At 39.2% G+C, this 104,929-nt stretch overlaps 4 protein-coding genes and 1 long non-coding RNA gene across 6 annotated transcripts; 3 read left to right on the forward strand and 2 right to left on the reverse strand.

Annotated features, from left to right (window-relative positions):
* The first annotated feature begins 6,493 nt into the window (after positions 1–6,493).
* onecut3a (one cut homeobox 3a) lies at positions 6,494–33,690 on the forward strand. Its single transcript, XM_084722950.1, has 2 exons — positions 6,494–8,061; positions 31,316–33,690. Exons 1-2 carry the CDS (start codon positions 7,023–7,025, stop codon positions 31,606–31,608), a joined length of 1,332 nt encoding a protein of 443 aa, XP_084579076.1. The 5' UTR covers positions 6,494–7,022; the 3' UTR covers positions 31,609–33,690.
* A 6,207-nt stretch (positions 33,691–39,897) lies between these two features.
* atp8b3 (ATPase phospholipid transporting 8B3) lies at positions 39,898–64,951 on the reverse strand. The gene is made up of 28 exons (XM_084722951.1): positions 64,875–64,951; positions 63,906–63,970; positions 62,720–62,811; positions 62,457–62,570; positions 58,579–58,677; positions 57,932–57,993; positions 55,529–55,601; positions 55,265–55,335; positions 53,898–53,989; positions 53,609–53,767; positions 51,580–51,668; positions 51,294–51,487; positions 50,407–50,615; positions 49,295–49,326; positions 48,463–48,619; positions 47,909–48,097; positions 47,633–47,745; positions 46,371–46,538; positions 45,931–46,042; positions 45,743–45,818; positions 45,537–45,660; positions 44,580–44,766; positions 44,235–44,458; positions 44,062–44,145; positions 43,737–43,961; positions 42,280–42,418; positions 41,902–42,032; positions 39,898–40,305 (listed from the first exon to the last, which is right to left on the reverse strand). The coding sequence occupies exons 1-28, from the start codon at positions 64,898–64,900 to the stop codon at positions 40,066–40,068; spliced, it is 3,546 nt and encodes a 1,181-aa protein (XP_084579077.1). The 5' UTR covers positions 64,901–64,951; the 3' UTR covers positions 39,898–40,065.
* A 15,141-nt stretch (positions 64,952–80,092) lies between these two features.
* Positions 80,093–82,977, forward strand: LOC146323820 (uncharacterized). Its single transcript, XM_084722194.1, has 3 exons — positions 80,093–80,241; positions 80,347–80,417; positions 81,385–82,977. Exon 3 carries the CDS (start codon positions 81,389–81,391, stop codon positions 82,427–82,429), a length of 1,041 nt encoding a protein of 346 aa, XP_084578320.1. The 5' UTR covers positions 80,093–80,241; positions 80,347–80,417; positions 81,385–81,388; the 3' UTR covers positions 82,430–82,977.
* Positions 82,978–85,712: 2,735 nt separating this feature from the next.
* Positions 85,713–93,085, forward strand: nfil3-4 (nuclear factor, interleukin 3 regulated, member 4). Its single transcript, XM_084722195.1, has 2 exons — positions 85,713–85,845; positions 91,898–93,085. Exon 2 carries the CDS (start codon positions 92,124–92,126, stop codon positions 92,880–92,882), a length of 759 nt encoding a protein of 252 aa, XP_084578321.1. The 5' UTR covers positions 85,713–85,845; positions 91,898–92,123; the 3' UTR covers positions 92,883–93,085.
* On the reverse strand, positions 85,789–96,849 carry LOC146323822 (uncharacterized). 2 transcript variants are annotated; one of them, XR_014771179.1, is made up of 5 exons: positions 96,787–96,849; positions 92,230–92,348; positions 90,182–90,273; positions 88,546–88,658; positions 85,789–85,888 (listed from the first exon to the last, which is right to left on the reverse strand). It is a non-coding gene; the product is annotated as an uncharacterized LOC146323822 (long non-coding RNA). The 2 variants fall into 2 exon arrangements; XR_014771180.1 differs by lacking the exon at positions 96,787–96,849 and adding an exon at positions 95,947–95,998.
* Between the last annotated feature and the right edge of the window lie 8,080 nt (positions 96,850–104,929).

Below are 104,929 nucleotides of genomic sequence, written 5' to 3' on the forward strand. Positions count from 1 at the left end.
AATGATTTACCATCACAAAAATTACAAATATATAATATAAAAGACAAATATTAATCCTCTCCAGACCTTTCTTCCTGTTATTATGTACATTCCCTGACAGGTTTGTGGCATATATACAACATTAAAATAAACATACAAAATCATATAAGCACAAACAAAACAGATGAATTGCATAAAAAAAAACATTAAAGAATACATACAAAAAATATAAGGTCAAATAGTAACACAACGACGTAACCATATAAAAACAAAGGAAACATACAAAAGCATGTAAGCACAAACAGACAATTATAGCAAAACAATGACATAACCACTAATCTGATTATGACAGCATTTTTGATTGTCTAGTGAACAATGACAGAACCACATAACTTAAAAACAAAGGAAGCAAAAGACTAAAGATACTACTAAAGTACTAAAGATAGTTATATATAAATACATCAAAAGCAGATTGATAGCATATAAAAGGCACTAAAGAATAAATGCAAAAACATATAAGCACAAATGGTAAAATAATGACATGAGCATATAACTTAAAAAACAAACGAAAATATACTGTACAAAAGCACATAAACACAGACACAAACAGAAAAAAAACCCCAGATTGATGGCATGTAAAAAATGTGTTAAAGAATCCATATAGACACACATAAGCACATAATCAGAAAGAGTAAAACAACAAGATATAAAAACAAAGGAAACATACTGTACCAAAGCACATGAACGCAAACAAAAGCAGATTGGTGATATATAAAAAGCATTAAAGAGCACATACATAAACACATGGGCACATATAGATATAGATATAGACATATAGATAAACATATAACATAAAAAAAACAAAAATAACAAAATAAACATACTATACAAAAGCACATAAGCACAAAACCCCCAGCAAAACAATGACATTGTCACTACTCCAGTAACCAATATTTTACAGTAATATATTATTAACAAATGAATTAAAACACACAATTGCACACAATCAGTGTGTGTGTGTGTGTGTGTGTGTGTGTGTGTGTGTGTGTGTGTAAAGAGTCGATGCCAACGTGGTGGTGCTGTGCTGAGGCCACCGCCTCGCCCGCTGTTATTAATATGAAATAAATCAGCAGGTCTCGGCGGCATCGCCCCAGTCACACCGCAGATATTGACACAGTTAATATTTCATATTGTATTTGCCACAGGATATGCTTATTTAAGTATTCGAAAACAGTACATTAAAATACAAATTAAAACTGGGCTCTAGGCGGATACATGGATTTTTATTTTTATTTATTTATTTGCTTGGGTGGGGGGAAAATAGTTGGGTTTAGTTTGCATTCAAATTTTATATTTTGGGCTTGCTCGATGAACGATTTGACCAAGCTGCATAAAATAGAAGACTGAAAATGTGAAGAGTACACTGATCAGATCTGGTTGACCCTGCTCTTCATCCGTGCATCTATAGAAAATAAAAACAGAGAAAGAAATTAGAGGGGGGGAGGGGCTGATATGAAGTTTACAAGTTCTCGGTGAAAGTATAAAACTTTCCAGCGCCTTGTTTTGGGTTGTAAACCCTTGGTGAATTAGGAGCAAAGGAGCCAGCAATGAAAGTTAACATCCATCACCACCGCGACCAATAAGCTGCTCTGGCCGGCTGGCTGAGCACAGATGACGGATTCGCTGCTGTGCGGGCTTCGGTAATTCATTTTCGATAGCAGTGGTTGGCCGGGATCAATACAGGGACATTAACCCAAGCGGACACTGCTGTTCTCCTGATGGCACAAGCCAAAAGCCACCATCCCCCGTTGGCAATCAGCAAAGACACAGTTTTTTAGGGTCATTATTTTGGGAGGGGGAGAGAAGCAAAGTGTGCCAAGGCCACTGATATCACAATTCATCAGACGAGTTATAGATGGCCTTGACCTAACTGTTGGTAAACACTGGTCAGGGAAATTATTTAATGCAATTTGCAAATGATTAGTGATGCCACTTCCTGGATTGTTAGACTATTTTTTCCCATGCAGCTCCGAGTCGAAATCCTAATGGCCTCATTTTACATAACATCGGTGTAAATGCCAAGGCTCTCACTTGGTAACAGTGTTCACATAGTTTACAGAGCAACTGGAGGCCTGCTGTGGTTATCGGTGGCACACACACACACACACACACACACTACACTTGCAGAGACACAGTCCACAGTGTGTCCAAACGTGTCCAAAACATTCCACAGAGGTGATGATGCTGTGTTTTTCCAGCACTCTCACGTGTCACTCCTCTCAGTACATCTCACCCAGACAGCTGACACACACATGCAGCAGCTACAGCATCCAATATAAACACATAGACCCACTGTTATTACATTATTATTACTACTACAGCTATTATATATAGTATACCAATAAATACCTGCAATAAATAGGGGAGACTGGGGCCAATTGTAACATTTTTACATTTCCCCTCATAACTCACTCTAGTCATCTGTTGACATGAGAAACATACTGTATAATATACTGCAGTAGAATTGTCAACATTTTGTTTCCATCTCCTGTAAACACAGTAAATATGGCCTTATTCCAGGTATTGCATTTTTCACAGCAGCCATTTTGACATGAAAAAAACTTGAAAGAAAAATGTGAATAGCTTCTGACTAGAGGTCTTTTGACTGTACATGATGAACTAATTAACTATTTATTTAAGCTCAGTCAACTGACATTTTAAGGAAACAGCAATAACAAGACCTAGCAATAACCTAGAGAAAATTGATGTAAGTTTAAATTTGCATTCATCTAAACTTTAGACAGCACAAGAAAAATGATGTACATCCAAAAAGTAACATTCACACCTCAATTTTTTTTTTTTTTTTTTTCTAAGTTTTGCTGAGGTGAAGTGATCCTGTTCCTTTCCCACAGGCAAAGAGAATCCATACTGAGCATGTGCAGAATACGCGTCATCACCCTAGCTTGTTTCTGATCAGAAGAATTGATTGAGTTACAATTGCTCCTGGTGTCCCCTTCTAGTGCTGTAATTTTGAGATGTGTCACAGGTTTTTTATTTAAATTTTTGAGTCCATATAGGGACAGAATAACATGACGCAGCTCATATTACAAAGCAAATTAAAAACAATATCACCATAAAGTAATACTACTACACTAAAGTAGGCTGTGTATTGTAACCTTATCAGTTTTAACAAATTGAATATTGGAAACTATTGCACTGGACTCTGCAAGTGGTTATGACATTGCATAAATCCCCCAATAGACCTTTTTCACGCCAGCCATGTTGATATTAAATAGTAAACACAAATTATTACAAATTATACTAAATAAGAGGCTGCTGCATTTAGTTTAGCAGAGCTATTCCAGTGAGTAAACATGCACAAAAACTGCACCCTCACTCTGTTTGACCTGAATGGAACAGAACTTTAATGAGTAGGGGACACCAGGAGCAGCTGAAACGGGGGAAATTGTAACACACTCATTTCCTCCAATCAGAAGCTAAAGTGATGACACTTACTCTGCACATGCTCACTATGGATTCTCTCTCTGCCTGTGGACAAGGAGCAGGATCATTTCACCTCAGCAGACGTTTTCAACAAAAAACTTATTTTGAGATATGAAAGTTACTTTGTAGATGTACAATATTTTTGTTTTGCTGTCTAAAGTTTAAACGACTGCACATTTTAAATCTTATACTTCATGATTACATTGAGGTTTGCTTTTATTAGACATAAAGTGGGTTAATATGACTTATGTTGTGTTACAATTGCACACACACACACACACACACACACACACGTTACTTATATCAAAAGATGACTGGTGTATTTCAAATAGTCTGTGTTATGAAGTAAAATGTCACAATTCCCCCAGGTCTCCCCTATCATTGGTAACACCAGTGTTTACACTTCAATTCAATGTCAAAATGGCTGCTGTGAAAACGGTCTACAGGAAGTAATACCTGCAATAAATAAAGCTAGACTTACTCGGTATTTACAGCAGATGGAAAAATAATTTTGACAACTTCACTGCAGCTTTATATCGACTTAGTTTCCACCCAAAACGCGTGACTTGCTCGTTATAGCCGCGTACAGAAACCAATCCCTCGATCTCAACGTGCTGCTGCTGTATCGCATCCATACTGCAGCCGGGCTCCTTGCAATAGGCACCAACCTATCGATGCATCTCCTGATCCATACATACTCTGACATTGATGGATTGCTGACCTGGATTGACGTCAGCGAGCAGCAAGTTTTCATACAGAAGTTTGTATTGAGGCACGAGAAATTACAGTATAAGTATGAGAGTTTGTGTGTGCAGGAGTTTGATTTTCATGGCCTGAATTCGAGGAGCAAAAGATGCCAAAGGGGTCAAAGCCTAGAGGCTATGATGAAATGAAACTCGACAGATTTATTCAGTAACATCGGCGGAAGGAATGAAAAAAAAAATGTAAGAAAAAGTTGTGAGTGAATGGCAAGACACTGGACAGAAAGATTTGAGAAAAGATTTACTTTGCAGCAAAAAGAGAGACGCAAATGTAATTTCTTTGGGAAGCTGGTTATCATTAAAACGTGCCAAAGGTCAAACCGCGCAGCCATGCTTGAAACTCTTAAAGAATTTATTTACATCTTCAAATAATTCTTTCAGCATGCTAAATTTCTGAATAAAAAGAATCAAGACTAAGGGCTGTAAGCTCTGACCTCTCCTTCGAAAGAAGCTGTGATTTTCTCATCGCACTCGTGGCCTGATATGACACATGTCAATTAATATTTAACCTTCAACAGAGGCATCACATGCGCTGCTGGCGCCATGTCAAACGGTGTTATCAAAGAAAACAAGGCGCTAGCCCCTCTTATCCATCTGAGGGTAAATGTTGCACACACTGCAGAGGACAGCACTTCTGTCTTTTATCTTAACAAGTGTCTAATGCAATCTTTTTTCAGGAATTTGAGCTTCAGTGTGCAACAAAATCAATCCATGACACTAACTGTTTGCCATGATTCTTTTTAGCTCCTGAGCCATGTATGTATTGGTGTGTTCCCTGTATGATGAAAAATACATATGCTAAATATATTAAATCTCAACATACTTGAGTGTACTTGCAGTCAGACCGGTCATCTGTATATTCTATGAGTGGCTCACTTCATGTCAGCTACTTTGCAACAACTAATGTATATTTTAGCTGTAATTAAATTGTAGAAAATTCAAGTTTTGAGTGTGTCTAGTGTACCTTTATGTGGCAGAGTAGAATAACTTGATGTATACTTAGAACACTTAAAGTATAGGGCTGTGTATGAATTAATATACTGTCAATGCTCAGTTAATGAAATTAAAGTTGACCTTGTTTGTGCTAATTCTTATAAGTGTGTTGAAGTACAGCTATAAACAAACGTATACTCAAGTTAAGCATACTTGAAAACCCTTCTAATGAAGTGAAATTAAAGTAAACATTAACAGAGCATACTAATATTACAAAGGATTTTAAAATAATTAGATTTTTTGAGGTAAACTTACAACTACAAGAATTTGCAATTTTGTATACTTTTTTTTTGAAGTACACTAATACAATGCACCAATAAGAGTACACTTTTTGTAAGTAAATTTTTAAAAGTGCAAGTATACTTGTAATAACTTTTGTATTCTTAAATTACATGTTTAGTACACTAAAGTATATTACTTAGTCATCTGGGTTTTGTGTCTGTTCTTCTGTCTCAGTTAGGGCTGGGCAATAGATCAATATAACAATATCTTAATATGATATTTGGATGTCCTCATATCGTGATATGGTACAAGTTATGTCTTTTCCTGATTTTAAAGGCTGCATTGCAGTAAAGTGATATAATATTCTTAACTTACCTGACTGCTCTATTATTTGCCTTTTAGACTGCAACTAATGATTTTTTTTTTTTTTTTATCATTGCTATATCTGTTGATCATTTTCTTAATCAATCAATTTGTTGTTTGGTCCATCAAATGTTAGAAAATGGTGAAAAATGTTGATCACTGTTTCCCAAAACCCAAGCAGATGTGCTCAAATGTTTTGTCTTGTCCATAGTCCAAAGATATTCAATTAGAGGATTTCACTGAATAGAGTATAGTCACATTTCAGAAGATGAAATAAGAGACTTTGGACACTTTTCCTTAAAAGAAAATAACTCAAAACAATGAACTGATCATCAAATACTTAGCGATTAATTCATTAGTTGACAACTAATCAATGAATTGTCTAACTGTTGCCTACATAATCATGATATCTACATTACTGATGATTACTTATCAAATCTCTTTGTGTTAATATTTTGTAAAAGCACCAGTAGTCAACTCTACAATATTGTCACGATATTGATATTTATACTTGGTCAAAAATGTTGTGACATTTAATATTGTCCATATTGCTCCACCCTAGTCTTGGTAGGTCTTTATGATGCATGTTATATGTTTGTGGTTCTTGACTGTCTGCTTTTCTGTGTTTGTGTGAAAGATTTTATTTTTGCTGCCCATGTCGACCAGGACTTCCTGGCAGAAGAGATATTGTATCTCTGTGGGACCTTCCTGGTTGAATAAAGGATAAATAAAATAAAAAAAATACAGGGGCCAGTGACGTCAGATTGGCCCCAGACAGGAGTGCGCGGGTGCGAGGATAGGATACACCACGGGGGCGCGCACATGCGCACAGGCTCGGGCTCATCTTAACATGAGCGCGGGCGCGTCAATATACACACAGAGAGCAGAGCAGCGCTTTGGGTAGAGACAGATAGTGGAGGAAGGTGCTCTACAGTAGCGAGAGAAACCCAGGCAGCAGGCAGGCAGCAGACAGGCACCTTCACACACACTGAGCAGAGGTTTGCAGCGGCGCAGTTTGTGTGGCGGCCGGGACCCGATCTTTTAAAACCATGCTGGATTGACTGCAGAGAGGCAACTACAATCAATGGCTCGGCTTTGAAATCGTTGAAAATTTATTGGAAAGGAGTGTGAGACAGAGCGACAGTGAGAGAGAGTGGGCAGAGTGGCGAGAGAGGGCTGGAAATAAAGATCCTTTCAGCGATGGAGCTTACAATGGAAAACATTGGAAATCTGCATGGTGTGTCTCACTCCCATCAAACGAGCGACTTAATGAACTCCCCGCACGCACGCCAGACGTCGGCGTCGCATCGGAACTTGGTGTCGCACGGACGGTCAGCCATGGTGTCCAGCATGGCCTCGATACTGGAGGGCGCAGGGGACTACCGCACAGACCACGCTCTGTCCGGACCCCTGCACCCCGCCATGACCATGTCGTGCGACTCCGGGATGAGCCTGAGCAGCACCTACACCACCCTGACGCCGCTGCAGCACCTGCCCCCCATATCCACCGTGTCGGAGAAATTTCACCACCCACACCCACATGCTCACCATCACCCGGCGCACCAGCGGCTCGCAGCCGGGAACGTCAGCGGCAGCTTCACCCTGATGAGGGACGACCGCAGCCTCGCCTCCATGGGGAACCTCTACGGCCACTACCCCAAAGACATGTCCGGCATGGGGCAGCCTCTGTCCCCGCTGTCCAACGGGCTCGGGTCCTTGCACAGCTCCCAGCAGACTCTCAGCGCCTACGGCCCCGGAGCTCACCTCTCCAACGACAAGATGATCTCCTCAGGGGGCTTCGAGTCCCACGCAGCCATGCTGTCCCGGGGTGAGGAGCACCTCGCAAGAGGTCTCGGTGGCCACGGGGCTGGGCTCATGACCTCCTTGAACGGCATCCATCATCACAGCCATCCGCACTCTCAGGCAAACGGCTCCATGCTGTCAGAGCGGGACAGGCAGACGGTGGTGGGAGGCGGGCAGGGAGCTGGGTCAGGGCAGGTGGAGGAGATAAACACCAAGGAGGTGGCGCAGCGAATAACGGCGGAGCTCAAGCGCTACAGCATCCCGCAGGCCATCTTTGCTCAGAGGATCTTGTGCCGGTCCCAAGGAACTCTGTCCGACCTGCTGCGGAACCCTAAACCGTGGAGTAAACTCAAGTCCGGCCGGGAGACGTTCAGGAGGATGTGGAAGTGGCTCCAGGAGCCTGAGTTCCAGCGGATGTCGGCGCTCAGGCTTGCAGGTGAGTGAGGAGACAGGCTCCCAACCTGAGTGATGTGAAGGGATCAATTAGAAGTCAATGTGGCGAGACTGTCAATAGCTGCTCAAACAGACATTACTAGAAGTTATTAGTCGATTGTATCGAGTAAAACTTCATCATGACAGTTGGGGTGTTAAATGTTGGGGGGAAATCTATAGTTTGATTGATGCTACAATCCATGAGAGTATAAACAGACGCCGTGCAATACTGTGGATGTGTGATAAACAAAAGAGGGGAGGAAGCATCTGCACAGATGTGTTCTTTACGCATAAGAGAGGTTTTACGCACGTGCAGGGCATGGATACACACATCCCCCTGTCACTCTCTGCACACAAACAAAAACACACAGAGGAAAAGACCAAACAAATGAAATCAAAGCAGGATGTCACCAAAATTGATCACATCTTGCAGCTTAATGTGACTTTAAAGGTAAAACAAATCACTGCAACTCAAATCCACACTTTTTCTTTGTTTTTTATCAAACAAATTTGATGTAATTCTCTGACTGTTACTCCCTCCTGTCAAATATCGCAAACAAGGATCGTCTGAGGCCTGGCCGGAGAGTCGGGGGAGCATGACCTCCTATGGATCAATATTTCAGGTCCAGGCGTCCCCTTTCAGAGTAGCACCCTGATAAATGATCGATTTGGATCTGAAAGACAGACACAAACAGATGCGTCTTTTCTCTGACCTGTGTCGTCTCCCCTACACGCTGGGATATATTTGGTCTCCCAAGTTGGTTTATAGGGCCTTTTTTTCTGAGACAAGGAAATAGTGTTTACTGGGAGGTCATATGTTTGGACATCTCTTCTGCCCTTTGAAATCCAAACAGTGACACAAACTCTCTACATGTTGTCCTTTCGAATGCTTCATCTCTTTCATCCTTAGTTTTGAGTTTTATTACGCACAGATTATCAGACTAAACACTGTCTTATAGGGGTTCCTTTAAAACCTTTATGAGGCATAAAATGCAGGAAATTCCTTTAAAAAAACAAAAAACAAAACAAAACAAACGAAACAAACAAAAAAAACAATAGACTCAGATATATAATTACTTTCAGTTATCACTTATGACCCGCTAGAAGTGTGTGGTGATGGCTGTATCTGCTGAGACCCTGCCCTCTGTGTGTGTGTGTGTGTGTGTGTGTGTGTGTGTGTGTGTGTGTTGTTTTGTTTTTTCGGGAACGAGAAAAAACAAAGTATCATTCTGATGCGCGCAGCTCGAACAAATCCTTCTGATTCTCCCTTTAACCACCTCATTATCAGGACGCAAATGAAACCGAGAGTCGTCGCTTAAAACAGAGATGTTTGAGTGAGAGGTCCCCTCTCCTCTCATTGATGTTTGTGTAAAGGCCCCTGTGTTCAGACGTGCCACGTTCTCAGACGTCAATCAGCTCTTCTGTGTCGTATTTCAGCGAACAGTTCAATTAAGCAGATATAGTGGCATATTTTAGTTCCAGTCGATGCCCTATTGAAAAGCACTTAATGGCATGTAAATTGTTCCTTTGCGCATTTAGTGGGGTTCTGGTAAATAAAGATTTAAACACTCCACAATTGTCTCTTTAAGTGCCACTGCTGTTAAAGCTAATTGGGCTGTGGGGTTTTATATCTTCCACACACCCGGCATCAGAATAAAACCCCCCTGATCCAATTGACATGGAGTGGCACAGTCCTGTGCAGTGCATATTTTAATGTTGGTCAGGTCCAGGGCAGCCTATAAGGTGTAAGATGTGTGTTTGGTTGTAGAATGTAAATTAAGGATGCACTCTTATCTTAATTTGATCTAGTGGTTTAATTATTTTATTCTGAAATACATTTATTACACAAATCTATTGAATATGTTTATTTTTCTGTCTTGAATCAGCACATTTTCAGTGCTTATTGTCTGCTGTGCATTAACCTGCTGTCACAATAGCTCTCTGAGAGAAAACCAGTCGAGCAAAATGACAAATGACTCCTATGTAAATGCACCGAGCAACATTTTACTTATTGCATTTAAAATCACCATTATCCTCCTCGGTGCGCATGTGGGCTGGGAGTAGGAGTAGGAGTTGTGGATGGAGGAAAGGGGGGTGAGGGGGTTGTGATGCTGAAAGTGAGGCTGGGCCATACTCGCTCGGCCACATCAATCAATAAATTCAAATTACTATTCCAAATTCATCACAGTCACACAAATCAATGCAGCTGCCCTGCTTAGCTAATGTGAAAATGCCAGTGTCTGCACACACACATGACAATCCACCCCTGGAACGAAAAACAGAGCAGAGATAGGCCCGTTTAGGGGGGGAAATGTATGCCCTTCACGCTTAACATCTCCCAATTCAACGAGGGCAAAGACCCACAGGCTTCCCCACCTACTGCGTTCCTCATATGCAGACAGGCCCTGCAAAAAGCTGTAACCTCTGCATGACTTTTTATACATTTTCTGAGCATCCTGGCGCATTACTGTAAAAATAAATAGGCAGCTTCATTGTAAAGCAGCGCAAGAAAGAAAGACACAGGCACAGTGAGGGTTTGGGAGGCGTTTAAAGAACGCATTAACGATGAAAACAATTCGTCTTTGCATCTGTGTTGAATTCCACACTCCATCTCAATGTATTTGGTCGGGTCAATACAGCCCTGATCGATAAGGATAGCCAGTGCATCTATCAATTATCCCGCCTCAGCACTCTCTCCCATTGGTCTCTCCCCTGGAGCAGAGGAGGGGGGAGGCGGGCGAGGGAAAAAGGGGGAAATAGGACAGCTGTTACTTAAAAAAAACAAAAAAACAAAAAACAAAAAACAAAAAACGCACACCTCTTTCGTTGCTGTAATAATGTTGCATTTGTTGTGTTTGATCAGCTCTCAATCATTTGTCCTGTTGGGCTTGGGTAAGACATTTATTTGGATAACATTCACGCCTAACACGTCGTTCCAGACAGAAAATATTCTATTATTTACGGTATTTCCTCACAAATAGTCTGCTATTCGCAGCAACATAGTGCACACACATAGATCTCTTCTCCTGCGTCTTCATTCTTGCATGTGACAGCGATGAGGTGCCATGGCATCCCTCAAAAAAAAAAAAGGAAGGAGAGGAAGGGGGGGAAAAGCGCAGTTGGTTTATTACCATTTGAATGGCCGGAGCACGTGCCAGGGTGTGCAGGTCAGGACCCACAGGACACTGGAGGAAAAACATTGTTGGGAATGAGGGTGAGAGGCCTCTATTCATGTTTCAATGGACTACACGCCGTTTACACAGGCCTAATCCTGGAGCAATACTCCTCCCCGTGCACCCACCACCATCCCCCATCCCAGCCACACTGCGCCCTTTCCCCTCCACGCGTCCACCACCGCAACGTCTATTCACGTTCCTCCTCGGTAATAATGTTTTCATTGAGATGACCAGCTGACTTTCTTACAGAATTTGCCTTTAATCTTAGGCTGGAGTCGATCGTTTGAGTTAAACTCAGACTTTTATCTTATTTGGTTGCATAAAACTTATAAAAGCAGAATATTTTAGAAGGATGATGGGATAAAATACAATAGATTTATCTTCTATTGTATGCTGGCCAAAATTATTGGCCTGATATTGGCCTACCACAGCTATATCAGTCTATATTGGTATTAGCATATGTGTTGTCTGGTATGTTTTTAAAAAGATAATGCAGATTGTTTTTATTTTTTTAGTTTTATAGTCGGCATTTTATGTATACTTGACCCTTTTCGTAACTGAAATTGTACCATTTGTGTTTTTTAATTTAATTCATATGTCCAGACCTTTTTTGACTGGGGTGGCCACAGCCAAGTGGGGCACAGACTCAATGCTGGTAAATATGTATACCTCTGTGTATATGTGTATATACATATGCTCTATATGTATGTTACCTAAAATCGTTACAACCTGCTTTTTATTTCACTATACAGAGCTTTTATTTTGAAGGACACATACTTGATTTCTGCAGGTCAGTTTCCAGGCGCTGTCCAGAGTGCTGAAACATGCATCCACCTCCACACTGAACTGCAGCGTCTTCTCTCTGTGCTGAGGACAGTTCAAGGTGGTGAACTGGAGAGTTTTTACCAATACATAGTTAATAGCATTCTTGTAGGCCCTAAACACCATTATTTCATCCAACAGCTTCCACCCATCGATCAATATTACAATCCACAATCGCGTCAATCACACCACCATCCTCCAACACCCTACTTTCCAGCCGGGGTTTCCATTTAAATCACATCTCTAGCTTCTTTTTTTTTCTTGGAAGCTGTAGTTATTTTTATTTTTGGTATCCTCGCCAAAATATCCTAGAGAGCAACACAAAAATAGTCCGGAGTGGTGCTTGTTTTTGGTCATTTAAGCCAGGATAATGGGTTTAATTGGATAGGGCATTAAGATGTGATTGATGCGGGTTAATCTAAAACAGGATTTTTTTTTTCATGGAGAGATGGCTTGATGTTAGCCTGCGAAATGATCGATTGGTACTTTAATAATTGATGTGTGAGGGGAAGATAGGGGGGTAAACAGTGCAGCTGCGGTTTTCAGAGCCTCGTTGTTCGTTAAGCACAGCAACGTGTGCTGTAAGTACTGAGACACACATGTACAAGCATCGCCTTTGAAATCCTCTGGTGGGAGAGCAACAGTCATTTTCTTGAGGTTATACCTCCAGGCTATTTTGTTTAAATCCCGGGGTGCAGTGCGGCTCATTCCAGATGAGATGACATCTCACACGCCTCGCATCATTATCTCGATGAAGAGGCTGGCTGCATGTGGTGGAGACTAAAGTCAATTAATGCAACTTTAAATTTACATAAATCTTCATGTTGTAGGCTGATATGAATATTTAGAATGGGATGCATCATGGGAACTAATATGGAGACTTTTAGAAAAAGAAAAAAAAAACACCTACACATTGGGGCTGGACCATATGGACACAATTAAATATCACATTATTTTTGACAAAATACCTCTATGTTGATATTTATCGATATTGCAACATTATTGTGGGGATGACAACTAAACTATTTAAACAGCTTTTTGATAAATAATCTTAAGTAAAGATAAAGATATAATGACAAAAGTGGCCAAAAATTAGTCAACTTAGTCATAGTTTTTGTCAACTATCAATGAATCTGCAATTATTTTGATTAAATGTCCAACGTCTCTGATTTCAGCTTCTCAAATGTGAATATTTTCTGGTTTCTTTTGTCCTCTAACTGTATATCTTTGGGTTGTGCACACAACAAGACATTTGCCTTGGCTTTTTGGAAACAGTTTTCCCCATTTTTGACACTTATGGTCCAAACAACTAATTAATTAATCAGAAAAAGAAAAAAAAATGAGTGACAGATTAATGGATGATGAAAATAATCATAAAGGCAAATAAACAGCTAGAACAGTCTGGTGACTTCAGGAAATTAAATCACTTTATGTAATGCCAGCTAAGGCTGGGCAACACATCCATATAATATTGATATTCTGATATGAAACTAGATATCATCTGAGATTTTGGATATCATTTTTTCGTCACATGGCCTAAATGTTGTCTTTTCCTGGTTTAAAAGGCTGCATTACAGTAAACTGATGTAATTTTCTGAACTTATCAGACTGTTCTAGCTGTTGTGTTATTTATCTTTGCGATCATTTCATTATCCATTAATCTGTTGATCACTTTCGCCATTAAACAAATAGTTGTTTGGTCCATAAGTGTCAAATGGTCAAAACTCTTTGCCAAAAACCCAAAGTGATGTCCTCAAATGTCTTGTTGTGTGCACAACCCAAAGATATTCAAATAGAGGACTAAAGAAAGTAGGAAATATTCACATTTGAGAAGCTGAAATCAGAGAATTTGGACATTTTTCATTTTAAAAAATTACTTGATTAACCGATTGTCAAAATAGTTGGCCGTTAATTTAATGTAAGACATATAATCAATGAATTGACTAATCATTAACCACATAGTGATTACATCCACATTACTGAGGATTATTCATCAAAGATATTATGGTGGTAATATTCTGTTAAAGTCTCCAACAGGCACCCAAACTGTTGTTGCAATGTTGATACACATTTGAATTAGTGCACATCACCCAGCCCAAAACTCAGCCTTTAAAACCAGGGAAAGACAACACCTATACTATATCACAATATAACGACAACCAAAGTCTAAGACAATATTGATATAATAGCATTAATGGCCAGCTCTGCTCCACATAAACCCTAAAATCTGAATTTGTTCACCTACATGGCTGCAGCTTCTGCTATGACTTCTGCTATGTTATGACTGCATAACAGGACAACATGAGCGCAGCAGCAGCAGCAGCAGCAGCAGCAGCAGCAGCAGCCTGCATACGTGTCGCCTCCCCCGTTCCTTCTCTCCTGTGTGTGTGTATGTGATCGGGATGTAGAGTGCGTCTGCGCCACATTGTTAAGGCCGATCTGGCGAGCCCTGAATCTGTATCGATTTCCATTCCCCCGGCCTCTGCTTTCCATCTCTGGAGCTGCGCCATGCAGCCATGCAACCCCCTCCATCTCCACCATGCAACGCCATTTCTCCCATTAACAGCTCACCCTTCAAGCACAAACACAACACAATGACTAATGAAGGCATGCAACACCTCCCTGCGCGCTCTGATCAAAATAGTCTTAACATAAAATGCTAATTTTACCGTAAAAACAATGTATTAAATCATATAAACATAACCCCTTTTAATCATCACTTATGACCCACTGGGAGTCTGTGGTGGTGGCTGTATCTGCTGAGATCCTGCCTTCTGCTTGCTGTTTTTTATTTTATTTTGCTGTGCTCCAGATGCTTTACCAACCCCCAAAACGTCGGTGTTTGACGTCCTGGGAAAGAGAATCAGCAACAAACGATATTTCTGGTGCGTTTTCGAACAGCTCGGACAAATCTTACAGATCCCACCTTTAAATTTGGGAGGCTTTGGTTGTGCAGACGGATTATAAGCAGCGTGAGACGACTTAAAGTTCACAGACAGTTAACCTCTTTTCGCTCATTATACATCCCACCCACACTGCTCCTCGTCCTGCACACAGACACTGCTCTGGCCAAGTCGACCTTATTATTCAAAATAATGTAATTTTAATAGAAATCAGATTAGCGACAGAAGCAGCAGCAGTCTGCACACCAGTCTCCCACATATCCACACACACATACACACACACACACACACACACAGTCTTTCTGTCTCTCTCACACACACCTCGTTCCAATTCACACGGGGGGCGTGCTTAGCAATTATAAATGCAGCAGAGGTCTGGACTCTGTACAGTCTCGAATACCGTCTCTCCTATTTTAGATGATCAATTCCTGCGCTACTCCGTCGCCCCCTCGCCAAACCGGATCGATAGGAGAGAATGACCTTTAAATCAAATTGCTGGCAGAGTCGACTGAATGCACGCGGCTAGCATCAAAGGGTTAATGGCACTCCCCCTCCCCCCCTTGCAGGCAAAAATACAAAAGAACCCCAAATGTAAGATAATCATAATTAAATGTCGTTATTATTCGTCCTTGCATGCGCTCCGGAGTCAAACAGCTCCACAGAAAGGGATTTTTTAAAAATGTGGTGTAGGTCTGTGTGATGAGCAAACAAATCATACTGTGGTGGCTTTTGACCCGCCACAATTGCAGTGGTTTACATAAGAGCCGAATCAAGTGGCGGTTCCAAAGAGCAGCCTGTTGTGCAATTAAAATGTTGACCAGAGCGCACTCAGCCCGCTGTTACGTAACACCGGGATGCCCCCAAAAAACTGGGTCTGTCTCCGTACGTGCTGCGCGGTTGCACTCACATGAACATGTACCACTGCTTTCTATGCAACTCCTGGCACGAATTACAGCGATATTTTCAGTCATTTAATAGTTGCGAAAGAGCCAGGAGGCCGTGCGCAGACAAAAAGAGACTGGTGGCATATAAAAAGCGTTAAAGAAAACATACAAAAGTATATAACCCACAAATAGTACAACAATGACATAACCTTATAATATATAAAACAAAGGCAACATAGTGTACAGCCGTACAGTAAACAGACGTGGTCGTGCTTTTGTGCAGTATGTTTCCTTTGTTTTTTACGTTGTATGGTTATGTCATTGTTTTACTATTTGTGCCTATATGTGCTTTTTCTGATTGTGTTTTTGAATGTACTCTTAAACACTTTGCGCTTTACTAACGCCTTTGTATGTTTCTTTTAATGTGTTTATATGTCAGGGACTGCACATGGTTAAATCTGGCACATTTACATTAGGGATTCTAGTGCTCGTGTTAATTCATGTCTACTGTCCCTTCTTAAAGGTAGAATCAGTAGTATTTGTCCGAGATGTTCGAAAAAGCACTAGAAAGATAGTTGAGTTTAATTCCCAGGACGTCAAATACCGACGTTTTGGGTTGGTAACACATCCCGAGCACAGTACATTAAGGAGAAAATAAGGAAATACACGCAGAGAGTCTCTGCAGATACAACCACCACCACACACTTCTGGTAGGTCATAAATGATGATTGAAAGGGATTGTATTTATGCAAGTGTATATATTTTGCTTTTTAAAGGAAAATGTTGTTTACCTATCAACTTTCCTTCTAAGCTGTTTTATCCAAAACAGACCTGATGATCCATTCAAGTTTATTTTTTACTAAGCAAACCGTTACATGAGATGCCCACAGAGTGAGAAGCCTGATACTTTGAGAAATAAGTAACTGATTACTTTTTGGGTGGAGAGTGGTTATAAATCTGCGTCCAGCGGCGCCGAAGCAGCAGTGAGGCATGCAGCGGTGTGTCCTCCTGCATACTGGCTGCTTATCTGACGCCCTGACAGGCCATCGGTTATTAAAGGCCCGATAATGGCTTGTTTAATGCGCAGCCTAAGAATACAAGGCAAGGACACTGTCCACGCAATTAACGAGAAGCAAAGGCACGAAGCCAATTGAACACTGTACAAGGTTTCTATAAGAAGTCATTTAATCTCCTGTTAAAACATGAAATATCTCAATTTATGTATGTGGAGGCAGATTATTCCCCGTTTGTTAAATTTTAATTGTGAAAAAACAAGTGTCAATATTTGAAGTGAAAAAGAAGAATGTGATCGTTCTATATATTTCCATTATATCATATAAAATCTTCCATTGCAATTTGCAATTGCAGTTTTACTCGTTGAAGAAAAAAAAAGATTTTGAGAGCCCAATGCATGATTAAATGGGATGTAAAAATTGGCATTATTGCCGTGCAGCCTGTAAATGTATAAAGTCGTTTAGTCTCTTTTTGTATTTAATGATTGATCTCCTCCTGAATCATGTAAAACAAAATAAATAAAAGAGCAGGTAGACAGCTAACCAGGCCTTTCTGAAAAGAAAGCCTACAGATGGTTTGTACGGAACCTCTGTAAGTCTCTACAGCAGGGTCGATCACAACAAAACCGCAAACACACACACACGGACACACACACGCTAGTAGACACACACACGCGGACGGACGGAAGGACGCACACACAGCTTATCGTACCCACAGATGCAACCCGAAACTCCGGTCGGGCAACCCCACACAGATCAACAAAGGAACAAAACGACTGTGAAATCAATTGATGAATGAATCGATGTGAGCTCACACGGCAGCCTTTATATTACATGTTATTAAATATAACGAACAGGCTGCGGCTCATTCTGCAATTAATAATTTGTTTAATTTGTTGCTTTACTGAGCCGACATAGAAAAACGCTGACTGTTGTTCCTGCAGCCAGTTATTCAGGATTTCTGAACATTTAGGAAAACTGTGTGTGTGTGTGTGTGTGTGTGTGTGTGTGTGTGTGTTGATTTTTCTTTTGACATGCAAAAAGCACATTTACTATTACAGATTAAAAAGTTGCAATATTAATAATGTGATTTACACAATGAATTATAAACTGTAAAATTATTACCGATTACATTTCTTATCATATTTTTATATTTATATTATACCACATCTGTTTTTACTGGCCGGATCAGTTGCACGCAGAATTAATTATTAAGATTATTTTGGTACTGTTGCGACATAAATGAATGGATGAATAAAAATAAATAGAAAATAAATAAATATATACTCAAATATTTGGCATTTTGTTAAATGAATTTGATTTGCAAAAGGCGACAAAGCTTCGAGAAAATTAAATCCTAAAATAAAGCCCAATAATAAAAAAAATAAAAAATAAAAAACGGAGAGAGATTAACGTGCTACAGAAAAATAAACACGTTTTATTTATTTATTTATTTCAAACTCATGTTTTCTGTTTAGCGTTGGGGACAAATAAACCATATAAATGCAATCATAGGTCACCGCAATAAAAGTCGGTTTAGAAATAATATTTCTGTTGACTCTGTCTTCAGATGATTGAGTGAGGACTGTATTGAACTGAATCTGGAAAATTCCTGCATATTGAAAAGCTGTCTGTCTCCCCGCGGAGAGTAAACACGATCATCTGACTGCGGATTCTCCTGCGACAAATAAGAAATTAGCGGAGGAGTGACAGCTGACATTTGAAGAATACGAGCATATTTCGATAAAATCATGGGATGTAACTAAATTTGCCCGTCTCGACATCATTAATTGTGTAAATGGAGTATAGAAGAAGGAAAACTTTGACCTAATTGACCTCTGGATATTGGGACAGTCCCGCAAGACAAGAAGTTGGTGATCGAAGAAAAAAGGTGAATAAAATCAGTCACTTTCTTTTAATTCTCTTCCTCCCGTTTGTTTTCTTTGTGATTCACTATAAATGAGCCGCTGGCAGATTTACGCAGCTTTAAAAAGTGTGTAAACTCTCTTCAGCAAATGAAAAGGAGCTTTAAGGGCGTTTGAGTCCTGGCAACGGTTTCACATCCGCATGAAGTCCAGACATGAGGGACTCCTGAGCGGCCACATCCAAAACAGATCCCACAGAGGTCATTTCTTTAAATGTTTATTAATTGTAATTAATTATTTATGAGGTGAATTGAATTCTAGAGCAGTTAAATTGTTTGTTTATTGACATTTTCTAAGTGATAGTATTTTTTTTTCAATTTTATTATATTTGTATATTTTAAAAATTCATACACACTCAGCCAGTCTACAATCAGGACTACATTCGTGAATAAATCTTCTGAATACACTCGTGATACATGACATAAACACACACACACACACACACACACACACACACACACACACACACACACACACACACACACACACCTGTTGTCTGTGGGAAATGAAACCGCAGGCCCGCCTGTCTCCTACAAAATAAAGCATCATGATCATTACCGCTGTATCACGCATAACTGGTCAAAGCAATTATGAATGAAATCAATGATAATCGCAGATAAGAGTATCACTCTAACAATGGAGCCACTCACACAAATAAGTGGCACATGCAGACCAAGGCTGCTATTAAACTGGCAAAATAAATAAATAAATAAATATAACGCAGGTTAAAATTCAGTCATACGGTGCTCTCAATGGCTCAGTGCATTTAATTATCTAAAACCTCATAAGGAGTGTGATCATCACAGGCAGCAGCCTTTACTGATTATTGATTTTCTTTTTTAGCACTATGCAATTTCTTAGGTTTACCACTGGGTTGCTAATAACACGTTAGTGTGAAAACAGCTGAATAAAATTATATTTTTCAGGTGCGTTTTATGCATCTTAAACTGACTGAGAGAGCATCAAATCGTCTGTTCATATATACATACATATATGTATATATTTTTTTCAAATAAAAATGCAAATTCCAGTACATGCATGCAATCTAAAGAGGTAAAAGTAAAATTTTGCAGGCAGCAGGCAGGCTGAGACATTAGCTGAGCGAGGTGGGACGTGGGCGAACAAGGTTCAGGGTGTAACTGAGTTCAGGTTGAGTGTTATTGAAGTGCTGCAGAAGAAATGCCTCGAAGCTGAGTCGCGCAAGAAGGCAAACAAACAAATTGTGTCGCTTTATCAGTATATTAACACCAATTCTCACTCATTACATTAAGGAGTATCGAGCTGGAAGTGTTTTGGGCCTGGCCACAGAGACAGAGAGAGAGAGAGAGAGAGAGAGAGAGAGAGAGAGAGAGAGAGAGAGAGAGCTTGGCATTGCCCTGCAGCCACAGTGAAATAAATGCCACAGTATGCAGAGAATACACACGCTGCTTCCATAAATCTTTAGGGCAACAGCCCATGAGAAACAGCACAGACGTTACTTAATAAATAGACTTGAAGACTAAACATCAAATTGCCCAATCATGTTTCTTATCATCTGAAGGAGAAGAGTGTGAATAGCAAACTGGCTCTAGATTATTAGTGAAGACTTCAGGGCCTATAAATAATATCTCGATATTTTTAGGCTATTCCGCCATATATATCTTGATACAGACATTTTCTCTGAAATAACACACTGTTAGAGCTGGGCAATATGGATTAAATCAAACATCACAATATTTTTGACCAACTACCTCAATATAGATATTTATCAATACTGCTCCAATAGGAATGACCAAGGGTGCTTCCACAAAATATTAACACAATGAGATTTTGTATGAATAGCCTAATCATCAGTAATGTGGATATAATGACCGAGTGGGTGAAGTCAAATAGAGCTACAACTATTTCTCAAATTTAAGTCTCATTATTATTATTATTTTAATGAGAAATGTCCAGAGTGTCTAAATTCAGCTTCTCAAATGAGAATATTTTCTGGTTTGTTTAGTTCTCTAACTGAATATGTTTGGGTTGTGGGCATAAGAAGACGTTGGAGGATGTACCTTGGGCTTTGGGAAACATTTTCTGACATTTTATGGACCAAACGACTAACTGATTAATCAAGAAAATGTGATTAATCTATAATGAAAATAATCATCAGTTGCAGCCCTAAAGGCATATAATAGAGCAGCTAGAACAGTCTGTATTAGTTCAGAAAATGACATTACTTTACTGTAATGCAGCCTTTAAAACCAGGAAAAGACAACACTTATTTCATAACATACTAGGCCCTCGACTGATACCAGAGTTTTGGGGCTGATACTGACAAAAACAACTGATATTGATATACTGTCCGATATTTTACAGTCCAACACTGAACTTCATCGGCCAAAATAGCATCAAGCCCCTGAAACAGTAAAACTGAATAACTATTTTATAAAATAAGTAAACAGAAACACAAATAGAGTTAAATATATAAAACCAGTGACAAGGTTTACAACACACCTGTATCTTTTCACTATAACCTGCTACAATGTGTCTTATATCCCTGACAAATAAAAATACAATTTAAAAATACAGAAATTAATTACTTAAACTTGAATTAAGATGAAAGATCAAATAGGTGTAAAGCAAACAAACAAAAAACTTAAAATAAAAGCAAAAAACACCAAAGATGGGACAGCATATACACCAATACTGATACAGAAGGATATAGCTGTGGCAGGCCAATATTGAGCCGATAATGTTGGCCAACCAGAATATCGGTCAGGCAAAGACAATATCTAGTCTCATATACGGATATGGATATAATATTGATATATATTGCTCAGCCCTAGACAGGGCTGCTTCCAAACAATAATCGGGCTACACTGTGTGTGTGTGTGTGTGTGTGTGTGTGTGTGTGTGTGTGTGTGTGTGTGTGTGCGCGCGCGCGCGCATAAACTCGCTGAACCGTAACCGGTAAACATGTTTATTGGTAAATTAATTAAATGAGGCACGTTGACCTGGTCTGCTGTACAAACAGGGCTCCAGGAGTGCATTTCAAAGCCAGAGAGGAGAGTTTGGAATAATTTCAGATGCAGATGTGTAATCATGATTTCATAAAGCACTACAGGCGCAATATTAGGCCGTTTGACTTTCTCATTATGAGCAGGAAGGGCAGCGATGATCAATAAATGATTAATGCTTGAGAAGGACTCACACACATCTGCAGGGGGACAGCTGGAGGAGGACTGCGAGGGACAGACAGCAGCTGGAAAGAAAACATAAAGATAGAAACAGGTGATGATCTCCTTCACCAAAACGCTCCTTCTTAGATTTTTAGAAAGTCGGATCATCATGCATCCTTCCTTGGTGTGTTTTCGCGTCTTCTCCTCCACCCCTTCATGAATCTCCCCCTCCAACCCACACCACCCCCTCCGAGGCATAATTAATTGGACGAACTGAATTTCACACACGAATTATTCACGAATCTATCGATCGATATTGAACACCCAGGGCCTTTCTCTTAACCTCGCTTGGTTTGTCGTGAAGCAAAGAATATTAATGTCATCAGTAGAAGAGAAATAGAGCCCAAGTTATACACCGATTTCAGCCGAGCAGAAAGGATAAGTTGCAAAAATCATTCATTAATAAAATCACCATAAAAAAATAATTATTAATAATTAATAAAACAAAGGTATAGGGGGGGAAACTGTAACAGAAGAACTCTAGGTCAAAATACATGTATGAGGGCTCTTTTGAAAGGCAACATGCTCACTTTGTGAAAATGTGTGTATTTAGTACGGGGATAAAACAGACATCCGCTTGTGTTTTAGGTGCTCGTCTTCATTTTTGATCATCAATGAGACCATGCTCAATGTTGCAGCCAGAGGCGGATCTAGATGTGTGGCATGACAGCTGCCACCTATGCTCCCACCCAAGTTTTAGACAATCAAATAAATAATATTTAAAAAAAAAAAAAAAAAAAAAAAAAAAAAAGATCTGTCGTGGCTGTTAGGAAATTAACAAAACCGAAACTTCAATGTCTGAGGGCAAGTGAATACAGCAGGTTAGCTCCACTAGTCCCTGAGCAGGTAACATCTTATCAGGCTGTCAAATTTACAGTATTCATTCAGATTATTTAAATAAATAAGATAAAAATCGTAAATTAACATAAATAATTCAATTATATGTTCTGACCACGTTTGTCTCAATGATGTGCTTGTGTTAAATGTTTAATGTTAAATAAAACAGTTTATTTCTATTAGATATTTCCATTAAATGTTTTAATCGTGCCTCAATAACAATGTTTTGAGTTAAAATATCTCCATGTGGGAGCTTTCGAGCAAATATTGATATATATCATTGTTTGTGATTAAATTGGCAATATATATTTCTGCCACTCATTCAAGACTCCATGCCACCCCATAAATATGTTTTTTTTACATCCGCTCCTGGCTGCAGCTATGAAAATCACTCAATTTTAGACCTGTGGGTCAGACATTATTGGAGCCTGAGGGTCTTCTGGTGTCTTCAAAATTTAACTTTAACCAGTGAACCGCTGATACAGTGGATTTTAACAGGTTAAGAGAAAAAGAAAGGTCCATCCAGAAGGCCCTTGAATTGACATTCATGAAGATTAACTGAGCTTCTGCTTTGTATTCATGAAGAATATTAGAATATCCTACAAGGCAGGTAGGTTTTGGTTTGGGGGGGGGGGGCACATATGGAGTGGAGGGTCAGGGGATCCTCCCCCAGGAAACTTTGACCGTCAAACACTTAATTTCCTGCATTCTCCTCCTGTTTTATAGACCCATATATTACGTTGCATCACGAAATCAAAATTCAGACACCAGAATAAAAGAATAAAACTCTGTACTTTAATATTTTTATTGGTAGGGACAAATGCACGTGTTCTAAATATTGAGGGGGGCGTGTCCCTGTGTCTCCCCGAAATCTACCCCTATGATATTAGAGTTAATAATATGTTAAACTAAGCAGAAAAACAATGAAACCCACGTTGATCAGTTTTTGTATATTTTTGAGGAGCCTTAGGGATCCATTCAAAGTAGGTCAGCTACTGCATGTTCACAGCTCCATAGAAATCACATTTATTCCTCCCTGCCTGTCTGCCCGTGCAGCTGCAGCAGCAGCAGGGTGTAGACTACACCTCAGAAAACACTCAACACACCAACTAACCCAGGATTTCTGCTCTTGTCCGGCTGCTCTTTGTGCATGAGTTTATGTCCGTCTCTCTGCTCGGTGCCTACTGTAGCTCTAAAAGCTGCAATGATCGATTTTTTTTTCTTTTCTACGCTGAGCTTGGTTCAGTAATCAGGGCCCCCTTCCTCACCGATCGATCGATATTGATTACTAAATCCAGCGCCTGTAGCAAAGGCAGCGCGCTGTGGCGCCCCCGTGCAGCCGGGGCCACGGCGAGAGCGACACCTGCCGACCGAAGCTGCACAAAGCAAGCGGTCGATGGGGTGGCAGAGACGTGACTGAGAGGTGGAGAGAGGAGCTGGGACTGTCTGAGCCTGTGGTGGGTGCACATTAACACAGAAACACGACTTTTAGGTGCTTCTTAGATTTCAGGGTCCTTCTCAGCATTTGTCCCCACCGATAAAAATATGAAAGTAGCAGAGGACTTTCATTTTGATGAACCACTCGCCTAATATAATAATAATAAATCTTATTTGTATAGCACCTTTCAAAACATGGTTACAAAATGCTTTCCAACAGCAGAATAAAAAGAGAATCAAATAAAATACCGTATAATAAACGCATTATAAAAGAACATGCAAGTAAGAAGAAAATAGAAAAGGTATAAGGTATAAAACTAATGAAACAATAAAATAAAGACATACACCATAAGGAATTTAGTTAAAGCACATTTTGAAAAGGGAGTTTTTAAAGAGATTTAAGCAAGGACAAAAAACTTTAACTTGCCTTCCTGCATTTTTTTCCACTATATTTTGAAATGTAGGAAAGAAACAGGAAGATTTCCTGTGTCTCCTCAAGTTTGAAATGAAACCTACACACTTGGTGCTTCTTGCACACCGACAGAATAATGGATGTAAAATCAGATTTTTGTCTCTTTAATCTTATTTTTGAGGGACATAAAATAGACCTTTTTTTTTTTTTTTACAGAAGCCATATTAAGTAGCATAAGCACAGGTGTTACCAATGATACTAATTAAGGATGTTGATTAGTATCATTAGTAACACCTGTGTTTGATTTACTATTTCATATGAGAATGACTGCAGTGAAAAAGGTCCATGACATCCCTAACACTGTAAGTAAAAACACAGCTGTTACGTTATCATGGTTTTACCCAGCATACTACTTGGAGTTCTTTTTTGGAAGAATTTGCTTTCTGTAACTGCATAGATTCATGTCCATTTTACTGCTTGAAAACACTGACAATGACAATGAAATGTAAAATGTTCTCTACGTAAAGAAAATCATTAGATCAAATCAGTAAAATTAGCAAATTTTTTTATATTTTTAAAGCTCTTTTCATTCATTTCCATTTAAAGGTGCAACAATTAGTCGTTTGATTACTCATGTGAAAGAAAATCAGATGCCAATTATTTTAATAATCAATGAATCATTTCATTTTTCAAGCAAAAATGTCTTAAAGCCTCTTAAATGTAAGGATTTTCAACTTTTCTTTGTCAATTTTGAGAGTAAATGAGTCTTTGGATTTTAGACTGTTGGTTGGACAAAAAAATAGCAATTTGAAGACCTCACTCTGAGAAACTGATGTGCATTTTTAAGTTTTTAAGTTTTTAATTACATTTCATAGATTTCATATTGAGAAAATAACCAGCATATTTATCAATAATGACAATTTTTATGACAAGAGAAAAAATTTATGTACGCAAAATCAAACACTTCATATTTTAAGGTATATGACTACAATGCTTATAAGCATACCTGCTCAAGGTCCCACACATCCAGGCAAACACAGATGACAAAGGTCAAGAACTGCAGGGAAGTAACGACATTCAGGCCAACCAGAAGCTGCATAAAATAAATGGAAACTCAGTGTGGATTTCAATATTGAGATGATAATAAATCTATATTGATAACAATATTAACTGTACTGCTCCAGCAAGAAAAACAGGGGAAGTTATTCTCAAAGCAAAGTCCGAAATGAAAAACTCTCTGGCAGCAGTTACTGTAAACTAACACACATGTAATGAAGAAAAAAATCAAAATGTAATGTAATCAAAAAAATCTTAAAATGTGTTAAACAGGTAGTAGTTTCACCTTTTTCAATAATCAGAGAATTCACAAAGAGCATCCCAGAGACTCTGCAGTGTTGTGATGTTCCCACAGATGTTCAGTGAGGTTGAGGTCTGCTCACTGTGTGGACGTAAAGCCGTGCATGTCAGCAAGACATGCTGCTACTTCTTGGTCTTCAAACAGGCCTTCACTGCAGGTTCAGGCTCACTGTCCTGCTCTGAAATGAATCCTCTTCCACACAAGTGAAACCCAGAGGGTCTGGCACGTCTTTGCTGAGTGGACATACTCGCTTCGTTTTGGTCAGTGGGGAGTTGAGGCAAGTACAAGTCCCCCAAACGTGGAATAAGTAGCAAATCCTCACATGTGGACCCATTTTTAAAATCACATTGGCGCTCATAAGTTTTGTGTTTGCAGCCATAATGTTTAAGCTGTTATTTATTAACAAGAATTCTCTGAAATGTTTGTTTTGTTGGGTAATTGATAAATCCTAGACGTTACTTTGTTGTTGAAGAAATGTTTTGTTCCTTCATCAAATCTCCACATTCCCAACCATGTTATGACTGAGTTTCACAAACTAAAGTATGTATTATTTGCTCAGCTGGTTTTGTTTAATGAATGCAGATGTTTTTCTGTTTTTTTAAAGATGTCAGAACAGTATAATGGTTGTCAGTTAGGGTTAGGATTAGGGAAGAGATATTTTGACCACTGAGAATGCAGAATCCCTTCTGACACTTGCAGCATTGAAACTGGAAAACCAGATTAAAGTTTGATCAATGATAAAACACAAACATTTCCACACTCATGCACAAAACTCTATAGCTTATCTTTCTTTATATTTTACTACTTGCTATATTTACTGTTATGCACCCAAACACCAAGGAAAATTCCTTGCATGTAAAAACCTGCTTGGCTGATTCTGATTCTTCTAACATAAACACTGCATGCATGATATTAAATATCTCACCATATAATTTAGCCAGTGTCTGGATTTTAGGTAGTTATATGACTAAAAACAATTCAATATATATTTGAGAAGCATACATTTTGCATGTACATGCTGAATGTTTAGTGTCAAACACTTGAGAAAACCTCAGCAAATGATGTGTGGAAAAAGTCAGATATCTAATTTTCATGAAAGCTTTTCTCAAAAGTTGGATGCCTATCAGCCACAACTGATTTATGCTTGTGTAGAAGTATGAGCTGCATATTTTTAAACTAATTATAAACATTTCTTGATAGTGGACTCAGATCAGAATGTGTTTTCAAAGATTGAGTTCTTGTATTGATCAATCTATTTTCTAATAAATCCATCTTATGAGTCGGCCTGGAAATGCCAGATAACATCTTGCTTGGTGTGTGGCTGTACGGATAGTATCACTCAAAGACATGCAAGTCTTGTTGTGTCGTGTTCTGCTGCTATATTTAGAGCAAGACAACAATAAATGCAAGAAATTATCATTTTAGTTAGAGCTCAACCAATGGTATTTTTAAGACTGATACAAGGGGAAAAACTCACCAATGACACAGATGTGGTGGCAAATATAGTACATTTTTCAGCTGGAATGAAAATAGACCTTTTCTATGTGGAATGTGCACCAATTTTGCACCCATATGACCATGCAAAGGTACTCAGAAGGCTGCTTTTTAAAATATTCTTTAACATGTGAAACCATTTATTTAAAGAATTTATAAAAAATAAACAATGCAGTCCAGAACAGGGTCCTTTTCAGTGTAATTTGATATTTTTTTTTGTTTATTTTCCTCCCTCTTTCCTCTCAGTTTTGCTTTCTCCTTCCATATACCACAGTCAGAAATTAGTAAATTAAGTGTACTTCTATTTTTCTCTACAAATTCTTTTGTAAACTTAACTGCCATGTTATGACGCACATGATTGCTCTAACTTTGTACACGCTGGGCTATGGGTGGGTGTTCTTATCATGTGGGTGGGGGAAAAAAAGCAAGGGGGGGTTGGGCATCTGTAATAGTATGCTAAATGTTATCTTGATCTCCAGTACAACTGTCAAACAAAAATAGCTAAATAAACATCAGTACAGTATAGTATCAGTTAACTGCTGATGATTGTAATACTATCAGTCAATTTGGGGCAGACTGTAAAACAAGAGGAATAGCCTCTCAGCTTCTGTCTTACTCTTGTCCTCATAAATGTTTTCCATTGTGCTGAATCTAAATCCTTTATTAGTTTTGTAAAAAAAAAACAGCAACAACAAAGTTTTCATACCTGAAAACATGCCGATACAATATATCTGTGATAGGAAACTTTCAGGCTCATATTGGCTGATAATGACTGCAGGCCTCATTAAAGTCACCGATTCCCTAACTAATTTTTCAATGGTTTGTCCCGTTTGTCTTGTAGTGTTCAACCTACTGAGACAGAACTCCTTGCGACAATGTGAAAAATTTCACCTTAGTCCAAATGAAAAAGTTACATCATCCTCCCGCTCTTCCTCATCATTATGACTACCGTTAACCCTACAATAAATCAAAGCATTATCTATGATAATACACATACTGTTGGTACAAGCATGCATTCAGACAAATTTGTAAATGGAACATTAGCATGTGTGTGTTTGTGTGATGTACATATAAAGCTGCAGTGTTGACGTGAAATATGAATATGATGGATGGGCCCGTGTGCAGGTTAGACATCAGTAGTAAACAGATTGGACTGCAATGGCTGATCAATGGGCTCTGTTCCACTGTAATTAGACACACAGCGCCACTGCTTGGCTCCAGCCACTTCAGCATAATCACAACCTCCACCCCCCCTCCCCAAACACACACGCTATCCACACTCTCATGCAAGTAGAACATAAAAAACTCTGTCCTTAAATGTAGCAAGACACACAAACACACACACACACACACATACATACACACGCAGCCTGAGAGTGAGACATTATTGAAGTATGAAAGTATCAAACAATACCAACGGCAGCAGGTGGAGACCCCACAGGGATGGCATCTTTCTCCCTCTTTCTCTCGCCAATTTGCTCTCGTTTTATTGAGACAGTAGGGAAGCTGAGAGGGGACACGCAGGCCGTTCTGGCAGGATTTCGATCCTCAGCCAGCAGGGGAACATGTGGCTGCAGAGGTGGTGCCTTAACCTTACACACACACACACACACACACAACTCTTGCTACATCATCTCTGGGCGCTGTTTCTGCCTTTTTTTCTCCTCTGCACCTGTCTGCTTCTTTCCACCCGTCTCCTACAAATACTTTGAGTTACACCACACTTACCCACAATACAACATTCTATTAACTATTAATTTCTGTGTTCGCTGCCTACACAACCCCACCACCCCCTTGGACCCCCTCCCAAACGTAAAACAGAGTACACTTGGTGTGTTTTCTTTTGAAAATTGCTCTGCGTATGGGAAGGGGCTCGTAGCAGCACCTCTCGAGTGTTTGTGTTTGGGGAGGGTGGGGGCAGTGGGTTATAAATACCCTCTCAGAGCTCAATAGAGTGGGCTCCAGTGGGCTCTGTTTGAAGTAGCAGACTGTAGACCTGCTGGGGGGGATTCTGACCTCAGTCCCTACAGAGAACCCCCCAATTCCTACAGCAAAGTCGGTCAATATCTCTCTTTCTCCTTCACTCACCACCCCTCCCTCCTCTTCTCTTCTCAGCTCCTCTCTTTGGCTCTTATACATACATACACACACGCACACGCACACGCACACACGCACACGCACACACGCACACTTTGTCTTACTCCTCCACCTTTTTCTGTTCTTTTCTCTCCAACCTTTTCTTTCCCTGCCCCTCCTCTATCTCCCATTTCTACACACACACAAACACACACACACACACACACACACACACACACACACACACACACACACACACACACACACACAAAATGCTTACTTTTGTGCAACAGTCACTCAGTCCCCCATTGCGACTCAAACTGCATTAATATTGAATCAAACAGCAGTGTCTCCAGCTAGCAGGCAACAGCCAGTCCCACACCCTCCCCTCCTCACCCCATCTTTCTCTCACCGCAGGCTGGCTCCCTGTCTGCACTCTGCAGGATGGAAGGAATATTCCCACTGGGCAGGAGGCATGGATTAGCTTTAAATCAACTTTAATATGGCAATAGAGATGGAGCTGTAGAATCTCTGCCGCTGTATAAAGTAGTTTTTATGTGTTTAACTATTGGCTAATGATACATTTAGTTACTTTAATTCCCTCCACCTTCTGTCTTTTGTTATTTAAAGGAGAAATCTGACACACATGCCATGTAATTTATCATAAAATGACCATGATATGTTATCAGTGATTAAAGAACTACTTTACCTCTCTGACACCAATGCTACAGCCACGGTATCGTCTTTTGAAATTTCTCTTTGGAGCCGGGATAACTGTTTTTGTTTAATGTTAGAGTTCAAATTAATGCATATTGTTCGTTGAACGAGTAATAGTCTGTTTATGAGTTGAAAAAAAAAAAAAATCAGTAACAATCTTTTAAAAGGAGTAGATATTCAAAATGGTTAAATTAAGCAATATGTTAAAGAAGTTGGGCAGAAAGTCACTGAACTCCAGCTCCAGAGTGTGTATTTTCAGAGTAGTGGGCTTTTGTTTTCAGGATAATGGGTTTAGCCTTACATTGACAGCCAATTGACAGTGATAAACAGCTGATCAACTTACAGTAGTGGGCAGAAGGGGACAGGGGGAAAACTTGCTTCAAATATAGATTGCACAATAAAAAGGATTTCAACCTATTTAATATATGTCTATGGTTCTGACTTCAACACGCAATTGCTACTTTTTGCCCCTTACATTAGAGTTAAAATCAATACCAAATGTTTGTGGAATGAGTAGGTGTTGGTTTATGAATAAAAAAAAATAATAATAAATTTCCTAAGGGGTAGAAGTTTATAACGGTTAAATTGAGCAATTTGTTAATGGAGTCTGGCAGCTACTAAGGCAGGCAACCACTGAACTCCAACTCTAGAGCGTGTCTTTTATAGGACTTGTTGTCACTTTTTATTGTCAAATTACAATGTTGCACTCTTTGCACTCCTGCAGTGTTCCTGCTGCCTAAAAGGAGGAGGTGGGGGGAAACAACTTGCTTCAGCCACAGACTGTACATTAAATAGGGATTCAACTTATACACCATCTATGTGTCTAACGTGCTATTTGGACTGCAGTACTCATTTTTGTATGTGTATTTGCTACATATTGCTCCTTTAATCATGAAAATATGTCACTTTTGTGTATATTTACCTTGCTTTGTGTTCTCTTTCCCCTCTTTGCCTCCCACTCTCATCCCCATCCCTCCCACCGCTGCCATCCACACCAAGCCTGCAAGCGCAAAGAACAGGAGCAACACAAGGACCGCAACACAGCGCCCAAGAAACAGCGTCTGGTCTTCACTGACCTGCAGCGCCGCACACTCATCGCCATCTTCAAGGAGAACAAGCGTCCATCCAAGGAAATGCAGATCACCATCTCCCAGCAGCTCGGCTTGGAGCTCAGCACCGTCAGCAATTTCTTCATGAACGCGCGCCGCCGCTGTGTGGACCGCTGGCACGACGACCACGGTGCCAGCCCTGGGCAGCCAGGCACATCCGCCACCACCTTCTCTAAGGCCTGAGAGGAGGAGAGGGCCTTCAGAGGGCCGGGGGACCAGGTTGGAGCGCCAGGCAACATGGGAAATTGGCTGTGAAACCTGGCCTGGACCGTCTGAATGTGTCCTCTTTCCTGATAAAAATCCTTTGTGCCATGCAATCATCTTTTTTGTCAGTCAGAATCTCAAGCGCTCACCTGAAACAAGCATAATCTAAAAAGGTGAATCGTGAAGTCAGGTCCACTCTGCATTACTCACACAAGGACAATCATTGATTTTGTCTTTTTTGAAAGAGAATCATTTTGACAAAGAGACACCAAAGATTTGATGTTTTCGTTGGACGGTACCAGACATACATGCCAGCCGGCCTCCTTCCTCCACCACCCAAGTAGCCACTGAGTCTGCTTCTTTTCTCCCGACTCACCTCCTTTGTGTCTGCCTCTTTAGTCTCATCCCCTCTACGCCGGCACACGGAAGCAACAAGGGCGAAAAGAACGGCAATAAATCTGACAACCGAACAGCACATAGCCTTATTATCCGAGCCCCATCCTGCACACACAAGGCCGTCATAAAGAAAACAACGCAGCCTATGAAAAAAACAACAAGGCTTTCCAATTCTCCGCCTCTACCTCCCCCCCACCTCCTCCCGTAGTCTCCTTCATTCCTCGGCCAAAGGTATTCCCTGATGGCCAGCCATTTCAGAGAGCAGCTCAGCCTGATCATACGGCAAACTAATGAATTGAAAAATGAATCGATGCAGACAGAGAGAGCGGGGCCTTGACCCCTCCTGAAGGTGAAACTCAAGACGCTCGGCAGTAGATACTCAGGTCTTCCAGGCCCAGGTCTATATTTTTTGCACAGATGTTGGAGGGCCTGTAGGGAGACGTGTCATTGTTACTCTTTTGCCCGAGCCTAGAGTCTGTGTTTCTCTGACCAAACAGGAGAGGCGGGCAAGATGTCTGGACATGCTCTTTGTTCTGCTGGGAGCTTTTCCTCTGATCAATAACTGAGAACCAAGCGACGACGACAACACGCTTGGGCATCCAGCCAACTACATTACAGCTGCATATGAAAATGTAAGAGGAGCACATGGAACCCACTGGAGATGGGGACACAAAGGCCTCATAACAGCAACAGCAGCACACCTCTCCCTCCCCGTCCGGTTCTGCCCGCCCACGCCAGCAGAGCAACAGTGCCCCCTGCTGTCGATAGCAGAGACCTGTATCTGGCAGAGCAATGGGGCTCAGAATGGAGGAAGAGGGGAGGGAAGAGCCACTAGATGCTGAGGAGGAGAAGTCATGGCACAACACATTCAGGCCCTCACAGCTCTTTGAAGGCAGATCAATAGCTAACCATTATCCTATTGTTGTTCCTCATCCAACCAGCACTGGTGAAGCCGGAGGAGGGGGATGGTTAAACTGAATGAAGCTGAAAACGCAGGGATTTAGCAAAGGCAGGGATTTATTTAGCCAATCCAAATCTTGAAGAATCCATAAAATACAGAAATTACACACAGAGGGGATAGAAAAGTACAACAGAGTAAAAAGTAACACTGAGACAGACACATTTGAGGTGCAACGGAGGTTTGATTTATTTTGGGAGGCTTCATATTTTGTCATTCTTCCATTCTTCCATTCCAAAAGGCTCTCGACAGATGTGATTCAAACCAAATCTTCTGGTTATTCCCACACAAGGGTTATCAGTAGCTAACCCAAAGCTAACCACCACACTCCAGCTGTCAAAATGCTACAATAATTAGTGCCAATGCTTACTGCCTTAATGCCAATCAAAGAATATGGTACTAGGGTTCACACACACAGCTACAGTGCGCCCCCACTGACGACGGGGCGGTGTGTGCCATAGCAACCAACAATCAGCTTTTAACTGAATTAAAAATATACTTTTGTAGTAAAAAAAATGAAAAAAGAATCAGATTTTAAGGCATACAATAACCAAAACCTCAAACGACAAAGATACAAATACAAAAACGAAAATGTCTCCAACACATAACTGGACACATTTTGAAGCAGAAGGAAAAAAAATCTCTCATTCTATCTTTGGTTCTCTACCTCCTCTATCCCTCTAACCCCCCATTGCCCCCCTCTCTTTCTCTCTTCCTCTCTATATTGATGCGGGTATTTAATTAGTACCATAGACACAAAGTTTCTATTTCTTGTTACTATTGTGCTCTGTTGTGCATAAGTAAGGCACCTTGTTGATAAATCAAAAACAAAAAAAGGAAGGACTTTTTAAAAGGAAAAAAAGGAGGGATGCAAGGACCGAGGCCAATGAAGGATGTATTTTTTTTTTGCATTCTGTGTGAATATAGACTCGGACAAGACATTTTACCGTGAGAAAGAGGAAAAAAAAAAAAAGAAAAACAGGGAGCTGCTGAAGAGAAGAATACATGATGGGACTCTCTTTTGGCATTTCATGTCAGAACTGTGGTACTTCTCAGCCCCCTTTAAGCTGAGCCCCAAGAAACGGGGTAAAAACGGATGGGGACAAAACATGACCTCCAAACGTCCTGGCTGATTCAGTGTGTTTTACTGGAGGGTGGGTAGGGGGGTAAAAAGCTCGGGACTCAATAGTTATCTGTATGGTCTTAAGATGCAACTGTAGCATTTCCAACAATGTAGTCAGATTAGCGGTGCAGATTAGATACAGAGATGGTCATTTGTAGAGGAGTTGATCGAGAGGTACTGACTAACTTCACGTTGCTGTAAGCAGTGAGTTAACGTCGCCAAAGGATGATGAGCTAAAAATCGATTTGTGGTATACAGTTCAGTGAGCATAGGTAAATAGCTAGATTCAGCTCTAGGTATTAGGCTGACAAAATGACATTTGTTTGTAGTGAGAACCAATGTGGCTACCTCACTAAGCTGAGTGGTTTGTGAAACCGCCACTAATACCAAAGATACTGCAGCCTACCGGTCCCAAACTGCCTAGGGGGGGATATACAAACCAAAAAAAGAAAAAAAAAAAAAAAAAAGGAAAAAAAAAGCCCCCCTCTTTGCCCATGAGACACACACACATACACGTTCGTATTAACAGCGCAGTCGGACTGCATCGTGCCACATAGGAGGAGGTGGCTGCCTTGCAGACAGAGTTGAGTGCCTTTTCCCTTCAACCACGGGTGGGACTGCACTGGACACACACACACATATATAAACGCACACACACACACACACACACACACACACACACACACACACACACACACACACACACACACACACACACACACATACACAGAAGTATGCATACAGCTGTAAAAACCCATTTACTAGGGGTGTCACGATTCTTCAAGTCCATAATTCGATATTGGATTTTATATTTGGATTTTAAGGTCACAATTTGATTCTTTGATTTAAACATTTTTTTATTTTACACCGATGGCTATTCCATTGTTGTACTAGACTTGTTTTGATTTGTAGAGATCAATAGATCACTGGTTTTATGCCCTGAAAACTGTCATTTTCAAATTGTATTTTAAAGGGACAGTTCACCCCACAATCAAAAAGAAATATTTTCCCCTTGGCCTGTAGTGCTGTTTATCCATCTAGATCTTTTTGGTGTGAGTTGCACAGTTTTGGAGATATCAGCCACAGTGATGTCTGCTTTCTTTCGACAGTAATGAGACTATACTCGGCTTGTGGACTGCAAAGCACCAAAAAATACATTCGAAAAATTCCATACCGGTGTCTCTTTCCAAAAAATCTTGGCCTGGGTACTCAACATATTTCACAGAACTTGTTGTGAGCAATTTCATGTAGGAACTACTTTCTTTCTATCTCTCTGGTAGATTTTACTGCAGAAAGAAAGTAGTTCCTACATGAAACTGCTCACAACAAGGTCTGTGGAATATTTTGAACAACTGGGTCATGATTTCTGGAAAAAGCCATTGTGGCTGAGTTTTTCAAATGTACTTTTTTGCTTTGAGCACAACAGGACTAAAGCCATCTAGTTCCATTTTACTGGAGAGAAGGCAGAAATCTCCTTAGCCAACATTTCTGAAACTAGGCAAGTCACACATAACAGTATAGATGACTATATAGCACTACAGGCCAGGGGAAAATGTGTATTTTTGATTTTGGATTGAACTATCCCCTTAAAATAAGTAGGTAAGGAGAATATAACAGCCAGTTAGCTATGCTGCATCGTCTATGAAGTGTTGTTTTTGCTGCAGACACACACCAGATGCTGCAAGTAGGCAGGGGTGGAGAGAAAAACAAATACTGGGAGAAACACAGGTTCCGCTTTTCGATTCGATTCTTGAAACTGAAAGCTCATTTCGATTGTTTTTCAATTTAATATTGAAATTGTGACACCCCTACCATTTAAAAACATGCTCTCACATTCAGACAATGCACCCATAATTGGATGGACAGAAAGGGGGGCCGAAGAGAGGGACACAGAGTGGGGGCTGTGTCAGCATTTTCTCCCATATTGACTTTCCATCTTGATACACTAGAATACAAGCACTTTATCATGTAGAAAGTCTATAAAACATTTTCTATACACTATTTATTTGAAACAAAATTATATGTTACTTAATCTTTCAGTCTTTGTTGCTGTATTGTTGATCTTCTAGTAGCTCACAGCCTTTGTGCTTTTTATTTTTCTTTTCTCTCTCCGCCCGGCGTGCTCAGACTCTCAGCCACTTTGCCTCTCTCGCATCAGAGATATTTTTGTGTAACAGAGAAAAGAGGGGGGTATAAAGGGCCGAGGCTCTGAGCGCTCATCGGGCTGTAGTTGTAAAATTGTACCACTTAATGTCTCTCTCAATCTCTCTCCACTGCGTGCAAGCACAGAGGCTGCACTAGAAAAGTGTGGAAGACTCACTGACAGTTTCTTGACACAAATTCTCTCCTCCTCTCCTCCACCTTTTGTCTGTCCAGTCGACCTCTCCCCCTGGCTAGTGCTAAGACTCGGTAGGCGTGTGTTGACAATTAATTCTGAAATACCTCAAAAACCTTTCATGTAAACTTTATGTAATTTAGACTGAAAATAATACTGCTAATGATAACAATGATTATGAAACTATGATACTATGATAGTTAGTTTTGGAACTTGTGACTTGAAGCTTTATACTGTTAAATTCCTTTTATTTGTTTGCTCATTTTTCTCGTACATTCTCTTGTTTGTTTTTGCTACGGCATGTACTTAAATGTTTTCATAAAGGAAAAAGACATTGTGAATGTTTCTGTGGAGGGTTACATGAGAAAAGAAGAGGCAGCAGAAGAGAAGGCTAGACTAGACAGAGAGGGGCTACTCACTTCAGATGTTTAGTTCAAAGCTCTCTCCAAGGCGGGTATGTTTTAAAGGGAAAAGAACAACAACAACCAAAAAAAAAAAACAAAAAAACAAAGAAAGATATTACAAAAACATGATTTGGGCTGAATCTAAACCAAAAATTTGATGTTAAACCAAAGGAGGAATAACCTTTTACTCATTGTTAGCTTTCTTCTGCCTTTAAGTTGTCTTTTCTCTGGAAAAAAAAAATTCACAGTTACTTTTGAAGGTTCCTGGGTGTGTTCAAGTGCTCCTGATGTTCTTAGAATATTAAAGACCAGCACCTCCTATTGAAAAGAAGGTGCGCTTTTTTCTTTTGTGCATGGATATTGTATAACTGTATAGAAACCAACAGGAATGACCTGTGATTTTGTGGGGAGAGGAGGAGGATGGAAAGACTTGGGAGTGGGTGGAGAAAAGGGTGGGGGATATTTTGGTTATCAAAACAAACAAAAAAAGGGTGGGAGGATTTGGGTTTTAGGCGTTGGAGGGGTCCTTGTTTTTAGAATTTCCGTCACTGTTGGATTCACTGGTTGTGTGCATGTGTTGTTGCAACCCTTCCCCTTTTCCCCATGTTTCTTTGATGTATATAAATCCAGACAGTAGGGGGCAGTGTGTGCTGGGGGAGGTCAAACTCCTCTCCTCCCAATCAATAGCATTCAATCTTCATTCCTCAGCTTGTGGTCCTCGCTCGGGTCCTGAATTGTGTGTCTTGCTTTTCCAAAGACGGGCTGTTTACTTGGAGTTAATCAGAGGGACACACACAGGCCCGGGCGGCCTTGAAAATACCTGTATGTCTGTCTACATGCTTTTCTTCAATCTGTGTATGTGTGCTCATTTGTACCTATGTGGAAGACAAAGTGTTTCTTTTTTATGTTCCTTTACTGATGGGTTGCAATATTTGTCATGCGAAAATTTGAAACCACTTCTTACTGACTGACCGACCAACCAACCGCAGCGCCACTTGGCAACTGACGATCCCACCCCGAAATGTCACCAGCATTTACTGTCAAACAGCGTAATGTGTGCGTCATTTCACTGTCGGATCTGAGGTGGCCAGTGGGGCTGATGTAGACACCCCCAGTCACACTGTGCTCTCCCTCTTCTGTTACCTGTTAATCAATCAGAACCAAGTGTCTTTGTGATGGTAGAAGACAATCAGTTTCAAAACAAGAAAAAAGGTAGAGAGAGGGCAGGCCAGTGGGGAGGATGAAGGGGAGGATGGAAGAACAAAAATCAAGGGAAAAGAGGCTCTCTGAGTTGTGACGAGCTGTAGTGCCCGACTGCCAAACGACTGCCCCGACACCCCCTTCCACTCTCCAAAAACATGCATCATACATTCATCTGACAAGCTCGACACGACTCGGTTACATGACACTCCGAACCAAAACTCATTACACATTTTTAAGGGATAGTTTGGATTATTTGAAGTGGGGTTGTATGAGGTATTTATCAATAGTCAGTGTATTAGCTACAGTAGATGGGTGTCAGCATGCCCCCAGTTTGGAGAAGCTGCTGACCACGTCCACAACAGTGCATTGTTCTGGTACTCCTCTTTGCTTCTCAATACCGGGGGCATGCTGCCCACCAACTACTGTAGCTAATATGCTAACTATCGATAAGTACCTCATACAACCCCACTTCAAAAAACCTGAACTACCCTTTTAAAGTCACTCCCTCCCTCCTTCATGTTCTGTCACTTTCCACCCTCCTGCACTTCTACTGCCACACTGTAGTGCACTTGCAGGAGCAGAAAACGACACCTGTGGTGCAGAGTCCATATTTCCCATCACCCACCACGATTTCCTGCTAATCTAACGATGATGTAACCAGCCGCGAGGAATAAAAATGGCTCCGGTTGGTGGCTTTTGCACAGAGAACTATGCAAACACCTGACCCCCCCAATCTTAATCGTTGCTGCTGGGTCAGAGTGTACAACCCTCAACCTCCCCTTGACATTTAAACACTCCTCTCACACCTCCACAACCTTTTCCCATCCTCCCTTCCCTCCACTAAGCCCAGGGTGGGCACCCCCCAGTCACTCAGGGTACTGTAGAGAGCGGCTGGGGGAGAGGAGAGCACTACAGCGCCCCATGTTTCACCAGACTTGATGTCGTACAGCTTTACAGAAATGCCCCAAACTGCCATTGACATCAAAATGGAGTCCATGCTGATGTTTGCAAGCTGATCCTCCCCCATCATGGCTCCATTGTACTACAATGTTTGACTGTCTTTGTCCCCAGCGCCAAGGAAGGGCCACAATCAATGCAAAGACGCTTACATTGTATTTACTTAAGTTTACAAAGTCGTCTGGAGATGGTGGCTTATATTGCACTCGTACAGACAGACAGACACACAAACAGACACACAGGCACATGCTGGAGAGGGTGAGTCTGCCTTTTGAGAGTGTTTGCTGAAACCAAAGATGAAATCAGAGGTATGACAATCTGGCTACCAAACCTAGAAGACGATGTTTAGCTCTCTGGGCTGCTCTACGGGTCCTGTGATTTACCGGCCATGTGGACATTCCACCTATTGCACTTAAACACAAACATACATGTATACATACACTGGTGTAAACTCCTACACACACCTTCACCCACACATAAAACGAGGGATAAACCCACTCACGACGTCTGGTCAGAAAGCCTCTTTTCCCTCCTCCCACTGCAGAAGCCGGAGAGCCTGTGGAGGACTTTTAGTTTCACTCTAGCTGAGACTTTTGAGAAGGAAAAAAATCTGAGTAATAACTGTTACAGAAAAATAAAAACTTAAAAGGATAATATGGGTAAAATTGCGTGTTTTGAAATAAATTAACAAATAAAACAATTGTAAAACAAAGCAGTGCTGTCGGTTTATTTTGTTTGTTGTGGTAAAAAAAATCAAATTTCCATCTGCTGGGATCACAGGGGATTTTCTTTGAAGATCAAACCAGTCTCAAAGAACAAAGACCAGCAGAGGTAAATGGTCTATGTAAAAACAATATACAAGATTTATAGTACATAATATATTTTGTACATTATATAATTTAATTTATTGAAAAATAGCTATTCAAAGATAAGTGCAGGCTCTACGAAGTAGTGGTTGTTTGAGGTACATACATATAATGAATAATTTTTTCAGATCTGTTGCAATAACAATGTATATGATAACATGTTTTCCCATATCAAAACCTGAACCAGTCCTTATTCATATGCCATTTGGTGTATCACTGTTGTCCCTGATGTGAATTTGGTCTGAGTCTGTGGGGTTGTTACTTGTGTTCACCTTCTCATCCACCGTTGGTGCTGTGCTACGGATGCAGGTCCCTGAATTGATGAGGCGTCCAGGCCCGGCTCCCTGAGAGAGGGCGTAAGAGGAACGGCGAAGAGATGTTCCTCTTCTGAACTGTGACTTCAACTCCACCGGCTGTTGGGATACACTGTGGACCTATATCACAACCAGGTGAGAGTGACGTCAGTGACCATTTACTGTTAAAACTGCTTTTGTTTTTTGAGAAACATGAGTAACTTGGTGAATGGGAAACAACTCATCGCATCTCAGATTAAAAAAAAAAAAAAAATAGGGTTGGCACACAAGTTTAGCCTCAAAACCTAGACGAGTTGGAGAAGCACCTACAGCAATGCCACCATAACTGCCAGATGCAACCAGCAGAGATTTGAATATATTTGTTTGTAAAGTATAGTACAAGTTTTCTTTTTCTAGATGTCTGTGCAGTACAGTTTTCTTTAAGAGGCATAGAATAATGTAATGGTGTTGTAAGTGAGCATTGTGGCTTATTAAATGTAATAAGGAAACAATAAACAGGACAATAACTCCAAACTTCACAATTTAAACTCTCTTATTTAGAACAACAACAATTAAAAGCAGCCAGGTGGCTTAAAGACAATATTATATAATATTAAATGAATGTACCAGCGGAAGCTGTGGCTATTCAGATGGTTAATGTTTTGGCATGGAGTTTGTTAGGTCCACCTCTAGTAACTGAATTTAAGACCAATAAGTAACCACTGTCACATTCAATTTCTCATGTTTATAACAAACCAAATTTCATAAATATCAGTTCAGAATGAGGTGAGATACCGTCTATTTAGCAGTGAAGTCTGCATCTCTCACTTGTTTACCAGCAAACCTTCAATGATTCAATACAGCGGCTGTGCAGATGCATAGCAGGGACATCAGTGCAACTTCTTTGGTGACATACAGGAGTCACCAATGAGGCACAGACAAGATGGCAGGGATTTATTAGTCCCGTACTGTGCCTAACTTTAGTGGATCGAACTGACCTGCAGATGCTCCGGTTTAAGATGAAAAGAAACTTCTCAATAGATGTCAATTTTTGAGCCATGACTAAGGCCAAACTCTACAACAGGCAGTAGGTAAGTATTTTTGTAGCTTAGCAGCTGTTGATGACTTGCTGCCCCTACCGGCTGGTTAAGTGGAGTGAGAACGCATTAGTCAGTATAAAACAAAGCAGTCAATGAAATAGGTTTACAACATTTTAAAAAATTTTGAATCACGACTTTCATGAAAGTTCCTTGAACATACAGTCATAAATGTGCACAAAAACATTAGGATGATGGATCCAGTAGTATAGGAGATAAGCTGTAGATAGACGCCTGGCGGACATGAACATAAACTGTCAATAGCTGTGAGTACATTTTCCTGTCAGAACCCAGTAGGATGAACACAGCTGGAATATCACTGACAAAAATACTACACATATTATGTAAGGGGTGGATTTTTCTCCAAAATACCTGAGTGAGACGGCTGTAGGCTGTTTGGAGGCATTTTAGGATCTATAAGTCTTCAATAGTTTGGTTGAGATGGATGTACAGAAGCTAACTTTCTGTGTGCCTTGTTGTCCCAAAAATTTGAGCAGATATCTTATTTTACTGACATTAAGGCGAGTGCAAAATGTTTTATTTTCAGTTTTAGTTTTGACCTATTCCTTTGTAAATTGATACTGCACCGCTTTCTCTTACTGTCTTAATTATCTTTTACTTTTTCATTCAGACGTCTCACCTTGTGTTTGTCATGGTAGGTGAGGATGACATTGACAGCATGGGCAGTCACAGAGGGAAGAACAGCCGTCCAGGAAGTAAGCAGAGCTGTGAGCCACACAACTGGATCCACAAAGGCCTTATCAGACGTACCTGATGGAAAACACACACAGAGCAATCAAACCTGTCCACAGGCATGATGACAAAAAAACACAGCATTAATCATTAAAATGCACGCATCGTCTTGTTGTATGTTGTTATCTGCTGTTGTTTTGATATTATTTGTCTCCATGTGAATCATATCCAGCAGTTCCTGCAGTAATGGATGTTGAAATGGACTCAGCCAGAAGCAACATGGCTCAAGTAACACTGAGATGAGTAGTATACGAATAAAGTATACCAATAAAGATATAGTCGCTGGGTGCTCTCTGAAACAGGCGGCCGCTGTGGGTGATTCTAGTACAGATGAAGAACAACAGCAAAGACACAATCACAGCTGCTACGCTGAACTTCGTCCAGTATCTGGTCACCAACACAATCTGAAAGACCAACAGAAACACTATAATCAGAGTACAAATGTACATGTGGATATATAATACTACTATCAGTAAAAAATGGATATAAAAATGACAAAACAACAAAACTTAATATTTCATTCAAACATTTCTGTGCTATAAATACAATGGTAAAGAGAATAGAACACAAGTTTAATGATAGAACAGAACAGGAAAGACAATAATAGAAAAGAGAACGGAAAAGCACAGAGCTCAACAGAACACAACTGAATAGAACTCATTTAAACCGAATAGAACGGAAAGAACAGAACAAAAAAGGATAAGCAGAGAGAATAAGAATAGAATCAAACAAAACCAAACAGAATAGCATTGACAGAATGGAATACAACTGAACAGAACAGACAGGAATATAATAAAATAGTACAGACAAGAAAAGAACAGAACAAACAAGGATAGCGTCGACAATGATGAAATAGAATAGAACAGAGTATAGTAGAAGAGAACAAAGCAGAATAGAATAATATAGAACCAAAACAAACCTGACAGAATGACAGAATGAAAAAAAAAACTAAAAAGAAGAGACAGGAATAGAATAAAATAGTGCAGACAAGAAAAGAGTAGAACAAATGAGGACAGAACAGACAAGAATAGAGTAGAACACAGCAGAGAAGAACAGAGCAGAGCAGAACGGACAAAAAAAGAAAAGAACTTTATCATCCACTAAGGTATAAAATAGTCTCTGGCCCATCTGACACCCTTTCAAAATAAAAGAGCAGGAGATATGAAGGTTCCTCTGTGATACACAGAACCTCCTTGCCCTCTGATTATAAAGAGTCTGCAACTGGCCTTCTAACTGGTTGACTGGCCGCCACATGAATTACACCAGCTTGCTCCAGTATTTATGGTCCAGGTTACCAAGCCAGGCTGCGAACACTTTTGTTTTAATCATCCAATACTTCATAAATACAGATGAACTTTCTTAATAGTCCAACCTGAGAACTAATCAATTTAATAAATTATTTACTCATTCATTATAATTTGCTTAATTCTTGGCTACTGCAGCTGTACTTTTCCCTAAATATGATAAAAGGTAGAGTTAATACTTTGGTGTATATAGTTACACAAGCTCATCTTGTTTTTTGCTAGATTTTGAAGTAATTGGGAGTAATAGTTCTGTCAAATGTACAGTTGTAACGTGTACTGTAATACCATATGACACCAATAGTTCATGATCATTTCATAGAAGGTGCAATACTTTCTGATTAGGTAATAATAATAATTGGTAACATTTCTCTTGTATTCATTTTATATTTATTTTTGACTTGTGACTTGTGATCCTGACCTCAATGGTGGCAGTGAACGTGGCCGCCATAGCGACAGTGACTGCCATGGTCTGGAAGTCAAAGGCTGTGTTGTAGAAGACTCCATACGGGATAAAGAAGAGAACAAGCGATGCATAGACAGCATACAGGAGTGACAAGAGCAGCATGAGTGGGCTAGACAACTCCTGTCTCTGTCCAGCCTTGTACAGCTCCGGCCATCTCAGGCTGCCTTCTGCACTCACGTCCTACAGCACAGAGAGGCAAGATGAAGAATTATGACTCAAAATTTAAGTATCTTACTGTGAAAATGAACTGATGCCAAGTGGCAAAAAAAAACTGTCTCACCTGTTCAAAGAAGGCCACAAGCATAATTGGGGTCGCTGTGTAGAAGACAGTGTAGAGAGCGATGAACCATGTCTCATACAGAGACTGCGAGACAGGAATAGACAGTGCAATAAATGTTTAACCTCAGTTCATGGCGTACAAATGTAAGTGAATTTAATTCATGTATATCTAACCTGAGCACTGAAGCCATTGAAGAAACCAAACCATATGTGCACAAGAGCAAAGCTGCAGGTCTTAAACAGAAAGTAGCGCAAGAAGAGGGAAATACGTCTGTAGGACCAGCGCCCATGGACCAGCAGCAGCCTCTGCAGAAATCTGAACTGGGAAAATGCAAAGTCTGCATTCTGCACTGCCTGACCTCCCTCCACTCCCGCTATTCCAACACCGACATGAGCCGCTGGTGTTGAGGAAGGATAGAGAAGGGAAGGAAAAAGAAGAAGAAAATTAAAAAAACATTAAGGTTTTTAGAAATACAAACAAACATTGTGTTTGCCATCTTTTCATTAAACTTGACTTACTCTTAATCATGTTTACATCGTTAGCACCATCCCCGATCGACATAGTGACTGAGCTGGTGTGTTTCCTGACCAATGTGACGATGTCAGCCTTCTGTCCGGGTGTTACACGACAGCACAACACAGACTGACACTGTTCTGCCAGCCTCACGAACTCTGCGCCCCATTCTGGCCTCTGGTCAAACTCTGCCTGGATTACAACACCATCAAACAACTCAGTCTAGGTTATATTCATATAAAATGCCCCATAGTACCCTCTCATGAACCTTTGCTTAGGGGTGGCAGAAAGTCTCTGTTTGACAGCTTTGACACCTCATGGCAGTAATCTTATTTAAGGCATTTTAGTTGCACCAGTATATATTTTTAAAGCTGCTATAATCAATATGATTACAGTAAAAATTGGTCAGATGATTATGTGTAATATAAAGAGGATCGTTTGTAGTGAAAACCCCACAGAAAATTGCTATGAAAAGAAAAAGTAAGTGTCCGAGCAAGAGGCCGTTGGACAGAAGTAAATGTCAGACTGGCTTTTAGTTGAAGAAAGCTTTGTAAAATAAAAGGCTACAAGACCAACGACGAGCTGGCCATTTTGCTGTTGGACTAGCATGTACTCTTAGCTGGCTTGTTACGTCTTGTGTCGTTGCAATAGTTTCAGATCATAAGAAATGTAACACACATGCCAGGTGGATGTGTGTTACATTTCTTATGATAGTATAGAGCTGTCCATATTCACAGCAGTGTACAAGTGAATTGCTCTTTGAAACTGGGGGTGACCAATCACCAAAAAAAAAAAAAAACACTGAATCTTACACAATGTTGCTTTAAGAAAAACTGATTCATGTCTAAAACTAAGTGACACCCAATTACAATGTAAACGGACATTGAGCCACTCAGCCACAGTGTTTCATGATCAGGAGTCATGTGTAAACTACATAAGCTCCCTGTATGTACAGTGTTTACCAGCTCAGGTCCAGTTAGGACCACAGCGGTCTTTGCTCCAGCACTCTTCTTGTCTACAGCCCACACCTCTGTTTGTCTTTCCTTAAAGAAACTGACCCCTGGGTCTGGGGACTGGAGTATCTGTCTGCAGGGGAAAACACACAAAGATCAATGACATGGTGTGAGTGTGTGCATATGTGTGTTTGTGTATTTTTATCATTGCTAACCTCAGCTCCTGCCATTCCAGTAATCTGGTATCAGGATCCAGTAGTTTGCAAGAATATCCAATATTCACTGCCGTCTCTGCAAGGACAAAGAATAATGAACAGAAAACACACTGAGACTTTATTTTCATGTAGCTAGAGCGCAGCATTTAAACTGGTGCCATCCTCACCTCGTGCTACAGTCACAATACCTTTTTTGTCCCCTGTCAGTACCCATACTTTAAGCCCAGCCTGCTGAAGCAGAGAAATAGTCTCAGGAACGCCCTCCTGAAGCCGGTCCTCTATTGCTGTCACCCCCAGAAGCTAAAAAACATGAAATTTAAACATTATTTTTTATCACTGCTATGAAATTCCCGCTTTATTAGATAGTAGCATGACTGTAACAAGCAGACAAAGAGGTGATATTAATGATGTTTAACCTCATAAAAGCATAGGATTAAAAGTATTTTTTCTTAAAGAACTACTTTGTGCTCCACAAATATGAATATAATTCATTGAGGGAAAGGTAAAGGGCAAAAACAACTTAACACAATCTTTATTTGAAGAGTTATCTCTGTCAATTATCAGGTATACCAGTGTATATGGAGGACAGGCAATAAATATGTAAAAATTACAATGAAGAAGAGCCCACCTGCAGCTCTCTCTCCATCTGATCATATAACTCTTCCAGTGCTGCATCGCGATCGCAGGTCGCCATGGCAGCAGACTGGGCCAGAGTTTTACTCCACTGCTCCCATGATGCCTCAGGAACAGATCGAACCGCAACACACAAAGTCCTCAGACAGGCCTGAGCAAACAGCTGGCAGAAGATAAGTTAACACATTATTTGATAGGCTGCACATTATTTACTGAGTGATCGTTCAGGCAGAAGTGAAGAATTGACAAAGAAAACATGAGATAAACACTTCAGGCATGCTTCAACTATCTCAGCAGGACTTCAGTGGGAGATTGCGGGCCTTTCTTGAAGACTCTATTGATCATTGATCAAGAACTTTCAACTGGTCCATAACTGCACTGAGATGCTCAAGACAGTGTGTAAAATCTCTGATGATAAGACAGACAATTGATAACATTGATGGAATATATACAAAGGTGTTCTTAAAGTCCATACAATACGTATACGGATGCTTTCCATTAAATTTCGTTTAGATGTTTATGATCCCAAGGGGATAAAATCCTATCAATTTTTGGTCTGTTTATATCTATAGTTTGCAGTTTTACTGCTTTAATATTGACAATGTTTACTGCAGTAACACTACTGTGTGCATGGAAACGTTTAAAATGATTAAAAGCAGCCTCTCTAATCATTCAATCATCTCTTAAATGCCAAGCAGAGCAAGCTTTTTGAGTGACTGTGTCGTACTTAAGTGTGTGTTTTCTTTAAAGATGTATTTAATGATTAGGGAGGCTGCTTTTAGTAATTAACATAGTAATGTTTCCATGTGTGCTGTAATGGCAGAGCAGTAAAACTGCTGTGCCTCATGCATAAATGCTCACACAGTGTCTCTCTTAGTTCACCGCTTCAACTTGCTGAAATTGCCATCCCAATAGCAATACCCCTGGTTTCATTCATGTTATGACCAAAACTCAGCTAGAATTAGTTAAGAGACTTTGTGTTAAGAACCTTTGTGCCTTACTTAGTGCCCAGATTATGCATCATTTAAATAGCAAAGTGGACTTGGACATGCCCTAACTGCACTTGTGCCACGGGCTGTAGACTATACACTATGGATCATCTAAATACAGCTCTTAACCTTGTTAGTTTATCACAACCCTAAAGAGAGCAAAAGAGTAAGTAAACTGTGTGTGATTTTGAACTGTGCAATACAGAAATGAATACAGAAATGCTCAACAACAGCGCACAATAATGGTTCAGTAGACACTCCAGTTCACCTCCAAGGCTGCTTCCGTCCTTTCCTGATATGTACAGTCCTTCTGCAGTCTCTCCATGATCACTATGTCTGCCCCTTTACAGTACAGCTTTAACCCACCCTCCGGCTCCCGCACTGAGAGAAAAAAACAAAACCAGTATAGATAATTTATCCAGAAAAGAAGCTGACATGGGAGGACTTGACATAAGAGAAAAAGAGTGAGGTGACTGTAAAAGATTACAAGAGATAATTAGACTGAAGATATGTTGTTAATGTGTATTTTGATGGCTACTCTCACCCAGTACAGACATGCGCCTTCTCTGGCTGGTAAAATCGAGCAGAGCGAGCAGCTGATACTGGCGCGTGACACCCAGCTCGGAGACAACGATGAAGTCTCTTGTCCTGTAAAGAAAGACCCAGCCCAGTTCCCTGGCTGCACCAACTAGAGCTTCCTCATCTGGGGACGCAGCCTGGTAAACTGGAGCCTCTGGAGGAATGCGGTCAACACACAAAGTGGAGGTAAACATGTCATCCTCTGGGAACAGCCAATTGTGCCAGTAAGTAACTTTATCCATATTATTATATCAGAGTTAGACAAGTGATATAGGTCTTGGGCGATAACCGAGAAAAGTGCATCATCCTTTCAAGTTTAGTTAACATGTGACAGAAAGTGGCTGAAATTACATATACAGGTTATATAACCTTTAATTTTAGCACCGCCAAATTTCATGAAGAACTAAACCAGTGTTTTCTTAAAAATAACCTGAGACTTAGCAGTTTTATTAGGTCTAAATCAAAATGGAACTACTTTGAATCACAAAGATGCAACACAAACACACACAAAGACGCAACCTTCGTTCCACTCTGCCATGACGGTGTGACATAGAGACAGCGCTGTGAGGAACTGTGTGCTGACTGGACACTGCTGTCCTCTGAGCTTCTCCACCAGGCGTGGCACCGACATGAACAGACCACCGCAGGAGAACCGATTCCAGCTCAAGTCCATGGGCTGCACACAAACAGGAAAGGAATAGTAGGAAGATATCCCGCCGAATGTTACCATTATACAAGAATTACTAGAATACTGAATTATTACTGAATAATTCCTTTAGAAAGGCCAGATGTGAAAAAAATTCCAAGCCACCGGAACTTTATACTTCCTATGTCTGTAAAGTTAGGAATTTAAATGTGTGTTTTTTTCACAATTGAAAAAGAAGCATGATGTATAAAAAAGACAGAATCCTAGACAAAAGCATCTTATTGTTTAAATAAACAACTTAAAAATCATGTTGCATTCAGTTTGATTCTCCTGAATTCCCTCCCTTAAAAATCTCTGTGCTTAATAATAGACATAGCAGATGACAAACATAGAATGTTAGCAGATTATTTAAATAAATCACTATGATATACATTTTTCATGTTTATAAATAATCAGAGGGTTAGATTTTACCCATGGTTTGCCAGCTGAATAGGTCTGTTGCAACTGTGGCTAACATGTATAGAGTCTAATGCTGAATGCAGCAGAAATTGGGACATAAAAACAGAGGCACATGGACAAGAAAATATTTATCCTGTTGGATGTTTAGTAAACACTGTTGAATTAGTTTGGAAATATACACAGACAAGGTTAAGAAAGAACAAAGAGCAGTTCAAAGATGAAGATTTGAGAGAAAATATATTGTACCTCTGTGTCCTCTGCCCTGACTGAAGCATCGCCTGTGAAGATAGAGACATTATTACATTTAATGACTTGCTAAAAGAATTGAAATTGAGATACAGACCATGAAGAAAGAAAGAAAAAAAAAGACAAACGTGGGCTGAACCAGGAAGTGACTCAGACATTCAACATATGGTTGATGTGATCTTGACAAGGTTTCTGTTACAGCTTGTCTTCAGTGGGCAGAGCCAGTGTTAAATATTTATGAGTAGATGGACTGGTGGCTGTCGGATATGAGCATGTTAAGTGTCTCCTGTTGCCTCATCCAAGGTTCACGTGAAGTCACGTCCCCAGAGGGATCTTTGTTCCACTGTAATCCAGAGAGGGAATGTTGCTCTCTTGTGAATATCAAACCGTGTTACGTAAATTAATATTACAGGAAGCAAATTACTGCGTTGATTTAACAGGATTCAGTCCTGTAACTTGACACGTCTTTGGACACAGGCTGAATTGCTGGACAATCAAGTCCCAAACAAGTTCTCCTGGATGAACACACATATGAAAAGTGTCTCGCTGCCATCACTCCTTGCTTCACTTTTCAAGATTTCAATCTATTCAGCAATTATATACTGTCTGTTGATATTTTAATATTTTTTCTACAAAATTGTTTAAGGCTATGTGATTAATAATGGCCGACCATTAACAGGCTGTTCTTAATGAGTTTCTAATTAAAGGATGAAAGTTGTCTTACCTCGGTAGTTACCAAGATTACTTCCTGTTTAAATATCTATCTTGCATTTAAGTTTCACACTGACACACTTGTCAGCAAGCTTGTCAGATTGGATACTTGTACATAAACAGAGCTCATTTACAACAATTAAAACAGCTTAATGTCCTGCAAAGATGCATTTAAGAGCAGGACAAAAAGGCAATGTGATTTGTTGGAATGACTAGAACATTAATTTCCAGCTACCTGCACAGTGTGGCACCAGATAGATCCTTTTTTTCTTTCTAATAATGAGAAATGCTGGTTGTTGTTTTCTTCTAAGAAAGACAATTAAAATATCACAAAGATTTTTTTATTTGGAAAATTAGTTTACCATGTGTCAAATCACGAGATGGTTTGAGGTTATTGTTACCATAGATCTCCCCAGCGATGCAGCATTGTCTGAAGAGCAGACGGTTCTGGGTTAGTGTCCCAGTTTTGTCACTCAGCAGGTATCCCACTTGGCCGAGCTCCTCACTCAGCGAAGTATTCCTGGCCTGGGCCGGTCTGTCTGCCTGATGCCAATACATCGCCATATCCCAGCCAATAAACAGGCTGTGGACTGTGTGAATCATCTCAAACCTGTGGACACACACAAACACTGACGTGGCATACACATAACAACAAGTATATTTCCACCTTCTTTCCTTCCCTCATATGAGCATAGTGTTGTAGATACAACCAGGGTTATTATAATTAACTAAAGCTAAAAACTAAAGCGAGGTGTAAAATAACACTTTTCTTAACTGAAATAAAAATAAAAACTAGATATTATTCTAGATTGTATTTTCTGTTTACATTAATGGCCATGTATGATTGAACATTACTGACAGTTGTAACAGTCTAGAAATTGTTCTTCTTTGCCTCACACTGATGCAAAAATACATTTACCAGTGATCATCTGACTGTATATCAGCCCAGTGATGAAATAAATGACCGTTTTAAGTTTTAAGATATGAACCGAAGTAAAAACAGTGATTGTCCAGTTCAGAGAAAGAGTTTCTCTGACATCAAGTGACTAAATTCATCGATGTGTTTGGGGTGCCCTGGTAGTTTTTTAATGTGTCATCTCTTCTCTGTCTCCCTTCAGCTGTATTATCAAATAAAAGCACAAAAAAGAAAATAAATACGAAATAATTAATGTGTCACAGTAATCCCTTTGAATTTGGGGTCCAATATATTTCTGATCAGAAATCAGATGAATAGGGTCTAAAAACTAGTGAAAAATTCAAAACTACCATAACTCCGGACAAAACTAACGTGATGTAGAGAGCGATGGGCATGGCTGGGCTGAGCAGGATGATGTAGCTCCAGATGATGAGGAACCCTGTGTAGACAGGGTTACCGTTGACCACGAGAGGAGATAGGAACCCTGGGTGGCTCATGACCCAACTCGAAAACACGCCGCTACCAATACCAAGAAGCAGAGCAGCCAGGAGAACAGACAGGACTATCTATAGAGATCGAGAACACAGACAAACATAGTTTATAATAACTCCACAAGATGCTTCACACTTGTCATCCCCCTGCCCTTTACCCCACTCACCCCGATCACAACTCTGTTGAAAACTTTCTCTGTCTGAGTCGTCTTCACTCTCAGTTTCCCGCAGTTCCTCAGGATCTTACTGTCCGCGCCTGGTTACAGAACAGACAACTATTAAATGCTATCGCTGTGGCGGCCTGGCTGAGCGAAGTTGGGAGTCCATCCTGCAGCCAGAGGGTGAAAGTTCAAGCCCTCGTGTCAGTGAGTATCTGCTGACGTGCCCTTGAGCAAGATGCTGAATCCCAACCAGTTCCGGGGGTGTCTGACCCAGCTGCCAAGAGGTCAGTGGGAAGAGAGAATTTCCCTCGCAGGGATCAATAAAGTATCACATTATGTTTTCCAGTGATGTTGTCTCATTCTCACATAGAGTGCTGAAGGACGGTGAACTCAGCTGCATGTGTAAAAATGACAAACACTGTGTCTAGGGCTAAATTTTCAAACTGGTTATGGATAGAAACTAATTCCAACTTACTGCAACAATATGTCAACCTTGATTGTGTTTAATTCAAAGTAGGCTGTGTCAAGTGCGTGTCAGGGGGGCTGGAGTTATAATCGGGCTGAACTGAGTTCACACCGATAGACAGGCTCTGATGAACGGTATAAAACCCATCTCTGGAAGAATTTGATCGATTGATCTGCTTTACCAGAAGTGAAAGGGTCACAGCAGTGAGACCCATGACACCTCCGCCTGCCTGGTCCAGTAATATCCAATCAATGATCACTTAACAGACAGGAGGAGCCAGACGGTAAAAGACCCACATTTAAGACACAGCTGCACGACTTAAGTACCGTCCATAATTAGCAGTATAATGTATTCCACTTAATAAAATTTATCATTGAAACAAGCGGAGGACACAGTAGAAGGGGAAATGAGGATATGTGGTGGACACAAAAAGATTTTGCAACTGTTTTATCTTTGTTATCATCCACCTCCACAGGGCATAGATCCAGGGTTTATACACATTTTCCATTTCAAAATGTCATACTTTTCCAGAATCAAATGTCCAGACTTCTCGTTTGATGTTTCAGACCGAATTTGACATCTGAGAACAAACAGCTACATGTTTATTATATAATAAATTGTTTTAAAGCTAGGTACTGTAGGGTACCTGCTCCTCCCCCATGTTGAACAATTTTATACAAAGTTTGCATCTAGCTTTCTTTTCCAATTTGGAGTCATTAGCAAGTCTGACTTTATATTTGGAAGCAAGCCAGATGTTCCACTGTCAAACATCTCGGCCCAGAGTGAAAGTAAACTAATCAGTGCTACCTAAATACATATTATTTTCCATTACCATATTTACTAAATACTACTATATTACTGTTGTTTAATCTGTTTTATTAGTGAGATCCAAAAACTAGTTGAAAATTAGTTTTCACAACACGTTTGTGCAGCTTTGTTTACTTTGTGTCCATGGAAACGATGATGAACGTAGCCATGAAGGTTTGGTTTCCTTATATGGTCCATTTACTTTTCTGATAACTACATTACTGCCTCACTCATAAATGTTCAGACAAGCTTAATCTTTGATTATTTGCATTTTCTTTCAAACTAATTTGGCGGCAGATGTCTGGATTTGGTAGTTGTACGGCACTTGGGGTGGAGCTGTTGTACTGTGTGGAGGCAGTTTTGTGTAGGGGTGTGTGCTCAGTTGCATTCTGCTTGTATGATTTATTTCAAGAAATCCTAAATTTTACATTTTAGAGAGTAGAATAGGGGCAAGAGTCTGAAAACACAATCATTTCTCCATGCTCTTATCCTTTTTTCATGTTCATCCAGACTTGGAAATGATGACAATCAAATTCCATACTTTTCTATTTTGTGTATCACAGGTGCTTCTCAACCTGTTTGCCTCTGTTTCACTTTTAGACTCAACGGGCCAGTTTTACAGTGCCTAAAACCCATTTTATGAACAAAAACAGTATCATCCTACCCCTCACCTTACCCTTAACACCTTATCGGCATAGAAATTCCGTAGAAATCAATGCTGATATCCTTTTTTCAAAACTGAATAAATTCCTCTACATGTACCAGTGTATATGGTCAAGCCGTAGGCGAACTCTGTGTTGCGTAGGACTGTTCCCCTCAGGAGGATGTGCTCATTGTCCAGCAGGAAACACTCTCCTCTCCAGTGCAGCTGGCCTCTGAAGGTGTACAGACGATTGTTGGGCTCCTCACAGAGCACCACACCTGTGGAATGAAAGGTTATATTTTCTCTTGCTTAAAAGGACAAATATGCAATTCTGTTAAAAGTCTCCTCATGTATTTTTTGCTCTACTTTAAAATGAGCTGAATTTGCATTTAAAAAACATTTATTCACCATCAAAGGCAGCAAGCGCTTCCTCTGAGGGGTGAGAGGTCAGCTCGTTGTGTGTAGCACTGAGCGCCTGCCGGTACTTGAGGTTAGTCTCTCTGTATGAAAAAAAACCACATATCAACACCAAACAGTTGATCCATTCATCAGAAATAATAATGAGACGTCAAGGCAGTGTGCAGTTGGTGTAGAAAGAGTTATGCAATATTAATTTATTTGCTTGAGGAGATTTCCATATTTTTTTAGCAGTGCAGAGAAATGAACTGTATCTTTTTTTTTCTGTAATGTATAGAACGATTAAAAGGACTTTCCTCTGCAATAAACTGCAAAGAACTTTCAAATCTCTAACTGGTTTTAATCTGATAACAAAAAGACAAAATCACAGTCCACAAACTGATGCCATTCTTTCACAGATCCCGTATCTGACCCAAAATGTATAGCACAACTTTTACCCTTCTGTGTGCTACAAAACCCTGCAGACAGGGCAGCTCTGACTGTTCCAGAGTTATTTAATGATTTTAGACGTTTAATGGTGACCAAGTTTCTGCAATAAAGGCCCTATGCTACAGAAATGCCCAAAGAGCTCGGGCCTCTAAAATTAATATCACCTTTAAAATCACATCTTAAAACTTATGAATTATATTCCTGCTATTACTTCCACTCTTATATATCTTATAACACATTCATATTTTTATGTTGTGGTACTTCTTTGGTCACTGTTTTTACTTGTTTTAATATTTTGCATGAAACACACCATTTCTACTACAAATTATATAATCAGTGTCAGGGCAACTGTGGTAACTGGATAGTAGTGTAACTATTTGGGTCATGTAGTTTAGATAGTTAATTACAAATTACAAATTTATGGTATTCTCATTGCATTTTATTTGCCATACAGTATGGCACAAAGACACAGCTCATGATTAAGATCATGTGTTTTGCAACCAAGATGTCTGAATACTATGGATTTCTCGAGAAGTACAGCATTTTCCTGATCCCACTTCGACAACTGGTCTGCTCTCCTTAAAACACAACACACAACAAGTGAGGATTGGCTTGCCCTGGTCCCTAAACCAAACACACCTACACTTTACACAGTGTCACTTCAGTTGTACCTCCTTGTTAAAATATGAGAATCCCATCTCCAAACAAAAATGTAGTTGAACTACTTTTTTAAAGTAGTATTAGTTTTGATGAGCTAAATGTTTTGAGAGTAGTTAAGATGTAATTTAGCTAGTTGTGATTATTAAGTATATAATAGTTTTGTAAATGACTGTTTGAAAATAGTTTCCCCGACACTGAAAATCTTAAATGACAAACATTTTCATTTTCATTGTTTATTATTCAGCACAATGAGACTGACTGTTTCTTACCCATCAATATCTGCTGTTTCCACATAACACAAACTGTGAGGCTCTGAACTACACAGGAGGAGAAGGTCAGCCTGAGAGAAAATACAAAATTTAAAAGTGTGAAGGCTCAGTAGAAAGTTACAGGAAAAACAAAGCTACAGAGCTTTTATTCAAATATGTCAAACTTGAGCTGCATGCTGACATGCTGGAACGCCTTGCTCTATGAAAATACTTCCCTTTAGCGTTGGTAAACTAATTAATGCAATTACGACTTGAAAATCTCACAGGGATGACTTGGTCTTTGCGGATCCGCAGCACATCTCCGACAAACAGATCCTTCCACTGTGCTGTGCTGAAACTGAGACAGAAGATGAACAAGGAGATAGAAATGGAGGAAAATAATCAATGGCTTTCATGTGCTGAAAGTTCAATTAATTGCTGGCCACAAAACGCCTAAATATTTGCACCCTGTACTTGGAATAAAAGTACATCTTGATAATCTAGTCCCTTGGAAAAATTTAAAGCCATGTTAAAAGTCCATGTAACTGACAAATGCAAATGCTATACTTGAGCTGGATTAAGTATCTTCATTGTGTGCTTGATGTTTTTATTTCCTATCTGTCATGTTTTTATTTCTATTTAAACTGTAACTGGTCTACTGTCTTGGCCAAGTCTCCCTCAGAAAAAGGAATTTCTTGGCAAGGGACTTCCTGGTTAAATAAATAAAAAATGCAGTGCTTTCATATTAAAAATGCATTCAGTAATACAAATGTCAAGAAAATCCAGAATCAATTTTTAAAATACAGGACTGAAATTTCACAAAATGATTGTACAGAACTACATGTATGTTATCAATGTTCTCTAATGCTTGTGTGGAGCAAGCCTATATTTTCAACCAGGATAAGTTCAGCAACACTTGCTTAGAAATACTGGCAACACTTTATAACAATCATCATTAAAAAATGTTAAACAAATCATTACATTTTTAATTAAACAGTTTATAGTTATTTTACTGTTAACAAACATTCAAATAATGTTTAAATATACTTGAAAAACATTTATTGAGCAATTAAGTGAAGTTTTATCAATATCAGTTGCAACTTTATAATTGCCAGCCAAATGTTGTTTACAGATGCATTATTCAGGGTTTATTAATCATTTAGTATCATAAACATTAGTACAGATTTTATAATGACCATTCAGCTAATGTTTATACACAACACCTTCTCACTCCTAACTTATCAAATATGATCTTATATTGGTCAGTGGCCCTCTACGATTCAAATTATGAGGCAGTAGGTACCCCTCCAGTGTCAGTTTTGCACATGTAGGGCTCTGCAGTCAAACTAGCAAAAATCACTAAGATAGGTTTACGAAAAGATCATGCTTTAGGTTAAAATAAGTATATTAATTAATATAATGTAGCGTAATGCAGCCCAACGCAATGCAAAGCAAAGCAACGTTGCGTATATACATAGTTTACATACATAAGTACATAAAGTATTCATCAGCTGCAACTTTGTAATAGCTATTCAAATAGTGTGTTTATGGATGGTTTACAAACAAATCATTTACCATAAACAATGTATATAAAATCTAATCTAATATCTAGAATAAATAAATATGTGGTCCATCTTTCTCTGTCATGAAGGTTTAAAAATCATTTGGTAATCATTAACAAATACTACATATAATATGCTAAATGTTATAATGTGTGCAACAATAAACTGTTAGTTTACTAATCCAAAGGCATAATATGAAATTTTGTCTTTAAAAACACTGTATAATTCCTTTTTAATCATCACCACTATCAGTGTGTAGTGGTGGGTGTGTCTGCCCTCTGCCTGTCTCCTTTTTTTTTTTTTTTTTTAACTTTTTTATTTTGCTATGCACAGACATTTTACCAACCCATAACACTGGCATGTGATGTCCTCGTGTCTGTCTTTTTTTTTTTTTCTTAAGATTATTTTTTTGGGCTTTTGCCTTTATTTGTATAGGGACAGCTGAAGATATGACAGAAAAGGAGGTAGAGAGAGGGGGAATGACATGCAGTAAATGGGCCACAGGCAGGAATCGAACCAGCGACCACTGCAGAGGACCAACGGTTTCAGAGTCTTTCTGATGTGTTTACAAACAGCTTGAAAAAATCCTACTGATTCCACCTATAATAAGAATGTCATTTTGATTGTCTTATCAGTGATTATACAATATATAATTTCTAAATTAATAATTTTATATTACACAAACCAATGATAAAAAAACATGATTATATCATTACTAACAATTAATAAAGAATTATGTCATTGTTTGTTAGCAGCTAAAGTTATGTCCATCACTGCTAAAAAAAACAATGCGCTATTATTCTTTTTTTCAGCATTTCTCATGCAGTTTCCACACTTTGAAGGTTATTTCTTAAAGTAGTCTATTCATCCTCAGGGAAAAGCATATCAGCTGGAATGTAACGGTCTCGGAAACAGACTGTCTCTGAAGACAGGAGAAGATGCCATCACGAGGCTGGTCATAGGCCACACATGTAGGCCACACTGTGTTTTCGTGCTGCTCTAATGCACGAAGGGACCAAAGAGGGATTCACACATTCACACTTCATTAGAGCTTCATTAGAGGGCTGTTTCAACCCAGAACTGGAAACTGAATCCTGAGAGAATAACCCGTTGTCTTTGTCCTCACCTCTGGGAGATGAGCACATCACAGGGTCGGGAGTTAATCTGAGAGTCGCTGCGTCTCCTCGTCTGGGCCAGAAAGACGAACCAAAAAAAGAGACCAAGAGGAGGAGGAGAAAAGAGATGGATTAGAGAAGCGTGACAAGGAGGGGAAAAAAGAGTGATGGACAGGGAGCGTGCGAGAGGGAGTGAGGGTGGCCATGAAAGGTTGAACGGGAGAACGAAGAAAGGAGAAACGCCATTACGAGGCTCTACAGTGACACCAGCTAGGAGATTTACACCCTCCACTAAATGATTAGTCAATAGAGAGGGGTCAAGCAAGCGTTTCACCCAGAGCTGTTAACGACCGTAACTCAGTGATGCACTTAACCAGAGAATTCTCCATGCAAAACACCACGCCTGCATTTAAAAGGGAAAGCTTTAATGATAGGAGGGAAAATTAATGCTACTGGGATGACTGGTTTTGTCAGTGCAGAGAGGACAAGGAGTCAATGAGGACAATGAAGGGGAAAAAGGAGTGTGCGCATGCTTAAGTGTCAGGTGCATAAATGCAACGCGTGAGGCCAGCCATATATTTGTATGGAAGCTCATGCATTTGTATGTGAGCTTCCAGCTGAGTGTGAGGGGGGACTATGGAGTGACTGGTGGTCTCACCATGTCGTTGGCGAGGTCTTTGAGCCCTCTGACAGAAAGTACGGTGAACAGCGGGATGATAGTGATGTACCAGGGTATAGATGAGATGGCAGGGACACACTGGAATCCATGGATACATGACAAGTATGGATACACAGAAAAGGAAAAGAAAACTGTCAGACATACTGTATAAAGCGCATGCACAAATGCCTCAAAATCCTAAATACGACTGAAAAATATAGACTAAACCTGTGGTTCTCAATTTTGTCTCTGAGGTGAGGATCCATTATAAATAGAGATGTACTGAAGTACTGATGTAGCCTTTTTTTTAAAAAACTAATTATGTGAATATTTTTTACTAGTTATGTGAATGAACAACACAAGAGAAATAATTTAGAAAGGTATTTAGATGTATTCAAACTCAAAAAAGATTTGTTCATTTAAAATTAAATTTACATTTTCAAATTCTCCTTTAAAAAGACTCATTCAAAGAATTGGATTGGTGTTGTTTATTTCCCTATGGACACACATGGGGCATGCAAGAAGATGGCAAAGGAACAAAACAAAAAGAAAAACTGTGAGACATTCTGCTTTTGATTTTGATTATTTTTTGATTCAGTTCATTTAGATTATTTTTTGATTTCTAATTGTGATACCCCTAATGTCAACACAAAACACTCATGTAGAGACAGTTTGATTAATATGTGTCAGTTGTCAACAAGTTATTTAATCCTAACTGATGCAGTGAGTAGCTTCTCTTAAACAATCAGGTCAGAAGACGTATCCTATGGTCATGAAAAAAGATGTTACTCTATTTCAGAAGGGTCAAATTATTGGCCTGTATCAAGCAAAGAAAACAACTAAGGAGATTACTGAAACTACTAAAACTGGGTTAAGAACTGTCCAGTGCATTATTAAAACCTGGAAGGATAGTGGTGAACCATAAAGTAGAATATACATTTGTAGTCATTTGTGGTAGTGCTGACCAGACTCTTAATTAAGTGACGTCCAGGGGTTACTCCCAGCTACCTCCAGCCCCCTGCTGATTTGTCAACTTGATTATCATGTACCAAGCTGTATTCCCCCCACGCTGTGTAGATGTAGATGCCCTCCCTCTTCCCTCCTTTCCTCCCTTCCTTTTGTTTCATTTGCAATTTCATTCAGTCTGATCACTGCTTACCCATCCTTTGATCACTGCTAGTTACCTACTGCCCAATCACAGCCCTGGTTCAATCTATAAAAGCATCTGACTTCCTTTTCTCTGGGTCAACTCACTGACTCAAATTTGCTCCGTCTGTCAAGTTCACCATTGTGCCAGCACACTTTATTAAACACGCCAGTACAGCAAACTCAGAACAAGACTGGGATTAATTTTTCTTCAACAATATGGTGCCGTGACCCAGTCTATGGAGACTCTCCTTCACTGCCTTAGAATCTGACTCTGTCTTCAGTTCATTTGGGTCCACGTACCCCACTGTGAGAAGATGCCTCCTCCACCATGCACCAACCAAAGCCGGCAAGAACCCCCTCCACCCTGTGGGTCCTTTTCCTCATTGCTTACAGAGCCACAGAACGTCCACTGCATCCCTGGGAAGAACCTACTCCCCTGAAGCATCACAGGCTCAAGTCCAGAAGCAGACATTGAAAAGAGGGGCACTGCAGGCTCAAGCCCAGAAGAAGATGTTCAAGAGCCACAGACGCTAGAGGAACAGAGGAACTACACAGGCCCAAGAGGCCCAGAAGCAGAAAGTAAACACCAGCAGTCATTAGTGGAGCAGGCAAAAAGCCTCAGTGGGATATACATTACAAACAAAGAGACCTGCCGACACCAAAAATGAGACCTTTCTTCATATCAAAAAGGGAAGACACCTGAAGTACATGGACCACAGCCCTCGAACAGGAAAAAATGGAAGCTGATAATAGCCCAAACCCGACAAACTGTTATGTATGCGGACTCATTTCACACAGCACAGCAAATTTAACTCCACCTATGATCAGAGTGCCCGTCTCAATTCATCAGAAACCAGACCAACACACTACAATCAGCTTATACAAACTGTGTTTCCTGCAACACTCCCAGCCCCCTGACTCTCATGATGGATCGAAAGAATAGTTAGGGGCACTGGTTTGATTAATCTTTGAATTTGCCCTACTTGGTTTTAGAATCCTGACTGTTATCAACCTCATGATCACCCGTCTCAAGAGCATTTACAAATCATTTAACACCAAAACAACTGAGCTCATGCAACTTAACCTTTCCTCCAATAGAAGGAGGAAGAAATGTGCTCAGAAAAAAAAACCCTTGAATGATCATGATTGGAGATCAGTTAAACGTTTGTTGAAAACAAATCATAAAAAAATCAACAGTAGAACTCACAGCTATGTTTAATAGTGAAAGTAAGAGCATTTCCACAAGCACAATGCAAAGAGAAGTCAAGGGATTGGGATTAAACAGCTGGGTAGCCTTAAGAAAACCACTTATCAGTAAGGCTAATCTAAAAAAAAAGCCTTCAGTTTGCTAGGGAGCATAAAGATTGGACTCTGGAGCAATGGAAAAATGTCATGTGGTCTACTGAGTCCAGATTTACCCTCTTCCAGAGTGATAGGTGCATCAGGGTAAGAAGAGAGGCCTAGTGCCTGCCGTACAAGCCTGTAGGGGCAGTGTTATGATCTGTGGTTGCTTCAGTTGCTCAGGTCGAAGTTCAGCAATGTTATGTGTCCAAAAAGGTCAGCTCACTACCTGAATATACTGAATGAGCAGGTTTTTCCATCAGTTTTTTTCTTCCCTGATGGCACGGGCATATTCCAAGATGACATCAGGCTCAAATAGTGAAAGAGTGGGTCAGGGAGCATGAGACATCATTTTCCCACATGGATTGGCCACCACAGAGTCCAGACCTTAACACCAATGAGCATCTTTGGGATGTGCTGGAGAAGACTTTACGCAGCCGTCTGACTCTCCCATCGTCAATAAAAGAGCTTGGCAAAAAATGAATGCAGCTCTGGACAGAAATAAATGTTGTGACATCACATAAGGTTACTGAAACGATGCCATGGCGAATGCATGCCGTAATCAAAGTACAGGCAGTCCAACAAAATATTACAGTGTGTGACTTTTTTTTGTTCAGACAGTGTATATACAGATGGACAACATGACATCTTTGCAAAAGTGAAGACAAAACATCTGGATCTCCCTCTGGTGGCTGGCTACAGCATAGTATAGGTCACTTCACTAGATAGAACGTGGACCAAACTAAAACATCAAAGTACGCGTCACAGTATTTTTTCACAAAAATAGTTTGTGTCAATTTAGGTAGTTTTTAATCAAACTTACGTGTGCTCAAGTGTCCATGTTTATGATAAGTTAAGTTTTATAAAAAGGGGTTTCACACTGTAATTGAACGCTTAGCCCGACTTGTGGTTGAGTCGGCTGGTTGTATGGGCGGGACCTCAATACCACAGCTCCAACCCTAGTCCCCCAGTGAAATTTAAAGTTTTTTTCAAAATACACAACTGACTATTAGCATCAAGGAGGGCTAATAATTTCATCCTGATCTGTAGTTTTTGCTTTTCAACCCTTCTATATAAACAGTAAAAAATGTATATTTATAATTCATATCTCAACAGCTCCTGGCTACCATTATATTAAGTACATTTCATGTAAAATAACAGTTTCAAGAAGATATCAGCATCATTACCATGACTTCAAGTTGTCTGCACATTCAAGAGCATCATATTTTTTCTCATAATCCATACAATTATACCTCTTTGGATACTGTAAACATGACACAGTAAGGACAAAAGCTGAAACATTAAAAGAAATCAAAACCTAGTCTGATTTTCTTGACTGAAAGAATGAGAGAACAGAGTGAGAAAGACCAGCAGAGCCTTCTTCTGACCTGCAACACCACCATGAGGAGGAAATAGAGATTGGCCACTCGTTGGAACTGTTCAAACAGCGTCAGGGGCAGGAAAGTCAGAGGGGAGTACTTGTAGCTGCGCACCAAATTGTCCTGGCAACAGACATGAGAGAGAAACAGAGAGAGAGAGGCACAAGGGAGACATACATGTGAACGCAGCAACCTGTGTCTCAATGCATCAGTGTGCCAACAGGTGTCAGGTTAGGTGTGGAGGGAAGGAAGCACGTGCACGAATGACTCACCGCGTATTGCCCCCAGTGGAAGCACAGAAAGGATTTCTTCTGTTTGTGTGTATGGAAGTGGCGGTTGTTTGCCCTCACCTCCCATGTGAGGCCTGTCAGACACACATTAGGCCGACTCTTAGCTCTCAGAGACCATTTATACACAATGATTTAATGTATCATTTACATCTGCAACAAGAGATGGATGTGTGTGTGTGTGTTACTGTTTATGTGTATTAATATACAAGTGTATATGGTGTGTACTGCTGTCAACCATATCTGAAAGGGATTCTTGCATCATTCAAAGAAGGCAAAACTGGTTTTGTATGAATTGTATTAAGGGAACGTTTTGAAAATTGCCTAAATATGATCTTACAATAAATGACAAGTAGACTAATGTAAAGGGATTTGTGAGGAAAAAGGGGTGAACCTCACACAAATTACAACAGAAAATCTGAAGGATGTTCATTACTCATAAAAAGTGTCATGTATAACATGTAGAAAGTTGTTTTATCACACTGTGGAGGCATGTTGTGTGCAGCATTCGAGTCCAAAACAAATTTCCCCATGGGGACAATAAACTATATCGTATCGTATCATAGTCCTAAGAGATCCAGTTGGGGGTTCAAAGATGTTTCTTACTTATACCCTCATACCACTTTTTTGCTTCCAAAGATAACAATTTGAATCAACACCACTAAATTAGTATATTATATCCATTTAGCTGTTGCCAATGATTAATAGAAATCCAAAAGAAAATTACTTAAATATCACTTAAAATAGGAATTCATCTTGTTTTCTTTCAAAATATTTGTGACAGCCAAATTGGCACCTCAGAGTTTTTTGAGGACTGTCATATCATATACATTTAAGGATCATTAATTTCCTTTTGCACATTCACTGTGATGCATCCAACTGCATGTCTCATGTAAAACACAGTTTCTGGTTGATTGTGGACAGAGCTGGACCCTTTGTGCGTCGCACCACACCAGGGGACAGGTATAAATCAGTTATGAACACGGGCAACAATGGGAAATATTGACATCACTAATCTCAGTATTGTTCAATACTTAACCCTGCTTGAAATTCTTAAGACTTTTGAAATGTGAAATCTGAATGCATCTCAGAAAAGACAGTGTGATAAAGAAACAGAGGAAAGCAGATGAAGAAAAGGGAAAATAAAAGGATGGAGATCAAAAAGACGTACCAGATTCAACACTTTCCTTGGCCATGATGCTGCTGAGACTCAGACGTTTGTAGACTCCGGTTATGCTACACAAGGGAGACAACAGAGTGAAATAGCTTCTTTTGTCCCCCCTCAAACAGGGTGGGAAATTGGCAGCAGCCACCAGCCAAATGCTGGTAAAGTATGACAGAGTGTCTACATTTATCAGCAAGTTAAATGTCAGACTTTCAAGATTTTTAAATTGCACCATTCAGTAAAATTTATGGCTAATTTTGCAATACAACTTAAGACCAAATGTTAAAATGTAAGCATACTCTTTTGAGTAAATACTTATGTTGCAGTTCAAAAATATGAGTGAGGCAAAATGACAAGACCTGATTGAGTTCAAACAACTTTTGTCATAACATGCTTATTAGCAAATACCTAAAAGACTGTAACAGGATAACAGAGGCACCTGAACCAGTCTTCATTTAATACTGATGTTTCTACATGACCTAAATCAGCAAATGTATGAGACCATCTGTGAGAAGACTGGCTGTTTCTAAATAGTTATTCTTAACACGTTCTACCAGGTTGAATTCTCCTTGAAATCAGATAAAACAAGCCCGTGTTTACATTTCCTCAGGCAAACCTGCAGTGAATAGGTGCAATAACTGGTTAAAAGGAAGAAGGAGGAGAAGGTTGCTGGTAGATTTCAGACACAAAATAATTATTTACTAAAGAGTAAAAGATGTATGCATTATTAGTTAACTTCCCACCACACACTTTAAGATTCATTGATCAGTCTTGTAACTCATTACACTGCTGTTGTCATGCTTACCGACACCACAACACAGCTCAATGTACACCACACACCTACACATTGTAGCGCTACAACCTTACCAAACCCCTGTTCACCACTTGATTATATGTAGAAAATGTAACCAAAGTGAATTTAAAACAAACCTAGGCTTGTTTTCTACATAATGCAATGCTGAAAAATATACCAACTCTTCTGTCTCCACTGGAATCTGCATGAGCAATCCTGGTGAGAGAGAACCGAAGCCGCTCAGATCCAAACATCTGCATCAAACCTGCAAACATTAATGTACAGATTCATAAGCACAACAACTATAATTAATGACCGTCACACTATATTTTACCTGTTGCTGAGTAATTAGTACATACAGCGCATTTGTCAACAAATTAATGAACACAGAGTGAAGGCAAAGAGGACATTCTGCACAGACTATTAATTAATCCTGTTTGTGAAGATGTCCATTTAAAATTATTGTAAAGAGAAATCATGAGCAGCAGCATAAACAACCCACACAACAACAAAAAGTCATGCATTTACCTACATTGTTTGCCAGCACTGTCTTTGGGCACTGTACAACCAGGTGACACAGCTGAGCCATCAATCACAAAGCCCCACTGACTGCGGCTAAAGATTTACATGATTGTTTTCATAACCATTCTTTAGCTGCTTTTCATAACACTCACCTGTTTCATCCATACCCCTCTCTCCCCTCTTTCTGCGTATCCTGCCGCAACCTGTTCCCGGCCCCGCCTTCCTGCTGCTCCCAGGTGAAGGCTCCGGTGTCACAGACTGTTGTCCCTGTGCACCTCACCTGAAGAGAGAAAAAGGGATGGAGGAGGGGCACTGAGGCTCAACCATATCAAATCACTGCTTTGTTTAACTCATTTTCTGCAGCTTTTAAACTGTAAAAACAAAAACATTTTAGTCTTTGAAAGGAAACTACCACAAACTAGGGTTCTAGACATATGAACATACTGGGTGAACCTTTTTTTTTAAACTAACCTAAATAGCTTCAATTTCCCAGCAAGTCTTTGTAAAAGTATGGTAATGTCGCTTTGCACCACACAACAGTGGGAGTATTGGTTTACAGGATTTGTGAAAGCAGTAAAAGCTTGGATTCAGACTCAGCATGCATGACAAACACCAAACTCCAGTTCACATTTACTGATCCCTCTACTGATACATTATTATTATACTTTAAATATAAATCATATCTGACTTAAATGTGCACAAACCTATACAACATGGATTGAATAAGTCTTGCCTCAAGTCTAGTGTAGGTTTGCATAATATAATATGAACTTAGTTGTTTTGTATGCTTAGTTGTTGCAGTGGCTGAATGGCTGCCTTGTGAATGAGCAAATATCTCTGAGTTAATTACAAAAACATTTAAAAAATGATATTTGCTTTAAGGTATGGGCTTTTTTTCTTTTGCTTTCATTTGTAGGATATGTGCCTTTAGTCTTCAGAAAGTCAGGTCAATACTTTCAGGTTAAAATGAAACATTTAATCAAAGGTTTAAAGGGACAGTTCAGATTTTCTGAAGTGGGACCGTACGAGGTAATTAATGATAGTCAGTGTGTTACAATTGGCATGCCCCCAGTATCACTACATTTAGAGATTTTCTCCTGTGTTCTGCAAGTTAAAATAACTGTTTTTTCCTATGGAGTTTGGTTAGGTTGAAGAGAGATATATGACTTGTATAACAGCAGTTTCCCGTCAGAAAAGGATGTCTGATGCCAAAATGAAGTGGTAAAAAGACTGTAAATATAACGTACTGTTAAGGTGACATTGATAAGTTTAGGTTGACCATTCTTAAATGGCTAAAATATGTTTTGCTGCTGTCCACGGCAGTTCACTGCTTAGCTTCAGTGCTAGTGCTCCTATATACTTATCAAAAAACTGAGGGCATGTCACACGCCATCTACTGTAGATAATTCAGGATTGATAAGCACCTCATACAAGTCAACATCAAATAATTGAAACTATTCACTTAAAACTGACAGTAGTTTTTCATTCATATGTTCTCAAAAAAGAGCATGTATTCATTCATAAAGTACTTCTATTTTGTTAAAGGTAATTACAATACAGTCACTCAGTTAAGAGAATGCTTCTCTGCTTCTCACATGGCTGATTTTTTTTTTTAATTAGTCTATATCTTTAGATAAAAGTCGAGCCATGCATTACTTATTCAAGGGCTTTGGTTAAACATTCTGCCTTCTTCATGAATCTAATGCCACCTGCTGGAGATAGGCACCCACTGCAGATTAACCATCAGATGAAGGTCAAAACAGGTCAATTTAACAACAATAGCCCATCTGAACAAAAGGCAGCTGAATGAATGTATGTGAATGTCAGTTAAATGTACTATTTGTGGTTTCATATCTCTTTGTCTCATTTGTCTTTCCCATGTAAGTGAGGTTGTCCCCACAAATGCCACATATTAACACCTGAACGTGTCTGTATCTAATGTCCTGTATGTGTGTGTGTATGTGAGTGCTTGCGCATATCTAGGGCAATCTTTCCTATCTATTTTTACACCTGGGCTGTGCAGCAGAGTGGTTAGGCTGATGTGACAGTGTGTGTGGCAGAGGTGCTGTCAGGCCTCCACAAGCATTGACAGTCAATGGGCCAGGCTTTTCCACCACAGTTTAACCGTCAGCCCATCACGACTGCCAAACCTCACAACCATGAGCACATAGGAGAGTGGTCTCTTTCAGCCACTGGATTCTTGCCAGATTTCTACTTAAAGAACGAGAGGATCAGGTATACATATCACAGCTATCATCTATCACAATCTATAGTCAGTATTTCAAAATAAAATACAAAAAAAGCAATTCAAGTAATAATAAATCTAAGGCAAATTAAATTATTTTGTTTAAACAGAGAAATGTTCAAATTAGATATGGATGTTGCAAACATAAATGAGCAGCATGAGAAATTAAAACTGAAATATTTAAGATGTATAAAAACACTTAAAAAATAGGTTCACATTTTTTCAACAATTCTCACATTTCCATACGTACCAGTGGTGACAAACTTCAGTACTTTAGTAAAAGTACTAATACCACATTATGAAAACACTCCATAAGTCCTAAAATCAAAATTTTACTTAGGCTAAAGTATGTATTGTATTGTAAAGTATTATCGGCAAAATGTACTCACTGTGCAGTAAAATGGCTCCTGTCAGTGTTTTATTATCATATACAATCTTTAAAGATTAATATTACTGTTGCATTAAAGTGTATGTTGCATTTTACTGCTGTAGATGTTTAAGGTTGTGCTAATTTGAACAACTTTATATACTGTTAGCTAGTTTCATCTCCGGCAATGCATCATACTCTATAAGATCATCATATATTCATAACGTTGCAGTACTGTGAGAACCACATAGGTAAAATTTTTCAACCCATAAAGGAAAAGTTCATCCTTCAATTTACCATAAACATTTAAAATTAGCACATTTAGATATAAGTGGTTTTCACTGGACAGGAAGAGTGTGACAAATACAGCTGACACATGTAGTGGAGTAGAAAGTACAGTATCTCCCTCTGAGAGAGAGTGAGAGTCGGAGTAGAAAGTTGCCTAAAATGGCAATACTCAAGTAAAGTAACTAATATTTGTACTTTGTTATATTCCACCACTGATATGTACAGTTAATCCAGAGCTGTTGCTCTAATTGTTCCTCCTGTCCATACTGGTCCTTCCTACCACTCACTCACTCACTTCAAATGTAAGAGATACTGGACAAAATCCACAGTCTTCAGTCTGAGAAAAAAATACATTTAAATTAAGATAATCTGAGACTTTGGTGGGTTAAAGTTATAAAATTTAAAATATGAAATTCTTAAATTCTTGAACACATTATCCAGAGACACAAAGAATTTTTGTACTAAACATATACTAACCTTGGAAAATACTCACTTAATTTGACTTTCAACTTAGAATATGTTGAACTTCTTTAATATTATCAGGATGTAGGTGCACTCTCCAGCACCAAACAAGAATCAGCAAACTGATTAGTTTGGTACTTTGGTAATGGCCAAAAAATAACAGCAACAGTAAATTAATAGTGTTATGAGTTTGTGTTTAATTTCTGTATCCGATCATGTACATTTCATCCACCAACCAGCATTTATTAGCAAGAAATCTTCCATTTTTGAATCAGTTCATCTTCTAATCCCATGGTGCACCTTTAGTTACATACCTAACTTACCTGTCACTACTCTTGCATCTCCCATTTATGACTAGAAATAGGCAGCCATGTACATACGGACATGTGAATGAGTGATAAAGACTTGAAAAAATGTGAATCTATCCTTTAAATAAATGTTTATGCTATATGTGAAACCATTATGACATCAAATACATATAAGCTGTATCTTTTCTGTGGTAGGACAAGGTTATAAATAGTTTGTCCCTGCTAGAGATAGTAAAATGAGAAAATGGTAAGTCAAAGATAGCAAGTAGCACAAAATAATCTCACATTACTCATGCCAGTTTATGGGCCAGTTTCATTCTGCCAACAGAAATCAAGCGCTGCAAATATCAGTAAAAAAAACAAACACTTATTTATTTCTGCACCTTTTATATTCTTGGAACTTGACCACTGACAAAGACGTCACTACATACATATTAAAAAAAACATTTCCGTGTCACATCTAGCTAAGATTCACATTACCATAGTATCAGTAGCCAGTGAGAAAATCACAAGAGGAGGAGATGAGAAGTTTAACTTCCTCATATTTTGATCACTACAAAACAGAAATATGATAAGATGTTAACGCCCTAAAAGCCACAACACTGTTTGCAGTAATCAAAATCTGCATGTCAGAAATGCACAATAACATGCTGTAGTTTCTTGAAATTTAAGAAATTACCTGTGCTCATTAATGTTTTCTCACGTGTCAAAACCATAGATGTGATGGTCAGTTCTATTTAAATGACAATGAAAACCACAATTAGGGAGGACCAACCCAAAACAGACACATTCGTTATCTCCCTGCAATTTATCACACATCAAAAATACAGGCCAAGTTTCGACTATGTGTTAAATGTGAGCATGTTTGTTCGCATCTTATTCTGCATCTTGCAGGATCTGAGCAGGTCATGACCCTCAGACCACCCCTGACTTCAGCCCAGTGAGTGTGAGAAGGCCTGTGGCTGTGGGGAGCTTCTAAAGAGGCCTCTTAAGAGGCCTACATCAAGTACAGTTTTCATGTGGCCCTGAACCAAAAGTCACACTGCAGCTGACTATGAGGAGGCCATACCCTCTGAGCTTGCCGAGGCTCAACTTCCTGTACAAGGTGGTTGAACAGCTCAGCCATTGGTTCAGGAGCAGGAATCGGGCCAGAACATCAACCCCAACTATAAAACTACAGACTTTAAAGGGAATATAGAAATAAATCAAGCTTGACATGACATACAAGCAGATGTGAACTAGGTTAAGGGGAAGCCAAAGCAAAGTGGTGGGATTTCCATTGAAGTGGACTTGCGATGTACAGCAGCTTGTTGAAAGTAGAGCATGGTCGTGTTTGGGTGGGAGTGTGTTTTTGTGTGTGAGGAGTGGGGGGGGTGACATAACAACATCAAAGGTTATGGGAACTGATTAGACTACCCCCCTACCCGACTGATGAGTCACCTCTTCACTTTCACCTGAAAAAAAGTGGTATCAATTTGTTCAGTGAAAGTGTGTGGGTGTACTGAAACACAGATGGGTGATAAAGGAAAAACCTGAATAAGTAAGTGGCGAAACATATCAAACACAGATGCTTTCACACAGGTACACTGCATGGTACAATAAGCAATTAATATCCAGTCATGCTTTGTGTGTAAAATGCTGAGCAGGCCCAGTTGAGCTCATTTTCAGTGGATTTTGTATGAAGACAGCAAGAAGAAAAGTGACTTTGAAAGATGATTCATTGTTGGGGCACAGATGGCTGGAGCTCATAAAAATTGCTCAACTGATTAGTGCAGGCCTTTTCAACTAGCATCCTGCAGGCCAGATACATCCCTTTAGATTTTTTTCTGTGACCTAAGGCTGCCTGCAAATCAGGCTGGCATTTATATGATATGCTAAATAAAACTAAGGGACATATCTCTGAGCTACTTTGGGACATCTAAACCAATATTGCATTGATTATGTCTTTTTTCAAGCACCTATAAACTGTGAGTGGCTGCAGTGGATTATGCACAATCTGCACCTGCAATTCGCTCAGTCTAGCCTCATGTTGCACTCTGGGCTGCAAGGGCAGAGAAACTCATGTTAGCTAAGCTAACAACAGGCTTCAAAATGTCTCTCTCAAACCTAAAGAGACGTAAGGTTGATTGTGAAAATTGCTAATTAGTGAGTGAACTGGCAAGTATTTATTTACTAATTTACCACAACAACTAATAAACTAGTGCGTTTATTCTGAAAGAGATACACTGCTGTGATGAAATAATGCAATATGAAAGGGCGCCACAAGTTTAATCATGGCTAGTTTTCTGCCAGTTTTCATGAGTGCTCAGTGACCGGAGAAGGTGAGAGCTGGCAATGTTTTCAACAAAGTCAAATGGCCCGTGGTCATAATAATACCATTAAAGTGAAAGGAAAGTGATGTTCATTTCCATGTAGTAATATATCTAGAAACATCATACTTCAAGAGCTACTTGTCGCAAATAATTGTCAGTACCCTGTGTGGCCCACGAACACACAGTGATTTTCCTATTTAGCCCACTTGCTACTGAAATTGAATAGCCCTGGGCTAGTGTTTCAATTAGGACTGTATGAAAATATTGATACACTTGAGTATCACAATACATTTCGTGATACTGTATTGACTCTCAAAACACTGTATCATGACATTGTGATACATAGTGTTTTCATCTATCTTCACTATTGACTGCATTAAAAAGTAAACATTTATAACTCAGATTTTATGTATATGGTAATGTCCTCTTTATACTATGACAGTTTAACTAGATTATATATTTTTTTAAAAAAGCTTACAGTATTGCAATCTATCACACTATGTTGAATTGTATCCCCTGTATTGTGGTATGTTTCATGTTGCCGGATTTTTGCTAATACACAGTCTCTGCATTTAGAGCTGTGAAAAAGACATCAGAAAATAGGACCGGAAATCGAGGGTGACAGCACACATTTGATAACTGATAATGTATTGTATCTGCATTAGTGCGATATGCAAGGAAACTGTCTCTCAAAATGTCAATGCAGGACATGATCAGACAGTGTCAGCATGAACAGTCTGTCAAGAGAGGGATATTATAGTAGTGGTTTTGGCCACAAAAATAATTTATAGTAGGTGACTGGCTGCAAACAGCTCTCTCTCTGGGAGTTATATGACTCCAGGACCCTGAAGTGTGCAGGTTTCACCTCTGACACATACTAGTTGAGTCACTCACCGCCAAGAGTGGCAGGCAGGAGGCTGTGTTCACCTCATGCCATAAGAACAGCTTCATCCCAACTAGCTGGTCTGATCAACAAGGCCAGAGACCCCAACTGACACTGACTCTTATACCCCTTCCTACCTCTAATACATGTTAAATTTAAATAAAGGTCTACGCCATCTGTCAATGTGTTACGTTAATGCACATTCTTTTTGTGTTACTTCATCGTCAGATAACCATCTTGCACTTTTCAAATATTCTCATACTGCCTGCTTTTACACATTCACTGATGAACACTTTGCACATTCCTGCACAAAGTGTACAGCCCTTTCATGTAAAAAGCATATTGTACATATTTTATATTTTTTATATTTTTCCATGTCTTACTGTCAACTTTATTTGTGCTTCTTGACTTGCAGTACTGGTCTTCTTATTTTTCTACTTACTGTTTATTGTTACGCATAAAGATCACCAAAACATATTCCTTGTGTGAGTAAACCTACTTGGAAATAAATCCTGATTCTAATTACCCTTCATTACAAACATGAATGCACATTTGAGAGTTCAGTCGTGCAAAAACCATAGTCTGGCATACAGAAATGTGGAAAAAAAATGACAGTAAGATGAGTCAATCTTCACCATATTCCACTCCTATTATACAAGTGGGCGAGTGCATGTGTGACGTACATCATGAGAACAGTACAGGCCTTAATGTTACACCCCTACAGTGAGGGGTTTGGTTTTCGATTCAGTTTTTGATTTTTCTAGCACGGTTTTGAACCATTTGTCCCCTTCAAGTGAACGGTCGCTGCAAATCAGTACAATGTTTTTTTGATTGTTCTGATTTCTTTCCTAATGGGCAGGAATGGTCACTGAATGCTTTGATGAGTATGAAAATGATGTAAATCATATGCTATGGCCTTTACCAGATAGCAATCTAATTGACACCTATGGGAGATTTTGGACTGGCATGTTAGAAAATGCTCTCTACCACCATCATCAAAACACCAAATGAGGGCATATTCTTTTGGAAGAATGGTGGTCCGGCCTGCAAGTACAGTTCCAGATACTTGTAGAATCTATGCCAAGATGCACTGAAGCTGTTCTCTCAGCATTTAATGGCCCAGTACCAAAGATTCTTTATGTTGGCATTTCCTTTAATTAGTTTTTATGACAGTAATAGTAAAACTGAGGTTTAGAGCAGTGACTCTCAACCTTTTTCCTTAAGGGACCTCTTTTCTATAAACCAAAGACCAACCAAACCCTAACTAAGTGGCATATTTTATGAATATTTCATATTATTTTCACAACAATAACAGTACAGAACAAAGCGATTTGGTTCCATTTTCAGGAGATTATTTCATGTGAATATTGCATTAGAGATAATGAGGGGTGTAAAAAAGGGGTGTTATTCTTCCCCATTCTTGCTTGACATACAACTTCAGTCATTCAACAGCCTGGGTTCTCTGTTGTCATATTCTGCGCTTCATAATGCTCAACACATTTTCAATGTGAGACAGGTCTAGACTGCAAGTAGGTCAGTCTAGTACCTGAACTCTTTTACTATGAAGTCACACCGTTGCAACACATGCAGAATGTGTTTTGGCACTGTCTTACTGCTTTTACAAAGCAGTGAATATTACCTCATTCATGTTTGAGAATGACAGAACTTTTTGAGGAGTCTTCTTCACAGAAATGAATGAAATGCTTGGATATAGAACTACTGTGTATTTTTAAAAAATGTTTTGTATACTTTTGACCCTCAGGCTGGGGACAAGTAGTTTAGTGAATATTGGTAAGGCTATGTGGTGCTGTGGAGAGCATATTTGTATATATATTAATATATATTCAAATGTTGAAAAAATAAATTTCTATGCACTGTGAACTGGCTGCTACCATGACAAGCTGTCTGAATTAAAGGATAAGTCAGGTGATACAGTTTTCTTATTTTTTTGCAAGACCAGAAGAATAAAAAAAGCAAAACAAAAACAAACCAATAATGAAGTGAGCGTTATTCACAAGTATTAAAATAGCTAATTCCTTTGTGTCATAAGTCTCCATTATGGTACAAAAAAAACAGACATCAATGAGTCACACTGTTGCACTGACTGGCATACTCCTTCTCTCTAAGAAAGATTGGCTCTGTGGTTTACTCTGAATCAATCCCACACACCTGCCGTGAATACGTTCCATAGCACTTTGTCAAGGCAGAGTGATTAGGCAAGGCAAGATATGATTCATTTCATTTACCACTGTGCAATCTGATCACACGCCAAAATTAAAATACAGACGTCTTTTCCTCTTCACTGACAAACAGTGACTCTGATTCTTCAGCTGATGGAGGCTATTTAACAGACTAGGTAGAACCATATTTCTCTGAAGGGTGTCTCAATCTATCCCACTTAAAACAGGTAAATTACTTTTTACTTGTATCTGTAAACATCATCAATACAAACAAGACATTTCCTTCCACTTTGCCAAGAAAACTCTATTAACATTACGAAAAACGCTAGTCCACACAACCCAGCCCAATATTTAACCCAATACAATCACCCCATATTTGGTACAACACATGACATCATTAATGACATCAGCACAAGCATAAATTGCAGGTCTGGTTGACACCTGAACTGATTCCTGTGGTGCATGGTAAGTAAAAATAAGGAAAGTCAGTATAATACTTTCCCTGTCCAGGAGTGCACAAGGGTCTGCTTGCCCTTCAAGGGTAAAAAATCTGGGCACCCTTAACTTGAAACAAACAACATATTTTGAATTAACCAGGAAATTATGCTAAATACAAATAACTCCGGATAGTATGTACTTGCAATCATACAGATGAACTACTGGCTAGACAAGCAAATACATTCATAGCTGGAAATACACTAAAATGTTAATGGGACAAATGGTGTTGTCTCAAGTACCAAATGTGTTTTAATCCACAGCTGAAAGTAGTCTCAAACAAAATACACTCTTTCCTCCTGTTTAAGCAGGTTTTGCTAAAACTACTATGCTGTGTATAAGGATATTTTGAAGCTTTAAAAAAAAGAAAAAAGAAACTATAAATCTGTTGTAATGATCTATGTCTTCAGTAGGAACCCATAACCTAAGGGCTGAGTGCCACAGCAGGCTGAGAAAGTAAGTACTTAAAAACTAACACCAACGGTTCAGCTAACATACCAGTGGTTTTGTTTTTTCACTGGTTTTTATGACTGTAAGAAACGGAAGGGCCATTGCATCCACATTTTGGCTTCAAACAATGAGGTGTAAATCAGACAGTCATCTATATGAGAGAAATATAAACAAGACTGGTTAGGCTTTGATCAGCTGTGTCATTACCCGACAGGAGTGTTGACTAAACTGGTGACTGTATTATCATACAACTAGTCACACATAGTTAGACCTGTATCCAAAGCGATGTGTCGGCACTAGAAAAAGGTCTGACTGAAACCAAAATCATTCTGGTATAGGGGAAAATGCTTTGGCTTGTTAGTATTTCTTTAAACCAATCACAATTGTCTTGGGTGGCGCAAAGCCCCAGACGCAGCAACAGCGCCCTTACAAAACAATGTTGGGTTGTTTTGGGGGAACATTTGCATATAGGGTTGCAAGCCCTGATGAAATGAATACATCCCTGCAAAAAATATAACAGCTGCTAGCTTGATTAGATTCTTACTATTAGCTACCCGGTTCGGGTTTGGAAACATGCCATTTTTACTGTGTAGGTTGCTAGCTTGGAAGTTGTCGTCGTTTCCCGTAACAACTTCGATTTTGAAAACTCTAACACGCAGATAGCAGAGGGGGAAGAGAATGCAGTCTAAAATAGGCAGCTAAGGACAGGCTTACACCCACAGTCTACACTGAGTGACAATTAAAATTAACAGGACATATACTGCACAAGATAAATCCTCCACATACAGAGAGATCATCTGCAACATGCAGTCAGGATGTGGGTGTTCCCACACAATGAGAAAGTTGCAGTGGTAAAAGAAATTATGCATGCCCACCATGATATACCACAATTCTTTCTGTGCATGTTTATTTAAACAGTGACAATGAGTCATGTTTAAACTGAACAGTCAGGACTGTGCATTGCAGTCACTCCAAGATGAATAATTTCAATCACAACAAAATATCAGTCCTGCTGCCATTATTAACCCTTGGCTGTGTTGTTTGATACTTGTTCTGATGGCATAACATTCATAAATACACCTTCTTGTTATTGTAACAAGGTGGTGTTATGTCTGTGCCATTCCTGTGTGTGTTTCTTTGTGATTGTACTGACTTCAATCAATACAATCTGATATGTTAGTACCTCTTTAAAAATCTGGAGACTACCTTTTTACTGAAACACTAACCTGACTGTTGAAACATGTCTAACTGTGGCCTCTGTGGTTACAATGAGTCAGACAGAAAGATTTGCTGGAGTTTTCTACAAACACAGAGCTGATAGCTCAGAGGACATTCCCCTCCTGATCTGGACACCCCCCACACTCAACCCAACATAATAACATCTGAGAAGAGTGATCCTGTACAATGCAATCTGGTTTTGCAATTTGGTGGTGTTATTGCGGTTGTGCTGCAAAGCAGGTGCCTTCACTGGTTTGAGTTTTTGTGCCTGGCTGTCTTTCTTCAATATGGTCATGCTTGAAATAGAAGCTGGCTAAGATGATACTTTTTGTATTGACCTGAACTTGCTAAGGTCTTCAAATGGTTGGCAAGTTTGCAGCTGATATTTCTGGTATTGTCCAATGTCAAGACGCCTTGTTGCAGTGTGGTCCTGTCCTGTACACTAAGCAACTCAATTCAGACAGTTATTGAGGAGGTGAGGAAGAACTTGACTGAAGACTGCATTTACCATTGGTAGCCTTTTTGGCCGTTCGAAAATGACACCGACTCTCAAAAGGACTGAAGACACATGCAGACCCCAGAAGCTGATATGCCATCTGAGGATGCAGTGGGAAGCATCTGGACCATCCAGCAGAAAAAGTGGAAAAGAGGAAAAAAAAAGACTTTTTGTAGGCAACATCCAGTGTCATCCCCATAATCTTTTGACAGGGGTGGCCAGAGCTGGGAGGGATCAGGCTGGCTGAGGTGGCTGCTATAGGCTGGCTACACATTTGTCATTTCATTCACATTAACTGTTATGACAAACATACATTAATGCTCGGACAACGTCAACTATAGAGCTTCAGGCCAATCAACATTCTGACAAAACTAATTATATGTCGCACCCGTCACATGAAAAGTTGTAAGATTCTTAACACCAGTGGGTTTTTATCATGTTAAAATGTTCACTAGCACGCTATTATGGTAACTGAATGCAAGGCAGTTTACCTTTCACACACATAGGCATATTAACATACTACAGTATGTTTATTTAGCATGGTAGCATTTTAACATGAATAACATGCTTGAATCACTGTTAACATACAGGTGTGACTGAGTCTATTTAACTAGTCTTAAAGCCAGCGTAAAGACTCTGCAGTGTAGTTTGGATTGATGGATGAGACAAAGTGACAGACCGTGTGGAATAACCATATTACGTCCATGTAAGCAGGAGTTTTTCTTTCACAAATTGGGCTAATGTAAAAATCACTAATTACTACATTACATTAGTATCAAACACTGCAGTTCTGGTGGCCTGGTAGCTAAGTTGGTAGAGTATTTGCCCCATGTACTGAGGCTGTGAGTCCTCTGCAGCAGCTGTGGGTTCAACTCCCGCCTGTGGCCCTTTGGTGAATGTCATTCTCTCACTCCCTCTCCCCCTTTCGCTGTCCTATAAATTAAAGGCATAAAAGCCCCCCTCAAAAAATTTTTAAACAACTGCATTTCCTCCAATGGCCACTTGAGGCTGGCTCCAAAAACTAGCCAATGTTGTTGGACACCCATATTAAAACGCTCAACTTTACAGCAGTGATAAATACGTTTACAACTTAGTATAAAAAAAAAGTCCCAATTCATAACAACTGTACAGGGAGTGAATTTTTAAACAACTCACCCATTTAAATTATACTGAGATGCACAATTAAGAGTATGCCCACTTTGACCGACAGATGGGTACCATCATGGCTAGCTGCCAGTAGCCCATTTTATCCATCTTTGGAGTAGCCAGGAGTCAGCAGAGTCAGGCATTCCCAAGATGTTGATGGCAAGATGGCCACAAGACTGTGAGTTTCACGGTGGCCCTTTGAAACCTGTGGGTGATGTCACAAATGCTCTGCCCACTATTTATTATACCAGTGGTTCCCAAACTTGGGGGGTAGGCCCCACTGGGGGGCTCAGAGTCACTGCAGGGGGGGCACGGATGACCACGGGAGAAATAAAAACTGAAACAAACTTGAATGAATATGATTATTAAGTGTTTGCTGATTCTATTCTACTAACCTTTATTTCACTAAAATTCAACTTTTGAATACTTTTTTAGCAGTTATACCTCCCATTTCTGTGAAAGACTGATAAAAAATTGTGGGTTGAAGGGTGTGAACTTTTTTTTCAGCTTTTGTAAGGGGGGCAAGCCCAACAAAGTTTGGGAACGACTGTGTAGTCTATGGCACTGACCAACAGGGACCACTAAAGAAATATGCCTAGTTTACAAAAAGTAAGAATGCAGCACATTAATTTATAATCTGTGGAAAAACAGGGATTGAAGTAACTAATTACAAACACTAAAATTACTATAATTAAGTAGTTTTTTGGGTACTTGTATTTTCATGAGTATTTTTCACTTATGGTCTATACAGTCATATTCGCACACACAATGGTCACGTCATGCACGCAGCAGACACTGGCCACAACATCACACCCACGACCGTGCTGCTGACAGCAGTACACACTCAGACACATGTTTGCATGAAGTCAGTGTTAGCAATAGATTCAAAGAACAGGATAAAAAGAAGACAGAGTCTCCAATGAGACACAGCAGCTGACAGCGTTGCCAAACAGCCATAAACTTTCTAGCTCTTCAGGCTAATGTTAGCCAGACTGCTGTTCACAAACTGCCAGTTGAAATCTCACCTCCTGTTCTGGCTGAAGAATTATCAACCTGTGTTGCTGTGTCTCCTCAAACATTTTCTCATCCAGACTCATTTCACTTCTGCTTCGGTTTTCCACCCAGCAAAATTTTACTACAGCAAACTGTTGCACCGCATCAGTCTCTGGTTTGTTTACATCTGCTTCCACATGAGATTATGTGAAATTGCTTCACGCAAAATCCTGCAAGATTATGTTCCCTGTAGTACATAATATTAATATAATACCACAGCAAGGCCTGGCTGTAATCTAGAGCACTTTTGGAGAAAAGGTATAAGCTACATAATAGTTGGTGCTTTATTACGAATATCCAATTTCATTTGACAAGAAAAGTAGAAAAAAAGTTTGTGAATGCTGTCAATTATAGTTCTTTGTAAGACTGAAAACTGGAATCAGACAAAATCGGAACAGGCAGGTCAGATCCTTCCAAACTCGGAAATCAGAATCAGCCAAGAAAAGTGCACCACAACCTGGGTGCCATCTAGTTCCAATATGTTTTAGAAACAGCAGACATCTCTATGGCTGATATCACCAAAACTCAGCAATGCACATCAAAACAACCTAAATGAATAAACGGCACTACAGGCCAGAGGAGAAATTTGAATTTTTGATTTTTGGCTAAACTGTCCCTTTAAACAACCAACAACCATATTCAACAAACAAGAACATCAAAGTAGATTTTGATATCTCTTATTTTCTTATTCATTTTTAAAATGGTTTCTAATTTATCTCATTTTCTACAAGCTAAGTTTAACAATCACACACCAATTAACTACTATATTCACATTTTAATGCAAACTCGTGTAAAATCTGCAATGTCCATAAATAAATAAAGCTTAGTGAACGCGTTAGTGCACTGTTTTGCAGACAATGCGCAGATGATCATGCTGAATGGATGTGCAGCAGCCGAATAAGTAGGGCAGTTGATCCAATGTGACTCATTTCACTATCACCTGTTGCTTTGAACGTGACCACACGGTTTGTCTTGGACTTCCGCTCTCCAAGCGAAGTTGCCTGATCAGTTTCCACAGCACTTAAAACAGTCAGGTCACAGCCCGATTGGCTGCGTGCTGACGGTATATGTAAGCGCCACCCGGCAGCTCTGCTCTCTTCAGCACCGCTGGTTGTGATTGACAGGTAAGCGCAGCCTGCTCCGAGCAAACATCCTCTGACTTGAATACAGTATCAAGTAAATGATCCTCGCGCCGTGTCAAACGCTGTACGTCGTTGTGTGTGTTGCAGAATTTCAACAAGCTGCCTCAAAGTTGATCCTGTCCTCCAACTCATCCAACAGGAGTCAACTCTTCATTCAGGTCAGTGCGGAAAGTTTATCACTGTCTAATTACGTTTGACTGTGTCTGAAGACGAAACATTACCGCTAGTGTTTAATGCATTAAAGCTAACTGAGGACGATCATCTACACTTCATTCCTGCCATTGCATTTAATCGAAAGAAGGGTTTATAATTCAATACAAAATGGTCAAGTCAAGTCAAATTTATTCCCAAAGTACATTTAAAAACAATCCACGATGACCAACGTGCAACGAACCAGAGCAGGTAGATAAAGTGACAAATAAATAGAAGAAATGTGACATAAACGTCAATGCACATATCTCATAAACACAAATTAACACATAGATGGCACAGTCACAAATCTGACATATCAGGAGGATTCAAATGCTAGCAGCATGCACATGTAACTCAGTTAACTGGCTCATTTCAAGGGAATAGTTATATAATTGAATTATTATTATTATTGTCTTAACATGACTATCATTTAATGTTGTAGCTGGTCAAGATTAAGCTAATTTTACCTATTTATTACTAATGTGTAGTATAATGTTTAAATACATGAGCTTTGCTTTGTACGTGGAAATAAGTCAATTCTTAATTAGTCCAACGAGGAAGAAATTAGGGAAAAAAAGGACAAAAAAATAGAATACGCAAACAATTATGTAGCCTATAAAGTAATATGAAAAATAATATAGCCTTCATTTAACAATCTAGTTAGTATACTACTGCATAGATTAAGTTTATAGTCTAGTTCAGGAACACATTAAAACATAATGCGTGGGCTATGATGGATAGATCGATCTAGTTTCGGATGGAATAAAAAATGGTTTATTTAACCTTTTGATTCCAATGTTGCCTGGTCGTCTGACCATTTTTTGTTTTAAAACTTAGATAATTTACCGGATTGTCTCCCAACATGTCAATGCACATCTTTTAAATAAAGAACTTGAAAAAAAATAAATAAACTTTTGCTTCCCTCCTGTCTAGTACCATGTCTACTCCGAGGAGCCCTGACCGTCACGATCCCGCAGCTGCCTGCCAACCCTCCTCCTCCTCCTCTTCCTCCTCCTCCTCAGTGGAGAGCAGCGAGTTCGTGGAGCCTGATCATCCAGACCCTGGCCTCCTCTTCCCGGTGTCACCGTCCTCCCTGTTGGTTCGACGTCTCCTGCGTTTACGGGCCTGCAGCAGCCACGTCAGCCCCGTTACGCGCCGCAAGAGGCAGATGATCCCCGCCGACAAAAAAGATGCCACCTACTGGGACAAGCGACTGAAGAACAACGAGGCGGCCAAGCGGTCCAGGGAGAAGAGGAGGCTGAACGACCTGATGCTGGAGGGTCAGCTGCTGGCACTGAGCGACGAGAACGCACAGCTGCGGGCTCAGCTGCTCAGTCTGCAGTACCACAACAACATGACAGCAGAAAAGAGCAAAACATCTACCGCATCTGGCGAAGCTACCCCTGCCCTCTTCCAGGCAGGACTCTGGGGCAAGAGCAGGAGCACCCCGGCTCCTGTTCTGGGTGTGAGACATCAAGAAAAAGCGATACACCCATTTGAGGGTAATGTTCATTATTTAAACTCAGCTGTAAATTTTAATCCACAAAACTCTCATAGTTGTGGCACACAGCAAGATCACTTCCCCTTCCTGCCCCGTGTCCAATCTCCCTGGGGAGTTTTGGAGGCAGATATGGATGCCCAGCGACAGGTCTCCTCCAGCGGAGACAGCTCCAACAACTCTACCGACGCCTCCTCCATCCGAGCATTTCTGCCCACACCTGATACACTCCATCATCACGCCTCCATGCTGTCGTCTCAAAATTGGCTTGTGCCCCATGTCAGTCACCCGACAGTGTGTAATAATTTGTTGCTGCCTTGGCGGCCCTACTTGGCCCCGCCAGCCGTTTATCCCGGCCTGCCTCTGTACATCCAGGAGAGACCAGGCCAGAGTGTCGGTGTGGAGGCGGACATTCAGAAGGGCTTCAAGAGCCGCTTCAGCGGCGCACTCGGGACACACTTCAGTCCTGATGGACGCTAACAAGACAATAAGACTGTCTTGGCGTTCATTAAAACCAAACAAACAAACAAAAAAAACAGCTTACTTTATTTTTGATACTACAGTAATTGCAACTGTGGATGATTTAAATCCCTAATGGATAAAAAAAAGTTGTCTTATAATTGAAATAAAACACCTGAATGCAACACATAGAACTCAATTTGTTATGTGGTCATTGCGTGAACAGGTCAAAGTTGGATAACAGTACAATGATATCCTATGTGGGCCAATGCAGCCTATATTTACCGATATACAGGATGCACGAAGAGCCTTTTCATGCAGCCTATTCTGTAGACTTACTGACAGGCTTTCTGTGGTTTTGAATGGGTGCATAAAAAGACAGCGGTTAGTTTGCATGCACGGACCAGTGAAACCTTTTAACATCAAGAATAATAATGCAGCTTCATTAAATCTTTTATTTGGCCAAGTTATGTTTTACTATATAGAAGGTAATATATAAGACATGCCAGGTATTTTGTCATGATTTGGGATATTATGGTGACATAAAATAAATTACTGTCTTGATTTGATGGGTTAAGGTTAATTATTTGTTTTGTTTTGTTTTTTGCCGTTAATCTGCGGTGAAAAAAACACACCGTTGACTGAAGCAGTGAAACTGAGTGCCTGTTGACTTGGTATTTCCCTTTATCCCCACGGCGTGATTTCCCAGCAGACTTTTTCACAGATTCAATGGAAAACCAAACGTTGAACCGTTGATTTGTTTTGCCTATAACTCAGCGTGAGAAACCTTCCTTCCTTGTGCGGTTATTATGCCACTCCTTTGTGTTTTATTTTTGTTAAAGTCAGGAATATCAATAAATTTACTCCTCCATGACTGCAAGCACATGATGCTTTAAGGCGTGTGTACTTGACACACACACAAAAAAAAAAAAAAAAAAAAAAACCACGAAGGGAATTTTTTTCACTTTTAATGACGATATCAATAGCCCTCGTTTGCAAAGGTGCAAAGTTGCAAAGGTTGGGAAAATGAAACTGTTGATATTTTTAAAGTTCAATAGGAAACAATAACATTTAAAATCAGCTCAACAGGCCTTCTTAGAAAAGTTTCATTTTTCATGAAGGTTTTTGTAAAACAGTCTTTAAGTTCAGCTTCTTGCAGTGCTTCCGGCTTCAGGTCAGTTTTTTGATGTGTAACAATACTAAACATTATTGTTTAGTTCTGTCACTCAAAACGGATTTTTATCTCCTGGTTAACATGACCAGAAGCTCTTCAGTGGCATCGGTAACAGGGGGTCCTGCATGTGTTTCCCGAGACCACCAACAGAGGGCGCTACAACACAATATTGGAACAGATGCTTCTGTCAGGATGCTGGGACTCAAACATCAAACTAGGCATTATTTTTTCAATACATTTCTGCCTTCCTAGTCAGTGTGTATGCATTTTATCTTGTAGGGTAAGACAAGCAAACACACTATTAAAGAGTAAATTATGTAAAACTTGTTATTTATAGTATACTTTATGTAACATTTACACTGATTTTACAGAAAAGAAAATGTGAGTGGGAACAACATGTGTTTTTAATATCATCCTTAAATGTCACCTTGTTTGAAAAGATGTCACCCTTTATCGAAAAGGTATTGATGTCTCCTAAATAAAACTTATTAGGTTTTGTCCACAATCATTTTTAAAGGAACCTTGAACTAGTTTTCATAGAAACATAAATATTAAGTGTATTTAGGGCTGGGCATTATGGACAAAATCCAATATCCCAATATTTTGGACCAAATACCTCAATACTGACGCATATCAATATTGTATGGCTGACAAATAATGCTTTCACAAAATATTAACAATTAAATCTTTGATAAATAATCAGGAATCTGGATATAATGACTAAGTGGGTATAGATGGAACACCTAGAAGAGTCTGGTAAGTTCAGAAAATCAAATCATTTTACTAATTCAGCTTTTAAAACCAAGCAAATACAACACTACCATATCACAATATAACAATATTCGAAATCCAAGATGATATATAATCTCATATCACAATCAATGTAATACTGAAATATTGCCCAGCCCTATCAACACAAAAATGTCTCTGGTTGCAAAATATCACCATTAAATCATTGATGCTTTCATACAGTTCACAATATGTACTACTTTGTTTAATGTCAGATGATATTCCGTTTCCTTTCCTTTTCCAGACTTTGTCACAGTCTTGTCCATCCCACAGACACAACTGTCAATTAGTTTGAAAAATGGTCTAAACATACACAGACATCTAGACCAATGCTTGGGCTTGAAAATGGCTTTGGTGAAGGTTTAGGTTAGACTGCATCTTCTTGGTCATCCAACAACAACAAAGCATTTTTGAATCACATTTTTTAACATTAATGGCATAAGCACATCAAACAGGAAGCAAAAATCTTATTTGTCTGTGTGCGACAATGTCTACACATAGACACGGGGGGTTGGAGTGATATTTTTAGCCACAAAAGTACATGTTATTGTTCCGATTCCAAAGTTAATTTGTCTTCCTATAGTGCACAAGTGGTTCTGACATGGACAAACTGTACTGCAAAAATCAGATGAGTGAGAAGACGTCAAATGTGCAGAAACATAGTCACAACTTCGACATATATGGTGAGTGATAAGTGATAAACACTTATCTTATTTTCACTTATCTAATCTGCCAAAGATTTATTCAACACTCAGTTTACTGTAAATATCTGAGAGACACCTAACGCTAGTGATATCTTTATCCTGGGTGTTGTGACTTGAGTTTTGAGTCTCTTAGTCTCTTATACAAATATAGTCATACTGCTACTGCAATGTTTAAGTGTTTTCTGGAAAGAGCCATCAGCTAAGTGCTAGACATGAAAAATGTCTGTCTAGATGAAACGTGACCGAATGCTACACATCACAAAGCAGCTACAGTACAATCAACAACAAAGCAAAGTTAAAAACAAATTAGATTTATTTGAAAAATGAAATAATGAGGCATTACTATACTCATGTGTTAAAATGCATTATCCTATGCAATTCTCACATACGATACACTCAATCTTTGAAGTTGACGGCAACATCATACAAATGAGACCCCTGCGTGGGCAAGCCTCCTACACCACAACACTATCAAGATCAAGAGGGGGGCAGTCAGACAGGTGGACAGTCCGAGGTGTCGTTTTCCTGTGCGAAGACAGGAAAACGACACATAGAGAGAGAAAGCAAAGGAGGGAGGTGAGAGGGTAGGACTCAAAGCAACCAGACAATGTCAGCCCCCCTCTTCTTATAACAGCATCAATCTCACGACGCAGTCTCAAAGGAGAGTTCCCTGCCCTATAGTTGTATATTAATACTGGGTGGAAGCGACATACCTCTGAATTAGGTCGGTGGCACCTCCACGGCGGTGGACTCGCTGCACAAAGTTGAAGGTAAGGCCTCACACTCATTTTTACACCTAAAGTGGTTTGGACCCTGCATGTAAACAGACAATGGATTCAGAGGGAGGAAATGGTTTGAATGTTAGTGACCACCACCATCTCTATTTTTGCTGTATGCTGTGAAGTTAACGGTCAACTAAATAATCTTTTAGAATGTTTTTTTTCATTTGCAACAAAAATACAGGAATTAGTGACAAGGCTTTTCATTTGTTTATATTTTTAAATTCATATCAATCAAAATCAATTCATTCAGAATACATAACCCGAAATGTTACTCTAATATATGTGTTTCAGGAAGAGGAAGTGTTACTACCATGTAAATATCTGCATGACAAGTGATGTACATGGTGTGTTTCTACTGTAAAAGTCCTTACTGTAAAATATTGATTATGTCTTTATGCATTGACCAAACTTGGTGTTACGTAACACTAATAAAATATACAAATAATTAGTATCACATTACCTAAATCCTATGGAAATTTCTGTATGTCTTTATGACTTCAAAAAAAGAAGGCTGAATGGATATATAGTCTTTGTAGCTGTCTGTCGCATAAACAGTATTATCAATATTTGATTTTTGTGAATGACCAAAAAAGTAGAAACACCTCTGTGTTGAAATGTTATTTAGTAGAAGAGTATAGCAATAAATCCATAATCAAGCTGATAATGTCCAGTCTTTGTTGACACTGCGTCAGAGAAGTGTTGATTCAAACATCATTTTTGTAGCTATAGCTTGTACTTTTGTTTAGAAATGCACTGTAATGTAGGGTGTTTATACATACATACACACACACACTCTCTCTCACGCACACAAAAACACACACACACACACACACACGTATATAATGAGGTAGACAGATATAGGAGTAGCCCCATGCTTGCTTGAGAGCAGCTGAGCCTTTTACGTAAGCCTTTTTCATACCTAAATATGATATTGTTGCCTGTTATCAGTGAACCTGTTTACCTGAGAAATATTCCAAACAGATGTTTTTGAGCATTCCACAACTTGCAAATTCAGAATAAGCATACTGCACATGTACAAAAATCAATTAAGTTAATGAGATAAAACATTAAATATGTTTTTGTACCGTTTTCAACTGAGTATATGTCAAAAAGTTTAAATAAATTATCATATTCTGTTTAGGGCTGGGTGATATGGCTTATGAAAAATATCTTAATAGTTTTATCCTATTCTGTGGTATACAACATGAATCTCTATAGTAAAATACTGGCAGGGAACATTTTATTGCACAGTGAGTATTTTAGGTAAATTTTGCTATAATAATTACATACTTTTATTAGGGTTTAGAATACAGAATTTTTACTACTGTGTAGTTAGAACTGGGTGATATGGATAAAATCAAATATCACAATATTTTTTAACCAAATGTCTCTACAATGATACTGGGACTATATTACTACAATGAGATTTTTAATAAATAATCATCAGTAACAAAGATATAATTTATAAATATATATAATACAGATTTTTTTTTTTTGTCTTTTATTAAGTATTGTGCTGACTGCAGCAGCCATGCATACTCAAACTGAGAGAACCACTTCATCTTGTTCTATACTCTATGAAAGCCTCTATTATTCCAAGGAGTTGAGCCAAGTTGAAATTCCACAACCCCCTAACACCTGTCTGACAGATAAGTTTAAAGCAAGAACATTCAATACATCACATTTTACCTGGATGGTTTTAAGAGGAAAGCCAGAGGTTTCCAAAAAAATAGTTATATATATATATATTTTTTTTTTTCCATGATAGTAAAACAGAATTTAGAAGACTTAAATAAATGTATTTTCCAGCCACACCCATTATTACAGAATGATATTGATGTATTACTGTACACTCTCTATAGATGGTGAGAGAATTTCAGAAATTTGTTTCCTGTTTTAATGATTCCATAAATACTTTGATTGCAGCTTAATTTCTATGTATAGTCAAGAGTTTAAAACAGTGAATGCTATGTTTTTTGCTTTCATGGTGCTTTCCATTTACAATATACACACAGACAATGAGGAAAGATGATGCTATGAGTTAGTAGTTATTAGTGCCAATCTTCAAATAATTTATGCGTTAACGGACAATTCAAGCCAAGAACTGTGGCAAATTCTTTATTCTCCCAAGAGAGTATTCGTGGACTCTAATTTCCACAATGGCAGTTTACAAGAGACATGAAGATTGTACACTGAGGTCAAAAGCCACAAAATACTGACCGACCAATTTTTCCTCCTGTGAGCAGTTATTTTAACAATGGCTGGCAGGTCGCACAGCAACACAGCAGCAGATGGTCGAGTATGAGAAAACGGATAGAGACAAAAAAGAAGAAGTTTGATAGTTCCTTACTAAAAAGCAGGCTGGCTATAATTAGTCAGTAAGAAACAGGTGCAAATGTGCAGCAGCAGAGTAGTGAGCAGGCTCGGCCTCAAGAGAGATTTCACTCAGGAACCCTCTTTTTTTTATTTTCTGTCTCAATGTGTGTGTGTGTGTGTGTGTGTGTGTGTGTGTCCCTGCATGATTATTGTTTTCTCTCTTCCTGCTGTTACTTTTTATACAACGCTTAGTGTCACACACAAAGTATGCAGGTGTGCACGTTCTCATACAGACAAACAAACATGGGGCTTTGTGTCTGTGTTCTCTCTGGGCACAGGCTTGAATATTTTTAACCTGATGTGCGTCCTCACCACCGCATGTAGGGTGTGTGGCCTCTTTGAAACTTGTTTTGATGCCTCTGGCTCGGTCTGAATGGCACGTCAAAATTCGGCTATATGGTCAGTGAATATTCTGAGAAGTTGATCTGTAAGTACAGAAAGCAGAAATTAAAATGAGGACTTGAGAACTAAGTGGAACACTGCATGATAATTTTCAAGGTAACAGACTGAGAAGTTATGGTCCGTGCTTAAGAGAGTGCTTCAGTTGCTCATGTGTGAAATCCTGAGTGACATTTTAGTTTGCAGCTTATTTATGAGGTGTCACATGTAAGTTATGAACACTGTGATATCTGATTAGAAATGGGTTATAGTGTTATTTATAAGGTGTGAGGGAAACATCAATGGATCAAAAGTCATGTGTGTGAGCTCAGTGTGTGTGTGTGAGTCTGCGTTTCTGCATCTGACTGCATGCACACATGCTGGCTGTGGTTTCAACACAATGTTCATCCTTCTTGCACAGCTTCCCATGAAACCACCCACAAACCCACGTGAGTGAAAGAAGAGACTATATTAAAACCTGCCAGTACTGCTCTCAGACTTCAAAACACTGAATTTACCGTCTGCTCTTTGCAACAAAATAGACAAACCCTTTCTGAATGCACTGCCTTTTCTTCCCCACAGTGTAGAAGAATGAAGTGAGGCGAGTAGATAAAAGAGATGGAGGAGGGGGAAGTAGTGGCTAGGTGGACAAGTCCATCAAAGACAAAGGTGGGGGAGATAAAGTGAGAAACACAAAGCAGTGTCAGACTCTTGACTACACTAAAGAATGGACTCTTAAAAATTTGAACAGAGTGAAAAGACGTGTATACAAAAAATAATTTCTATATGAAAGCTCAAGTAATCACCTCTCTACTCAAGTGAACCAACAGACCTTTTTGACAGTAGCCACGCTGATATGAAATAGTGGGATAAACACGTGTGTTACCAGTGATGCTAATTAAGGTCTTGTTCCATTTAGTGTAACATAGCCTTTCCAGTGAGCCAGCATGCGCAACAGCAGCACAATGACTTTAATTTCACCTGAATATAACCTTTAGAATCATTGTTACCTCCTGTGTTTACTCTTTTATTTATTATCAAAATGGCTGCAGTGAAAAAGGTATATTTTTGGGTACAGCAGCACCATTCTGGCAAAAGACTTCTGCAATGTCAAAACATTATCTGTTCATTTTACATTACATTTTACATTTTTGATTTACTTTGCAAAACAGTGGCAGAGAGGTTTCTGCATGGTTGAAAGTCTCACATCCTGAGATAACCCATGCACATATGATACACACAAATTCTACTTCCTTCTCTATACATATTTATCCCTCTTACCTAATTGTTTTTAAATATTTCAGGTTTATAATTTATATTTATATATTATTCCTTCTATGCAGCTCGGTATGGCACACTTAATCTAGGTCTTCATATGCAGACGTTTAGGTTTAGTTTCAGTTTTTAATGTGATTAATCTGTTTGATTATATATGCAAACTCTCCAGATTGAGCTCAACAACCCATGATGCAGATCGGTGCAGTAGTAGTTTGAAATATGGAATTAGTTATGATTGCTGCTTTAGGAAATCATTGTTGTAAATAACTGCATATAAAGGCATATTGATTACCTTCTTTGTCTACTTAATGTTTCCTGGCACATTTTCTCATGTGGTCTAGACAGGCAGCAGGTAAGTTGAGGTCAGGAAGAAGGGGTTGAATGCTGGAGGCGCAAAAAAGACAAAGTTATGTGGCACAGAGTGCACTATAGTAGCCTCTACAGCTTTGAGGAGAAGGAAACAACACATATACACAACCTTATCTACCTAGTACTGGTTACTCCTTCAGGCATTACATGGCTAACATAAACACTTAATGGATACAAATGGACAAATCAAGGTAAATATAAATATTCTCAAACATCATCTCAGCACAATCCAATTACATGTTTACAGTGACATTAAACACCAACTCAGTTGTTATAGTTTTGCTGGTCTTATAAGGAATATGCTCCTCTAGTAATTTCTTGGAGCCAGTAATGGTGTTTCCAACAAATCTTTATGATTGAAATGCCATCTCTAAGCCTAGTGGATGAAATTCAACTTGGCTTTTAGAAGTTGCATGCTGGGCAAGTTGCAGAAATAGCATAATTAACTCATTATCAGGTAACATAAAGCAGCAAACCAAATGTGTCAGACTTCCCAGAGTAGGTTTATCGTAATGTTAATGAGCTGCATAGTGCATATAAAATATTAAAAAAACATTTCTGGTCCAACTGTTATGCCCTTATCAGCAGTGTTAGGCAAGTTACTCAGGAAGTGTAATAAGTTGTTTTTCACTTATTTCCCCTTAAAAAAGTAAGACTATTACTTTACACATTACTTGGCAACAAAAGTAATTTATTATATTATATTACTATGTTACTTTTGTACGTTGGCAGCCTCATTGCGCTCCAAAGTTGAACTGCTAAACCAGTGAAATCTTTTGCTGTTCGGTGTCCAGATGTCAGCTGTGGTGGAAACAAACTCAACATCTGTGTGTGGCCTTCAAATTAGCTTCCATCACCATATATTCTCTTGAGGAGCCAAACAAGCTCAAAATAATGATAATAACTGGTGAATAATGTCAATCAGTGTTTTCTAAAGCCCAAAGACACCCTTGAATGCCTTGTTTTACTCCTAACCCAAAGATATTCAGTTTACTGTCATAGAGGAGTAAAGATTTGTCAAACCAATTAATTGTCAGAAAAAAATATTTGTCAAACCAATTAATCAATCATTAAAATAGTTGTTGATTAATTAAATAATTGATTAATAATCGATTAATCATTGCAGCTCTATACTCATGCTATTGGCTAACTAACAGCAAGCAAATAGTAAGAAACAAACTTGTTCTAACAAAAATGTGTCAAGTAACTAAGGTTAGCAAGGTTGCAGATAAGTTCTATAACGTACAGTTTCAAACTTTAATCTGAAAGGGATGGGGGAATAGGACTGCAAATAAAAAAATCTTTACAACATGTAATTAACATTTGGGCCTTTGGGATTTCTGAACATCACAAGCACAGACTTAGACTCTCAGATCAACTTTCCAAGTTAAACTAGAAGCAAAATTCTAGCTACATCCAGTTCTTAGCAAATAATTATTTCATTACACTAATTATTCAAAATGCCCAACATGCAACTCTTGCTGACCAAGCTGAATCTCATCTGTTAAGCTGATAGATAACGATTAATAGGAAATAACATTTCTGGGTAGCATATAGGCCATATAGTTTTCAGCAGAATAATGAACTTCTTGAAATTAAAGTGATCTATTGTTGACTTTTCATACTTTTTCCCCCATAGGTGACAGCTGTGGACTTCAGAATCACACATAAAAAGGACTGTGTAGTCTCATAGACTCCTACAGTGCTTTCAGTGAAGCCAAACCAAGATAAAACAAGGTCAAACCCAAACCAGATAAAGTTACCATTGTTACCAGAAGGAAATACCCCTATTAGTCAACCTCCAACACAAACTCTCCTCTGTTCCTCAATTTCACGGCTCTGTTGTTACTCGTTTATCATCCTTGATGGAGTCCCTGTCATCACCTTTTCACTCAGGCCAAGACAGCCATATGTTACAAAAGGAAAATGACCTGGTACGTAAGGGACCCCGTCGCAAAAGGGAGTTCATACCAGAGGAGAAGAAGGATGCCCTCTACTGGGAGAAACGTCGTAAGAACAACGAGGCAGCAAAGCGGTCACGGGAGAAGAGGAGGATGAATGACTATGTGCTGGAGACTCATCTCATGGCCCTGAAAGAAGAAAATACCAGGCTTAGTGCTGAATTAATGGCCATCAAAGTGCACTTTGGTCTGGTTCACCCTGCAGCCTACACCACCCACCAGAGTAACCACCTACCACACCACATCCACGGCAGCACTCAGCCTGTCCCTGCTACGAGTACAAATCATCAGGGCCTGCAGAGGGACTACTATTGGGGCAGTAGAGACCCTCCTGTCGTGCCAAGCCACCAACCATCTCACCCTGTTTTCATTCCTGCATACGCCCTGCATACCATGAGAGGCTATTCATATTTTAACACACCCGGTACCACTGGTTCTGGCCTCCTTGCTCCCCTCGTCCTCCCTCAAAATCTCCTGCCCACCCATTTATCCCGTCCCGGAGCTCCCATGTTGAATCCCATTCCTACGAGAGGCACCTCAGATGAGGAGGAGGAGCAGCAGGTCCCTGGGGTGTTGTCCCTGTCCTGCTCTGCTCCACCTCGCAAAATCACCTCCAGAGGACACAGAAACCACTCTCCACCAAAGCAGTACATGTCTGACTGATATTGAGGGGTGTGTCTACTGTACAGGTGACTGAATGAAAGACAAAATTCCCTCTTCTCTATATATACTGTCAAATATTCTTGCTGATGCTGTAACTTTAAGAGCTCTATTTTTGTGAATAGAGTGCTGCAGGAGTCCTAAAATCCAGATTTGAGTTAGCATATTAGCACTTCTGGTTCCCTTGTCTCAAAGTCAGTGAGTTTTTTTAAATGAAATTAAGAGATTTTAAGTTTTGTTCTACAACGTAAAGAAAACGGAGAACACTAGACACTTAATGATGGTGGAGTCATGTGACCCTGGTCTAGTTTGCTTAGCTTTGTACTTCTGGGGATTGCACTTATGATTCAGAAATCCAAAAAGAGGTGTTCATTTGTGAGGATTATCTAAGTATTGTAAACTTTTGTATGCCATGGAGCATATTTTCTGCACTTATCCAAAATCCAGGGGAAAAATCCTATTGGCCCTGTGTAGAGTGAACCAGTCCAGAGTGATGCTAACTTCCGGGTCGGCCTACAGCAGGGGTTTTCAAAGTTTGAAACGTGGGCCTCTCCTCAGACAAACCTGCCCCCCCCCCCCCCCCACACACAGTTTACTTGCTTTGTTTTGTTCAATTCCTGGATGACTATGGGAACATTTTGGGCCAAGATAGGCTCATAATGCTGTTTGACATAACTTCAGACTACAAAAAGTACATCAAAAAAGTCTTTCCAGAAGTATATATTAGTTTCTGATTCCAGCAAAGTGGAAAGACAGTAAAATGCCCCCTATACTGCATCTCTGGCCTAACTCTTCAACCAAATAACACACTGTTATGGTTTTCTATGTAATCTTCTTTTGAATAACTAATGTATTAACTAATGTAATACATTTTCACCTCCATTCCCTGAGCCTCCCTTGAAACTGTTTAGAGCGCCACCCCACCCACATCATACTTTGAAAACCTCTGACCTAAAAAAATATATCATCCCTGTAGCACTCTATTATTGCTGCATATTGTCATCAAAAGCACTGTATATGCACAAGGCATGCAGTCCTCTACACGCCTCACTTTATGTGTCACAGTACACAGTTCAATGTTTGATTAAAGCTTACACTGCCACCACATGAACATTTTGCCCATAAAAAAAAGTCAGTAAGCATCTGAATAGAATCCATACATGAGTTCACAGCATATTACACAAAAATAGAGCTCTGATGCTACTTCTGCTCGTCTGTGTGTATTTTCTTCAGCATGTCAAAGTTCAGCAGATGTTCAACTGTGGGTTATGAATAAGATAGGAGTACTCTCTGATGTCAGCTCACCATTCTCACTATAGAGGTCCGCTTACTATTCAGCCACCAGCCGTGCAAAAACACATGTATGAATTCTGACCACAACTGTTACAAAGTGTATACGAGTCCAATGTCAGTTTGTATTTTGTCTCTGTTTACTTTATTTGGTGCTAATGTACACCTGTTAACCAGCAGTTTTAGTCTCAGCTACATTCATGTATAATTAAGTATTTCCCTCCCTATTTCTGTACAGTGAACTGCAGTTGAAAACATGTTAATCCAGATATAATGTTTTTAAAGTCACACTTATGAACTATAAAAAAAAAAGACAACATGGGGTTTTATTCCAGTCTTTAGCTGCAACAATTAGTCGATTAACCAATCAGTCAAAGAAAATTGACAACTACTTTGATAATCAGTTTATTGTTTCTAGCATTTTTCAACCAAAAATATCAAACATTTGTTGGTTTGAGTTTCTTAAATGTGAGGATTTGCTGCTTTCTTCTGACACTTTAAAGACTAAATGATTAATTGATAATGAAAATAATCGTTGGATGCAACCTTACCCTGGACTGAGATTACATAGACTGTAGGCAACAACCTCCTTCTGAATGGAAACTGTGAGTTATAGTGATGCTCTTCTTTGGTTTCCTGTGTGGGCAGAAATAGCCATCTTCCTCCATGCTTTGATTAAAGTGTGTCTGAATCCTGTAATATGCCTGTAAGTTTGGGGATGGCATTCTGTTGAATATAATTCAAATTTTAAAACAAAATTAAATTTTAAAATTGTGAACAAGGTCTTAAGTTTATTCTTTTATAGATGTGAAACCATGCATGGCTCACAAAGGTCAAACAATCACTCTTTTTTTTCTACAACCTAGAACTGGTGCTTAAATCACCATGTTAGCCACTTTCACAACAGAGAAGGAGATAAAATGTGTCCGAATACAGAGGACATTTCCCATCATACTGTTGCCTTTGGCAGATTAAAAGCTTGTGGGCTACAGTGTTCAAAAAATATATATCAGTCTTTGGTCCAAAGAAAAGGAAAACTATTGTAGTGGGTAACAGAAACAGTAGCTAACTACTGTCTTCTTTTTGTTGGCATGTGTTCTTTCTTTCAGTGTATTTGTGAGTCAGCAGCATTCCAGGCTACAGCAGATTGTTGGTTCTTTGCCCGACAGTGCTGATGGCAACATTGCTGCTGTCCAGGCAAACAGCCAGGCACACTGCTGGCTCACAGACACACTCAAAGAAACAGTCAAAGCCAACACAGGAACAAGACAGCAGCTGACTACCGAGTAAGTGTTTTTGTAATACTACACTTTATGTTTATGGATATGTTTATGGACAAGACTGCAATAACTTATCAACAGCTGGAGATATGTCTATTAAACATGGAAAATGAGGCTGTGAATTGCAGGTAGTTAGAAGTGCCATATAATCAAACCATTGCTACATCAGAGATCGGGCCAACTTCAGAAACGATTAAATTTTCATGACACATGGAAAATTTGCTTTGCCTAATCCTTGTAGGATCAACACTTAAAAATTTAAACAATCAAAAAACAATTTGACTACTAACAATGGGAATTCACAGAGTCTGGCACCTTGTATCAGGGTTTCACTCAGTGTAGGATCAGCTTAGGCACAGTGGGCCAAAGGGCTTGTAATACACTGTGCCTAAGCATAAAGGAGTTTTTCCAAGGATGTAATTTTAAGATGGTTTAAAACAACAGTTACAGTGGGGCAGCTCGGTTGCATACACAGATATAATGGTTGGAAAGCTCACCAGCGACATCTGTTAGCTAAGTCCCTCCCCTTCAGATGCCACCCATGGGACCTTATTTCAGAAAAAAATATGTACAGTAGTTAACAGCAAGAGACAAATATTTTTGTTGATCCATTTGAATTGTGCCATCAATGACACACATAGTGTTTGTCAATTTAAAAGATAATTTTACAGGTCAAGAAAGTCACTTTTATTTATTTTTTTGTTGCTGAAAACACAGTATTTAAAGACTGTGCAGCCAGATTCTTTGTAAAAAAAATAAAAATAAAAAAATCTTCACTTCAACACTCACAACAGCAGCACCCTGACTCTGTTTGACCTGGATGAAACCTTAATTAGTATCATTGATAACACTTGTGTTCACCCTAGTATTTCATGTCAAAAAGACTGCTGTGAAAAAGGTCTTTTTATTTGTTATATTAGCAAGAGACACCTAAGTTATAGACTTATGAGTGTTAAGGTAGCAGTTACGTTGTAAATAGGTACAGATGACCGATTTATTTCTCTCAAATTATTTTCTTAAACTGTTAGACTCAGTATATTTTTCAATTGCCATTTAACCCTCTCTCTCCCAAACAGTTTTTCAATAAATTACATTATCTTGTTTTTGTCAGGTGAACAGTAAGCATGAAGTAGCTAGTTCCTTTACCGTGCTAAAACCGGTTTCTACAGCTTCAAAAAGTTTGGCTAGCTCAACTCAACAACATCGCTTCTGTACAAAGTGTGTGTGGAGAAAATTCTGTCGAAAATACGTCAAAATGAAACATACTTAGTTTGACGGAGGAAAAAGAGGCCAAATGTTGATCTTGAACATACAAGCAGCAAAGTCAGCTAGCTTACCGGTATGTTCGTGCGTCTTCGGAAGAGAGGATTACTACCGTTAGCATTGCGTTGCCATGTTTCACTCAGACGGATGTATTCACCTGTCGGCGTTGGCATTTGTAGGAGGGAACCGCGAAAGATCTCGCGAGAGTGATCATTTTGCCCGACACCATAAGGTACGTTCGAGATGAGCTGCGCCTCCACCACCACCAGGAGGTGGAGACAAAAAGCTGCAATCAAGTCGGACAGTTTCCAGCAGACTTCAGAGAATATACACGAAGAGACATCCTGTTAGATCACCTGTAGGTTATCTGAAGTTTGGAGACCACGTTCATAGCTGAAGCAATAAAGTGTGTTCTTAATCGTTGATTGAAGTAGAAACAGAGACCCCCCCCCCCTTCTGTTACGTGGAGCATTTGTTCTTTTATCTGCATTGTAAAGCACTTTGAAACTGTTCTTCTGATAAGTCACATATAAAAAAAAAAAAATTATTATTATTATGAGCCACAAGATATCTGCTTGTTGACAGATTAAAACGTCATTGCACAACATAAGACTAATATATCCAGCGTTAAATATTACAGTTACACAGAAAATTAGTATTATATACAACACGTGGTGTTTGTTGTCAAAATTAAGAGCCAATCGGAGCTTATCAGCTCATCAATCAGGCTACAGTCATGTGGAAAGCAACTGCGGGGAGCTTCAGTTTTTGTGGATTTAAAGCACTGTAGCATTTATTTCTCAACCGATGTCAGTGAGTATGTTTCTAAGTGCTTTTATTTTATTTTATTTTTATTGTTTTACTCGTCTACATTGTAAACGAGGTCTCTACCTCAATGTATTTCCGAGTTAAAATAAAGGTTGAATGAATGAGTGGTTTAATATTCATGGTTCCATGATCCAAGTAGAGTAAGTTAGAAAAAAAAAAAATAAATAAATAAAAAAAATCTTACTGCATGTTAATCAGTAACTCTTTAATCTAAAATTATGTAATTTGTCCTCAGAAATGTTGTGTTTGACTAGGAAGAATTGAATTACATATAGCTGTAACACATATCCTGTATAGGCCGCTTATAATTTTTAAGGATTTTTAGATTTAGTTTTGACTAATATGATCAAAGTTTGATATTAGTTAAAATGTTATGGATATCTTTAATTACCATTCTGACCATTGGGAACACAGTTTTGACCAGAAGAAATGCTATTATGAATGTCTAAATCATTATAGCACACTTGTGGCTCTTGTGCAGTGTCTTTTCTTTCTGTCTGGCAGCCTACGCAATAGATGAAAATACTCTTGTCTTTTACACAGAACAATCTTATATGAAACTAGAGTATCATATCCTCTTTTTCAGCAGGCCTTAAGAACATAGCGTGCAAAACCATGTTTAATAATTAGCTATGTGTTTGTGTCTCATTATGTATGTTCAGCTGGCTGATGAATGTTTTTTTCCAGCCCAAGTATCTGCTGCCATTAAGCAGGCTCTTAATGTGCAAGTTTCCAAAAGAAGATGTAGGTTGCGAGTTCCTGCTTCACATTGCAGCTGAATATTTCTATCTTGTCAGTGGGGATCTCCATGCAGTGTGTGTTATGCTTAATAAAGAAAATATAGGAATTATATTTTTCTACAATAAAGATTAGTATTTCAATGTTTGTTCAACTGTTTACATCTTAATGATGTTTCAAACATGTTTTCTGTTGTTTATTTGATTGTTTGTTTTTTAATTTTAGGGTATTGAGTTTTTAAATCCCTCCTTAGTCTTCACCAAATTCAGGATATCTCAGTTCAGACTTCCTAAGCTCTGGGCAATGAGCTCTTACCATTATGTTCCATATAAAACAGAATGATAATAATTAATCTGGTGTTGTTTCTGTTAAAATACTCATATCCACTGACAGACATGAATATTAAACCTTGAAATGGTCATGAGTGTGCTTTTGCATTATAAGACACTGAAACAAGTTATATTTTCAACCAAAATAAAATAATTTTGTGTAACTATATGCAACACTAATGCTATTTTTGCTGCTCTATCCCATGTGTTTTCCATATTAGACAATATCCGGACTTTAATTGTATTTGAAGGTCAAATGCAAGGTCCAGCATTTTCTGACTTTGAACCAAGTAAAATTAATCCAAACTTGATGGAACATTGTCGCTTGTCTTCTACTTATATTACACCTGTACTTGGTCTTACATTTTAATAACCTCATCACAAACAAACAAGCCCATGTGGCAGGTGCAGGTCACCACCACCGAACCTCCTGGGCTGAAACCAATTACTCATCCAGTTCAGAAATCAAAAGTAATCTCTGGGTGGTTCTAAGTTCATGACATTCAAGTCATTTCGATCCTGGCCCACTTCAGTCATAATGAGAGTCAGGCGAACCAGGAGCTTCCACTGCCGTCAGGCTTCAGCTGATGTCACATACAACTCTCACATGACAATGTCTCATCAGAGTTGGAAGATTTGAATCATCCAGTGTGACTGAAAGGAGTGAATTAAAAAAGAAAACAGAAGATGCCCTTTTATGGTATTCCAAACAAGAGACAAAGGAAAAACCATTCTCTTTAAATTCTAGCTTGCAACATAACAACTATCTGGTTACAAAGAGGTGCATGCACACGTTCTTGCAGGTCTGTTGTTTGTTCAGTAACTGTTAACCACTGCACCACAGCATTTCAATACCATGGTAACACAAAAATGTGTGATTACTACCCACACACACAAACCTTATACACACACATGCATGCAAACACACACTGTGTTACATCATTACAATCACCCATTAGTGTTCCCATGTATTGCTGCAAATAGCTTTGGTGAAGCAGAGGTTCTCTGTGTTAAAGTGTACGCTGACATCACGTTCTCTCTTAACCAAGTGAAAGAGATACTTGAGGCTACAACTTTACTCTCTATTCCAAGTTAATGAAAGTAATTATTACATGAATCTAAAATCTCTAAAATCCGAATGCTTAATGTCATACTGTCCCCGTTTGATGTTGGTGTCTGACACATCCTTTCAGTGGCTCATCTGAAAATGTTGGCGTCATACGGTAATCACCACCTCTATGTAGAGGCCACAGTCAACTCTTAACAAGGTAGGAGGGAGTTTCAAGTGTATTACTTTGAAGTCTATGTACAAACTGACAAACAAAATCACGCACACTGTTTTGTAGTAAAACTTACTAATTTCCCAATCTGAGTCCACTTTTATCAAGGTTTCACATAAGGTCTAACTTGAATGCAAGTGGTAGAACCTGCTGTCTAGTTTTACTCTTCATAGGCATAAAAGCACATTACTATGACATACTCAGTACCAGGGCTGGACCTGACCAAGTTGGTGCATGATTTTAGATTTTAGCTGGTGCCTTTTGTATCGTAGCTAATTGCCATAGCGCACCAATTATTGTGTTAACTCATAGACATCAGAAATGTGACCCAGACTGCACTTCTTTTTGTAAGACGTCACAAGCAAAAATTATTTGGAACCTCTGGTTTCCTCTTTAATAGCATGTTCATTTTAAAAGCTTGTGCATTGTGTAAAATCTTTAAGGTAACCAGGAACTAAAACTGTCAAATAAATGTAGTGTAGTAGAAAGCAGAATATTTCCATCTGAAATTTAGCAAGGTTGACGTATAAAGCATAGCATAAACCAGAAGTACTTCAGTAAAGTACCTCTCAAGTTCTGTACAAGTACAGTACTTAGTTACTTTCCACCACTGATTATGACCTATAACATTCTGAACACAAACAGCAAGAGTAATTACACCTAACATTCATGCACAAAACAAACATATATTCAATGATCACTTTTCTCACATGATGGCTGCTGTTTGTTTAAACTAATCAATAATTAAATGGCTTTTTTTTTTATCTCAACACAAAATGTAATTTCTGGGATTTAGGTTTTGATGAATGCATAAAAAATAAACGATAACAACCCTCATAGAGTAAATTCAGTTACTCGGTTACCACAGCAAAGCTGGCAACACTGTGCAGAAACCGACTCACCCTCTTGGTCACTCAGTTTTCTACGTTTAAGAAAGTCTTGCTCGGATATTTGTCCCAGTTATAAAAGTAGTGAACTAGAGGAGCTGCAGTCTTTTACCATCAACATACATAAAATTTATAGTAGAAGCCTGACTGAATGAATGCAGGATCACAACAAATGCTTCCTTAGTGCATGATACCACACCACATCATACTCTCAGACATACATAAAAAGCTGAGAGGCCCACATGACTTTGCTCGTGACACAGGTGGACAAGAAGTTAAAGACCCAAGTGACTCATTTCAAAGTCAACCACATATAGGGCAGAGGTGCCAAAACCATATACATACACATACGTACAAGTGTTTCAGTCAGATGAGTCATTCTTTACCATATTCTTGGCAAGTGGGGGAGGTGCAAAAGGGGCGATCACCAAAAAAACGGAATGATGGACCTCCCCAGTGAGGGGGGCCAGTGGTTTCTTTGAGTGATTACCTTTAGCCTTTGATGATAAATTTCTGTCATGGTGGGAGTGGCCTGTTCCACGATGACACTGCTGAGAATGATGAATGGTTATGACTGTCATGATGACAAAGTGAAGCCTCACATGAGATTTTGGACTGATGTGTTCCAAGTATCACTGAAACTATTCACAGAGGGCGCGGGTCCTCTCCCGTAGACTTTTTTTTGCAAATTTTGCAGCCGCTGTAGGTTCTACACAGTTAAAAGAAGAGAGCGAAGGGAGGTATTAAGCTCACCCCCTACATACTGGTTCTTTAAATTTGAGTCAAAGACATTTACGAAAATGATTTTCTGTCATCACAACTCTCTAAGTCAAATCATGGCCAAATATACAGCTTGTGCAAATAGTTCACAAAATCATGCACATCTAAACGGGATAAATATTAGGTGCTGGACAGACATACATGTCAAAAAAGGAAAAATACTGTTATGGTGGTATACAAATATTAAACTGTTCATGGGAGCATTATCTACAATGTCTGATTTTTCTAATATCCTGCTGACACGGTGTGGAAAGATAGAACAGGACTTTTAAGTGAAGTAGGGGACATCATCGTCCAGTAGTTAAACTTTAGATTTAACATTAATTTGCATTGATTCTTAATTGAGGGAAAAGCAGATTTTATGTTAAGAATGTTTAACAAATTTATATAATTTTTTTGTGAAAAAAAAAAAAAACATGTTACGTGTAATTTTGATTAGCAGTAGGGTATTTTTTTATTGTCCCCTTCCTGGAAAGTTCAGTGTCAGAATGTACTGTGGCTGTTTCATGTTTCCACACTGTGTAAAATACATATTAGACCATGAATTTGCTCATAAATACTAGGTATGATGACAAAACCCATGCTTATGAGTAAATATCTTTAATTTAAGGTGAGCACTGTTCCCCCTTCAGCAAAATCTAACATAAAAACAGCCTTCTAGTGTCAAACTCTGACCATTAATCAGTCTGCATAATGAAGGTCAAACATTCAAGTAAATAACAATGAGAAAAACAGAGTAGAAAGGGACTTGAACATCTTCATGTTGCTCTCTACTTCCTCCTTGAGGTGTTCCTGAAGTGCACACCAGTTTTCAAATCAGTCAGAATGAGACAGTATGAATTCACTAACCATCTTTTTAAGTTACACTGATTACAATAAATTGAATCATTACAGTGAAATGATTCACCAGTCAAGATGAAGAAAAGCAACAGTGAACAAACAGCACATCAAGGTGTGAATGCAAAGCTATTTTACCTGCTCATTAACTTGTACTTATTTTCATAACTTGTGTTTTGCCAAGTGCATAAAAAATAAACAATAACACCTCCTACAATAGTAACTAGAGTTAACTGTGACAAATTATTTTGTTCTAAGCATATTCATCTGACTAACTGAATTGTTTTAAATTAAATTAAAATATGCAAAACAGATCAAAATAACATTTTCAACACAAAATTTCACAGTGACGGGGTCACATGTTTATTATAGACTCAGCAGTCGACTTCTCAGACTACTATTAGGGTTGATTGACCAAATAACTGCTATAAAAAATGGGACAGGGGACGAGACATCATCGTAGCAGATAATATAGCATGCTTTATAAACAGTGTGCTTCATCATTTTTATAAAACAATACAATACAAAACAGTCTAGCACAATTTCCAGACACAATGGTTTCCATATTTACAGGATGAGTTCAGTAAAGGACGATGAAAAAATTCCATCAATTGTGAACATTTTTCTAAAATGTAGAGAGGAAGCTTAACTGGTGTAAAATCAGTCCAGTAACATATTCACAGTTCATGATCAGTAATTCCATATCATGAGTTACAAATCTAGTAAAAATTTGTTGCACAATGTGGATGAACACAGAATCTAAATGACTCCTCCTCATTCTTTCTGCTGTTCTTCTTGATGGTTTTTAACCTGCTTGGAAACAGAGGAAACAGAATAAATGGTTTACTATCAAGTCTGAAGGTTGGGGGGGGGGTCAATTCCCATCTCGAGTAATGGTGTATAAGTCTGTACCATCTACAGCCAACAGAGGGCAGCACAGTCACACTGTTAGAACTGCAGAAGTACTGGTGATATTGGTTCCCAGGGCTAACCCCACACATCAACAGATAAACATTGAGGTTAGAGTAAGTTGTGTCACTCTCTCGAAATTTAGTCTGTAGTTATCAGTGTTGGGTTGTAGTTAACAACAAACAGTTCCGTTATTCATTTAAATTTGCAGCAGTTGGGTGTTAATTCGACTACATTCAAATCTCAGTAGCTTCATTAGTAGTTAACGACTTAATTACAATCTACATATTTATGGTATTCTCGTGACATTTTTTTCCGTACAATATGACACAATGCCATAGCTCATTATCACTGAATGACAATTACCTGCTGTTTATCATCTGTGGTTTGCGACCAAGTTGTCTGCAATTGAATAGGACATGAAAAATGTAGAGTTTTCCTGATTCCAGCCCAACAACTGCCTCCATCCTCTCCTTAAAACACATCCACAGATTGGCTAAGTGAGAACTGTTCTGCCCTGATCCTTTAATCAAACACACCTACACTAATACACCTACTCAGTGTCACTTCAGTTGTAACCTTCTATAACAAAATGAGATTCCAGACTCAGATTGTGATAATTCCCGTGTTGTAGTTTAGATGTACTTATACTACTTTTTGGTGTGAGGAAGCCTGTTTGTTAAACTACAGTTTTAAAGTCGTTTCCACCAGCACTTGCAGTTATGAGGAAAAATTGACTTAATCCCAAAAGTTTCTGGATGTTATATGGGATTGAAACCACCACAAATGCTGCAGAAGCCCCAAAACTGACACATCTGAATTTGTGTTGTTATTGTGCCAAAAACTTTGTATTGTATTTTATGTAGTAGAAACTGTATTCACCAATTTACAAATAAACAGTTTTGCTTTTTGTATGAGGGTCATCATATGACACTTGATAATTTCTTAATTGCAGATGAATTTATCTTAATGTTGGGTGAATAATATTGAAATCATCCTCATAACCACTTTTACAAAATGTTATACAACTATCTTCTATGAGACATATAATGTTACATAAGTCCACCTCTTTGGATTAGAGTGTCAGTGTCCTCAAAGAATTCCTCAACTCCTCCTCCTCTCTGGCTCAGTTTCATTATGACCTTTGTTGCAGTCTGCAAGGTCTTTATCACATTAGCATTTTCCCCTGCGTGTCTCAAACATATCAAGGTCCTGATGAGAACCCACTTAACTCCTCTCCCTGCTGGTCAGCCCAGCCTCCCCACTGTCACTTAAAGCCAAAAATAGGCAAGTGAACTGAAACCTAACGTAAACGCCCTTCAGGATTTGTTGTGTGAGCTCATAGAGCAAGCCGTCATGTGTCAGTGTAAAGATGACATGACCAGGTGGGACGTGTAAAAGCTCTGGACTGGTTATCACTGATTTGAAAAGGAGACTAACAGTAGAATTACAGTTGAACAGAAAAACTCACTCAACAGTACTATAAACAACCACAAGGATTCCAATGTCAATGATTACAAAATATATAATACATCTTATACAGTATATATCCTACCTATACAGTATGATCTATTCAACTTTGGGATGAATGCACCCCAGCAAAAGTTCAATTTACAAATAATGCACATT

This window comes from Lutjanus erythropterus, chromosome 7, assembly GCF_056507025.1.
Source record: "Lutjanus erythropterus isolate fLutEry1 chromosome 7, fLutEry1.hap2, whole genome shotgun sequence".
Lineage (NCBI taxonomy): Eukaryota > Metazoa > Chordata > Actinopteri > Lutjaniformes > Lutjanidae > Lutjanus > Lutjanus erythropterus.

Excerpts from the sequence above, each read along its gene's own strand:
- onecut3a (XM_084722950.1), top strand. The coding sequence starts at position 7,023 with ATGGAGCTTACAATGGAAAACATTGGAAATCTGCATGGTGTGTCTCAC. Across the intron at positions 8,062-31,315 it reads GTCGGCGCTCAGGCTTGCAG|CCTGCAAGCGCAAAGAACAG; the intron begins GTGAGTGAGGAG and ends ATCCACACCAAG.
- atp8b3 (XM_084722951.1), bottom strand. The coding sequence starts at position 64,900 with ATGCAGATTCCAGTGGAGACAGAAGA. Across the intron at positions 55,602-57,931 it reads GATGTGCTCATCTCCCAGAG|TTTCAGCACAGCACAGTGGA; the intron begins GTGAGGACAAAG and ends CTTCTGTCTCAG. Across the intron at positions 42,033-42,279 it reads CAGCGACTATATCTTTATTG|GTACGTCTGATAAGGCCTTT; the intron begins GTATACTTTATT and ends GTTTTCCATCAG.
- LOC146323820 (XM_084722194.1), top strand. The coding sequence starts at position 81,389 with ATGTCTACTCCGAGGAGCCCTGACCGTCACGATCCCGCAGCTGCCTGC.
- nfil3-4 (XM_084722195.1), top strand. The coding sequence starts at position 92,124 with ATGGAGTCCCTGTCATCACCTTTTCACTCAGGCCAAGACAGCCATATG.